We start from the raw sequence: 144179 nt of genomic DNA, 5'->3' as shown, positions 1-144179 counted from the left end.
GTTTTTCCCTGGCTAAAATCTGTTCGTGAACTCTTGGCTGCTTGGACAGATGATGCAAAGGGGCTTGTGAGTTGTGTAGAAACTAATTAGGGTTGCCAGGTTCAGGGCCTGAGACTGATCCTGTATCTTTAAGAGATGAGAAAGTCAGCCAAGTGCAGGTGTTCTTGCCACACAGTAATGGGAAAAACCAAAAGGTGGAATTCTCACTTCCCCCTGCACAACTTTTAAAGATACAAAAGACCTCTTGGAGGCTGGGCCTGGCAACCAAGAGGTCTTCTGTATCTTTAAAAGTTGTGCAGGTGGAAGGGAGGATTCCACCTTGTGGTTTTTCCCATTACAGAGTTGCAAGAACACCTGCACTTGGCTGACTTTCTCTTCTCCTAAAGATACAGGATCAGTCTCAGGTATTGAACCTGGCAACCCTATCACTCAATATATTTTTAACTTTAAAATTGCCTTTTCAGAAAACAGTGGGCAAAGAGGAAAGGCAACAGAGCAGAGAGCGGAAGAAAGTGGAGAATAAAAGATATAAGAAGCCGAAAGAGCAGAGGAAACCAGACTATGAAGAATAGAGGAAGTGGTGAGATGGACTGGGATCTACATCTTTGTTTGCACTGAGATTATCTGCATTTTTCATCCACAGATTATGGAAATGACTGGTGCCTGAAAATGTTTCTCCACTCCTAAAGTAGATGGACTGGCCTTTTGGCTATTGATAAACTGAACTGTGCCATTTAATGACCTAATGCAGTAATTATTTGTTTATAATGAATTGAGATCCTGATTTAATTGCAATCAAGCAATTAAAGGACCTCTGTACAATAACATGCTCAAATGTGTGTACAGGTGGGGACTGCAACAGAATGTTTTAGTCTAGAGTGCTCTTGTTCACGGTTCCAGATGTCATGCTACGCCTTCTTCCAGGATATTCTGTTCCATTCTCTCTCCCTCCCACCCCTGGTTTTCCATTCCTCCCTCTGTCAGTCAGTCAGCATCCCACACCCATTGAGCATACTTGGTCCTCATTGAACTGCTTTGGTGGAGGTCCTCCCCCCCAATTTTTTCTTTTATTTTGTGCTTCAGATAAAATTGGGGTACCCCGGTGATTGCAACTAGAACCTCTAAGCAGTTTAGAAAAATAGAACTTCTAAGCCAGGTGTAGGATACTTTGGCCCTCCAGATGTTGCTGAACTACAACTCCCATCAGCCCCAGCTAACATGGCTAATGGCTAAGGATGATGGGAGTTGTAGTTCAGCAACATCTGGAGGGCCAAAGATTCCCCACACCTGTTCTAAGAGGTTGACACTCTTGAGTATAGACGGTGCTATTGTGGCTGCATAAGGATCCTTACTTGGCAAATTTAGTTCTCTGTTAGTGTGTAGGATGAGAACTCATGATGACAGCAACAGTCCTCATGTAGTTACTTTTAAAGTGGTAAAACATCATCACCAAGGTAGGATTCTTAGGATTCTTTGGATAAAAGCCAATAAACTGATATAAAACTGATACAAATTTGTAGTGTAGATATGCCTGATGTTTACTGCTCTCTGAATGCAGATAGTTTTATAAATATATACTTTTTCATAATTTTCTAGACTGAATGGCAAAAAGGCAACTACAGAAACATCACTGAGCAATGCCTGGAAGTCTGCATTTGATAATAAAAAAGAAAACAACCTTCTCCACTCCTGGCTGAAGACATTAAATGTATATTTGGACTTTCTATAAACCAATTTTAATATGTGATTTGACTCATGGAGGATATGCCCTTATCACTGAATCAGAAACTGTTGCATCTTTTTCTAAACTCTTAATAAACCTTATAATACAAATCCTTTTCTTGTTGGCTTTCACAAGAAACAGAGTCCTTTTGTTAGGATATAGGTTGTTTTTCACTAATTCTAAATAATGTAGAATCTCAGCTATAGGCTGGAGGCAATCTGATTAGGGATATCTGATCAAGTGAGCTTTTTGGCTAAGCAGGAAATTCAGTAGGAAGGTTCCAGGCCCAAGCTCAGTACTCTCTTCAGTGTACTATACTGCCCTCCTATGCTTTGACAATACCTACTTCATTCTTGAACTGTGGGTTAGACCAGCCTTTCCCAACCGTTAAGTCTCCAGATGTTGTTGGACTACAACTTCCATCATCCCCAGCCAGCATGACCAATGGTCAAGAATGATGGGAACTGTAGTCCAGCAACATCTGGGACCCAAAGGCTGGGTTAGACCACACCTGGTGGGGGGCATGAAAAGTTCAAGGAGAAGAGAGGATCTTGCAGCTTTCAGAGCCAAAGATGCTTTCCTGTCAGACATAGAAGGTTAGGGTTAGGGTGGAAACTGGAGTACCACCGATCTAATGTCCTATAATGGGGAGGGGGAGCTTTGAAAAAGAGAGAGGGGGGAGTGAGTGGCAGGAAGGAATAAAAGGGGTGCCTCTACTTTGCCTCTGGCCTTCCCATCATGCCATCCATGCATGGAGGTTTGTATCCAACAAAGTTCTATTCATGGTAAGTCATGTCCATTAGCTTCAATGAATCTACTCTGAATAGAACTTAGTTGGATACAACCCTGAATATGGATGTCTGAGATGGGGAAGGCCTTTGCACATAGACCTCTGTTTAATGTTCAGTGGGATCCTGATCATGCCTACACACATAGGATTTCCCTTCTCAGACACACACACTTTCAGAGATTGAGAGAACTGGGCCTGTTTACCCTTGAGAAAAGAAGACTAAGTGGAGATTTGATAATACTCTTCAAGTACTTGAAAAGTTGACACAAAGATGAGGGCCAGGATCTCTTCTCGATCATCCCAGAGTATCCCAACACAGGAGGCATTCAAGAGGCAGCTGGATAGCCACCTATAGGGTATGTTTTAAGTTGGACTGCTGCACTGAGTAGGGGGTTGGATGCGATGGCATTATTAGGCCCCTTCCAACTCTACTATTCTATGATTCTATTTCAGGAGGCCACGGCTGGGAGGCCGTGCAGACTAGGGGGCAAGATCAGCTGCACAGTCCCACTGCTGTTTTGATTATGAGAACCCCTTCCATGTGACTAACATGTGAAAGGGGTTTAAGACAGAAGACCAAGTGCATGTGGGGAGAAGAAGAGAGAGTCAGTTAAGAAGTCCTGCCTGGGGACATAACATAGTGGATCCAGATAGACAGCCTGACCAAATAAAGCAATCGGAGGGAGACCAGATCCACCCACCTGAGCCAGGCATGCAGCCATGGAAAAGAATGACGGGAGATCCAGCTGTGGGGCCTCTTGCATAGACATAGGAACTCATGCCCTGTCTTGGCATTTTAAAAAAGTAGATGGGGGGCATCACAATAGGTAGGGGATGATCCCCCTGTAACTCAAGCACTGATGTGTAATGGATACATGCAATGGGACAAAGAAAGGAAAAGGAAAACAGAAAAAGGGAGGAAAGGAAGTGGAGGGCGGGGACCAGGAATATGTATTGACTCTGGAATAGGCTGAGAGTGGTTTTATTAGTTTGTTTGGTTGTGTTAAGTTTTAAGTATCTTCAAGTGTCTCCAGAGGTGAATTCTCACGGAAGTGTATCTTCATAAGTTTAACAATAACAAATTTTATTGGCTTTGACTGATGGTATCTTAATTTTTACTGCTTTGTGTATGTGTGTGTGCGTTAAGGATGGGTCTCTGTTTCTAATTTTTCCAATCTTAAATTCAGTTATCCACATTTTGGCATATCACTAGAAGCTAGGAACTGAGGTTATCATACTTTGGACACATCATGAAGACATGAGTCACTAGAAAAGACAATAATGCTGGGAAAAACAGAAGGGAGTAGAAAAAGAGGAAGGCCAAACAAGAGATGGATTGATTCCATAAAGGAAGCCACAGACCTGAACTTACAAGATCTGAACAGGGTGGTTCATGACAGATGCTCTTGGAGGTTGCTGATTCATAGGGTCACCATAAGTCATAATCGACTTGAAGGCACATGACTACTACTACATTTTGGCAACAGTTTGCTATTTTTATTTTGAAAAAATCCTCATGGAAATTCTTCAGCATTTTATTGTGAATTTCTCCTATTAAATTCATTTTTGTATGTGATTTTGATTAATATAGACACTTTTTACAAACAATTTCTCAAGATAAAGCATTTTTATCTCATTTTCACTAATACTGTATATTCACTTTTATTGCACACTTTCCCCTAACATAATACATTTTTGTAAACACTGGCTGGCTGGGCAACTGTATTGTAAAATTCGAATAAGTGAGAATTTTGAAGGATGGCTGTTTCAGTTCTCATATCGTTTTGGAAAATGTGAATTTGATAAATTCTGCTTTTAATGTAAACTGAATCAAATTTCTCCCTCAACCTTATTATTTCTTCTATTTCAATTTATTTATCATTAGTAAGAGAACAAGTCAAACCTGCAACAAAATGTTGCAGTGTGGAGTGCTCTCTGTTCAGGATACTAGCTGTTCTGTTCTGCCACACACACACACACAGAGGATTCAGGAGCCTCAACTTACGAACTAATTCCTTACTGCTCACTCTTCTCAGGAATTTGTTTTATTCAAGCTAATGCAAACTGGACTTCATCTGATAATATTTTATTACCTTCATATTTTTCAATTCATGCTTGTTAACAAAGCCAAGGAAGAGTGATGCAACACAAGCTTTTATTGTTTCAATCTGCTGCTGTTCCTATTTCTTGAATTTTAGATCCTGTTTTTTATTTGACTCTGACAGAAGGGAAATATAGGATTCGAAAACGTTTCATAGTATTGTTTTTATTTGTTTTTTCATTGTTTTTTATTTTTAGTTTTTTATTAGATTTTAAATATTTTATGAACAAAAAGAAAAGAGACAAAATACAGTTTGCAATAAACAATTGGTAAATGTACCTATGTGTATAGAGGGAAGAAGGATTCAATTATCAGCCCATACTTGTCCAGTGTCCATTGTTTATGCAAATAAGTCTGTATGGGGGGGTGTTCATAAATCTGAGAATTCCCCATCCTTTTTCAACATATGGAAGGTCACTTTCTTCTAGGTATCTAGTTGGATCATGTCTTTCATCCATTGTTTGATCAGGGGAGAAGATCTTTCCTTCCAATATTAAAGTGTTAAGCATTTTGCCATCGTATGTGCCCACACAGCCAATCACATTGCCCTTGGGTCTGATTCCAAAGGGTTGGTACATAAGTCAACCATGTGTTGATATCTTTAAAACTCAAGGATGGGTCTAAAGCCATATTTTATGAGGCTGGATACCTCTAACCAAAGCATCACAACTTTTGGACAGGAGCACATCATGTGATGCAATGTTGCCTGGGGGGCACCACAGTGGCAACATTTATCTGTGTTTGACATGCTGTGCCAGAAGAATTCCACAGAGTGAGTTAATGTGAACAAACTCTTCGATTTCATTGACTATTTGTATTTTAATTGCCTCATCTGTTAGAAGAAAGATTTCATGTCCAGACATGTTTAGGTACTACAAGGCCAGCATCATTTGTATTGGTCAGTGCATGTTCATGGTCAGATATATGTCTGGGGAGATAATCTTACACTCTGCCATTGCTGGTACTAATGTAATGGGCAGTAGGAAATAACTGAAGGCAAGCTAGAGATGATGTGAGAAATCGAGGCTTAGTATTTGTTTGTTTGTTTATTGTTACATTTATATGCTACTTTATTTCCAAGGAGCTCAAGGTGACATTCAAACACAATACCTCTCCCAGTATCGCTTCTCAAGTCAGCGATGCAGGGCTTTGTTAATTAGCAAAATGAAGAGGGTGGTGGAGAAACTCACATAAATGCCTCATCACAGATCTCCTTTATCACATTGCATACTCAGGTGAGAAAAGGATGTTTCCTTCAACAGCATCCATATATTTCCTAGACCAGCCTTTTTCATAGATGCCCGATACATTCTCTAACCTTTGATTCAAGTTCAATTGGGACTATGTTTTTTCAGCCCGTGAATCCCATTCCAACTCAGTGGTAGAGCACATGGTTTGGATGCAGAAGGCTCCAGGTTCAATTCCTGGTATTTCCAACCTGTAGGATTAGGTTGCAGGCAATGTGACAGACCTCTGCCAAAAATTCGGAAGTGCCACTGATTGCCAGGAGGCGAGACTAGATGAACAAATGGTATAAGAGAACTTCCTGTTGTTCTACCAATTATTAACTAGTTGGAACAGCCTGAGAAAGAGCGAAAATAACAATGTATTGGGGTGTGTCAGTATTTGGACTATATATGTTGGCAAGCACTGAACCTTCTATTTAGAGTTCCACCATAAGAACTCTACTATCTGGGTCATTCCAGCCCTTCCAGGTGACCCCTGAAATGTCATATATTTCAGTCCAACACCCTCACTACAAATAAAGGCTTCTTTTGCACCCACCCACCCACCCATACACACACACACTCGCTCATCTAGCATATCTATGTAGGTTTAACAACTTCATTCCAAAAAGTATTTGGGAAACAAGGCACTTGAAGTTTTTCGAGAGAGGGCTTTTTCTGTAGCAGCCCCCACGATTTGGAACTCCCTCCCAATGGATCTTCGACATGCCCCTTCCCTAGATATATTTTGCCGGGGCCCGAAAACTTGGCTTTTCCATCAGGCCTTTATGACCTTGAGACTTCCAAGGTGAACTAGTTCTAGAACTGTAATATGAACAATCTACTAAATACTGTAATTTTTGCATTGTACTGTACTGGCTATATTGTTTATTGTATTTTATCATGTTTTATTGTACGCCGCCTAGAGTGGCCACTGGCTAGATAGGCGGCCTATAAATTAAAGTTTATTATTATTATTATTAAGAACCTATGAAAAAGCCATAAACTTTACACTTATGTTCCAATGCTATAAGAATGTTAGGTCAGGCCATGCAAACTCTGCTAGGGAGCAGAACCCTGTACTGTTGTCAGTAATGCCAAAATCTTGAGTGTGGTACCATTGTCTCCATGTGTCCTTTACATGATATGTCTTCAGATGGCATTGAGGATGATTTTGTTGCAGAACGGGAGTTTTGAGGAAATTCACTCTTCTTGCTGTGTCTTTTGGGCAAATTTAAGAGGTGTATTTGAATTGGGCCAGGGACAAGGGGGGACCTCTCTAGTATGCATCCTTTGCCCATTGCATCTGAAAGTCTGAAATTTCTCATTCTAAAAAACAAGATTGCATTCTTTAAATTAAAACTCTCACATTACAATTTTTCCCCCAGCTGGGCTATTTTGGATGGCTTTTTTTTAATCCTCTCTGTCTCTTTGTGTGTGTATGTGTGTGTTTATATCAGAATTTTGTTGTGTTTTATATTTGATTTTATTGTTGCTAGCTGTCCTGAGTGATGTGTGGAATATAAACAAATGACAGAGCAATCCTAACTTCCAGATACGCTGGAGGAGGTTAGGATTGCATGGAGGTGCTTCTCTGCCAGTACAGACCTCTGCTGGTGGGGCAGGTATCTCTACCTGCTATGCTCCATGGACTGATCTCACCTGCCAGCTATCTTCCTGCTGGTGGAGCTGGCATTAGACCATACATGGGGCATTCTAGGGACAATTGAAACCACTAAGGAGATTTTGGGTGGCGGAAGAATGCAGGAGGGAACTGCTGGCCAGCACAAGTCAGCAGATTTTGGAAATGGTGGTAGAGCTTCCTCCCTTCAAACATGTCAGCCCCACTTAGGACTGCACTCTTAATTAATAAATAAAATGCCACATTCTCCCCCCCCCAAAAAAAATCAGTACTCCAGATAGAACAGTCAATCCCCACACCCAACTACCTGGCTCTATATTATGATGCTTATCAGTTAAAATTAATTCTTCAGTGGGTTTCATTAGAAGGGAAGGCTAGTTGAGAAAACTGGAGCAATCTTAAATCAAGGGAAACAGGAAGAAGACCTGGGATGCAATCCAAACCCCATAGCTGGTAGTGGTGGAATCTGATGGAACGGTGTAGCCACCTGCCGCATCCACAGCCCCTGTCACTTGTGCCTGCCAGAGCAGAAAGTGTGGAGAGGAAAAAATTCCTCTTTGCTATGCCAACTCCCAGGCTGCGCAGCAAAGAGGCCAGGATTGGACCTGTTGCCATTATGCGATGACAGCAGGACTGCTTCAAGATCCCACAGATCTTGTATCAGCCCTCCCCATTCCCCCCAACACACCATTTCAGAGCCTCATGCAGGGTTCTTCCAATGGGGATGCTGTTGGCAGGGATATTGCCTGGGGTACCTTCTGTCCACCATTTGGGCAAGCACTACTGAGGTGCTCCTCAATAGTGGAACCAGGCAAAGCTGGGCAGAGGGATACCTCCACCTCATCGAAAAAGGCTGGTCTAGGAAATATATGGATGCCCGATACAACCTCCTCCAGCATAGTGGATTGAGACTTTGGATTGTTCTGGTATTCTTGTGAGTGGATGGTAAAATCCATTTAACCAGATGCTGTCTATTTGAGGTGTGGGATGTTGCATTAATGGGGGGAAATGGAAGTTTTATCAAGCTCAGAGAAGACAGAGTAAACACTGATTCTTTCCATACAAAGTAGCATGACTCTATAAGGAATAATACAAAGTATGAAGAAGAAAAAAGTAAATGTCTGTATCTGCATATTAAACTAATTGATGGCTTGCCTGTCTTGCAAGCTATGAGAGCCTTCCCCTTCCTTACTTCATCCTCCCTCTCTATCTTCCAACAGATCTCTTAACTAGTAAGTGAGGCACAATAACCTTCATGGAAACAGACATGATTCATAATTCTGGCACCAGATTCACACACAACTTTACCAGTTAGTTTTAACTATTTCCGCCAACATTCCGTGCCTCCTTTACAATGTTTGTTGGGCTCAGATTCTCGTTAAAGCATCATCAGCCTTTCATAGAACTGGGCTGTCTTCCTCATTCTCTTTCTCTTTCCAAGCAAGTCCCTAAAGCCAATCAAACATGACCAGATGAAAGGATAATAGTTGATTCAGTCTCTCATACTTCCACAAATAGTTCAAAATTGAATAAAAGGAGATTGAAGACTATAATTTAAGTTTTACAGAATAACAATGGAAAAGATCTAGTTCAGTTTACATGGATTTTTTTGTGAATGTGCATGCCCTACAAGTGGATAACCTTTAATTCCTATTCATTTGTTTGAAAGCTTTCTAACCCATTCTCATCACAACATGATAGCAGAGAGATGTACAATAACATGAATAAAAATTGAAAAATACAACAATAAAATCAGAGCAATAGAAAAAGAATGGGAGACAGTCAGACCCAGGCTAGATAATCAAACACCTGCAAAGGCTTACTGGGGAAAAGAAAGGTTTTCAACTGGTGCCAAATACTCAACAGAGTTAGCACTAGTTTCACATCAAGGCAGGGGAGGGCATTTCACATTTGGGGAGCATCATAGAATAAACCTTGTCTGTATTTACCAGAATTTTGACTTTTTTTAAATTGCTTAATAACAGATTATAGAATTCTCTCCCAAATATCAGCTATTTCAACATATTTTAGGGTCCTTCCTCCTGCCTTGTTGTTCTTACAATTAGGGAGGGAGAGACCTGTCAATTTCAGTTCTCACAGTTTCTCATTTTTCCAGTCTTCAATTCAGTTCTCCTCATTTCTGCATCAATTTGCATTTTTTAAAAAATCCTCATGACAATTGGCCAGCATTTTAGTGTGAATTTCAATAAATACATTTGTATAAGCAGTTTTGACTAAGGTACACATTTTTGTAAGCAATTTCCCCTAAAATAACACATTTTTGTATGCTATTTTCACTAATATATTCATTTATGCACATTTCTCCCAGTATATGCATTTTTCTAAACATTGGTTGGTTGGAGAACTGCATCACAAAATACACAGGAGGGCAAATTTTGAAGGATGGCTGTGTTTTGGTTCTGGTATTGTTTTGGAAGGTGTGAATTGAATTGAATTTCTCCCCCATCTCTACTTATAACCGAACTCAGAGGCCTTAAATAAGCTAGTAGGCAACATGCCCATATAAATACACAAAGGTTCCTCTTCTAAAATAAAAGGTATTGTTTAAGGCTGTGCTTCCATGAATGCTAAGAAAGATGGGGTGGGGAAAATATCATTAGCATTTATTACCCGCCCTTCACCCAAATAAATAAGGAAGGTAAGACATAGAAGAGATCAAGAAAGGGATGACATATAGATACTAATGGGCAAATGAAGGGGAGGGTTCACAAAAGAGACGGAAGTGTTTGGTCACCTTTTAAGGCTCTCCATTGGATATAAAGAGGCAAAGCAGAACTGGGTAACATCACAGCAGAGTCTTGATAATTCCCTCAAAAGCCCAGTTGTAAGGAGACTACGATCTGGACACCATGAGGCTGTACTTCCTGGCTGCTGTTTTCTTCTTCTGTTTCCTGGCCCTGGAGAAGTCTGGAGCAGTTCCATTAAATGTGGAGGTTAGGCTGAAGGGTGACTTTAGATGGGAACCTAGTGAAATATTGTCATAGGTTACTCATAGATTTTTAACTAGTTCAAAAGAGGAAATTAGAGCGGCTGAAATGTATACTGGCATAGTTTGGCTATGCTTCCCTCAGGAGATTTGTGTTATGAGAACACAGTTTATAATTTCTGAAGGAATCTCTCATGTTTTGCTTTGAATTTCTCTCTGAAAGTGAGTGTGAGCCAACAATCACTTTGATTTTCTTAATTTCATCTAGGATGAACAAAAACATCCAGGAAAAGGGATATGATTTTCTGCAAAAAAAAATTAATGGGTATCATTTATAAGTGTGTATGCCTATATATGCACTAACTGCTCTTTGTTTCAATGTTTCCAGTCTGACAGTGCACAAAGATTCTGATATTTTGTTTATTATTTTTACTGTAGTGTCTAGAACACTTTTCATGGCTTAGCACTTGCTTTGACCTGGTACAATGTAACGTGACATACTAGTTGATTCCTTCCTGATAACAAGGATCAATTGACACCTTCCTTGTCCTGCATTAAATGTGCTCTGGTCACAGTGGATGCAAGGTCACAGAAATAAATATACGTTCTTCCAGGTGGAAAACCAAATAAAGAGCTGAAGTTTCAGCTATTATCCCACTTTCAGGGACCTCCTATAAGGGAGATTACAGGGCCCTATTGTTGCTTGCCAAATGCCCCTCTATATTATAGTAAGATTTGTCAGAAAGGGAAAGTACTATATTTCTAAAAACTTAAAAATTTGTAACCTTCAGCTTTACAAGGGAAAGTTTGATCACTGTGTTGATGTGGACCTTTTAGGAGAACCAGTAGTCATGAATACCTTTAAAAAATTCTCCCTGATAGTTATGTTCCATCATCTATGGACTGGATGCAAAATCATGCTAGATGATGATGACTGGAATCCATTAAAAGATACCTTCAAAGAGATCATAGCAACTGGGGTGAAGTTGAACAGAACTGAACACATGCACATATATCTACAGGACACCTGAATGTTCTTCTTCAGACACAGTTTGTACAGCATTACATCATCTGTTTACCCAGGCATTTGATAGTTGAAGGGGACTGTGCCTGGCCACCTAAAAATCACTGATGAAATAATGTTTATAACTGTGTTTTAGAATATTTTTAGTTGTAACTGTGTTTTGGAATATTTTTAAGCTGTTTTTAGTATGCTTTTATTTTTCTTGTTAAATTGTTTTGCTTACGTTTGCCGCCCTAGGCTCCTTCAGGAGAAAGGTCGGGTTAGAAATTAAATAATAAATAAATAAATAAATAAATTTGTGATAGATTTGTTCAACGCCAGCCAGTTGGGAACTTGGAATGAATGTGGGTCTTTTGCCAAGGGCATGTTATTACTGTCTGATGCAATATGAGTAGTGGCCCCCTGGCGGCACAGATCAATCCAGGTGTGTCATGGTTTTAAGCAGATACAATAACCTGTTCCTCTCTTCTTCCAAACACACCTTGGTGTGGAGGCTGAAGTGGTAAGTTTCTGTGGGTTTCTCCATTTCCAGGTATTTCACACTATCATCTATCAGGAATGAAGTAAACTTTCTTAGCAAAATTCCAAAATCAACAGCCTGGCTATCTTTGGAATTCTTCTCCATTTGATTTCACAGCAATATCTCTAATACAATGGAGGAGAAAAAGAAAACACTTGTTTGGGGCTGCATCTAGAATAGCAGAGCTTCAAGGTTATGAAAAATGGCTCAGACTTTGACAAATTCTTAAATAATAGCCTGAGCAGATAGTTTCCTTCTGTAGCTCTCTGTTTTCTTTTTGAAATAGACAACTTCAGAAATTGTTTCCTCTATAGGGAAGTGGACAAGAAGGTGTCAATGAAGATGAAGAATATATCGTAAGTGTGATCTAAAGATTATATTTTCCCTGAAGTCCAGTGTGGGTCTTCTCTTGATTTTGGCTGTGTACAGACTAATCCGCTTGTGGCGGATAAATGTAGTTTTTCTCAAGAAACGCTTTTCAGGGGCAAAAAATGTGCATTAGATCTAGACTGTGTGTAGACTTCATAAAAAATAACAGGTTCTCAGTCGCCATTGATTTTTGAATAAAATGCCATCTGTACACAGCCGTTGTGAGGATTATCAGCAATAAGAAAGGAGGGGGGTTGTCTTGAATTCCAGTGACCACAGCAAATCTCTGCTTTCTGCTGCTAAAGAGAGGGAATAGTCATCATATTCTTTCCCAAAAAAGAGGCATTTAGTCCCATTGTCTGTACAACACTATTTTATATGTTTTGACAATCATTTTCCCATTCTGTACCTTTATATTCTCCAGTCTTTTAGAAGATAGTTATGCCAAAGAAAGCTTTCCCATGACTCTCTCTATCTGTCTGTCTGTCTATATTAAGACATTTCTAACCATGTCTGCTCAGAAGTAAGTGATATTGAATTCAGTGTGGCTTGCTCCCCTGTAAGTAGGGTTAAGATTGCAGCACAAGTATGGATCCAACCCACTGTATCTTTGCAACTACACGCTGATGAAAGAATATGGTCTATGGATACAACCCATCAAATAGAACAACTTTCTCATGCCCTCTTATTACACATGTGAAATGAGCTGGAATATGGAGTGTGTGGAGAAAGCATAATTTTCCCCATGTAATTAAAGGGGATTCTGGCTAATCATGATTTATATGCCTATCAACTATTTAGATTAATGATCTTAGAACCTGTTTTGTTGGCTTTGCCTAGGATACCGTTCCAGAGGATCATAGCGACTGGGATGAAGCTGAATATATGTATAGGGCAGAACACTTGAGAGCTCTTCAGACATAATTCTTACAGCAGCAACTTTCCAATGATTAACTTGTAATGAGAGTCAACTAAGTCCTTTATATAGTGCATATTACTGCTGTATGAAAGCACATGCCTCCTTCTGGCAGTGCATATGAACCTAGCTGTATCACAGTACAGATACTGCCACTGCCTTAATTGTGGATACCAAAGAGGTATATCTGTGGGGTCCACTTAATTTTAGATATTGATTCTACATACTAGTCTAACAGTATGGGAGTAGTCATAAGCCTGCTTCATGCATTATCTGCATAAAGAAGACTCTACACAAATAAGGAAAAATGGGGCTGTACCATAGGTCCTGCCCACAAAGTTGCATGCCTTTCCACTTCCCTTTTCGTAAAGGCTGTAGCTCAGTGGTGTTGTGCATGCTTTGCATACTTCAATGTGATTTTTCTCTGATGGAAAAGAAAGAGGATAGCCAGTATCACAGATGGAATAATATATGAGACATTCCAATATGCAAATTATTCTTCATTTTTAAAAAAGTCACCTTTGTAAAAAGAAATATTAACCTCTGCCTCTCTCCATCCAGGAAAGTGTGGGTCTGATCCTTGATCCTGTAATTATCCAAGGGTGTCTCTTGCTTTCTATAATTTAGTCTAACCGTTGTCTTCCTGAATAGAAGTAATCTTTCTTAACACACGATTAGAATATGGGAATTTCTTAAAAAGTTAAATGCCAAAACACAGCATGCCCAATAACCCTGGCATTCTCCACTTTGAGATTTTGATGTGATCTTAACCCTAGTCAGGCATTTGGTCCTTCACATGATGTTAACCATGTGAAGGAGGAAGCAGGCACAAGGATGCTCACCCCACCCCCTCCATCATGCTGCCGCTTGTCCTTCATGAGTTGGAGAGCAACCATCTGCACCAGGAAACTTTCTGTACTTGCGTAGGCTCCTGGTGTGTTTTAGAACACTGATGTTCCAGAGTTCTAAAATGTGCTGGGAACTGACACAAGTGAACATGCTATCTGCTACAATTCATGGGGGATGACCGGGAATGCTACAAACGGGGCAAGGTGTGACGCCCTTCCCTGGCTCTCCCTGTCAGGTTCCTACCTGCTCGTGGTTACTGCCTGTCTCTAGGCACCACCAGGGACTCCACCAGTCCGGACTGTCCTTTCTTATGGTTTCTCTCCCCGCTCTAGCACAGATCTCAACAGATCCCCCTGCTAGGCAGCACCACCAGTCACGTCCTATAACCAGTAGTCCCAGAGACTCTGCCTGAGTCTCTCTATCTGGTTACCTCTGTGACTGAGTGCTAAAGCTGTCCCAATCCCTTTGATTTACTCAGACTGCTTGTGGTGTTATTCTCTTCACCGCTGCCACCATTTGTTACAGTTTCCCTTCAGCCTTGGTCATTACCTTACCCTCCCTTCTGGTCTGTGAAACCCCAGCCAAGGATCAGGCCTTTGGTAAACCAAATTAAGTATTTATTAAAGATAACAAAGCTAATAAGATTAACAAGATTTCTTCTTAAGGCACATAAGCATATGGTTTTACTCAATACTAATCCGAACTCCACCCCCCTCCTTCTCCACTCTCTCCTGGCAAACAACTCTCTCAAACCCCACCAAGCAACCCACTCTTTCTCTTCTCCCCCCAGATTCCACTCTCACTCTTCCTTTTATACGTTCAGCCATTTTAAACACCCAGCCAATCATCTAGCATTCTACTGCCCATTCACTCCCCCTCCTCTTTCACTCCACTTACCATGTATCTTCTAAACAACCAACACTTACCGTATATACATTAATATAGGAACATCACACAAGGCGAGAATGCTTTTCCTACTTGTGTGAAAGAACAAATGCTTGAATAGGTCTATTCTTATACTCATGGAGGAGATTTAAAAAAACCCTACTATGTTTGTTTTTGCTATATTTACAATGCAATCCTAAGGCTGGAGGACAGGGTGTGAAGGCGGATAGATAGCCATATAAAGCCCTGCCAGGCTTTCACTGGCTTGAGGTTGGAGAAGCACTCTTGCATCTTCTGAGCCTTTAATGGAAACAGTGGAAAATTCACAAGGGAGATTTAAACCAGCTCTTCAGACTGAGACCAGTTGTCTGGTTTGGGTGAGTGTTAGGTGACTGGAATGGCTTTGGATCCAAGCAATCTTCTGATCCTCTCCTGACATGCTTCTTTTTGACCCTACTTACAGTATCTGTCCCTGCTGTCAGAGGTTTCCTTGGTGGCAGAGAGGGGGGATCCTGGTTCACATTTCTTTCTTCACTGACAGATGTCTGTCTCTGACATTGGAGAGGGAGATCCAATATATCTTATGGCCCCTGGGATCCCAGTAGTCATATGATTGTACCCTTAAGTTGGGGAAGTTTCAAGATGTAAGGAAATGAGTTTGACATCAGGAAGCTGAATAGGAATAAGTTAGACAGCTTCCTGTGCATTTGCCACCCTGGGCTCCTACTGGAAGGAAGCATGGGATATAAATTTAATAAATAAATAAATAAAAAAAATAAAACGTATTTGGTCTGCTTATGCTGCTCTGTTCCTCTTAGAAGTAACCCACTTTTCCTCCCCTATACAGAATAGTTTCATAGAAGATATTTTGATGATTTTATGTGTAAATATAATATTTTCCCCAGTCAGTTCTCACATTTTTTTTTTTAAGATTTATATACCACCCTTCATCACAAGTGATCTCAGGGAGGATCACATTCAAATAAAACAATATAAAAAAATCAGTGGGTTGGATCCATTTGTATTGCTCGGCTGACAGTAAGCTTTCTGTCAGCAGAACAGGAAGGGAAGCGATTTTCTCCCCCCCCTTCTCCCCTAAATAATCTGTTTTGGAGGTTCCTTCAACCCTCCAGAAAGTAGTCATTTGTTCTAGAAGGTTGAAAAAAGGAAAAGTCTCAGAAATTTTCTCAGAAAAAAATATCTGCTGAGCAATTTCAGCTCTGCTCTCTTATGTCAGCTGTGGAAAGCACTACATTAATTTCTGACTCTGTTCTTCCAGAAAACTGTTTCTGAAGGGATTGTAAAGGTAAGTGACTGTGAGCTTCTTTTGGGGTGTTTCCAGATTGGTGGTCCTAGTGTTACCCAGTCATTGCTCTTGCAATTGACTTTTCACGCTTCAGGGACTGTTTTGTATGAGAAATTCTCACTGAAATGCTGGAAAATATTCATGAGGATTTTAAAAAAATTGCAAACTGCTGCAGAAGTGTGGAGAACTGAATTTAAGACTGGAACAATGAGAAACTAGGAGAACTAAAATGGGCAGATCCTTCCATCTCTAACCAGACATTCCAGTTTGGAAGTCTCTATTATTATTCTTTTGAAATTTAGGTCAGGTATAGCATTTGATATAATAACTTCTGTCTTTTTAGATCCAGAAAATATTGGCTGTGATAAATGAAAAGGTAAGTGCCTGTAGGTTTTTCTTACTCTCCTATTTTTAATCTTCTATCATAAGAAATATTTCTTAATAAATGATCAGATCATAAGGTTATTAAATGCGTACTCCTGATATCCCTGGCATTCTTCTCTTTTAGGTTTTGATGTAATTTCCTTGTACATGTTATATGTATACTCTGCCCTTTCATAAAGGCAGCTCACATCAAAATCACACTATAACTGAAACCATTTAAAATATCAAATACAACATAAAACACTAAAGACAATAGGAAAAAATGCCAACAGCAGCAGAATAAAGCCAATACAATCAGCCAGCCATCTACAAATGAAAGCTTTCTTTTCCAGTTTACCAACTTCCAGAAGGCTGTTAAAGAGGGGGCAAGACAAGCTTGCTCCAGAGCTTAAGTATAACCACAGAAAAGGCCTTGGATCCAGGTAATTGGGGTAATTTCAGGGGATGTTGAGAAGACAGGAGGGTTTCTGAAGATGATCACAATTGGCGAATAGGTTTGTACAAGAGAAAGCAGTCCCTCAGATCTCTTGGTCCTAAGCCTTTTTGGGGCTTTAAAGGCCATCACCAGTGTGTTGAATTGTGCCCAGCAAGAAATCAGATGTCAGTGCAGCTGTTTCAATAAGGGAGTCATGCAATAGTGGTATGTATAGTAAGGTGGACCTGCCCTCCTGAATCAAGGCTATGTCCAGAAGAACCGCCAAACTTCACACATGTTTTCAGGGTGTTTGCATCAGTTGAATGAGCAAGCAACAACAATGATGTTTGACTGGATCTACATTGGGGAAGCTTCAAGTTTTAAGAAAATGGCTCACATTAAAAAGTTAGATTTTTTAAACCCAAATAAATACTTTCTGAAGAAACTGTGCCTTTGACCATCTTCTGATCCTCTCCTGACGTGCTTCTTTTTGGCCCTACTTACAGTATCTGTCCCTGCTGTCAGAGGTTTCCTTGGTGGCAGAGAGGGGGGATCCTGGTTCACATTTCTTTCTTCACTGACAGATGTCTGTCTCTGACATTGGAGAGGGAGATCCAATATATCTTATGGCCCCTGGGATCCCAGTAGTCATATGATTGTACCCTTAAGTTGGGGAAGTTTCAAGATGTAAGGAAATGAGTTTGACATCAGGAAGCTGAATAGGAATAAGTTAGACAGCTTCCTGTGCATTTGCCACCCTGGGCTCCTACTGGAAGGAAGCATGGGATATAAACTTAATAAATAAATAATAAAAAAAATTAAAATGTATTTGGTCTGCTTATGCTGCTCTGTTCCTCTAAGAAGTAACCCACTTTTTCTCCCCTACTTAAATAATGTTAAAAACAGAAAGAAACATTGAAAATGTTAAAGAAACATTGAAAATGTTAAAAAACCAAAACAGTGATAAAATATGTCAACTGGAAAGACCAGAAAAGTAGCATGTGTTTTTAAATCTTAATACAACCCTAATCTGTGGATGAGCAGCCTAAAAGAGTGAAGTGTGAGCATGATCCTGAATGCGAAAAGAAATGCAAAAGGAAGTTATATTGGCATGCAATAGACTGCTGCAAAATGTCATAAATATAGACCATTCTTTTTTGCTAATCGTTCTTCAGCTGCTGCTGTTCCTACCATTGTTGTAAGTTGCTTGGAGACCTTTGTGTAACAAGTGACTAATAATAATAATAATAATAATAATACCACCATCATTGGGGCAGAGAAAGCTATTTTGGGATCAAGAGAAGGGTGATACTTCTCCAACAAAGCAGAGAATGCATGATTGAAAAATGAGGACAATTCCCTTCCCTTCCACAAGAATTGGAATCACAGCAACAGAAGGAAGATAAACCAAAATAACTGACCAGCAGTGCTATACAAAATACGCAATCAATGAAAAGGGAGTCAGTTATCATCAAGGCACAAGGCTTAGTGTGAGGTTTTTAAAAATAAATAAATCCCAGTATTGAAATTAGGTAAGGCTGCTAAGAATGGGGGATGTGTGCATGTAGCTCGTAAAGACAGTTTGTAACCTGTGTTCAGTGTAACGTGTGAACAAGCCTTCTGACAGGAATATAGAGCAGGTATAGAGAACTGGATCTGGCTGGGAGGCTGTATGCAGATCTAGCCTACAATTCATGGGCCACTTTTGACAGGTGGGCATAGTTTCCCTAGAAATTATGCACTTGGTGTGGTGTCCTATGAGACATCAAGGTGAGTTTTGATCTTTGGGGAAGATGCAGGGTTTAAGATAATTCAGAGGCTGAATTTATGAAGTTGGATAAGAGCAAGATAATCTGGCCAGTTTACCAAAAAATTATGCATCTGGTCTGTTGTCTCTTGCTGCTCTCAGGTCACATCCATACCTTAAATTTAAAGCACATGTAAAGTACATGGAATTCTGGGAACCATAGTTTACCCCTCACAGAGCTACAATTCCCAGCACCCTGGACAAGCTATAGTTCCCCAGATTTTTTTGGGGGGGGGAATCTTTGTGCTTTAAATGTATAGTGTGGATGTGACCTCCGTTTATTTTTTTTTAAATGATCTTTATTGAGAAAACAGAAAATTACAAAGGGAAAATAAGAAAAATGTAAGGGTACATCATATTCATCTTATTTCTGTAAAAGTAAAAATTAACTTTAAAAAATCAATACATAAATGTATGAACATATTTACATATGTTAAATGAAACAGAGCAGAGAAAATAATTTGTAAGGCTACTTATTCTCCTGCTACATTTGGTTCCAAAACATAATAAAATTGCCCAGTTTTCTATATATTTGTTTAATTGTCCGTTTGCTCTCTTAGGCAGTGTGTTACTTTTATCAAATTGATGGTATCCTACGTTCTATTAAATCAGTCAAGAACTGATGTTGGTTTCGGCTGCTTCCAGTGTTTTGCAGTTTCAGTTTTTGCTGTTGTTAATGATTAATGATCCATTTTCTGCTGTAAATCCATTATTCAACTTTTAATAAACGTTTTCTTAACTTTTTTTGTTTCTGTTTATAAGCCTCAAAACAGCTTCCCAGATTAAGAAGTATTGGAATAGTTGTGGTTGATAATTTAACCTATTTGCAATTTCATGGATCTTGCACTATGTCCAAATTTGAAAAATGCCAATCGACTTAAATTACCAAGCATATCTTGCATATGAGATATAAATTCATTATAGAATGAAGATGTAAATGGTGGCAACCCTGGTGAAAGTTTGTTTTTGTGTTTATACCAAATAGATAGTGTTGTATAAATTGATGGAATTTTCTTTATCTTTTCAGACTAATTTTGTTCTTGGTACCATAGCATTTCTTTCATATCTCTTAATTTTGACAAACTTTCAAACTCTACACTAAGATCTTGACTCATCCATTCTTTAATCATGGCCAATTTTACTGCATGGTAATAATCCATTATGTTAGGTAATCCTATCGCTCCTTGTTCAATTGGTTTGTACAGCACGTCAGCTGCTATATTTGTGTGTGTGGGGGTTATTCGACACAAAATCCCGTATGATTTTACTCCATAGTTTTAAAATATTTATTGGGACTTATAATGGTATACAGCAGTTTTGGTAATATATTAATCTTTGTAACTGCTGTTTGTTCCATCCATGAATGTGGCAATTGAGATCAAGATCTTATTTCAGTCTCAATTTCTTGAAGAATGCTGTCAAAATTAATTTTAACCAGTTGTGGTAAGTCTTGTGTGATCTTGATTCCTAGATATTTAACTGGCTTAAGTAGCCATGGTATATCCATCTGTGAAACTGCATCTCCTTTCTTCTGTTCATCTAAATCAATTCCTATCCATTCAGATTTATTTGTTTTGATCTTATAGCCTGACATTTGCCCATATTACCTTAATATCATTTTTAGGTTCTTGCAAGATGTTTAGAGATTTGTTAGTCTTATACTATGTCATCTAGAGCATGATTTTCACTTGGTTTAGTTCATATTTGATTCCTGGGTTTTCTCTGATGGAGATAGCTAATGGTTCTATAGTAAGACCGAATAATAGTGGGAACAGTAGGCAATGATGCCTCATTCTCTGTTGTAGTTTAAATTGATTTGAAAGTTCACTATTAATTGATACTTGTGCTATAGGGTTATTTATTTATTTATTACATTTATACCCCGCCTTTCTTTTCATCATAGAAACCCAAGGCAGCTTACATATGGTTCCCAGGCAGTCTCCCATCCAGACACTACCAGACCTGACCCTGCTTAGCTTCAGTAGGGTGCTGGCCTCATGGGCCTTCAGACCATAGTATGGGATCAAGTTGATCGTATACTAGTTTAATCCAATTCTTAAAATTAGGTTCTGCATTATTTATGACTTCAAATAGATAAGGCCATTCAACCCTACCAAAACCTTTCTCAGTTTATTTTTGAAATGGAGAAATTCAGAAATAACACCTATTTTTGTTCCACAGAAACATGATGAAGACACAGGTCATAACAGAGATGATAATGATGTTGACAAAGACAATGATAACAACAACAATGCAGATGATTCGGATGAACATGATGACACAGATGATGGCAATCACAACAGTGACGATGACCATGATGATGGCAATGACAGCAACGATGATTCAGAAGAAGATGCAAATGATGTCTATGATAAAGAGAAAGGTGAGGACAATGAGGCTAGTTTCAGTCTTTAGAAAGAAAATGTTTTACAGATTATCATTATGAAATTTCTTAAGATCCTAGGCCGCCTCCCAAGAAATTGTGAACTTCCTTGCTATCTTGTGCTACTCTCAATTTCCCTTTGAAAAGGAGAAAGTTAGACACAACTCTGTGTGAGAGAGGTGGAGATGGCATCCACCATTCTCTGTGGTGCTTTTCTGGCACCTTAACTGGGTATAAACAAGGTTGGACTAGAAGAGGAACACCATGGTGGTGGCATGTCAGAGGACATGCTCATGCACTGGGGCTGCATTACAGGCGGTCAGTGAGATGAGCAACACAGAATGGCTCGGAATCCTACAGAACACTGAACAACTCTGAGTGTAGCAAGAACAGGTGGGTGGGAGAGGCATGTATGACAGAAGGAGATAAACAGCTTTAAGTTAACAATAGTCTTCTGAGGCAAAAAGGGCACTGAGATATAGAATTAATGGGGCATATAGGGAAGGCACATAAGTTCTGGATAAAAATCCCCAGTGGCAAGCCAGGGTTTAAGGAAAAGGGTGCTGGAAGAGGATAATAAAAGAATCTGAGAGACCCTGTGATGAGAAGGGTCCCTAGTTCCTTGGGACCCACCAAAGAATGTTCCGGGGCTCTGAGGGCTCTTCTGACACCCCACTTTTTTCCTCTACAGGAAAGTGAAAAGGAATATTTGGGTTTATTTTTCTATCTTGCTTCATTGTATGCTTCATTTCCCTTCTTGTAGTTGAGGTTAAAGGTGTGTTGCTATGGGGAAAAGACTCTGCGTTTAAGGCAGGAATGACAATAACATGTCTCTTTTTCCATTGTAAATATATATTAGAAAAATACATCTTTTTGTTTTACTTTTTAGAGTTTGGGAGTCAGAACTAGAATTGGTAATACAATTAACTTAGTACTTTCCATCATTGCCAGGTGAACTAAAGGTGAATTAAATTCATTTTGGGGTAGAACTTCAAGTTCATCATCACATTTTTTTCCTCTCCCCTCCCAGATCCCTAGTAGGAAGCTTGGACTCTTCCCTTTCATTTTTTTTTAATTAGACCTTGATAAAGAAAGATAGAAATCAAAACGTGGAGGTAACATTCTAAGGGCTGTTAGGCAGATGAGGAGGTGCTGCTGTTGCTAAGGATGCTTAGTCGCTTAATCACTCTTGCAAACAGTCAGAAGGAAGGAACGAGTGCATTTCCTGTATCTTCCATGCTGAAGAGATTCACTCTCTTCCAACAGGAGCAGCTTGTAGCAAAAAGTACAGGAACAAAGTAAATGAGGTGTTTTGCCTTTAACTGTTGTTTAACAAATTAAACAGGATAAACCTTTGCTAATATGAAGATACAATTATGGGGAAAGCTTCACCTGTTGACATCTTATTACATGTATACCTCTGATTTACTTCTGGACCTTATACTTCAGCACAGCAGCTTGTAATATTCTGAATGCTCTTTGCTTTATAAAAGGACGCATGTGAACTGGAACTAGTTCTTTTTGTGGTCAGGATGAACTAGAACTAGTTCCTTACTAACTTTCCAAGCACTGAGAAGGACACTAACAGGGCATGAAGGCAGCAACTCTCTCCTTTTGTGTGACACCCTGTAAGCTGAGATTGAAACTGCTGAAACAATGCATAGTGGTGTTGCACACCATAAGGACAGAAGAGTTCTGCTGAATCAAACCAAAGGCTCATCTAATCCAGCATCCTGTTCTCACAGTGGCTAACCAGATACTTATAAGAAGCCCACAAGCAGGACATCAGTGCAAGAGCAGCTTCTACACTGTTGTTCAGAAGCATACTGCCTCCAATACAGCCGTCATGACCTGCTTTGGGACTTGCTTTATAGAGCTGTCTCTGTGTGCTTGCATTTTGAGATATGATGCATCCACACCAAACTATAATTCCTAAAATTCATTGTAGGAAGCAATGACACACAAATAGAAAATGGATATAAGTTTGTAGAGTTTGTATGCTTTATGAATATAGATCATGTGATAGATAATGCCTATCTTCTGATCATTTCTAGGCGGAAATTCAGCAGGGAGATACTGGCAGAATCATCCTGGGAAACTTGGATTTATATAATTTATATTCTCCACTCTTGGCTCAATAAATTAAATGTATCTTTGGGCTGCTCTGTGAATGGATTCTGCTATGTGATGTAGCACAGAAGGAATATCCTGATATCACTGAATCAAAAACTGTTGCGATACCCCTCCTAATTCTAAATAAATCTGAATAAAACAAAAATGTTTTGTGTTTTTACTGGATATGGGATATTATACCTCATTATAAATAATATGGAACTCCAGTTATATTTGCAGGAGGCAGATTGACTGGGAAAATATTTGAGCTACCCACTGAGCTTCTTGATTAAGCGGAAGTTTCAGGGACCTGACAGCGGCAAGGCTGCCCCCCTTGCCAGTGAATGCACAGGGTTCTTATCAAAGAGGGGGCACATTCCTATGGTCCATTGCCAGTTATGCTGCCTGATAGCTGTTTCTCCTCTATCCTCCGCCGGCACTGGATGACTGCTGTTGATAACCTGTGAGCTTAGGTGAACTAACGTTCGACATACAAAGACTCTATGTAGATACGGAGGAAGGGAGAAAGCAAGAACCCTCGACTCTGTGCATTCACTGGCCAGGGAGCCGGCCTTGCCAGTATCAGACCAAACACATACTTCATTCAGTGTACTGCTCTTCCCTCCTATGCTAAGTAAAACATACTTCATTGTAAGGCAGAAGCTGTCAAACTCAGAAGCGGGCTCCGCTGGGGCAGTGGGAACACTTCTAAAGATGGCACAAAGTTTTAAGATTTCTGCAGCAGAGACACTTCCTTCCAGCAGCCAAAGCCACCAACCTGCTACACTAAGCTTCTGTCCTCAGCAGCTCCACTCCCCTCCTTTTGTTCTAGATATCCTGCTGTCGTTCTCTTCTTATGCCAGAGTTAGATGGCTGGTCCAGCCCCCAGATCCTTCATTATGCACCCAGCAACAGGCTGAATGTTCCTACACCTCCCTTCAGTGTCTCCTTCTGCCTGAAGCTAGGGTGTACGTTCCCTGAAGTCCAACCTGGAGTCTGTCCAGATCTGCTCCAAACTAGTTTTGACTGTTGCAACGAAACTTGCACCATAAAAGACCATATATAAAAAATAAAAATAAATAGAAACAGAGCTCATAAAAGAACATACATAAAACCAAAAATACAGAACCTGTAAAAGAACATACATACATAAACACAGATATATAGGTTCCATAAAAGAGCATACATAAAAATAGAAATATAGAACCCATAAAACAGCATACCCCAAACCAGAAATATAGATCCCATAGAATAACACACAGAAATATACAAATACAGTGCCCAGGGATCACATGATGTCATAGAATCATTAGAGTTGGAAGGGGCTTATAAGGCCATCAGGTCCAATGCAGGAATCCAAATTAAAGCATTCCCGACAGATGGCTGTCCAGCTGCCTCTTGAAGGCCTCCAGTGTTGGAGAGCCCACCACCTCCCTAGGTAATTTGTTCCATTGTTGTACCACTCTAACAGTTAGGATGTTTTTCCTGATGTTCAGTTGAAATCTGGCTTCCTGTAATTTGAGCCCATTATTCCGTGTCCCGCATTCTGGGACGATCAAGAAATCCTGGCACTTCTCTGTGGCAACCTTTCAAGTACTCGAAGAGTGCTATCATATCTCTCCTCAGTCTTCTCTTCTCAAGACTAACAATGGCCAGTTCTTGCAGTCTCTCCTCATAGGGCTTTGTTTCCAGTCCCCTGATCATCCTTGTTGCCCTCCTCTGAACCCGTTACAGTTTGTCTGCATCCTTCTTAAAGTGTGGTGTCCAGAATTGGATGCAGTACTCAAGATGAGGCCTAACCAGTGCCGAATAGAAGGGAACCAATACTTCACGCAATTTGGAAACTATAATTCTGATAATGCAGCCTAAAATAACATTTTCCTTTTTTGCAGCCACATCACACTGTTGGCTCATATTCATCTTGTGATCAACAACAATCCCAAGATCCTTCTTGCATGTAGTATTGCTGAGCCAGTGCCTAGATCCATTCTGCTTTCCTCTATGTAACAGGCCACTGGAGGTTGGTCCATTTGGGTAAATGGGATACTGCCCCACCAACCTCAGTCTGCTCAGCCTCCAATCTCAGCTCCCACTTGCCTTCTTCTTTACAAGCATTCCAGAGGATGGAACTGGCTGTCAGCTTCCTCTTCCAGGGGGACCCTCCAGACTGGCATTTTATTGTGGATGTATTCTGCAACATGTTCTTAACACAATAACAATGAATCAGTGTTGAGTTCAGTATTCAGCTTCAGTAGGGAAGGGTACAGCTCAGTGGTAGCGCATCTGCTTTGCATGTAGACAATCCCAGGTTTAATCCCTGGCATCGCCAGGTAGAGACTCTTATCTGAAAACCTAGAGAGCAGCTGCCAGTCAGTGTATACAATATGGAGCTAGATGTGTCAATGGCCTGACTCAGTATAAGGCAGCTTCCTATGTTCCTAATGATTTCAGCCATGTGACTGGTCAAGCCAAGGATCCATCTAGTCTTGCAACCTGCTTCCAGCACTGGCCGGGCAGATGCTGCCAGGCAGTGAACCAGCAGAGCATGTAGCTTTGCCTTTTGTTTGTCGCCCCTCCCCCACTGCCACACCCAGCATTGGTGTTTGAAGTTATTGAAACAGTGTGCAGTATGGAAAGGTACCCCACACGTCCACTTGCTATGTTGAGCTGTCTGTGTTTGCGTTTCAAGTAGTGATGCATCCACACTGCACTTATGATTCTCATAGCCACAGCACTTAAATTAGTATAAAAACTTTATGTCAGCCTTTCCCAGCTGTTGGGTCCCCAGATGTTGTTGGACTACAACTCTCATCAGCTCCAGGCAGCATGGCCAGTGGTCAGGAATGATGGTAATCTGCGGACCCAAGGGTTGGGAAATGCCGCCCTATGTGTTTGTTGTGTAGACATGATGGTCTATTTATTTGCCTCCAGATCATTTGGTAGCTGTACCACTGAGCTATGGTTGTTCCTTTTGCTCATCTCTACGCTGAAATTTAGCAATGCTGCAAAATCACCATTGAGCAATACTTGAACTGGATCATCAGGTTTGGGGATGGACACGTTATCTTCACTACTGGCTGAAGAAATCAAAAGCATATTTGTATTTTTCTGTTAATAGATTTCATTATGCAAATACCTCATAGGCAGCCCCTCATAACTGAATCAAGAACTATTACAGGTTTTTCAAACTTTGAAATAAATCTGATAGCACAAATCCTTTCCTGTATTTTGTATGAATTAAAACCTTTTTTTTTTGTTTCTGCAGGACATAGGATGTTTCTCCTTTTTCTAAATAACAGAATTCCAGCTATATGCTGGAGACAATCTGATTTTTCAGCTTGAGGGCCATATGCCCTTCTTGGGGCCACATACCAGTAGTGGGCAAGGCCAGAGGCAAAAGCATGTGGCACAACAAATGTGAATGTTACCTTTTTAGGGTAGGCTAGTTTCCACTTTCTCTCTCTCTCTCCTCTGTATCTAGGCAAGGAAGAAGCATTATCAGAGTTCAAGGGCACATTAGAAGGGCATGGCCTGGAGAGAGTCCTGAAGGCCAGACAGAGAAGTGTGGAGGACTGCATTTCTTCATCCTTGGATTAAGGTTCTTCATCCTTGGATTAAGGATATTTTGGGCAATCATTCCTGTTTTGGGGACTGGGAGTTAGTGATTTAACCAGTTCCAGCCAATCAACTCTGTGCATAGCCAGCTTTTGCTGCAACCATTCCAAACCTTTTTCCTGAGTCAGACTGGTGAGAAAAAATCCAGTAACGGGTTAAAACACTAAACAGTGTCCAAGGACGAAGGCTCCAGCTGGCATGGAACTGTACAGCTATATATCCTTGAAGCAAAACTGTTTGAGTGTGGGGGTGCTAGTATGCTTGGAGAGCTAGAGAAGAATTTGTGTCTGTTTAAAATCCTGTCAAGTAAAGACTCTTAAACTTAAACCTATCTGTGTGGCTATCTTTCTACTGGGCTGGCAACGGGCTGGTACCTTGGCACACCTAGGATACATGCTATTAATACACCGCTGCAACATAATTCGGGGGGGGGAGATGAGCAAAGTAAAGCATACTCTATATTTAGATCATTCACCCTTGGTTTCTGTTGCGGGTAGATGGAGCTTTTATGCCCCCTAGTGGTCACCAGTTGCTAAGAAACGCTGTGCAAGCATTTGTCACTTACCATTCTGAATGGGAGTAGAGATCACCCACTTTCCTGCAATAATCAGTGTAACCTTAAATATTGTCAAATACCTTCAATCCAAAACTTGGCTATCAAAAAGTTTCAGTTTACAAAAAGTTGAAAATGCTCTCTCCCACCAAGGAAACTAAAAAAGCCCTCTACATCTCTAGGCTGAACTTGAACAGTTTGCCTACAGATAAACCAGCAGATAAGTAGGACACATGCTAGATCAACCATTACCATTACAGGAATTTGCTAGGACCAATATATGGAAATTGATTTTGAGTGTTTACAATGAAGCAAGTGAAAACAGTGAAACAGCTCTCTTCTTGCATTTATTGTAGAAAGTATGGGAAATGGTACAATAAAAAGCAAACAGAAGTTAATTGAGTAGCAGTTTAAGAGTAAATTACTTAGCCGCATATTTTTTTCTCCCAGATTGTATAATACATTTTTTGGGGGGGAAAGGCTAAGTCTCTTAACTGGTTTAAATAAACTTTAGAATGGCAGAGAACAAAGCAGTCAGGACCGCTCCAGAGTTAAATATGACTTTGAAATGGAACACCAAATACATAATCCATGACTTGGCCTAATACAAAAATACTGTGCTCAAAAACTATATATATATTTGTTCAAATGTTTCAGAAAGGCAGAAGATTATCAACACACCAAGTGGCAAGTGGCAATGTGTTAAGAAGTTCTATAGAATTAAACGATAAAAGTAAAATATTTCAAACTATGTACAATGTATTCACTACCGGACACATTTAGTACATGCCTGTGTCCTGTGTATCTACAGAGAAGTCAAATTCTAACTTCAGTTACACCTTAGCAATCCCACTGGAATAAAAAGGGCTGACTGACTATATCAAAAAGTTGGCTGAATTTTACTGCAGTCAAGGATTGGTCTAGAGTTTGCAACTGGGATTGTAATGCCTTACCTACAAAGAGAAGATGTAACAAACTGTACAACAACAAACAAAAGAGTTAATTGTATTCAGTTTGTTGAAGCTTCCTATTTAACTGAATTGCTTACTAAAAGAACTTTTCTACACATCGTGCTCATAGGAGTCATCTGAAATAGACCCCCTTTTAAGGAAAGCAAGTTTTTACATCAACTTCCCGTTGACAAAATTCTGCATTACACAGTTCACATTTTGTCAAGTATCAAAATACTAATTCTGATGGTATCTCTCAGTGTTACAAGCCTCAATAGCTCTAACTTAAAGCATATACCCTGGAAACGGCAGCAAAATCATGACTCTTATTTTTATGGCATTTTCTACACAAGCATGGCCATCATTAGACCACTGCAAGATCAAATGGTGGCTTGCATGGAGGCATCGTTGGATGAATCTGTCAAGTTCACTTTCTCTCAGTTTCTCATTTTTTCCAATCTTAAATTCAGCTCATCTGTCTTTTGTAGCATTTATACACATTTCTCCTAATATACAAATTTTGCACATAATTTTACCTGACATATTGCAAGCAATTTTCTAAAATATAAAATGCAGCTTGGTAGATTATTCTCATGCAAATATCTGCTTTTTTGAGCACAGCTTTCCATAAAATACACTTTTTTTTGTATGTAGCTTTTGCTTGCAGAGGTACATCACAAAATTCAGAGAAGTTTAAATGTAATAGGACAGCTAAATTTGCTTAGATTGTTGGTTTCGGATGTACAAATTAGGTGCATTCACATCAAAATTCTTATTTGCAAGTGTAAAGACAAACACCACAGAATTTTGGTTTTTAAATCACTCCAGCTTTTTGAATGAAGGCAATTCACACATTCAGCTGCGACTTATCAAGTGTTGTCAACTCCTGAGAAATCAAGTGGTTTGTATGCATGGGGACTATGCACTGTAGTATGGTGGGTTTCCCTTGAAAGCCCATCATTTTGAGGGCACTACTCTTTTGGAAGTTAATACCCACAATCAAATTGTTGCCTTCACACTGAAGCTCTAGTGTCTCTTTAAAACCTGCCTTAACCTTTGGTAGGGTCTTTGGTATCATCCACATTTATTGCTTATTTCAGTGTAAGATGCACTCTTGCTGCACATCTAAACCCCATAAATCCACATGTACAATCAGTGTCCCCTGATCTGTCCTCACAGTCAACAGAAACTAATAGGACAAGTACAAAATTTGCCTTAATTCAAAGGTACTTTAAAAAGTAAACTTTCCCCTATTTATGAACATAACACATTTTCAAATGTGTGATTCCTGCTTTCTTTGCAAGTCATGTCAAAGAGAGGCCTGCAATAAACAGTTCTGCAGCATTCTATACTTTTGAGCTAACATCTAATTAGATTACTTTAGTTTCTCTTCACAGGTTGTAGAACTGGCATCCTGGGGGTAAAATTCTCCCTAAATCATTGACACAACCTGAATTAGATTTAAGATCCATAAAATTGGACTTCTAAGTGTTCAAAAACTCCATTCTGCATGATCTGTGGCTACATATAAAATGTCTTCCATAACTCTAATGAACACTTACAAACTAACTTAATTGGAATTTGTTACCCTACAAAGCTTTTACAATGCTGTTGAACATAGAACCAGGTAACTCAAAGCATAATTAAAGAGATCTTGCCACTCTTCAGAACAATACAGTATTTAAACAGCAATGTGGTACCCAATCCATATTGATAGTCATGAGAATAAAAACCATGTTTATATTAATATTGTGGGAATGTGTCCATGAACAGCTGTTGTAGATATGAAAACTATCCACTATGTTACTTTTACCCACCCTATGACTACATGAACAAAGTGTTAAAATGTGTTGAGGCCCACCCACTAAGAATCCAATCCCATACAGTTTCCTGGGAGTAAGTCCTATTGAACTCAATGAGGTTTACTTCTGAGAACACATGTATAGGATTGCATTGTAAATGAATTTCACATGTTCTAGTATATGGAATTCCTTGAGCTAGTCACTTTTAGAGCAAAAGAGAGATCCATCTCAGAGGACTGCACATTCCAGAGTAGTTAAACTGGACTATAAAAGCATGCCCTCACCCTTCCAAACTCCCATGGCAACTGAGGTATCAGGCAGTATCAAAATGCTCCACTCTGGAGAAGCGTACATTGCCATTCAGCTGTCATCCCTCCACACTGATTTGCCAGCAGCATGGGGGTAACCTGCTTAGCTTCAGAGTGCTTCAGGGCACGGAGACTGATGAGATTATATTGATTTATCATCAGCAGTACACAGGCAGTTACTAAAAAATCGATTGTGTGGTTTCTTATTATTCTTTTTATTGGGGGGGCAGGTGGCTGCATGGAAAATACAGGGAATGTAATTGTTCAGGGGTTACAGAGACAAAGCAGGATGGAGCTTTTTGCTGGACTAACTTTAAAATGTTGCATCCAATAACTCCTGCAACACTCTCATTGACCTTAATTTGCAGAAAGGCATGCCTTGACCACCAACCCTTAAATCAACATTTTGTTGTTCTTTCATTGCACATGGCTACACATAGTCAAGCTGGAATAATTAACTCTAGCCTGCAAGTGAATTCAGATTCAAAGCCTCACCAGTAACAAATCTATTGTTTGTCTAGACACCCATGGTCATCTAGCCTACTAAAGCTATGTTTTTTTCTGTATGTGTGACATGATCGTCAGTTGAATTCAGGTTAGCTACTAACAGTCCATTCATATGGAAATCATATATATTGATGAATGTGCTGGCATAATTGTGATATTGGTGGGCCCACTGTGGTGATATTTTGATTGCGCAGTTGTGCTCTTATCACTTTTGGTTTACACATCAAACCACTGCTGTAGGAGACATCCACACCCATACATACATACATTTTACACAATACCACACAAAGTTTTTTTAGTCAGCTTACTGACACACATGATGATACATTCATTGGTAAGATCTCTACCATATTGGTTGCATCTGTGATGTCCTTCTCCAGAGCTGCAAAGCATATTATGCTTGGCTTTAGTGATCTAGAGCTAACAACAGTGCAGATGCTTTGGAACAGTGTACATCGATTGCATGTCCTGCACTTGAAGTGCACTGGCAAAGCAGGTTGAACTCCAGGATGATGTGTGGAGGATCTAGTCTTGGGGACAGCAGGTTGAATGCAGACATCAGTTCCTTAAATTCACAAGCTACAGTATATATAGTGGTCAAAATATTTCAAATTACTGATCCTCTGGGGATAATGGCACAAATGTTGAACAAGTGATGTTGAGTCTGCCTTGTTGATACTTCAGATCCTAAGATTTCTGCCTTAAATGGCAATTGTTTGGTGGAATATTTGAATCTGCTTTACAGATAATCCAAATGTACAGAAATCGCACATGATACAGTCCTTTCTGGAGTATGCTAGAATGAATATTTGAATGCAGTCCCATGTTAGTGTTGGTCAGTGAAGCATGCTGTGAGACTCACAGACAGGGTTTTTAGCAGAGAGAGTGAAACCTGAAGCAGAAGGGTTAAGCTGGAAGAACAGAGCGCCAGTTTGCCAAGGTCAGCAGCTGGCTGGGAAGCCTGATAAGGTGGGATGCTTGGAAAAACTCAGTGTGGGGGGAAAATCGTCTGTGAAGAGAACTGTGTCTAATGTCTTTGCCTAGTAAAGACTCTTACAAGAAACTTGCCTGGCCTGGCTTATTCCTGTTCTATGCGACTCTTGGATTCCATCCTTGTATGATCTATACACGCACACGCCAACAGGGGTTATGGGCCCAGCTTATCATACAAGGTAGCGGGTTCGAGAGCGTTGACGTGATGTTGTTGCAGAGAGAAACAAAGTGCAAGAAAGAGGCAAGTAAGAGTGGACAACATGGCTGTAAACCTGTCATCCGGGATGCCGAAGGAGAGACTGAATGCAGTAAACTACTCCAGCTGGAAATGGAGAATGAGAGCAGTTCTGATTAAAGAAGATTTGAATGATGTCGTAGAAAACCCCCCTCCGGCAGCTCCTTCAGCAGCGTGGTTGAAGAAAGACGAGAAAGCGAAGGCTTTTATTACTCTGGGGCTGTCTGATTCTCAACTGTTGCTGGTGAGTAATGAGCCGACAGCTAATCAGATGTGGGAGAAGCTAAGAGCCGCTCATGTGCAGCAAACTGCAGGGAGCAGGCTGTGTTTAGCACGGAAACTTTATCATATGCGTTTTACAGATGAAGTGACTATGACAGAGCATCTGGCTGAATTTCGTAGATTAAATGCTGAGCTGCAAGATAGAGGAGTGCATCATAGTGACATTCAGATGGTCTATATACTGTTATCTTCATTTGATCAAAAATGGGATGTCCTGGTCTCTAGTCTGGAAACTTTACCAGACGGCAACCTGAATTTGGACTTTGTAGAACAGAAACTTCAACAAGAGTGGAATAGAAGACAAGAGAATAAGAAAACAGAGTTAAAAGAGACTGTGGCTGAACAACAACAACAAAATCAAAGAAACAGGCAAGAGAATAAAATATGTTACTTTTGTGGGTCCCGTGGACATATACAGAGACATTGTTTAAAGAAGAGAAATAACAGGGACTTTGGAAGTCAGAGAACAAGCGTGAACTTTGTTACTAAGGAGGACAATAAACTCATTAACTCTAAGTGGCTCCTTGACAGCGGAGCGTCTAATTGCCTAATCACAGACTCTAGTTTATTTTACACTTCAAAGCCGGCGCAGGAGAAGCTTTATCTGGCTGACGGATCGACTCAGGACGCGATTGCAAAAGGCACGCTCAGGTTGGGTAATTTGGGAACTATATTAACAGATGTGTTATTGGTTTCTGGTTTAAAATATAACATTCTATCAGTGAGAAAATTGGCTCAAATAGGTTGTAAAATTACATTTGAAGGGGATAGATGTTTTGTGAGAAAGGATGGTGAAATATGCATGCAAGGGAAATTACAGAACCAAATGTTTATGGTTGAGTGCACTCTTGATAAACCCATGTGTGCCTGGATAGGAGTTAATAAAAATAAACATGATAATTGTTTACATGAATGGCACAGAAAATTAGCACACGCACATTTCGAAAAGGTAAAAAACACCCCAAAGCATAGTCAAGATTTGAAATTAACACATTGTGAGCATGTGGATGAGTGTGAGGTATGCTATAAAACAAAAATGACTGTGACTCCGGTAAATAAGAGCTGTGAAAGCACAACCACTGAACCCTATCAGCTCATACATGTGGATTTGGCTGGACCTTTCCAGTGCTCAAAAGGTGGAGCAAGGTTTTATTTAGTGATTGTGGATGATTTCTCCAGATTTACACATGTGTTCTTATTGAAAAAGAAAAGTGAAGCAGAAGAGAAATTAAAGGCATTTATACAGAGGACAGAGACACAATATGGGGTTGTTATCAAGAATATCAAATCAGATCAAGGTGGGGAATTTACCAGTAATTCATTTAAAACATATTTGGAAAAGAAGGGAATAATACAGAGTCTCACTGCTCCCTTCAGCCCATCCTCCAACGGAACTGCAGAGAGGAGGAACCGGTCATTGCAGGATTCAATGAGAGCCATGCTAGCAGATGCAAATATGAATAACACTTATTGGGGTGAATGTATTCTGTACACTGTTTATATTCAGAACCGTCTTATGCACAGAACAATAGGCATGTCTCCCTATGAGAAGTTGACTGGAAGAAAGCCCAGGGTGAAACACATAGAGCGTTTTGGGGCAAAATGCTGGGTACATGTTGCAAAACAGAAAAGGCATGGTAAATTAGGCTCAAGAGCTCAGGCAGGACGCGTTTTGGGATTTCAGAATTCATACTATAGAGTTTGGTTGCCTGAGAAACAACAATTAGTGTTAAGCAGAAGCATAAAGGTGATAGATAAACCTTGGAGAGACAGTCAAACAGTTATCCTAGATAGTGCAAGCAAGCAGGAAGCAGCAGATGTTCCTTTTGGGCAGCAAATTCCATTAAAAACTGCATTGACTGATCTAATACACGGTGGCAAACGTACTGTAAAAAGGCTGAGAAGTGAAGACATGGCAATGCAAGATACAGAAGTGCCAAGTACAAGTACAAGTGCAGGAACAGGTGCAGGTCCAAGTAAAATTGAGAGTGAGGAAGAAATGGAAATAGATAATGTTAGGAGATCAGAAAGAAAAACGAAAGGTCAACCACCTCAGAGATTCACATTTAATGTTACACAACAGAATAATGAGACAGATGAATATCCAGTAGAATGGGAAAAAGAAGGACCAATAGACAAAGAAACAATGGATCTCATGTGGAAGTTTTGTGTTGAGGAATGAAATATAAATGTGTTATCAAATAAAAGTGAACAAAAATAACTCTGTGAAACCTGTGTGAATAAAGAAATAAAGAAACAAGAACTGAACTGAAAATGTAAATAGAAACTGTAAGGAAACAAACTGATATGTATTGTAATGAAAAGGTAATGTTGTAGAAATGTAATAATTGTAACATGAAGTTTTGTAATCTGTGAGTCTCAGGTGGGGGCTGTTGGTCAGTGAAGCATGCTGTGAGACTCACAGACAGGGTTTTTAGCAGAGAGAGTGAAACCTGAAGCAGAAGGGTTAAGCTGTAAGAACAGAGCGCCAGTTTGCCAAGGTCAGCAGCTGGCTGGGAAGCCTGATAAGGTGGGATGCTTGGAAAAACTCAGTGTGGGGGGAAAATCGTCTGTGAAGAGAACTGTGTCTAATGTCTTTGCCTAGTAAAGACTCTTACAAGAAACTTGCCTGGCCTGGCTTATTCCTGTTCTATGCGACTCTTGGATTCCATCCTTGTATGATCTATACACGCACACGCCAACAGTTAGGGCACAATCCAACTCACCTTTCCGTAAGGAAAGTAAGGAAAGGGAGTTGGATGCTCCCATCTGTGCCAGCCTCTGCCAGCAGCAGCCCTCCACTATGGTGGAGATGTGGCTCCACCAGGAGCCTGCTGGCACTGCTGGGGCTCAAGTGAGGATGGCCAGCCCAGCAGATGGAAGACCAGCAGAAGATCCAATAATGGGGCGTTCCAGAGGCGTGGTGGGAGTGGAGCTGCAGGGGGGGACTTATGTGAGATCCTTCTCATGTTCAGAACCCTCCTCCAGGTCCCAATCCACCTTGAAACACCGCTGGCCAAAAAGAAATCCCATTCAGGCCTACAGGGAGGCCTGTTTGCTGGAGCTGGTGCTTCCTGGCTGGCTTGTGCGCACATCTCCTGATGGAGCCCACATTCATTTGAGCCAGAGGCTCCGGAGCAGAAGGATCCAGCAGAGCTTTCTGTTGGCTCCTTCTCCTCTGTCGCCTCCCCTGCTGGCTTTCTGGCAGTTGGATTGCTCTGTAAAATGCATAGCAACCTGCACATGGGAAAGCTAGCATGTCAAGGAGAAAGTTTTTGGCCTGCTCTCTCTCCTAAAATGGCAGCTGTCTACACACATGAATATATATATAATATATTCCATGGTGAAGGATTGGACCAAGTGATTTTTCTGAACAATTAGAGTGGCCTGTCCTTGGATATGGAAAAGTTAAGGAAGTTGGCCAGATAATACTTTTATTGAACAAATGTTTGATCTTTGGTATGTGTACATTACTGTACCTGTGTGAGCGTATACATGTGCTCCATGTCCAACTACCATGAATACCACATTACTAAAGAACAACTCCCAGATTATAAAAATAGAAGTGGCAATAATCTAATGACAGGGAAGCATGTTTCCATTGTCAAACTTCTTGACCTCTTTCGACAGCCCCAATGGTGAGGTCTGATAGTCCCTTTAACTTTCATGGGACAGATGGAAGTGGTTTTAGAGCTGCATTTTCAGACTGCAGTCAAATATTACACAGGTTAGTTATTCCATAATGGAGGCAAAACCAGCTCCTAAGCATTTAGGATGTTTGAGGATGTTCCTCTGGATCCTTTGGCAGGAAGCTTTGCTTGCAGAACGATAGTAGCAGCCCCCTCCGCAAAATGAAACTTTTTAGATACTGAGCAAAAATCAATGCAAAATATTGGATAGATGTGCTCATCGCTGCTGCTGGTTTGTCCTAAGAACTATTACACATGGGAAAATCATCTTTATAAACATCTGGCTACAGCCAAAGTTGAATCTGCAAAGAAATGGTTCCAGTCAAAATCTTGTTTTTGACATGCTAACGTTATTGGTTGCAGGCAGTGAGATGGTATTTCAAGATATGTTTTGTCTGTGTCTTTTCTAGAACTAATATTCTTTGACTTATTTAAGGTTATCTTTGTAAATCATAATTCCTTGAAGTGTTCTCAGCTGTTTCCATTTGTGCTTTCCGCTTTAAGACGCTGTGGTTATGCTTGTTCCAAGTCAAGTGGTCTTACGGAAAACCAGAAAGTATTATTCTTTCCAACATTCACTCATAAAAACTCTTTGCAATCATGAGCAGTTGTTTTTAAGTAGTCTTGGCTATTTCTTAGCTCTGATCTCTTTAATTCGATTTAGTTTACAATATCCAGAACAATTCTCATGTTCTGTAGCAAGCCTGGTTTTCTTCACTCACATCACTACCAACCTCACATGCTTCTCCATTCCAGTATTTCATTCGGCAGGATGACATTGAAACTTGTCTGCTAAGGGTTGATTCCATCTCATTAAAAGTGCCCCCAATAATTGCGCAGTCTTTCTTCCCTCTGTTTCCATTCCACATTGCTCTCAACTTTGAGATTTTCTTCTTCAGTCACCTGCATTTGAGCTACAATGCTTTAAGATGTTCTAAGAATCTCTGGGAAGTTCCATCTATAGATCTTCCCCAGAGACCCTAGACTGCAGAGTAAGTAACAGCTCAAGTTCATTTAGATGAAGCACTCTCATAACAGGAAAAGGCACAGATGCAATATATTCTCTCAAGATACTGTGTTTCAGCCATCTGGGGTGCAATATGGTTTTCCCTGAAAACACTGGCTTCCTTTGGAATAAGCGATATTGGATTCAGCGGCTCCTGTGGTGACCGGTGACCAGAAAGTTCCTCCATGTTTTTCAGGCTTCCATGGGCAACCTACACTGTCATTATTTACACTTATGAAAACAGACAACATAAAGAATGAAAAAGGTGCTAAATATGGTAATCTTCTAAAGTACTGGCCATTGACTGAAACGCAAAAACTATGTACAACTCAGAACCAACAGACTCCCAAAGCAATCCTAGAAACTCTCCTCTTCTGTGTCATCCTATAAAGTTGAGCAGGAAAAAACTAGACCTGCTAACTGCAGATCTGTTCTCCCTCATATAAATGAAATATTGGAAATATACAACTATGATACATCATACACAAAAAACGTTCATGTTACACTTCTGAATGCGGTGCAAAAATATATATCTTTGTTCTTTAAAATACAGCAGTGGCAAATTATACACCTATTTCGTACAGTGTCTAGCAAAACATTAAGTATCTCCAAATTACTATATATAAATATCTTCTTTGTAAACCAGCACTTCCTAATGAAGTGCTTTCTCAGTTCCGCTTGGGCTGATTGCTTTCCCCATTGATCAGGTTATTTTCTTGCTGTTCGGCTAAAGCTTGCCATTTCTGCCTGTTCTTTCTGCAGCCCTCCAGCAAAGGATAGCAGGCTTCGGACACATGCATCAGTGCCTGCAGATGGAAAAGCACATCAGACCAATCAAAAACCAAGAAATGGGATGGGGGGCTTCTCTTCTTTAGGGTTTAGCAGTTGCAAGGAATGTATTAGGAACTGAAGGCCTGGTGATACTAAGAAAACATCCAGAAAGCAGATTCCCACTATGCTCACAACTGGTAATGGACCTGGGGGGAAAAACATATTTTCTCCAACCCTCCACAAGGCTGCCCCATGCTGTTTGCAGGAAGTCTCACTGATCCCATGGCCTGCATTGGTGCCACATCATTCCAACAGTTGTGTGGAATGGGAGGAGCGAGGATAGGCCTTCTTATGTATATTAGAAGTTCTGGAACAGCTTGCCTGAGGCTGAAATGGCTGAAATGGAATAGGCTTGTAAACAGGCACTTGCTAGTCATCTGTGATAAGTAAAAATTGCTTCCAGATAACTAGGCAAGGAACACTTCACAAAAAATGTATATTAAAAATTGAATCTTTCTTTTGGGCAGCTGCTGTCCTTCAAAAGTATATGTAAGCAATTGGGAAGCCAAGATATCTTTAAAGATTTTTTTTTAAAAAAAACCAAGGCTTGTTCATATTACCTAAGAAACATAAATGGTTTCATGAAAACCTGCACTTTGCTGAATAGACCAGCATCAATTCTAATGTTGCTATCAGGGGAAAATAATGAGTGTTTGTCAATATTTTTACCTGCTTCAAATTATCCTGCATGCTGTGATATTTTGGGGGGCAGTCATTCATTTCCTTTGGATGATAGCGTGTTGGAGAATTAGTGTAACATTTGCTGTATTTACTACTGTAGAAGTAGAGTGTAGTTGGAGGAAAAGACACCCTTGCAAGGAAGAGCCTTGATGGGTAAGATCAAATGCCGATCTAGTCCACAATTCTGTTTCCCAAAGTGCTCCGTGAGAAACGTATGGGAACGCCACAAACAAGACCTAAATGCAATGGCTTGTGATCCCCAGCAATTGATATTCACATAAGAACAGCTCTGCTGGATCAGGGCAATGGCCCATCTAGTCCAGCATCCTGTTCTCACAGTGGCCAACCAGATACCTATGGAAAAGGTATACAGCCTCTCCCTCAAATCCAACTTGGTAACACACAAGCTGCATCTGAATTTCAGCTCTCTTGTGCACTGCTTCTGTCTTCCAAAACAGCCAATGGCTGATCTGTCTTTCTCTCTCTCTCTAACTCACACATACCTTATATCTGGGTTAAGCACTTATCTCAGACCTCACCCCTACACATGAACTTCACCTTACAAGGACATATCCATAGAAATAAAAGCAGAATTGGGAACCTGTGCTCCAGATATTGTTGGAGTCCAGTTCCCATCAGCCCCAGACCGTATGGCCAATGATCAGGGATGATGACAGTTGATGTCCAACAACGTCTGGATGGCCACAGGTCCTCCATTCCCTAATTGAAGGGACATTAGGCTTCCAGTTAAAGAAACACAGAGTTGTTTTGTCAAATTCCCATCCACTTTAGGCAAAACCATAGTGATAGACCCATTAGCAGTGATTTGTGAACACACAAGAGATCTTTATTATTTTATTCTGTGAGGATCCCCAAACCACTTGCTCTGCAGTCTTTTCTTTGTAACTGATGGCATATTACAAAGAATTCCCATTGAAAGATTTGCATTTTGATCACAAAATGCAGGTAGTTCTGTTTCTCCTATTTATATTGTACTGATTTTCAACAGAAAGTGTTTTTGAATTCAGCATTTATAAATGATGCAGAAGCAAACTCTCTCTCATTCTTACAGGCCACTTCATAAATGGTACCTCATAGAGCTGTAAGCAGATGGCATCAATGAATCCAACTTGCATGCTGGGGATTTTGTTTTTCTTCTCTCGGTTCATTAAATCCTAAAAATTACACAAATTCACTTTGAAGCAAGACTAGTTACACATTTTCCAAAATGTGGCTCAATTCAGCAACATTTAGCATTTTGTACACCACATAGATATATGATTATCCAATATAAAAATTGAACAGATAAATAAACATACATCCCAGTGCATGCTCATATATCATCAGTATATTAACAATGCTTAGTCAGTGTGGCCTAGATGAGGTAGGCCTGGGTTCAAATCCCAGCTAAGTCAAAGTATCACAAGGTAGCTAAGGGCAAATCACTTTCTCTAAGCGTTAATTCTTCTTACATACAACCCCCCTGTTACAACAGCTCCACTGGCTGCCAATTTGTTTCCGGTCACAATTCAAAGTGCTGGTTTTGACCTACAAAGCCCTATACGGCTCAGGTCCAGGTTATTTGACAGATCGTATCTCCCTACATGAATCGGTCTGGGATTTGAGATCTTCAGGTGAGGCCCTTCTTGTGCTCCCCACACCTTCGCAAGTACATATGACGTGGACATGAGATAGGGCCTTTTTGGTGGCCACCCCTAGGTTGTGGAACTCCCTTCCGACTGAGGTGTGATTAGCTCCCTCCTTGCCGTCCTTCCGGCGACAAGTAAAGACTGTTTTATTTCAACTGGCATTTGGGATAGAGAATGACCAGGATTAAGTGTCATAGGATTGGTGACTATATTATATGATTTTATTACTTTAAATTGTCCGCTGTTTTTAACGTATGTTTTATGGTTTTAATTTTTCTCATAGTTTAATTCTTTTTTAATTGTATACTTCTGTATGTTTTAATGGTGTTGTTTTTAGTTGTAAACCACTCTGAGTCCCATTGGAAAAAGGGCGGGGTAGAAATGATGTTTATTATTATTTATTATTATTACTGTAAAATGGGAATTTCAGTTATCTACCACATATGATTGCTGTGAGGATACAACTATTCATTTCAGGGCAGCAAACAACAAGCAATAAAACACAAAGAACATCTTTAAAAACACCTTTAACAAAATCTTCAAAACATCTTTAAAAACAATTCCAATACAGATACAGACTGGGATAATAAACCCATTGAAAGTAATGAACCTAAGTTAGTCATGTTGATTAACTTTGGTGGATCTACTCTGAGTAAGACTAGCACTGCAAACCAACCAATGGTTGTTCTACTTACTGTTGGTTCTATGTTGAGTTCTTTTCTCTCCTTATCTCCTTGGTCAAAGAATTCCGCAGCTACAAGTTCAGCTATCTGTGTGTTTAAAAAAGAGAAGTTCTCAGCCCCTTTGCTAGTTTGTTAAATAATATTTTATAATACTATATAATACTAATATAAAACATAACATATAAATAGATATAATAAATGGGCAATTATTATATCAAAAATGGCCAGAAAATATGACATTAACAGTGCTCAGGAATCTAAAATAAATTTACATCAACAGAAGTTCTAGCAACATTTTACACAATAACTAAGGGCACAATCCAAATCCTCATCCCTTGCTGGTGAGACTTTGCAGCCACAGTGGAAGAGGAAGAGAAGATGATTTGGGCCTGATCCCTGCACCAGCACCACACTGGCACAGTGATCGGTCCAGATGCTGTTGCATGCTGGCAGCGACACTGGCTCAAGATCTAGCTCCTCTTCTGCTGGCCCCCACCAGCAGGGATACTGCCAGAGGTCCTCCTGCCCATCTGTTCTGCAGGCATGGAGGGGAGCCTGGTTTGGACTGCTCTTCCTCTCAAATTGAAATTAATACACTGTTTAGAACATTTTGCCTAACATTCTCATATGTTTATGTAGATTTCAATATCTAACAAAAGGATATTAGTTTTCAAAGGATTCTTCCTCTGTTTTTTTAACTCACCCATAACCTTTTGCAATGTTAGTTTGTATATTATTATCTCTTTGCCAGATTTTCTGTAGTGACTCTTCTTCAGATGGAAGGTGCTGTTTCTTCCAATAACTGACAATCAATATTTGTGCAACAATATGCTGTCAATGCTTGTATAGTTCTTTCTTGGTATAACATGTTTCATCTAGTACTTTATTAGTTTTGAAAAAAGATCTGATATAAAACAGTTGTCCAGAGCTTGTCATTGATGAGTCTGTCTAAGGATCTCCGAACTGATTCTGCTCATTAAGAGCTGATGGTCTCCCTGAGATAACTGAAAAGCTACATCATCCAGGCAAGAGGGAAGTCAATACTCGATTTACCCACTTGAGGACCTGGCTCAGAAAAACTTTCCTTCCAGCACTATAGCCATCCTTTCTAATAGTGCTTGGGTTATCTATGATCAGGACAGAATCCCAAGATAACAAACCAAATTGCTTTGACATAATGAAGTCAATTTGTGTTCCTGTTCATGGTTGACAATAGCCTTCCCCAACCTGGTGCCCTCCAGGTGCTTTGGACTACAAGTCAGCCAGTGCTGTTCCAAAGCATAACTCTGTAAGCTGCCAACAAATATCTCCTACAAATGTTCCAAGGTATCTGGTTGTTTTAGAATCTGAAAGAATATGGCTCTTTCAGCAATGTACAAAAGGCAATGGGTACTAACGGGAGGCAGTTTGGAGGGAACAAGATGCTCAGGGAAACTGTCGGCTACCTTTTTGTAGGTTTTCATGAAGCTGGTCAAGCCTTTGGCAGACACTTACCCGTTGCTGAACAGGCCACGGCTTTGTTATTGCTGACAAATCACATACAGTCATCAGCATTGCCCTGAAGAAACCATAAAGCCAAGATTTTATGTGTGATAAACAGCATTCCATCTTGGCAGCAAAATAAAAATGGGCATGGTACCCAAAATCAGGTAAGTTAAACCCCAAACAAATCCAACTAACTTAAAAATGGCAAAGGAGTTATAACATTAATTGTTGCAAGTCTTTACAATTAATTAGTAACAAATAGGACTTGGATTTTCTTTTTAAAAAAGCAGTTAAGAAGTGCTCCTGTTTGGTGTTCTAGCCAGCCTTTCCTGCCTTTTTCAGATACCCCAGTCCATTTCCCCTCCCTCACAACAAGTACTTAGCATTCTGTGGCCACCAAGCATGCTCAATCCTCACTGGGCTGTTCTGGTTGGGGAAGGGGTTATCCCTTTAGTTTTTTCCCTGTAAATATTTTTCTGCTTCTGCAAACTTGGGGTTACCCTAAGCATGCTGATACATCACTCTCGTTTTGGATATGCAGCTATCATCACTGAATACCTCAGGTCGCTATGAGTATTTATGATTGTATGCTGTCATTTTTGCTTCCCTTTCTGATTAGGATTGCCAGAACAAAAGCCAGTCTTTTTTGATGACTTTATTAATAAAATGGGATGCTCCAGTCACTTTTCAGTACAAAAATTACTGCCAGTGCTAATCATGACGGGCTGTTTTAAACTGCTGTCTCATTAAGAATGAGTTTCAATGTTTTGAAACTACATCTATGCAATTCATACCACCTCTGCACGCAACATGGCCATAAATGATGTCTCTGTCCTTCCGTTAACCTGAGCGTTAACGGACAGTGAAGCAAGTTGAAAAGTTTGAAGAATTCATGGCATGCTGATGAGGTTTGCTGAGCAAGATGCAAAGCCATCATATTAATTAGGCCAGCACCAGTTGAAGGGCCTAGGACCACATCTGATCTCATGCAGAAGGTCATATGAGTTGTCCCCTCCTTTTACATGCGATGCCATCAAAGCAGGATTGCATGACACTGGTGATGCCTCCATTATTTGTTGCTTTAGCACTAACTCTCTGCATGCAGAGCAATTATAACTTTAGCCTAACCTTTCTTATGCAGAATAAATAATCTTCCTCAAACATAGGAGTGATGACTTTAACAGTTCAGTGCTTCAGGACAATGAATCTACTCCAAAGGAACAATGTGGTATGCTGTTCCAGCCTTCTATGGCCTGTTTGGAAATAGCAGGAAGGCTTACATAACCATTAGAAGACTGTTCTTCACCAACATTCATCAGGCAAGTTCTTTTCTACAGCCCAACCCAAGCACTCAATTAAACCAAAGTCCTGTGACTGCTTGTCTAGGCTAACTACAAATTAAAATTGAACTGTAAAGAAGCCAGATATTTGTATGTAGAAAGTCGGCCTTTTTTTACTTACAGAAATAACTCCTTTTGATAAGGATCTTCCAGGTTAAACTGTTTCTTTCTCAGAAGGTCAAAAAACTCCCCTCTTCTCCTTTAAACACAAGAATATAATATTTATATTTATAAAGGGCTTCAAAAGATAGTTACTGTACACTTTCATATTTAAAAGGATAATCAGAGAGAGAGAGGGAGAGAGAGAGAGAGAGAGGGAGAGGTTCCAAAGGTGGACTGTGACCCTTCTAAGAACAGCTGTTTGTAATACTGTAGGTGCAACTTACTTAATGTACAGTGCAAGATCCGTGGCAAGAATAGCTTCCTTGATCATTTTCACAGTAGCCTTGTATTCTTCAATGGAAAGGCCACTAAGAATCTGGTTCCCCTTCACACACAAAAAGAAACAACAGCAATGCTTGTAATTACACATAGAACATTTCACTAATTCATCAGTCTCTTGTTAAATTGGACACAGTGCCAGATTTTCTTGCCAGCTAGTGTGTGGGAAAGCACCCCGCCCGGGTTTTAATTAATGAATTACTTTTCTAACATCCATACCCCACCTTTCTTCCATCATGGAACCAAGTGGCATATATGTGGTTCCTTGGCGGCCTCCCATCTAGGCAACTGACTAGCCCCAGACCTGCTTAGCTTCAGCAAGCTTCAGTGTAGGGACAAACCCTGCCCTGGGAAACTGACATGGAAGAAAATCCCTAAATATAAGCAACCCATTAGACCCTAAGAAGGAAACATGGTTACTTCATTTAGTGTCTTCATGGAAAAATGTGCTTTTTTTTTGCTTTGAAAAATGGCTTCTAATCTTTATAAGAAAGCACACACATCTGCACCTATAGTGACAAGAAGAACAGGCAGTCTAATTCCTTGGCAGTCTGCAGAGGATTGCTAGATGCCAGTTGACATTCAGAGGTCTATTTGTGCTACTGAATCTCAACACTCAATATCTGTATTTTACGGCAACATCTTATAGCTGTGAGGGAGAGAAAATCTATGATTTTGCTGACCTGAGCAGATTTGTGCTTGGTGCTGGCCCTCTGCATCATGCCCACCAAACTGTCATGCTGTTGTAACATTGTTGGCACTTTGCTGCAGAAGTATAACTTTGTAACTCACGGTACTGCGAAACCACAAGAACTTTTGCTCCCGATCATATCCACTTTATGGTTCAATTCTGTACAACTCCGTTCCGGCTGAGATCAGACACCCCTTCACTACTGAACTCCTCGTGCTTGGTGAAGACCTTTTTACTTCAGCAGGCATTTTAAATAAGTTTTCTGATTTTATTATCAATTTTAACTGATTTTATCTTTATTATATCTTTCCTGACCCGAGTGTACACCACTTAGAGACTACAGGTATTAAGCACTATATAAATTATTAAAATAAATAAATAAATTGCAATGCAGACCATAGAATGAGGCATTGGGCTATGTTTTTTGTTTTAGATTTAATGAGAATACACCCAGCAAAATATACACAAAATTGCAGAAAGAACAGGACCCGTATCACAAGTTGCAAAGATGTTTACTTATTTGTCTGAATAATGCACAGGCTCAGTTCTAATTTAAAGAGGCATTTGGTTTTGCACTACTTTTTGAAGACCATCAGAGGAAGTCATACCCAATGGGCATTCATTATCTTTTGGAATTATTCTGTGCACCTTCCAACAGGATTTGATACTATAATACTAATAGTACTGCGGGCTCCACTGAAAGGTTAACTAGAGGCCTTATTAAGGATAAAGAACCCTATTTCTCTGGGGCCAAGGCAGTAGGGACTGAAACTGATGTAAGCAAAGACATTGGCATCAAGTTTATCAGGTAGCATTCAGAAAAGCTTGGTAGCTCTTAAAACAGCTGCATTTGCCTTCTTGTCCCAAAAAGGACTTAAAAAACACTTAAGAATGCACAATGTTGGGAATCCATCCAAAACTAAAAATAAAAGTGAATCAGGCAAGGTTTCCCTCCAGTGAACACATGACAAAGTCATTTACCGGGGTGTTCAGGATCATCAGGCACTGATCAAAATGGTGATGTTCCATGATCGAATGGCAATACAGCTGAGCAAGGGGGTGTTCACTTCTGAAAAGTGAGGAGAGAACACATCATATGTAAGGATGAAAGTTCTTTCAGTTTCTCATTTTTCTAATCTTAAATTCAATTCACAATTCTGCAGCAATTCGCAATTTAAACAAAAAAATCCTTGTGAAAATTATTCAGTACTTTAGAGCAAATTTCCCCTAATAAACAAACCTTTGTATGCAGTTTTAACTCATGTACGTATTTTTGCAAGCAATTTCTCCTCATACAATGTATTTGTGTAATTTTCAGTAATATATACATTTTGGTCCCAGGCTATGGTCTGAAGACACATGAGGCCAGCATCCTGCTGAAGCGTAGGGTCAGGTCTGGTCAGTGCCTGGATAGGAGACCGCCTGGGAACCATATGTAAGACGCCTTGGGTTTCAATCATGAAAAGAAAGGTGGGGTATAAATATAATAATAAATAAATAAATAAATAATTTTATACACTTTTTCCTCTAATATATGCATTTTTGTAAACGGTTGCAAAGCCCCCTTTCTAGGAACAGTGGCAGAATTGTTCACACTACATTTGCATAGACAACATACTAGATAGCCAATTTATACTGTAGAATTCATTGCCGCAAAATGTGGTGGTAGTGGCCACTGACTGTTGTTGTATAAAATATTCAGACAACCCACAGAGGACAGATCTACCAATGGTGGATTAGCCATGATATCTAAAAAAAGAACTTCCATATTCAGATGCTGTTCACCCGATGCTGGGGCCAACACATGGCTATCTCCATCATGATCTTCTTTTGAGCTTCTTAGGGGCACCTCTCTAATCAAAATGCAGCAACTTCTGTCAGTGTAGCTAAATTCTGTGCTGCAGCGTATAAAATCTGCCAAGAATTGTTTTTAACCATCCTACAATCCTCCCTTTTGGAGTTTACGATAAGAACATAATTTCTCTAATATTTCTGTGCTAATACCTTTATCTTATTTTATTCTATCTCATGTTATCTTACTCTAAGTTTACTTTATTTTATTGTACATATTGGATAACATGCTCTATGCTGTTTTTGAATGCTTTCTATGCGGTCATTGACCGTAAATAAGAAAGATTGGTGGGACACCTGGCTGACTCCTGTTATTAACAGAGTGCTTGAATAGATCGACTTTTGATCTGATGCAGTAAACACAATTCTTATCTTTTCATGCTTCCTATATATACTTTCTGAGGGACGGGGTTAGAGAAAGCTTTGTTGTTCTGATCCAGCAGGGGCTCCAAGAGGCAAAAGGGGGGGGGAGGCAGTTTTCATTGATTCTCCCTTCCCACTAGCTGTATGCAGGCATTCAAGCTTAGAAATAGCTACCTTAGAATCTCCCTTCAGACCTTTCCTTCCCTGTAGGAAGGCCTGACGTGAAATTGGCATGCACAGAGGCATGGGGGGGGGGCTGCATTTGTGCCTCGCTCCCATTCCTGTTTCTAACTCACAAATATTCAAGAGAACATCTGCATAGGGCTTCTGAAGCCCTTAAAAATCTGCTCCAGAGGGTCAGCAGGAACAGTGCACTGGGAGCTATAAGGTGCAGGGGCCATTGGCAAAAATAATCTTCCCCCTCTTCTGTTGCCACAAGCCTCCACTGGATCAGATAGATCTTGAAAATCAAGTCCACCTCATGTAGCTTTTGTTCAACATTTTAACAGCTTTCTGATTAAAAACAAAACAACTTGCTCCCAAGAAAACAATCTCGAGCTAAGTTTTTCAAGTCTCCCTGCTCCCACAACACACAAAGAACATTGATCCTTATTTTAATCTATTTTTCCCTAGCCTGAGGGATTAAAAAACAGTCCCCAGAACCATTTTTAGTCTGAAAAGAAAATGTTATAAACACGGAATACTCTCTGTTTTGTGGTGAGCGTGAATGTTGGGCTTTACTGTCAGCGACATTTTCCCAGGATGTTTTTGGAAGGGCAATGATGCATCTCCAGATGTCCCCCCCCCCAGGAAATACTTTGTTCTTAAACAAATAAAATAAAAAATAGCCAACTGGTTTCAGCCATTGCAAATCTGCAGGTTGCTGGATAGCTGTGAAAGAAGAGTAGGGACGGGAAGAAGGGAACAGAGTGAAGAGCTGAACTTTGTTGACATTCTATGAATTATCTTGAATGGAAATATCATTCCTCCCTACCACCATACAATCTCTTTTTACCAGAAGTTCCAAATGCAACTCATATACTTAAACAAGGGGCAAACCACTGTGATGCCCTGCAGATGCTTGTTCAACTACAACTTCCATCAGGCTTCCAACCAGGCCTAGTTCAGTTACATAAATAGTTACATAAGTTCTGTAACTTATGCTAAATAGTAGACAGCAAGGTGAATAACATGGTAGAAACTGAAGTGTAGTGGAATGGTAACAGCACTACTTCTGAAGAATATTGCTGCCATCTTACACCCCTACTAGGTGCTGATAATCAGCAGGGGTCTGGGTTGTATTTTTTTTCCTGAAGGAATCCTGTTGGGTCACTAATCTAGCATTCCTGACAAATACCTACTCAGCTGTTCCTTGAAACCTTTAAAGAGAAGGTTCCACAAACCTGTGACCCTCCAGATGTTGCTGAATGACAGCTCCCAATGTTCAAGACTGTTGGCTATGCTGGTTGGGATTTGGAGTCCAACAGTATTTGGAAGGCACCACTTTGGCTACCCTGATATAATGGATCTTGAAGGATGTCAGTAGGTATTCAATCTGTACACCATCACCTACTCTGGTCAATGGAGGGAAGTGTAAGGTAAAGCTTTTAAAGCAAAGGGCACCAGTGATACTTCCTGGCCCCTCTAAAGGATGTTCCAAGCTTGCTCACTGGCTGAAACTAGGACATTCTGCTCTGGCTGTTCCTTGCTGGCTACAGTTCCCATCACCTTGTTCCTCCTTTGCCTTGCCACACCTCACTATGTCCTAAGCTCAACAGGAGGTGTGTTTGACCCACACATAATCTGAGCTGTAAAGCAGAAACATCTTTGAGCAGTCATTCTATCAGGCTATAGAAGAAGGAGAGACGGGGCGGCAAGGCCTCTCCATCAGCTCTACTCAAAAGACTAGCAACTTCTGTTCCTGTTTTCCTTGTTCTTTTCATTCCAGCTGGGAGGTCTCTGGAACGAAGAACTAGTGTCCAAGTTTTTCCCCCACCTCTCGCCTTTCCTTTTGTGTCATGTCTTTAAGATATGGAACAAGCAGGAACTGTGTTGTCACTGATATTTGTAAGCTGTTCTGGGAGACATTTTTGGCTAAAGAATGGAATAAAAATACTTCAAATAAATAAATAACCCTCCAAAACCAATCTGCTCCCTTTTAAGTCCCTCTTTACTCACCTCTGTATGTAAGAATTGTTCACACCTCTGTGGTCCAGGTCATGGCTCAATGCTGCGATCAGCAAAGAAAGTACCTCAATGTCCGTAAGCTTGTTCTGAATGCAACATGATATGCAGAAAAATATATTATAGGTTCACTAAATATCTAGATTTGTCTATCTGTATATCTATATCTCTTCAGCTATATATTTTGCTTTCCCCCACCTCATGGAGGATCTCCAACAAACAGCCAAAATTAAAATAACAATAATCATTAAAAAAATAAAATACAAGTATACATCATTTTCTTTACAAAAGAATGTAAGAAGAGTCCTGATGGATCAGACCAAAGACTCATCTAGCCCAGCATCCTAATTGTCACAATGACCAGCCAGATGCTATGGGAAGCCTACAAGCAGGACATAAATATGGACAGTTTGAATGCATATATGGCTCAAGGGTTGACATGCTCATTTAGATAGAAAGGAACTGGCATTACAATGATTTTATTGTTTCATTTTATGTATGGCTTGTTTTTAATATATACTACTTAGAAATATAAATGATTAAGTGGTATATAAGTATATTAAATTTAAAAAGTATGGTTGTTAGTAAAAATAATATGCTACAGCCTGAACTGTGAATTATGCCACAGAACTGTAGATTCTAGTAGAGAGTCTGGATTGATACTGTAGCTAGAAAAGCTATCAGAATACAATGTTGTGTCTTATAAAGTGTTGCATCAGGATTTTCTTTTCTTATTGGTAACCAGTCCAACAAGATGTAGAGGGTTGTATTTGACTAAGTCATACTCAAAGTAGATCTGTTGAAATCAATGGGCTTACAATAGTCATGTCCATTTGCTTCAACGGGTCTACCGCTCAGGACCAGGTTACTTGAGAGACCACCTTATTCCTTATATACCCAGCAGGTCACTGTGGTCTGCAGGACAGCATCTCCTAAAGGTTCCAAATAGATCAGAAGCCTGCTCTGCAGTAACTCAGAGCGGGGCTTTCAATGTGGCTGCCCCTGTTCTGGGGAACAGCATTTCTGTTGAGATACAACAGACCTCCACTATCTGCACTTTCCGGAAACAACTGAAGACATTTTTGTTCTGACAAGCTTTCCCAGCTAGATGAATACATCCCTGTAATGGATATCTCCCCTTATTGTTCTTCAGTTCATTTTCTGTTATTTTCTGTGCTGTTTCTAGCTGTTTTTTAAAAGCCATTTCATTATATTGAGACATATATGTGGGAGGCAATTAATAAATATTAACAAAATAATACTTTGAGTATGACTTAGTTGGCTAAAAGACCACAGAACATAAACAACAAAGCCTAGCTTATTTCAAACACAGGGAAGCCTGTTCATCTTTTTACTTTCTGATTCTCTGCTAGGGCTACGACTCACATTCAAAAAAAACCTTCCAGAAATAAGAGTTAAAAACATGCAGGAAGCCTCTGAAAAGGACTTCAGAGCTTGGCGGATAGAGAGTGTTGGCTTTGCTTTTTGTCCTTCTGCACTCTACCTCTTCCATAGGCCTCTGATGTCCTGTAGGGCTGAGCTGAATGTTCCAGACATAGAACACTTGCCAATGACTTGCTTGCTTAATCGCTAGCTGTGCAGACCGCCATATGTCTATTGGATCCTCTCAAAGCTGTTAGAAATAAGGCAATTGACAGAAGAGCAGCCAATTCAAACTAGTTTGCCCATAGGCAGTAGCACCTCCACATGATTCAGCCTGCAGGGCTTGACTGTGTTTGTTCATAGAATTACATCAAGGACATAGCTTATGAACTGGTGTATTCCTGGCTACAGCAACAACTCTCCAGACAATTATTGCTTCAAGGCATCATATTTACAGATATCACTGGATCCAGGGTTACTGTAAGTGGCATACTGTTTTTTTCATGAGATTGCATTCTCTGGGATATGGCACATGGAGAGATATTTGAATTTTGTGAACTAGCCCTTAATAAGACTTCAGTGTGGTGTGTGCCAGTATCTGGTTTAATAAAAATAAACCTTAATACCAATAAGCAAATCCCAGCATACCTGAATTTTTCCTGACTTCAAAGCAGCAAACATGCATTGGGCTGTGTTAAAAGCATGCCTCCAATTGTGATAGGCAACATTTTTCCTATAATTTTTCCTCACACTTAAAATCCATCTGCAAAGGACCTTTACCAAAAGAAATGATAATCGTTCAGTTAAATATACAAAATCCTATACTGTTTTCACCGACACAAGCACAAAATTTCATTTATCAGCACTCCAGCTCATTTCCCATCTGGCTTCCTTACAGGCTTTATACAACTGAATTGGAAACAGACATATTTTAACTCAAATATATCAATATTAAGAGAAGAAAAAAAGGTTATACCATTTTTAGGAACACATTTTTTCGTTTGAACTCTGACATGCTGTTTAAAGGGAGTTCCTTTTTAAATAGCCTTTGTTATCCAAAGGTGAAAACAGTGATGACGGCAGGCAAGATTGGGCTGACTATGTGGTGAGTGCATAATTCCTTACATGACTCTAATTACCATGAGGGACATTCTTAAGCAGCACTTGTGTAGCAAGTAGCAACCTGTTTTTAACCCTTATGGAAGAGGTTTTACATGACTGGAAACTTGAAGATTAATAATGGAGACTCTTGTACTGCATCCTGCATTGAGTCTATCCAGACACAACATTTGGTTACTTCTATTTTGAAATTTGTTTTAAACATTTTATTGCTTTTAGATGTTTTTAACAATTTTTAAATGTTGTAAATACATTTTTATTTTTAATTGTATTTATAATCACAGATGTGTTTGCTGCCTTGGGCTCCTTTGCAAGGAGATATTAATTAATTAATTAAATAAATATGCACCTTGCTGAAGAATGAATAGATTTAAAAGTCCTAGAGTTTTAGAACAGGTTTTGAAACCATGTTTCACAAACACAGCTTGTGCTGCTCAGTCTCCATATTTATCTGGGTAATCTTTTGAAAGGTAACATATTTTGCCTTTTTTCACTGTGACATCACCCATCAACAGAAAGGAATCTGCAGCACACATGGAGGAGAAGCTGTAAACACCTCTAGTGAACTGAATATGTAAGTAAGAGAAAATATTGCTACTCAGCAGATGTCTCCAAGTGTGGGGGCGTTTTATTATTGAGAAGATCAATCTACTAAAAATTGGACTAATGTTGCCTTGATGATGGATGCTTTAAAACTTATTATTCAATTTATACCCAACCTTGTGTGTGTGTGTATGTTTGTATGTGCGTATTTCATTGAGGAATACATAAATGGTCATGCCCCATATACCACAAGATTCTCACCTCGTGTTTCATTTGGAAATTTTGCACAAGGTTAAGATCAGTGAACATCCGAATTGTGCACAGGGAGGTTTCCATATCTGACAGCTCAAAGTCACTGAAGTAAAAGTCGGTGAGCTTGAGGGAATGTGCAGATGGTACAACAGCAGCCTTGTACAAAACACAAAAAGAGAACAGTAAAGTAACATGGAATGAAAACATCTCATTTCAACACACACACACAAATAAGGCACATGATCAGGTTGTTATTCTCCAAATGTTATATAATAAGAGCTATTGTCTACTGCACAAGGTGATGAAGACATCTCCAAATATTAATATGAGCAAAATTGACTTTTTCACCATAATCCAATAACCAGTACTTGCATTTTGTACAATAAGCCAGCACAATCTAGTAAGAGAGAAGCAACATGCTCAGGAGGAAAGAACATGGTATGCATTTAAAAGATCCCAGGTTCCCCCTATCTTCTCTAATTAAAGCAGGGGTGAGAAATCTGTGGCATTCCAGATGCTGTTGGACTGTAACTCCCATCAGCCTTAGCCAGGATGGCCAATGGTCAGGAATGATGGAAGATGGAGTCCAACAACATCTGGAGGGTTACAAGTTCCCCATTCCTGAGTTAATGGGTCTTGCTGCAAGGCTGGGAATGATCTCCAACTAACACATTAGCAAGCCCCCTGCCTGTCAGAACAGGCAATGCTGGGGTATATATAAACTAGTGGTTTAAAATCATGTATGGCTTACTACATATGTGATTAATACTGTATGTATATTGATTGGTTTATTTTAAAAATTATTTTAAAAATAAACCAATCTCTCCCTCCTTGCCTCACTCTTTTGAGCTTTCTTTCATATCATACTGTGACTAACCTTTGAGTTCTACAAAAATGCTTTATGGTTTTAAAGCACAATCACCAGCCTTCTGCTATAGAAAATAATCGAGAGAGTCCTGGGGGAACCTGTCTGTTGTGTGGACCATTATACAGTATGTGTGTTTCGCAGAGATCATATGCAATGGGCCTTCATATGTACTGCATTTTCAAGCCTGCCAGGTATGTCCTGGAGCAAGGGTGGTACTACAGGGCTATACATTAAGACAGACATTACTGCAGGTGCTTTGTTTACCACCTTCCTAGTTAGACTTCAACACACCTCCCCTGCCATGACTAGCCTTAGTGAACACCATGAGCAGGAAGCCTTTAGTCTTCCAAGATCCACTTTGGTTTTTTACTACCACCCTGAGGTCCTCCAGTTGGATACAGGTGCAAAACAATGGTTATGGGATGGGAAACATACTCTGAGAATTAAGGAACAGGGTGCCTATGAACATCTTTTCAGCTGAGAAATTGGTTTTGAGATGAACACTGAGCTCACACAAAATCCACTCCTTGTCTCCACCCAAACAGTCTTCATTTTAGTAGCATAATGTAGATGTGGTGTGTGGGAGGAGCCTTTCTGTCGTTGCTGAACAACTGGGAATCAGAATCCTTGTTGAAGAGGAACAATTAGGATTGGTAGCAAGCGAGGTGAACATTTTAATGTCCTTTATAGCTCCTTAATGTTTATGTATTTATATATAAATAGTCATAATTTGTATAGACTTCTGGGCTGAAAATGGGTGGAGCAGAGTAACTTTTACTGCAGCACAGTTTGATCCTAGTACAGCAAAATATGAAGTTTCTTCATTCAGGGCAACACTCAACACATGTATAATTCTAACTGTATGCTTAAAATGCAGGAAAGTATATATTTGAGAAGTGGACACATGATCCTGTTTATATGCACAGAAATCCTGGTAAAAAAAGCAAATACACTGCTGTTCTTTTTATAAACTGGATGACTAATGTTTGTTACTAAATTTGAACTTAAACTGTACACCTGAAACACGCTAGTTGAAAATCGACGGTCTGAGTCAAAGTTCTGATGTGCTTAAAAGGTAAATATTTGTTACCAAATATAACTAAGTGCTAGCATAGGAAAAAAACTGGTGCTAGAATTCCTTGTTTTCAGTCAAGTAAGTGAATTTTGTGATCTTGATAGCTACGTGACTCCCAAACATCTCGCCCATCCATCAGTGGGTTGAAACAGTAGGTGCTTTTGTCAAAATGTTGTAAACATGAATACAGTTTGGTTTGGGAACATAAAATTTAGACTGTCAAAAAACCAAATCTGGTTAAAGTTCCATGTGTGAAATCTTGCATTACTAATGGTTAGAAGAATTTTTTTTTTCAAATAAAGACAGGACGAAGTTTGATTCTTATCTTAAACTTACGGGGGGGGGATCCTGTAAACAGTAACTGCCAAAGAAAACAGCCATTCACAAGAAGTTAATTTAGGCATGCCAACTGTATGTTGTCTTTCTTCCAAACAAGGGGCACACATTCAAAGCAGGGACTCTTCTGGAATGCCTATAAGCAAAATCACCTTGAGCAGCTTCCTGCCTTGATTCTGCTTAATTCTCCCAAACCCACCACCAGCTACACAGTCCACCTTCCATGGCATAATATTCCCTCTCAGTATCAAGCAACAAGTAACAAAGAATCTTAAATAGACCCAATACATGTGCCCACACTGAGTGGAGTGGGCCACATACATTTCCCCCCCTTTTTGCTTGACACTGAGTGGTGCGCCAAGTGGTAGTAGCAAGCAAAGGAACTGCCTGTTTAATACCTCCCTAAAGTAGCACTGTGCTGGAGAGGGCATGGCAAGATAAACCTGATGCCTTCTATATGGTATGACATAAATTCATTGACTACTTCAGAAGACAATTTTATGAAGAGACCATCTATACAAGCTTGGCAGATTAGACAACAAAAATGAACAAGAAATCAACAGAATGTAGGTTTTTCTATAGATTTATTTTTATTTTCAGTCTAATACTATCCCTCATAGTTTTTATGAGTTGTTATTTTTACTATGTTCTCTCGTCTAAAAGTGACGTGCACACCAAAAGTTTGGTAGTTGTTTACTTTTGTTAAGGTTATATGTTTACCTGTTTCTTATTATTCATCCACAATGATGTTCTGATTGTTAGGTAAAGCCATTATTCTTAATGAACGGATGATAATAATTGTAAAATAATAAAAATTGTTTACAAAAAAAGGGCAGCCCTCTTACTGCAACGATGCCAACAGGCCTATGCAGCTGTTTAAAGCTTTTGATTAGCCGGCCATTTTAATAATTATATTGTTAGGGTGCTATGTTTTTATTATATACATATATAGCTGTACACCAAGCTGATATTTTTGACATGGTAATAAATACATACTTTTATAAACAAACAAACACACAAGCAACATGGTGCTGCTCTCTGTGCCACAGTCAGACCCAGTGTCATCATCTGCCGTGGTGGGACTAAAAACACAACTTATAATAGCCTTGCAACATCGCCACCATATTAAACCTGTTGTGTAATTTAGCCTTCCCTCCGGTATGACATGTATTGATACTGTGATTCTAATCACACTTTTGTTCCATTGCAATCGAGGATACTGGAAGCTATGCTTTGGATCCAAACCATGGTGTTGCTGAATCCAAAGTACTGTAAGCACAAAGGAAAACAGCCACCAGTACTCTTCTCCAAACACTTAAAATAAGTGAAACACAGTGTTATAATCAGCACGTTCTACAGCAATTCTCAAGGTAGCACAAGCACAAATCTTTGCATTCCGCGTCACTTTTCTCAGTCTAGTGAGAAGTGCAAGGCAGCCCATGAGCGGAAGACTCCTTCTGTGAATGAAAAGACACCTCTGGATTCACCCCAACTTTGCTTTCTTGAAAGGGAATGTAAAAGCAACTTGTGAACAACCTCCTCCCTGTAGCGGTTTTTGTGGTGGCGCAGAAAAGCCCTTCTGACACCAGACTTGCTGCAGCTTACGAGGACAGGACTGAGGTAGGGTGTTGCTGAGGTCAGGGCTGCCATCCTGCCCTGTCCAGATAAGCTGCAACGATGGCAGTGTAAGGAAAGCTGCTCCCTGTCTCTGCCCCACCACATGGACTCCTACTGCCTCCGCCTCTCCATGTTGCCATTTTGCTGCAGATTCACAATCCTGTAATTTAAGGCTATGAAATGGCTCAATGATTAGAAACCCTGGCTTCAAAGACCTATTTTTGGTAAATAAGGTATGTGCACAAGAGGCTAAGGTGATGTTTCTCTTACAAGGATCACAAATAGATAGCATCCATGCTGTGTCAATGTGTGTGGAACCTAAGATATTAAAAAAAAAAAAAACCAAACACGGCAATTTCTACACCAAAAATGCCCATTAAAACAGTAAAGCTGTTTTAATGATTGTACACAAACTGAAGACATCAGGTTATGTAACTTTTTTTTTAAACAGCCGCCTCTCTCCCACATGCAGTTGCTATGAAGTGACAAATGTAGAGTTTGAGTCCAAATCAACATCAAAGTAATATAATTACTTCTTATGGAATTTGAAGCAAATCCTTTGCCCAGCCAAGGGCTCCATTGCAAACAAAGTAGCAGAATGGGAAATAAACATGTTTCTGGCGCCTGCTATTGATTTAGAGTGGAAATATCACATTTCACCTACAAAAGTGAACAACATTTTGATAGACCAGCAATAGGAAATTCAAAGTATTCTGATAGGAAACTCAAAAGGTACTAATATTTTATACTTCATGAAAATTCTTGTTCAATGTTTTTTAAGTCCAGTTTTTAACCCCTAAACTGGTGTTGATATGAGGGGGAGCATGGCCTTAGCAGCAGTCTTGCTATGTTTGAGGCTCAGACACATAGGGTGAGGGGAAAAATCAATTCAGTTCACAATTAAAGGCAAACCTACCTAATTTGCACTTTCCAAAACAGTATGAGAACCGAAACACAACCATCCTTCACAAATCTGAAATTCTCCAAATTTCACAATGCAGTTCTCCAGCCAAGTAACGCGAAAAAAAGAGCATAGATGGGGGTAAAAATATGCATAAAAATGTATACATGAGTGAAAATAGCTTACAAAAAGGCATTATATTAGGGGAAATTGCTTTGCCAACATGTGTACATTAGGCAAAACTGCATACAAAAATGTGTATATATTAAGAGAAATCCACACTGAAATGCTCATGAATTTTCATGAGGCCTTTTTTAAAATAAAGAAATAAATTACAAACTGATGTGGAAATGTGGAGAACTGAATATGGAAAAATGAGAAACCAAGAAAACCTGAAATAGACAGATTTGCCCATCCCTAGAAGAGCACAGCTATCCCGTATGAGGCAAAAGGGAAGGGAAGATGAGCTGCGTTTTGCCAGGTCCCAAGCAGAACTGGAACTCAGTCCCAGTTTTCCCTTCTGCCCTCTTCCCATCACTGCAGGATGACTGGGCACAGAGCTGTGATCCTGCTGAGTTGGATCATATATGCGAGATGGAGATATTCACATAAAGCTAGACTTGCTTTCTGCCTTCAAAGAGAGACCAGTGAAGCCAGGAAACTTACAAATAAACCAACAGCAACTATTTTACAAAGGCTATGCTTTTATAGGTGATCTGCATCTCTTGTGCTCCAGGTCAAGAAGGCACAAAATGACACATTTTGTCTTTATGCCCCCTGAACCTAATAGCCCGCATAATGAAGAATTCCACAGTAACACCAAACTTTATTACTCACGGAACATCATAACATAGAAGAAAAAAATGACATTACCGCTGTTGCCTGAAGTTCCCTTGTTTCTTCTTCAGCAGCTGAAGCATGATAAGAAAGGACCTATAGAAAAGGTAATAAAGTGCATATAAAAATGTATGTATGCATACATACATTAATAAAAAGCAAGTTGGAATCTATACTCATAAGATTCTCAAAGCACTCTTTCCATTGGCATCCAGAAAGTTCTGTTAGATCTCCCAGCAATAGTTAAACCAGCAATGTTAAAGCACTTTATATCATGATGATTCAGCAGGAAGCCAAAGTAATAGGCTACTGTGAAGGCAGTCCTGAGGGCCATTCTGGGCACTGCATTGCTGTAGTGGATTATTGTAGTGCAGATGTTGGCTGGATCCCTGTAAACCAGTGGTTGCCAACCTTTTTGGACCAGAGAACACATTTCAAATTTTAAGAATGTGCTGGGGGCACCAGTTACAAAATGGCTGCCATAAGGGCCTGGCACAACATGGGTGGTGTGGCATAGCACAAAATTAGAACCTAGTCATTTTATTTATTTATTTATTACATTTATATACCGCCCCATAGCCGAAGCTCTCTGGGCAGTTTACAGCAATTAAAAACAATAAAAACAAATATACAAATTTTAAAACACAAAAAACAATTTAAAAACACAACTTAATTTTTTTAGAAAAAACAATTCCCATAATTGTATTTTCATACTAGAAAAGGGCTGACCTGTTTTTTTGTTGTTGTTGAATTTTCTGCCTGCCATGCAGCTGTTAAAGGTGCAATAAAGTGGTTTACCCCCTGCGCTAACCTTAAACCAAAGCCTAGGCTGCCATCATGTACCCACATGGCTGGAAGTAAGCCACAGGAAACACAAGTGATTTACTTCTGAGTAGACATGTACACCATTGTACTGTACAGTGATTTCTTATGAGTCCCTGGTCTTTAGCTCCTGAACAGCAGGAGACATGCATAAGCCTCTTTGCAAAGTTTTCACATTTGCGTTTGGGGGGAAGGGGATTCTTTATCATTCACCCAGAATTACTGTGTAGTAGAATTTGAAGAAAATAATTTCTAGGCACTGTGTGATCTCAGGCACACCCAGCACAGGAAAGATGCAGCCTGGTAACTAGGGGAAAAAAGAGATTCCAAGGACAAGGAAAAAAGACATAAGCAGGAAAAGTGCACTAAAAGGAAAGGCAAAACAGCAGCTCTTTAGGTCCCCAGGGTTTCCTATTGCCTGGCGTCCAAACAATGCACCTGTCAATCACAGCTCTGACTTCATTCATTGGTTAATAACAATGACAGGCAGGAGCAGCCAGGCTGGTATATTTCACATAAATTGCTGAGAGGGGTACCTGGATATGTTGCTCCATAACATTCTTTCCAGGAGGGCTACAGACTTACTTGTTTTTTTAAATGAAAGCTCAGATTCTGTGCTACCTGTGGGGGGCACCACTGAAGGCCTTTGCAGGCACTATGGCACCTGCAGGTGACAGGTTGGTGACACCTTCTATAAACCATAATATGCAATCTGAGAACCAGCTTTGGGAATGCACAGTCCTTCCACTCCCCAGCACAAATTCTCCCTCCCTTCCATTGTTTATCTCATCTACAGTTTAGCATTACATCTGTGCCAATACTAACTAGGTTCTTTTTAAACAGGATGTGAAATCAGGTTAGAGTAGGTTGGAACATAAAATTCTTAACATTTAAGGCCAGTTCAGGTGCAACACACAAATCATGATTAAGGCCAACAACAGAATTACAATTCATGCCCATTCTTGAGGACAGCTCTCATTTCACAAATCATGTAAAAAGACAGCATTACATCTCCCTGTGCTGGACCTTAGTTAGATAATGAAACATCTATGCCACTGCTTTGGATGCTCCATTATTACCAGGAATTTGGAGATGTGATTGTTGTATATTCAGTCTCCACTAATAGCATTACAGAATCACAGTATCGTAGGGTTGGAAGGGGCCTATAAGGCCATCGAGTCCAACCCTCTGCTCAATGCAGAAATCCAACCTAAAGCATAAACGACAGGTGGCTGTCCAGCTGCCTCTTGAATGCTCCACTGTTGGAGAGCTCACAGCAATAATGCAGCAACCAAATGAGTCCTAAACTGCTAACGCAAAAACAACCATACTCTCTACATTTCTGGGCAGAGCTATCCCACCTTGTGAACAGGAGCAGCAGGAGCAAATGAATGGTACAGCCACTGTGGTATTCTACTGGTTACACTGGCCGGGGTGGGAGGTATGCGTGGAGGGTGGATTTCCTTCCGTTTTGCTACGCCACCTCCAGACTGCCGCAGCAGAAAGATCTGAACTGGGACTCTTCCCCAGCAACAGTCTGGCTTAGGATCCAGTGGATCCATTGCCAGCGCATACTGGCTACTGCCCAAGTAATTGCCCAAATGTCTGTGCTTCTGGCAGAAGTAGTGGGGGCTTCCATGGTGGCAGAGTCCCCCTGCCAGTAGATTTGAGCAGAGTACACCTTTGCCCAACCCAAAGTCCTCCAGGGGTACAGATTGAGACATTAGGATTGCTCCCTGAGTCACTTTACTGTGGACAGCTTTTCTGTTTGGTTTCTTGGCACAGTGGTACAGGATGGAGCCTCGTATGAGCAGTTTACCTGTCCTGCCCAGCATGGAGTTCTCCTGAGGGCAGCGGGGCTGGAACCCCCCCCCCGCATCATTGCCTTAAATGAGCAAAGAACTCTTTTTCTTTTATGAAGGGGGAAAAAAAGATTGGAAAAGCTTCCCTGCCCCTGTATGAAAGACAAATAGCTTACAACATGGCTATAATTATAAACTCGACAAGGTTGTCATAATAAATCCGCCTTTTTTTCCAGGGGTTTGTAACACAGGCATAAAAGAAATTCTGTTTTGGGAAAATCTTGGCAGAAGTTTTGTCAGCCTAGGAGAAAATATTTTTCATTTAATGAACAAATTTAAAGTTATTATTCAGGGGTGTGAGCAAAGCAGAGAAGAACCTTAGTGTTTGGTTTGAACTCATATTTAACTCACATGCAATTAGAATTATAGCCTCAGTCTATATAGCACTTTGAGGATTTTTTTCACTCTCTTAAAAGGTTATCATACCTGAGTTGGTAATGTGGAATGCACATAGCTGCGTAAACTGATTTTTACAAAACACTTTAATAATGAGAGGACTGCTACACATTAATGCACGCAGCACACCTAAACACAGATTTCCATGAGTGCTTTCCCTTCAGAAACAAACTAATGGCAGAATCTGCATTTTAGAAATATTGCTGACACTCTGTTTACTCTGTGGATGCAAGCGGATCCAAAGTCTACAACATCTGACTTCCTAGGTTACTTTGGAGGAAGATAACTGTAAACCTGGATCTCCTGCTGGACTCTCCTTTCACACCACAGTCATCAAAACTAACAGTATCCAATTCAAAGACTAGGACTAGATGGTGTTGATTCCTTGATATGGTTTGATGAAGTCAGAGGAAGCCTACAGTAATCTTGCTGCTGCCCCAGCTATTGATTTATCTGAAGGACTGAGCCAAAACCATCACAGAAAACCTCAGACAAGCAGAAGTGGATGTCCCAGTGCCCAGAACCATGTCCTTTTTCTATGCAATAGGATAAACCACCTACATCAGTTGCTCTTGCCAACATGCTTAGGCTGCATTTGTGTCCACTGCTAAATCCCAGGAGAGCAGTTAATATGCAATAACCCTCCATGTGGAAATGCAGACTCAAGGAATAAATAAAAAGGAGAGAGACCCTGAGCGGAGCACTGAGCCAAGTTTGACTTGCCTTAAATCCAGCAAGGGAGTTCGCGTAAAGAAGCAGCTGTGAGTTATATAAAGGCTGCCTTCATTTAGCCTCACCTCTAATGTCACCATCTGCTTTGCCATGGCTCTTTCCACAGCTTCATACATCTGTGTATTCTGGATACCCAAGCCGCAGAAGATGACAAAAGCTTCCAGAAACTGTTCATCATTTCTGTTGAAAGCCTTTATTTGGCCTGAATTTTCTTCCATCTTATTTGCAAGTTGACAGATTCCTGGATCATTAACAGAATAAAATGATAGCTCACCTTTTTGCACTTAAAAATGAACCATACATACATTTATAGAAAGGAAAAGGAACACACTTTCTTTCTTTATAGAATCATAGGATCAGAGGGGGTCAATCTAAACTTTCTACTCCAATGTATCAAATATGGAAAGTATGGCTGCATTCATATCATCAAAGGCCATGTGCAAGCTCCATGCATACACACACAAGTTCCAAGCTCCTGCTTCTCTTCTCCTTTCACATGAATGGGGAAACAAATGAGGAAGTCATGGTTAACCACAGCCTTCCATTACATGTAAACTGGGAACTATGGCTTCTAAACATGCCAGTATTCGGAAGCCAACCTTAAAATAGTTTAAAGTTGGCTTCCAAATCCCAGCTTATTTGGAAGCCATTAATCAAAGTTCCCAACTTGCATGGAAAGAGACACTATGGTTAACTGTGATCTCCTAGTGGGTTTCCCTGTTCACAAGAAGGGAGGAGTTAAGCAGCACAAAAGGACTGCATGTGGGTGCATGAAACTCAAGAATATCCTTGTTTTACTAAGCCACATTTGATCATGTGAACCGGGCCTGTGTGTTCTACCATTCAGCCACAGCTCTTTTTAGATTCTGAAGTCATGCTGGGTTCCACTGATGGTGTGTGTACATATATGTATAATGCCATGCATTCTTTTATAAGTTTGAAGAAAAAATGGATAGGAACATGGGAAGCTGCCTTGATGGAAATTACCATGGATGCATCTAGCTCAGCACTGTCTATACTGACTGGCAGTGATTCTGCAGGGTTGCAGCCAGGAATCTCTCCTAGCTCCACATGGAGATGCAAGGAATTGAACCTGGGGCCTTCTACAATGCAAGGCCCTTCCCCTTACATTGAGAAAATTCAGAGAAAGGGGAGGGCAGGTGGTGGTGGTGCTGCTAGAAATTTGGTAGGCTACTGGCCTCCCCCAGGCACCTGGTTGGCCACTGTGAGAACAGGATGCTGGACTAGATGGGCCACTGGCCTGATCCAGCAGGCTCTTCTTATGTTCTTATGTTCTTACTTGGAGAAGTGTGGCAGAGTCAACATGGCCCACAAAGGGCTGAAGGAATGGCTTCTGGTCTCATGAGGAACTGACACTGATTTTTTTTTTTTAAAGCTAGTTCTTTCCCCTCTCTGGAACTACACATATCCTTTTGTGTTTTTCCAAAGTCTCCATCTCAATTTTCCTCTTAACTTCTATTATTAATAGTCCTTGAGTTTGATGTAATCCCTAAAGACAACTTGTCCTTTACAAACTAATTAGATTTTTGTAAGCATGCCAAAAGAACTGTAATGAATGTCAGGTTAATGGCACATAGAACTTGTACTTCCTTACTAGAAAAAGGGCCAGATTGTTTATGTTTTAGACTAACTACACAGAAAATATCACTAGCCCATGGGTCCTCAGACCATGTGCTGCATCTAGGTCGGTTTCCAGCTACCATTTCTTCCTAATGGTCCAGGTGTAACTCCTTTCCCCAAAGAGGAGCCTAGCTAGCAGTCCTAGAAGAAGAGAACCTGTGCTAAGTACTGATGCATGAACATGTAGATTGGGGTGAGGGACCTCAAGATGTTGTTGGACTCCAACTGCCCACAGCCAATATGGCCAATGGTCAGGGATGATGGGAGCTGTTGTCCAGCAACTTCTGGATGGCCACAGGTGTCCATCTCTGCTGTAGATTCACCCTCACCAAGAATTCATCCATTCAAACAGCTAAAATCAGGTGCTCATGCAATGAGCTATCACAAGTTACTGATTACTTCCTAATTTAACTCCTCACTTCCTTTCCTGAAGTGTTAACAGGCAAGTGTGATTCTAACTGCCCAGATTATCAGCGATAACCACAAAAGCCATAGGGCAATATCCAACAAAGTAGTTGCATTGACACCCCTTTCACCTTCCCCAAATTTGCTCTGTAGGATTGAGGAACATTTCAGAACAGTTTTAGGGGGAGAGCACTCGGAGAGGGAGAGGACGTTAGGGTGGTTAGAGTGTTGGATTGGGCTTGGGAGACCAGGGTACAAATCTCCACTTAGCCATGAAACTTACTATGTGATCTTGGGCCAGTCCCTCCTCTTAGACTAACCTACCTCACAGGGTTGTTGTGAGGATTAAATGAAGAGGGGGAGAACCATGTACACCTCCTTGAGCTCCTTGGAAAAAAGGTGGGATATAAATACAATAAACAAGATCCATTGCAAAGCCACATATCCTTGCACTAGCAGAACTACTTTGTTGGATGCTGCCCATACTTTTGAGTGGTCCAGAACAGCAACACTAAAGGAACGTTGGAGATGGTTTAAAGATTGAGAGGTGCACAAAAATAGCAGGCTAAAACATCTCTGGATAAACACAGAATCTTTTGTACATGTACAGAATCTTTTGTTTCTCACACATCTTATGAGGGAACAGGAAAGTCGTATTTTACTTAGCAGTGTGGATAGACTAGTAGGAAAAAAAGAAGAAATGGTTTCTCTTGGTGAAACTGAGCTAGAGGTTGTACCAAAGCTCAGAAAGTGCAGGGTTAGTTATTACCATGGTGAAGCAGTTAATTCTAAAGTTTCCATGGAAATACAATGAGTTTCACATATGCAACATGATTGTGACACCCAACGTTCTTTTCAACACAATTGTGTGTCCTTTGGGATAACTTTGTAGCTGCATAAGCACTCCGCATGGACATTTCATTTCCCCCCCTCTGCTTGCAATACAGGAACATTCTACGGCAACATTTCCCTGAGGATTATGACTTTAGCTATTGAAACAGCCACAAAGCAAGATGTTTAACGCAGGCTGGATTGGATAACATTGGACTGGATCTGAAGAACCACGAGTGAAAGGGAAACAGATGCTAGTGCTCTTCGGAAAAACTTGCACAAGAACCTGACCTTGTGCAAGAATTCCTGCAGTGCACAGTGCACTTTTGGATGGAGTTGTGTTTGCCCTAAAGGGGCTTTCCTGGATCCAGCTCTGTCACTTAAGGGCCAAGGGGATTTAGCGGCAAGGAGTGCCTATCGCCAGCTTTGGCTGGTTTGCCCACTATGGCTATTTCTGGACCACAATAACCTTGCCACAGTATTCCATGCTCTGGTATCCTTCCCATTAGATTTCTATAACACACTCCATGTGGAGCTACCCTGCAAGGTATCCCAGAAGATGAAGCTCATGCAGAATTTATTTACTAATTTATCACTTTTCTTCTTAAAAATGAACCCAAAGAGACATACAATAAAAATATTAAAACCTGATAAAACTAACACAAATAAAAAGTTAAAATAATGGATTTTGTTAGGACCCTGAGTGCTCATATAAGGTAAGCACATAAAATACCAATTCTAAAGAGTTTGCACTGGCTACTTTATGCTACTGAGCCCAATTTAAGGTGTTACTGTTGATCTAAAAAGCCCTAAACCAGGGGCAGCCAACATGGTGCCCTCCAGATATTTTGGACTACAATGCCCATCATCCCAGACCAGTAGGTATGTTGTTTGATGGGCGTTGTAGTCCAAACACCAGGAAGGCACCACATTGGTTACCCTAGCCCTAAATGACTTAGGTCTCAGATACGTGATGGAGCGCCTTTTCATACATTTATTTATTTATTTATTTCATTCCATTTCTATACCGCCCTTAGCCAATGGCTCTCTGGGCGGTTCACAGCAAGGAATAAAATACAATACAATAAAATAGACATCAGATAAAATCCCTAAAAAAAACAGCTTAAGCATTTAACAACTTGATATAAAATTAACTAAACATTAAACAATTAAAATTAAAATTAAAATGCCTGGGAGAATAAAAAGGTTTTCACCTGGCGCCAAAAAGATAGAAGAGTAGGCGCCAGGCGCACCTCATCGGGGAGACTGTTCCATAATTCGGGGGCCACTACTGAAAAGGCCCTGGATCTAGTAGCAGCCTGTCCATACACTGACATCTGTAGGAGAGGCCCTTCTTGATTGATGTGAGAGGTCATTAGGCAATGACTTGAGATAGGGCCTTTTACATGGTGGCACCCTCGCTGTGGAATTTTGTCCCTCTTGAGGTTCAGCTATCACCATTATTGTCTATCTTTTGTCCCTAGTTAAAATGAACACCACTTTACCAAGGCTTTTGCAAGGAGCTGATTTTGGTATATCAGTTTTAAAGGGATTTTTTGCTGCTGTATTTTAATAATAGGTGCCTGATCATTTTAATTAAGCTGTCTGTGTTGGCTGCAATTTTATTGGCTATTTTATGAGAATCTTATCTGCCCTGGGATCATGAACTTGATGAAGGGTGAGATATAAATTTAATAACATAAATAAAAGGTAGGATTATATAGTAGTAGTTCTACTTGTGCTAATGTAATGCAAACTGTTGTGCAAGTAGAAGAATACCTTTGGATTTGTTTCATTTTTCTCACGCAACACTGTAGCATGTGCATAAAACAGCACTTCCTTAAACACAAGATCCCTTCCACATATGGAAGGACACCTTTTGGCTCTAGCCATTGACTTTTAAAATTTCTAGGAGCAACAGAGTGTGAGAATTATAGTAGGAATGCTTCGCTATATATTTCCAACAATCTCTAAATAGAATGTTTTCCAAAAGTTTTCCATGATGCAGTGGTAGGTCCATCCAAATATACTAGAGGGCAAATCCCTTTTAGGAAATACTTATGCAGTTTGAAAAAAGGAAGTAGCTTGCAAACAAGGTCAGAACAGTTCTCAGTTGGCCTGTCAACAAATACCCATGTTAATCAAATTATGGCATTAACAACATCCTAAAATAACTGGGTGTTTTTCTTCTAATTTACAAAACATTATCTGCTCATCTATCTGGAAGAAAATCTGACTTGCTACAGGCAAGTGGCTATTTACAACCCTGGAAGAGGATGTGGAATGTTTCCATCACATTTTGAAAGAAGGGCTAGGGAGGAAGAACTGGGTACTTCCTTTCAGGTAGACCAAGTGTGGGGAACCTGTGGTCCTCCCAATGTTGCTGAGCTACAACTTCCATCAGCCCCAGCAAGCATAGCTAATGCCACGGATGATGGGAGTTGAAGTTCAGCAACGTCTGGAGGGCCAAATGTTCCCCACCCCTGAGGCAGACAGTCATTTTCTTGTCACTCTGTCTCAAAAAAAGATATCTTAAGAGCTAGAGAAGGTACAGAAAAAGGCTGATAAAGCCATCAGGAGGATGAAGCATCTTCCATATGAACATGGGCTTAAGATGTTAACTAACAGGGCATATGCTGGACAGAATTACTAGAGAGCAAGTATATGATGTACTTGTTAATTTATGTACTTATGAACTTGCTGTTTTATGTTGTTTTTAATATCTTACTGTAACCCCACCCTGATAATTTCATTAAGGGCAGGATCTAAATCTTAATCATAATAAATAACAAAAAGGTAGTAAAAGTAGTAAATAAAGTCATATATAAACGATTATGTCTCACAGGATAATTCAGTGAAACTGGCTGATATTGCATTCAGGACAACCAAAGGCGAGAACTTCTTTCATACATTTCCTGATTCGTTTAAATATAATAATATAATTAATTATTACAAGATATGGTGATGGCTGCTAATTAAAGATCAAAAAAATTAATGGGTCTTTTTGGTATCAGGTGAAGACTTTTTAATTCAGTGAAGTTTTTTAAAAACTTTTTAATCAAAGCTGCTAATTGGCTTTATTTTTCTGTTGCTAAAAAGAAAAACTTGCCGCCCTGGGCTCCTACTGGGAAAAAGGGCGGGATATAAATCTAACAAATAACAACAACAACAACAACTTTTTGGGCTGTGTTTTACTGTTTTTATTGCTGTATTTTAATTGTATTGTCTTTTAATATTGTATTTTATTCTTTTTTCTTAAATCAGCCAAACAGCACATGTTGATGCATAGCCAGACAAATATGGAATGAATGAATGAAAGGGAATAGATCTAGATAGCTAAAGATGGAACCCCCTTGGTCCAAGGTATCATGCCTTCAATTCCTAGATGCTTAGATGCCATGAGACAAACAATAAAGGATGGCCGTCAACATCTTGCATGCCTTGTGAGTTTCCTAGGAACATCTGGACAGAACATGCCGCTGAAAGATTCTGAACATTTCTTGGAGTGAGCAAGCGGGTGAAGGAAAAACATGAAAATGATTTTTTTTAAAGAAATTGCTTCTGACACACTCCAACAAAACTAGTAAAGGATAGTAGGCAATGTACTAGAGAAAAGAAAAGAAATTTCTTGGTTGGTTCCAAAGCTGCCCTTCCCATCATTGAAGAAGTCGTACTTTCAGAGGAGGACTGTTTTACATCTCACACTAGAGTATGGTATGGAACAAGTGAAATTAAATCCAAAGATGTTGTTTTCTTGTACAAGCAAAAAGCATGAGAACTGCAACTGAACCTCATAACAGTCTATGAACTCTTCATGATTTGCACAACAGCACAAGTAACAATTTGCCTTCCAATGATGACTCTGTGGATCCAACCATGTAGTTTGGAGCCAAAGTGATGGGTTGTATCCAGTGATGGCTTTTCATTAGTGGAAAGTGTTTCCATGCACTCAAGGTGAAACACCCAGTTTCCACCAACCCCTCTACCTGCTGCAGTCCTTCTATGCCGCATCCCATACTATTCCAAAAACATACCTCAACCCACAGGAACAGGGGTCATAGGGCTACAGTGGGTAGAGGGAAGCAGCAAAAAATGGGTGCCCTGCCTTGTGCAGACACAAGTGCTTTCTGCTAGTGCAAAAATCACCATTGGATGCAACCCTATGTTTGTTTTGCTACATTATGCAAATTGTGGAAATTCATATGTTGAACAAACACTCTCATTCAAAGCATCTTATGTGGATGTAATGTGAATTTAAATTAATACAAATTATTTCCAAGAACATGTATTTCATAACAGGGTGCAAATATTCTACCATGACATGCGTTCATTAGATTTTATGAAGCATGTCTGAGTTCAGAGACAATTTAGGGGTAAAGAAGAATTTAATATCAGTCTTAGAAAATTAACTCATTACCAATGTACTGTATTATGAGTATATTTTATCTCCTGCTGAACTATTAGTCACAAAAAATCATACACGGTAGATGAACTGAAACATAATAAAAACATCAAAATATTGTACCTATCACTTTATTCTTCTTTCCGTTTTTAATTGGTGTGCACAGCAAACTTTCTATATTCTGGTTTTTACTATCTGCATTTTCATTCTGTTAAGAAAAGAAACAAACCTTACTAACTTTATTTGTCTAAACAAATACTGTAGATTAATAATGCAAGATATAAAACTGTACAAGCATTATAATTTATGAACATATACTGGATCTTAGTTTCCTCTTAATTTTAGGCAGCATATCATCATCATCATCAATAACAACAAGTGAAATTTTCATAAATATTTTCCCCACAGTCCAGTGCTCAACTGACAGCTGTAAGTAAGTAAGTAAGTAAGTAAAATTTAATTTTTGTGTCGCCTATCTGGCCGAAGCCACTCTAGGCGACGTACATCTTGAAATTCGATAAAATACAATATAATAAGCTGTCAGGCTTCCTCTAAAGTAATATACTGCAATTATATAGTTAGACTGCTTTTACACATGGGGCTGATTGTATTAGTTTAAGGGATTAAAATAGTGGCGCTTCTGTCCCAATTTCTAAAATTCCTTTCTTTCTGCAGTACCTGTTATGTTATGTTAAGGAACAGTAGCTTTTACAGCCAATATATCGGCATTTTGCGCAACTGTGTTTCACACTGCTGGAACAAACAACACCTTGTTTTCATCTGCCATCCGTTATACACATGCACACTGTAGTTCCCCACTATGTGGGAGGTCTAAGATCTCAAACCATCGCCATGCAACCCTCCTCCCTTTAGCATCTGACTTTTTTTGAGTTGTATAGACACAGGAGTGGGGGGGGGAAACGCTGCTGCTACCCACACCTAAGCCAGAATACCAGTACAATTTGCGTCAGGCAAAAAGAAAAACTGCATGCCTAAAGGACAGGAGCACATTGCATGCTGGGAGGTCTGTCATGTGAGTGGCTGCACCTAGCAAAAAACTCCTGTGATTTTCCAGGTTCCCAGCCTTGCAAACGGATTATTTCTGGAATCATTTATCAAGAAAATTAGTCCTAAACTTGCATTATATTGCACTAGAATTCCAGAACTATAATCCACAAATTATCAGTCAGTATAACAGAACAAAGTGCAGTGTGAAAGCAGTCTAGGTATCTTCACGCCCAAATAGTCACATTACAATTATCAGAACAACAACATGGGAAATACTTCCCAATTTTGTACCTAACTTACACGAACACACACATCCTGTAACAGCCTTCTCCAACATGGTGCCCTTCAGATGTTTTGGACTACAACTCCCATCAGGCCCAGCCAGCATGGTAAATGGTCAGGGATAAAGGTAGTCATAGACCAAAACATCTGGAAGGCACCAGGTTGGGGAAATATGACCTATAATTATTCTCGTCACAAGATCCCTATTGGTTTTCAAACAATGTAATCCACACCAATTGATTCTAAGCAGAAGACATTGAATTGCTAATGTATGATGTTTTAAAAAATATTATCAGAGAACACAGCCCTGGCTATTCAAATAGCTAACTGGCATGGGTAACGTTTCTCTCGGTATTAGGAGACCAGCAGTAGTAAAGGGAAAGGGAGAAGGAGAGCAACCAGAGCTAGTCAGCAGTTGTTAATGTCAACTTTATTGATATATTTACTACATTTATATACCAACTTTCTTTCAAGATGCTCATGATGATTGATGCATGTGGTTCTTTTTCTCACCACTATTTTACCCTCACAAAAACCCTTTGAGCTGCATTAAGGCCACCTAGTGAGATTTGAACCTGGCTCTCCAACACCCTAACTAATACACCACCCTGGCTCTCTCATATACTGACTTTCCATATAAAATATGTGAGGCAGTTTACATCAAAACTGTCTACATATTATTATCATCATCATCATCATTATTTAAATTTATATCCCGCCCTTCCTCCCAGAAGGAGCCCAGGGTGGCAAACAAAAACACTAAAAGCACTTTAAAAATCTTAAAAACAAAACAGTTTAAAACAAAACATCTTTTAAAACATATTAAAACAAAACATCTTAAAAACACCTTTAAAAAACACCTTTTGTTTAACAACTTTAAAAACATATTAAAAATGAATTCCAGCACAGCCATAGACTGGAATAGGGTCTCTATTTAAAAGGCTTGTTGAAAGAGGAAGGTCTTCAATAGGCACCGAACAGATAACAGAGATTCTAAATGGTAGGTGCCACTACACTAAAGGTCCACTTCCTATTGTGCAGAACAGATCTCCAGATAAGATGGTATCTGCAGGAGGCCCTCACCTGCAGATTGCAGTAATCGACTGGGTATATAAGGGTTATATAATATAGTAATACACAGAACAATGCAATGAACTATTAACCCTAAGGCAACAGCACATAACATCAAAATACTGAACAACAATCCATTAAAGTGTAACTATCAAACATGAATAGTCAGTCACATAAGAAATCAGTGTGTAACTGGTCTGTTTTGAGCTCATTAGTTAGCAGCAGCATTTGTAGCTAGAGTTAAATCAGGGCCCTGACCTCCTGGGCCAGGCAGAAATGGTCCTGACAGAGAGCAGCTACCACCTGTGCTGATATCAGGGAGAGAGGTGATAGGGAAGGCGCAGCGAGAGGAACTCCATTAAGTTCTCCACTGATGAACCAGCTGATGGAAAAGATGGCATCTAATCAACACAGGCCAAGCTAGGCAGGTAGAGCCCCGTGAAAGAGGTGGACAACTATGGAGTGGGGACTGAAGTAGATGTTAAGCGCTGGTGTGAGTATGCCTCTTGCAAATATTCAAGGCCTCTGAATGGCAAGAGTAGCACTGGAAGGGCATCACACAAGATCTTCCATAAACTGAACTGTTTACACAACAAGCCTGAATTTTCCATTGGCAATTTCAAAATTTAGGTTTACATTTACTTACTGTCCAAGGAAATCTTTTGTCTTGGCGAATATCTGGAATGTTAAGAGGCTCCATGGTATTCTTCACGTATTGAGCATACATATAATTAATTTGGTTTGTATCATAGTCTCTGCTGGAGTAAGAAGAAACAGACAAAATTTTCTACATCTTAATGCTCAGCGAAGCGAATGTAATGCATGCCTACTTACAACAGGGGAGAATAGGGTCATCAATGGCCGATCCTCCAAGTATGCATCAGATAAACTCATGCAGTTATCATGCTTGAAGTCTGTGATTTTTGGTAGGCGTAACACTTGCTCCACACTGAAAGTTCCTTTCCCCAGTAATTTGTTTAAGCAATATGCTTAAAGCAAGACTGATTGCCAACAAAATGCACCTAACTAAAGTTGGATCTGGTTTTATTTAACTTTCAGTCCATCTCTTAATCCATCTCTGAACATGGTTCTTCAAATAAATCTCCCTACCGAAGGATGCAAGGGTTACCTTCCCACCAACACTAAAGATTGTAAGTCTTGGGCATTAGTTCAAGAAAAGCCTTTGGTTACCATAAACGGAATTATCTTAGTAAAGTACGTAGCAGCAGAGTAAGTGACACCAGCTGTTTTCAGATGCAGTGCTTAAACTTCTGCTGCTGCATTTTTCATATTTACAACTAAATGATGAGCCAATACTGGCTAGAATGAGCATTTGATTTTAAAATAGCTTATTTGTATTGTATTTAATTTATTAATTTATTAAATACATAGTGGAAATTCATAGTGGAATTGCATCTCCACAAAAAAGCTCAGACGGAACATACAATAAAGGGTATTAGTAAAACAGTTCATACATGCCTTAGCTAGAGTTAAACTTTCTTTTTTTCAGAGCAGAATTTTTTGTTGTTGTACCTGGGAATGACATGTCCAGGTAATATTAAAAGGAGGTCTCCCTACATACGTTTCTCCAAACTATCCAGGGGCTATCATTACTTCCATTTACCTTTCAGTTTTTAAGTACTTGTCTAGCATTCCCCAAGCTGGTACTCTCAGACGTTGCTGGACTACAATTTCCATCATCTGTGACCATGGGCCGTGCTGGCTGCGGCTGATGGGAGTTGCCCAAAACATAGGAAGTCAGATCACTGGCCCATCTAGCTCAGTATTGCCCATACTGACTGGCAGCAGCTTTTCAGGATTTCAGGTAGGAGTTTCATCCAGGAATTGGTGACACCAGGAATTGAACTTGGGACCTTCTGCATGCAAAGCAGATGCTCTACAACTGAGCTATATGGGGGATCAGTTTGGGGGGAGGCTGCTATTAGCAATTTCAAAAACAGGTTACTAATGCAGCCTATATTTCAAAAGAAAAAGAACTATCGTATGGACAGTGGATGAGAGGTCATGAGCAATCAAGAAAGGATGTTCAAAGGAACACAAAGGAAGCCGTAAGATAATGAGTAGTGAGGTGCTGAAGTTTTAAAACACCAAACACAAAATAAAATCAAACATGATGTGTATCAAAGACGAAAAAGGGAGATGTAACTAATGCTGAAGAACGAAAAGCCCACAAAATGAGAGACAGTAAGATAGGTGTTTCTAAAAGCAGAATCCATCATTTTCTCTTGGAATTTTGGCATGTTTGTAAATCAATAGTAGATATGCTTCACAAATAACACAGAGCAGATGGAACCCTTATGAATGTTCTCAACACTTACTAAAGTTCATGTGAAAAAGATGCTTTTCAGAACTGAATGCACACATGTTGTATTGGAATGGCTGTACTGTGATATAACATTTGCTTCTTCTAATGAGGATCTAAAACAAATCTTCCCCAAGTAATAATTATGATATATTATGTTTAATTTGAACACATGGATACCAATGTTCCTTCCCTTCCACTGACTTGTTGCCACTCATTTTGTTTAAGAGTCCATCTTTGCCTGGGCATGCCCAGAAGAATTTTGCACTGGCCCGATCATCTTGCATTTTCAATTCATGCACTCCAGAAAGCAGTGCATAATTCTGTACAATGGGTGATCAGGAGACAGCCCCCATTCTTCTAGGAATGAAACTTCAAAGGCTCTTTTTGTGGTTAGGGAGATATATTTGAAAATGTGTTAACAATTCCAAAACATCTCTGAACAAATTGCCAGATATTATACCTTATTCTTCATAAGCCTGGCATTAGGGTCTGTTTCCTGTTTAGACCACCTTGTTTTGAACAGCATTTGCAAAGGTGCTGTGCCAAGCTTCCTAGTTAAGAGCTCTCTCTCTCTATTTTTTTATGCAGAAACGATGACTTGGAGATTGTACTCTTATAGAAAGCTGTAATCTGTAAGCCTCTCTACAATAAAAATTCTCAGGTTATTAAGGTTGCAAGGCAGAAACTACTCCATCCAGCTGCCATGCAGTTCTAATCTATGTAACTCAATGATAGACCCATTGATGTTGATGGAACTTACCAAGGAAACTTGCTTGAAATAACAGCCTGAGTCCCATTAACATCAGTAGAATGAACCCCATTTCCATAATGAAAATATATTGGGATGATGGTTTTGCAGAGCTTAACTAGTAAAAAGGTTGAGATTTGCACCACATGGGTGGTATATAAAGTCTTTTACAAAGGCTGAGTAATAGCAGTGACCACAGTGCTATTAAATTAAACATACATGTAACTGGCCAATTGCCAAGAAAATCCAACACGGTCACATTTGACTTCAAAAGAGGAAACTTCACAAAAATGAGGGGATTGGTAAAAAGAAAGGTGAAAAACAAAGTCCAGAGGGTCACATCACTCGAAAATGCTTGGAAGTTGTTTAAAAACACTATATTAGAAGCTCAACTGGAGTGCATACCGCAGATCAGAAAAGGTACCGCCAGGGCCAAGAAGATGCCAGCATGGTTAACGAGCAAAGTCAAGGAAGCTCTTAGAGGCAAAAAGTCTTCCTTCAGAAAATGGAAGTCTTGTCCGAATGAAGAAAATAAAAAAGAACACAAACTCTGGCAAAAGAAATGCAAGAAGACAATAAGGGATGCTAAAAAAGAATTTGAGGAGCACATTGCTAAGAACATAAAAACCAACAACAAAAAATTCTATAAATACATTCAAAGCAGGAGACCATCTAGGGAGGCGATTGGACCCTTGGATGATAAGGGAGTCAAAGGTGTACTAAAGAACGATAAGGAGATTGCAGAGAAGCTAAATGAATTCTTTGCATCTGTCTTCACAGTGGAAGATATAGGGCAGATCCCTGAACCTGAACTAACATTTGCAGGAAGGGATTCTGAGGAACTGAGACAAATAGTGGTAACGAGACAGGAAGTTCTAAGCTTAATGGACAATATAAAAACTGACAAATCACCGGGCCCGGATGGCATCCACCCGAGAGTTCTCAAAGAACTCAAAGGTGAAATTGCTGATCTGCTAACTAAAATATGTAACTTGTCCCTTGGGTCCTCCTCCGTGCCTGAGGACTGGAAAGTGGCAAATGTAACACCAATCTTCAAAAAGGGATCCAGAGGGGATCCCGGAAATTACAGGCCAGTTAGCTTAACTTCTGTCCCTGGAAAACTGGTAGAAAGTATTATTAAAGCTAGATTAACTAAGCACATAGAAGAACAAGCCTTGCTGAAGCAAAGCCAGCATGGCTTCTGCAAGGGAAAGTCCTGTCTCAGTAACCTATTAGAATTCTTTGAGAGTGTGAACAAGCATATAGATAGAGGTGATCCAGTGGACATAGTGTACTTAGACTTTCAAAAAGCGTTTGACAAGGTACCTCACCAAAGGCTTCTGAGGAAGCTTAGCAGTCATGGAATAAGAGGAGAGGTCCTCTTGTGGATAAGGAATTGGTTAAGAAGCAGAAAGCAGAGAGTAGGAATAAACGGACAGTTCTCCCAATGGAGGGCTGTAGAAAGTGGAGTCCCTCAAGGATCGGTATTGGGACTTGTACTTTTCAACTTGTTCATTAATGACCTAGAATTAGGAGTGAGCAGTGAAGTGGCCAAGTTTGCTGATGACACTAAATTGTTCAGGGTTGTTAAAACAAAAAGGGATTGCGAAGAGCTCCAAAAAGACCTCTCCAAACTGAGTGAATGGGCAGAAAAATGGCAAATGCAATTCGATATAAACAAGTGTAAAATTATGCATATTGGAGCAAAAAATCTTAATTTCACATATACGCTCATGGGGTCTGAACTGGCGGTGACCGACCAGGAGAGAGACCTCAGGGTTGTAGTGGACAGCACGATGAAAATGTCGACCCAGTGTGCGGCAGCTGTGAAAAAGGCAAATTCCATGCTAGCGATAATTAGGAAAGGTATTGAAAATAAAACAGCCGATATCATAATGCCGTTGTATCAATCTATGGTGCGGCCGCATTTGGAATACTGTGTACAGTTCTGGTCGCCTCATCTCAAAAAGGATATTATAGAGTTGGAAAAGGTTCAGAAGAGGGCAACCAGAATGATCAAGGGGATGGAGCGACTCCCTTACGAGGAAAGGTTGCAGCATTTGGGGCTTTTTAGTTTAGAGAAAAGGCGGGTCAGAGGAGACATGATAGAAGTGTATAAAATTATGCATGGCATTGAGAAAGTGGATAGAGAAAAGTTCTTCTCCCTCTCGCATAATACTAGAACTCGTGGACATTCAAAGAAGCTGAATGTTGGAAGATTCAGGACAGACAAAAGGAAGTACTTCTTTACTCAGCGCATAGTTAAACTATGGAATTTGCTCCCACAAGATGCAGTAATGGCCACCAGCTTGGACAGCTTTAAAAGAAGATTAGACAAATTCATGGAGGACAGGGCTATCAATGGCTACTAGCCATGATGGCTGTGCTCTGCCACCCTAGTCAGAGGCAGCATGCTTCTGAAAACCAGTTGCCGGAAGCCTCAGGAGGGGAGAGTGTTCTTGCACTCGGGTCCTGCTTGCGGGCTTCCCCCAGGCACCTGGTTGGCCACTGTGAGAACAGGATGCTGGACTAGATGGGCCACTGGCCTGATCCAGCAGGCTCTTCTTATGTTCTTAATTAAAGTTTCAAAATGTTCCTTGTGTCTTTCCATATTTTTTTCCCTGTGTTAAGCTGCTTCCAGGCAGAGATGATTGGGTATTAAACGTGCAGATTTGACATGCCTGGCCCTCAGAAGTGACACATAGATCATCCCCATTACTCTGAACAGCAGACCAGACACCAGCTGGGTCAGCATGAGCTTAAATCAGGGGTGGCCAAGCTGTGGCCCTCCAGATGTTGTTGGACCCCAACTCTCAACTGTCCCAGCCAGCATGACAAGTGATTAGGGATGACATGGTCTAAATAATTTATTTTGGAGGGACTGTTGCAAAAGAACCCATATGCTTGTTTGCAGTTCACCATCTCTGCATCCAGTTAAGCACTATATCATGCAACCAGTGTTGAAGAAGTTGCCTTCTATGCTCAACCTAGTAAATACACTCAAATGCCAATGAGAGAAGATACACCAGCAAAATTATGGACCATCTTCACCCTGACAGCCTCTCTCCTCTTCTTGCTAACAAAGAAGGCAAGTATACTCTTTTTTATCTCCTCTGTCCCCATTCCACTCTTCTTATTTTTGGCTTTGCCACTGAACCCCCAAGAAGCAGCTTGGAGCCACGAGTTGCCAACCCCTTTTGTAAAACAATGAATGAATCTGAAAAAAAGAAAAGCATACTGAACATGTACAACTATTCCATCCGGTAGTGCTGAATTTCAATCCCCAATCTTGACAAGTCCCTTTGAAATTAGTGTAATGCACAAGAGGTGTACTGTTATGCATCATTTTAATAGGCCTTGTGCAGATAATGTTCCTTATGTGTCATGCCCTGACCCTTAAAATGAAAGAAGAAACCACTGCATTTTCCATATTGTCTAAGGCACTGGTAATCTCAGATCCAGTTCTTTTACCTTTTGTGGGTCTCACTCGAATTTTCTAATTCCTCAGATTCCATGTGAAAGACACTGGAAAATGAATCCTAAAAATGAAAACAGTTTCTGCTTAGTTAATATGTCTAAATGGAATTATCTGTATTTCATAGAATCATAGAATAGTAGGATTAGAAGAGGCCTAGAAGGCCTTTGTGATGTTCCTGTATTAATGTAAATATGGTAAGTGCTGTTTATATAGAATACATATGGTAAGTGGAGAGAAAGAGGAGGGGGGGGTACATGAGCAGTAGAATGCTGGATGATTGGCTGAGAGTTTGAATGGCTGGGAGTATAAATGGAAGAATGACAGTTGAATCTGGGTGGATGTTAGTAGGTGGATGTTAGTAGGGGGTGTTAGTTGGTGGATGTGAGAGGAAGAAGGTGTTTGGTGGTGGATGTCAGGAGAGTGTGGAGAAAGAGGGAGTGAGAGTTTGGATTAATAATAAGTCAAGTACCACAGGAATAGATGAAACCATACGCTTATGTAACATTATAAAAGTAATCTTGTTATTTCTGATATTTAATAAATACTATTTTGGTTTACTGAAGGCCTGATCCTTGGCTGGGGAATATACAGACCAGAAGGGAGGGCAAGGTAATTACCAAGGCTGAAGGGAAACAGTAACGAATGGTGGCAGCGGCGAAGGGAGGAATAATAACATTTCAAGTATCCAGAGCAACCCAGAGTTATATGTGTAATCTATATAGATACAAAAGGGGTTGGGGACAGCATACGCACGCAGTCACAAAAGTAACCAGATAGAGAGAGACTCAGGCAAAGTCTCTGGGAATATTGGTTACAGGATGTGACTGGTGGTGCTGCCTAGCAGGGGGATCTAGTAAGATCTGTGCTAGAGCGGAGAGAGAAACCATATAAAGGACAGTCCGGACTGGTGGAGTCCCTGGTGGTGCCTAGTGAAAGGCAGTAGCCATGAGCAGGTAGGAACCTGACAGGGAGAGCCAGGGAAGGACGTCACAGCCTTCACATCCAACCCCCTGCTCAATGCAGGAATCCAACTTAAAGCAAACCCGACAGGTGGCTTTCCAGCTACCTCTTGAATGCCTCCAGTGTTGGAAGCTGAGCACCTCCCTAGGTAATTGGTTCCATTGTCATACTGCTCTAACAGCTATGAAGTTTTTCCTGATGTTCAGCCAAAATCTGGCTTCCTGCAACTTGAGCCCATTATTCAGCATCCTGCACTCTGGAATGATCAAGAAGAGATCCTGGCCCTCCTCTATGTGACAACCTTACATGTACTTGAAGAGTGCTATCATATCTCCCCCTGTCTTCTCTTCTCAAGGCTAAACATGCCCAGTTCTTCCAGTCTCTTCTCATTGGGCTTTGTTTCCAGTCACCCGATTATCCTTATCACCCTCTGAACCTGTTCCAATTTGTCTGCACCCTTCTTAAAGTGTGGTATAAGGCCCTCCTCATGTGCCCATCTTTGATGCCACTTCAGCATAGTTTTTTATGTTCCCAGACCTTTTAATCTGTTTTCCTCTTTAAATTTGTTGTGCTGCTTTTATATGTTTTATTACTGTATGTATATGTAAAATGTTGTTTTTATTTTTATTCTAGGCCACCATAAGAACATGGTTATAGGGTGACATAGCTATTCTTTTAAAAATAAAATAAAATGCAAGGCATGACATCAACACAGGGTGCACAATGACTTTCGGTGGTTACAGTCCAGGGCTCTAGTCCTCTGCCGTTCCTTGTATGCATACAGTCATTGGATGCAATTGCAAAAGGTGGGCTTTCAGTGGTGATGATGGACTCTAAAGTGTCTAAGGGAGGAATAAGAATCTTATTTCCTTGAAAATTGTCAAGTTCTGTACTTACAGAACAGTCTTCATCCACTATGAAAATGGTGCACTTTTGCACCTGCATGAAGGAGATTATTGTGGCAGCTATTTTCTTCAGAATTACTTCCAAAGACTGCTGCTCTTCAAATATTAAACTGGCAAGATCAAGGAGAACCTATAGGAAAAAAGAAGAGAAAAATATTAATGTTGGCAAATTTTTGATGGGAAGCAAGGCACACTGCAGATTTAATAATTATGCAGTAAGATTTTTTTTTAAAAAAAATGAGATTAATGTGTCAAACAACACACAATGTTCATCACATAGCTCCGCCCTTAGGTGCAAGGGTTTTTTTTAGACAAGCAGCCAGCGGGTAGAGGGAATCTGATCTTAACCACTACTCCAGCGTAGGGGATGGGGGAGTTAGGGAGGATTTAATATAAATCAGCAAGTGCTCTAACTGTGACCATTGACCCTTCCCTACAGCCATTTCTTAGGTTCAAATCAAGATGTGTGTGTCTCCTTGAAAAGTATGCAGGTATGAAATCTTAACAAAGCTGGAGGCAGGGAATCCTTAAATATCAGATAGGCACCATCTGTTATCTTTTCAGCATCTGCTGAAGCCCTTCATCTTTCAACAAGCTTTTTAAATAGAGACCTTATCCCAGTCTGCGTCTGTGCTAGAACTGCTTTTTAAGATGTTTTTAAAGTTGTTTTGTAAAGATGTTTTTAAGATGCTTTGTTTTAATATGTTTTAAAGCCTTTTATTTTTAAGATGTTTTAACACGCTTTTAGTATTTTTGTTTGCCACCCTGACTTCCTTCTAGGAGGAAGGGCAGGATATAAATTAAATAAATAAATAAATAAATGCTGGCACTGGATTGAGGGTATATTCCCATGTTTTTCATTAAGGGTTTCTGTTTTACAGTACAATCCTAGCCATGTCTTCTCAGAAGTAATTCCTGCTGAATTCAATGGGGCTTACTCCCAGGTAAATAGTGTAAGAACTGCAGCTTCAGTTATTTATTGCCATTATATTGCATGGCTGGACCACTGGTTCACTTCTGTGGAAAGGAAGTAATTTTTAATTTTTTTTAGAAACCATATATATATATCAGAGGCACTACCTTGCTGGAAGACAACCAGAGTGGAACCTGAGGCATAACAGAACTGCAGAATAATAATTAATGGAGCCAAACTGAGGAAATACAGTAACTCATCCCAACCTTTTTTTAACCGGCTTATTTTACTGTTCCCCCTCTCTTGGTGACATCCTTTGGCTAAACTAATAAATATTTAACACTAACAGTTCCTAAATTAGCTGCTTGGCTACCAATCCTTTCTACTTCCTGTCTACTCATGACAGAGACACTATTCATCTATCTTCTGCAATAGAAATTTTGCCATTTGGGGCCAAATACACTCGCAACCCAATGGGGCCTCATGCCTTTGGATGTTTGGCCTCACCAGGTTAACATAACCTGGATTTCTCGCAGTGCCCCACTGTGACTTTTGCTGCAAGATGGGAGGATGGGGGTGGAATGGAGTCGAATTCTCAATCTGGCAAGCTAGGACTCTGGAAAAACAACCACGCAGTGCCATATTATGGAACTGGGTTGAGATGGCATTCACAGCCCTCTCCCATCCCTCTGGGAAGCTTTGGAGCACTGACTGCCCATTTTATTCATATTGATTTTTTTTCACACTGGCGGAGGTGGGCCTAGATACTTCCCTCTGTAAACAGTGGTGGCATATAAATAACCCTTCAACAAAGCACATGGCTAGATGACACACCCTTAGAAGCATACTGAGAGAGACCAACTCTGATTCACCAGGTATAGTAAACACCCTGTTAATACATGTGGAAGAGCCTCAAATTCTGAGTGACTTTACAGAAGAGTCAGAGTCAGGACATGTTCAGACTCACCCCAATATCAGGAAAATGGGGGAGGTATGCTCTCAATTTACCTTCCCTTCCTTTCTACCTTCCTAGGCATTTGAAATCACTCTAATCTTTATTTCTTTTGGTTCTCACCAAAAATGTTTCACCATTGCCTATCAAAGTATGCATAGCTGTATTACAAGGTACATGTTCAAAGCGCATGAAGAAGGTCTGTGGCTCAGTAAGTATTGTTGGAATATGTGGTTCAACTCCAACTTGTGGTTGAGGCTGCATGGGGTTAAAAAGGGTAGCTAGAGAGGAGACCTCCTGATTGCTAGGCTAATACCTATTCTTTGATCTCCTGCTGACTCTCCCTTCCTGCTAGACTGATATGCATAGGGTGTTGACCACATCTCCTTACCTCTTCTTCTTTCTCTTGAGAGGGAGAGCAGACATATTCTCTTTGTCTCTCCCTCTTCACCAAGCATGAGGGCAAACACTAGGCTTAGTGTTTGCATCTCCAACTTAGCTAGTTAGCTAGATGTAGAACTCTTTCCTATCAAGTATATACTTCCAGAATACAGTAGTTATTTCTTATTTTAAAGCTTAAAGTCTCTGTCTGACTAATTTGCAGGGAAGGTGTAATCTTTAGCAAAGATTCAAACACATAAAGGCTCACTCAGTCTCTCCATTCCCAATTTCGCCACTCTGCAACAAGTATAGCACAGGCTCAGTCCCCGACATCTCCAGTGCACTGTTTTGAAGAAGCAGGCCTGAGAAAGACCTATACCTGAGACACTCTGCTCAAATTCTTGTAAGCCGACTCAAGCTGGCCACAGCCCACTTTTGGCAGGCTGCCACCTTGATTCTGCTCACACCCCCAAGTTGTCCACCATCTGCAACCTCTTCCCATAGGAAAAAAATAATATGGGGACGGGGAACAGGGGTCAGACAACACAGCATATTTTGCCGCCAGGGTGCATGGAGCTAAATTATAAACTCCACAATCCCCATTGGGGAAAATACAAATCCCATCATACCCAGCAGGGCACTGTCACAATCATTTTTTATTTTATTTTATTTTGCTGGGGATTATGTTTTTTTAAGTTCAAACCCATGATCCTCTGTGTCAAACAATGTTGCCCATTTGTGTTGCCATTAGGAGTCTCCCATCTTCTTCAGAGTCCTCCGACACCTGCTACCCTCTTCCCCTTTCTGACAGCAAGGGAGAAGAGGGTGGTGAAGTAGGATGAGGAGAGTTGATGATGTCATATCCTTCTAACATTCTTTTCAAACAGTTGAAAACCCAAAGGGGTTTTGATCATTTGAGAGGAGCATGCAAAGAGCCAAACTGATTTCTAGGGCAAACTAAAGTGGTCGTATGTCCTACTTTACAGAGCATAGCCCTGTGTTTTGAAGGGCTGCCAAGAACAATCCTTTGTTTGAAGGTTTCCTCTATTTGATAGGCTGTTCCAAACAGAACCATAAGATGGGAGAGCAGGGGCTCTGACCTTGTTCACAGTCTTCACCACTAGGGTGAGATGTACTGTTTTTCTGTTTAAACCAAGCATGGTGAACCTACACCCTTCCAGATGTTGCTTGACTACAACTCCCATTAGCACCAGCCAGCATGACCAAACATCAGGGATGATGGGAGCTGGAGGGCCACAGGTTCCCCATCTCTGGTTTGACTTGGACTGGACTGCCTTCAAGTCAATCCTGACTTATGGTGACCCTATGAATAGGGTTTTCATAGTAACTATGCCACCCTGGCTCACCTCTGGTTTAAATGATGGTAATTATTTCTGAACTAGCATCTATACATATAAATTACCATTTGCAGTTTTTGGGAATATCAATGTCCTCTTTTTTGATGACACATTTCCTCTTTTTTGGGCAATGCAAGCACTAGACTACCTGACCATCTCTAGATGCTTTGTAGTTTATGCCACCTCCTTCCTTTCCATCATTGACTTCTTCCACAGCCCCAGAACTTCTTCTAGAGCTAGAACCAAGTTCAGGAGCTGGCACTACCCAATGCCAATGCATCTCTGCCCCTTTCAGCCTAGTTGCCACATCCAGTACTGAGCTCCCCCTCTCTGATTGCTGCAGCACATCTTAGATGTAGAAAAAGGTTCAAGAAAAGTCAGAAAGAAGCTTTTACTATGCTTCTGATGACTTGTTGGGCTCACCTGGTTGCGTCTGTTTTCCAGCAGGGATGTCTCATACAGCTGAGCATTGTGAAGAACAATTCCACAAAATGCCAGGTAAGCAGCAAAATCCTAAAAACCAGATACTAAGAGTTAACTGAATTGGCAGGTTGAGTTATGAGATCACTGGGAGTTAGCTCATTGCAGTTAAAAAATGCAATACAAATAAGAGCCAGAAAATATTGGGCTAAATTCTACTAAGGCAGAAGCTTTGGAATTACACAGAAAATTATCTTGCTTACTCTAGGTCCTTTCCGCTCTAGATTGACTAAGATGTCAGTGGCAGTTTACATTTAAACATTTCCATAAAATATTCTGTCAATCCTAATTGGTGTGTGATTACTTCTGTGCTGCTTCACCAAATGTCTTCAGTATCTGCCAACAGCCCCATGAAAGGGGACAATGTGTACAGGCCTTGATATCAGCTTCTACGAACAGTTATTTACACTTTGAAATGTTGTTTCTAACAGCACTCCATTTATTTAGTTACGCTTGAAGAGTTGTTATTTTCTGTTCCCAGGCACCCTGCTTTCGCAGCAATGAGTGTTGTTTATATACTGTCTTAAAATACCCAATTCTACCTGGGACCAGATCCCTAGTGGTGAAGATTTGTGGTCAGTTCTTACAAACATAAACTCAGAGTTAGACAATATCCTGTCTTATTTGCAATATTAAGTGTATAATGTCTTCCAGAGATCCTTGTCCACTTGGTCCAAAGCAAATAAAACAAAAAATCTTTCCCTGAGTAATAATAAAAACAATCTACAGATACTATCAAAGAGTGTCTGAGATTATTTTTGACAATCATACATAAAATTGTTCTACTGGTCAGCAGTTGCCAGGATTCTTGCATGTGTTTTGGAAACATGGGCCCCACTTCTAACCACAGCTTACTTAAGAAGAAGTATCACTCACATCAAGGTATTTATTTGATGAATAAGTGCATTCTTGAGCACTGCCCATGTAATATTCATCTCTATTCTGTCATGATAAAAGTATTCTCTAATAAGTAGTTCTAGGGAACCACACACAAACATTTATGTTTGTCTTAAATACTGAACACATGATATAGACAGCTATTATACAAGAAATTATGTGTTTTAAAAGTAGGAGCCTAATTTTGCTTAGGAAGCAAAGTTGTGAGCCATTTTTGTTCAGGAAATGTATTAGTTCTGATATCCTGCAGATGTTCATTGCACATTCCATTTAGACAGGATGAATGAATTCTGATTTTGTTATTGCCAAAAGTTTGTCAGCTAGCAGCACAGAGCAGCCTTTCCTAAGCTGGTCCCTTCTATAATTTGGACTACAACTTCCATCAGCCCCAGGTAGCATGGCAAATGGTTAGGGATAATGGGAGCTGTATTCCAGCTACATCTGAGGTGACCAGGCTAGAGAAAGTTGGGGATGTACTGAAAGATGCATGGTTGTAACGATAGTCCCAAGGTAGTTGCCATAAAAAGCTCATAAAAGTTTGTGACTGCTTCCTGTTAAGAACATATTATGCCAAGCATCTTGTTTTTCTCACACTGGCTAACCAACCAGATACTTCTGGGAAGCCCACAAGCAGCACATAAGAGCAACAGCATTCTCCAACCAACTGGTATTCAGAGACATGCTGCCTCCCATCCTGGAGGTATCATAAAGCCACTCTTGTCTTACCACCTTTAAAGCTATCTAAGCTGATGGCCGTCACCACATCTTGGGGAAGTGAATTCCAGAGTTTAACTATGTGCTATGTGAAGAAATGCTTTCTTTTGTCTTCACTAGATGATTGACTCCTGGGTTCTAGTACTTTGAGGCTCTAATATTACACTATGTTCAAGCACTCAACAATCAAGGATAAAACCATGTAAACTGAGACGAAACTAAATTATCTCCTTATACTAACAGCCTCTTTGTTACTATATTCAAATGAATTGTTGAATTGCTGTGTAAGATCTTGACCCCGTCATTGCTATATAGCTATAGCTATATGTAATACATTTATTTTGTTTTAGGATATATATAGACCACTCACATTGTAATATATAAGAGCGGTGTACTTCTCTAGAACATAATTTTCAAATGATGTTTCCAAACTACATTAATTTACATTCAAATTGTTGTTGGTAGTGACGTACTTTTCACAGTCACTTGAAGATAGATTAACTCCTGTTCCTCTGTTTGTTTATTGTTTAACTAAGTGATGCCCCATTTTCCAACAAATGGTTTACAAAATGTTAAAGTTACAATAAAACAAGTTTAAAGAAAAAATTTATTTGCTACCATTCATCATTAATAACCAAGAGGTGTACATAAGCAAAAATACAATAAAATTACAACATTCAGAATAAATCAGCAGCCACTTAGGGCAATGGCACGTAGTTAAAAGAATCTAGCCGGTTTCCAAGGTTTCCAAGAATAAATGTGCTTTCAGCTACTGTCAATTAAAAAAAAAGTTTTAAAAGGTACATTAAAACACCACAATAAAAAGATGGGCTATAGCTCAGTGGTAGAGCATCTGCCTTGCATGCAGAATGTCCCAGGTTCAGTCTCTGGCATCTCCCAGTAGGGCTGGGAGAGACTCCTGTCTGAAATCCTGGAGAGCTGCTGCCAGTCAGTGTAGACAATACTGAGCTAGATGGACCAATGGTCTGACCAAGTATAAGGCAGTTTCCTATGTTCCTAGAGCAGCATAAAAGCAATCCATAGAATTAAAAACAATCAGAAAGCAGCATAAAAGCAATGTATAGTGAGGGCTGGAGGAGACCTGGCCTCACAGTAACCTCAGGAGTCCTAAAACAAAACACAAAATTCTTTTTCGGGTGTGACTTGAGCCGCATCCACAGAGGAAGACCATTTGTAGTGCTGGCTTCAATTCAAGTCGGCAATGTAAAAGGATATTGAACTTGCAGTGGGACTTGTTTTAAGTGCAGATCCCAGCGGGCTTCCTGCTGGACAGACATTAGTTGCACTACAGGCTTCCCTATCAGGAAGGACTAAGAACAGAGTGTTAACAATACAATCCTCCCACATGCAAAGTTGAGGCCTAGGGGTGGGGTTTAGGTAGCATATAGTTGCCTCGCTGCCAGCCACTGCCAGGGTAGAGAAACACCATGGGAGTCTGCACTGTGACAGAGGCCTCATCAACACTCTGTTGGGTAGAAAGCCCCCATCAGTGGTTGTCCCACCAGCAGTAGCAGGCAGAAAGACCAGAAATGGGATATATGGGGGTGGGCACCATCCAAAGACCTACCATGCCCCTGAGTGGACAGCTTGGAGCTAGTGCAGCAAAATATTATGAAGAAACAACTTCACTACCACCACCTTCTGCCCTGGCAGGTGTGAGCCAGCAGGGCTTCAGATGCAGTGAGAAGTCTGCAGCTCCTTCCAAGCCCTAAGTTCAGTGCCCAGGAAGAAAGGATGGAAAAATTAAAAGGTCCTTTGCATGATGCTAAAATGGCATCAAAGGAGACACCAGGTGAGGTTCCCTGGGGAGAACGTTCCACAGTCAGGGTGCCACCACCTAGTAGGCCCTTTTCCCTGTAGCCATCTGCCACACCTTAGATAGTGGGGGCACCTGAATAGCTTTGCTTGTACCTTCTCATCTTGCTCAGTGAATGTTCCTCCACCACCAGACTTCTTATTGATTGCTTGTGCCACACCAACCACCTGATTAAAAAAAAACACAGAAATATTGGTTAATTCTATTGTTTCAACTGCAAGCCATGTGGATATGAATATCAGATGTCAACAGCTGATCATAAAAAGTTTAACAGAGCTTTTGAGTGGATGTATTAAAGGCAATGCAAAAGCTAGGCCATTAATTCCAAAGCTTAGGTACAATCTTATTCACCTTTACTTAACAGTAAAGCCCCACCGAGGCTTGTGTTGCAAATCTATAGGCCTATCCAGACTTACCTGGCAGTAGTGACGGGTAATGGGAGGTATGGCGTTGTGAGGAGGACATGCCAGTTTAGGGGAACTCGGCCCAGACAACTGGTGGCTGTGCCGTGTTCCGGTCCTCCCCACACCCACAGGATTGCTGGTAGTTCTATCAGCCAACTCTCGGATCTCCAGTTGATGCTTCTTAATGCCAGATCAGTAAATAATAAAACCTCCCTCATCCATGATTTAATTGTGGATGAGGCGGCCGATCTGGTGTTTATTACCGAGACCTGGGTGAGCGATCTGGGAGGCATTAATCTCTCCCAGCTGTGCCCACCTGGGTACTCGGTTCAGCATCTGGGTAGATCCGAGGGTCGGGGAGGGGGAATCGCTGTGGTCTATAGAGGTTCGATCCCTCTTGTTAGGCACCCTATCCAGGTGACTAATGGTCTGGAGTGTCTTCATATTGCGTTGGGTCAGCGAGACAGACTGGGAATACTGTTGGTGTACCGTCCTCCCTGCTGCCCAACAGCTTCCCTAACTGAGCTGACGGAGGTGGTCCCGGGTTTGGTGTTGCGATCCCCCAAATTTTTGCTATTGGGGGATCTCAACATTCATGCCGAGACCGCTTTGTCTGGGGCGGCTCAGGACTTCATGGCCTCCATGACAGCCATGGGGCTGTCTCAATTTGCTACTGGCCCTACGCACATTTTGGGGCACACTCTAGACTTGATTTTTGCCACTGGATTGGGGGATGGTGATCTGGGAATGAGGGATTTTACATCTATTCCTTTGTCATGGACAGATCACCGCCTCTTGAGGTTTAGACTCACAATGTTTTCTTCCCTCTGCAAGGGGGGAGGACCAATTAAGATGGTCCGCCCCCAGAGACTAATGAATCCTGAGGGTTTTCAGAAGGCTCTGGGGAGTTTTCCGGCTGATAAAACTGACGCTCCTGTCAAAACCCTGGTCAATCTGTGGAATACAGAAATGACCTGGGCAGCTGACACGATCGCCCCAGTGCGCCCTCTCCTTTGCAGAGCTCAAGTGGCTCCGTGGTTTACCCCGGAGCTAAGAGTGATGAAGCAAGAAAGGAGACGGCTTGAGTGCAAATGGAGACGAACTCCCGACGGATGTAATCTTGCACTTGTGAGGGCCTCTACCAAGCTCTATGTGAAAGCGGTGAGGGCAGCGAAGAAGCAGTACTTTGCTGCCTCCATTCAGTCATCTTCTAACCACCCAGCGGAACTTTATAAAGTTGTTCGGGGACTTTTACACTCTGGTCCTCAGAACGCAATAATACCATCAATAGCCCGCTGTAATGAGTTTGCGAGACACTTCCAAGACAAGATCATGAACATCCGCCGGGACCTTGACTCCAATATTGTAACAGTTGAACCTAATGAGGTGTCCAGAGCACAGTCTTGTCCTGTTTTATTGGATGAATTTCAGTTGGTACAGCTCAAGGATGTGGACAAGGTGCTTGGACAGGTGTGGGCGACCACTTCTGCTCTGGACCCTTGCCCCTCGTGGCTAATAAAAGCTAGCAGGAATGGAACAGCCGGATGGGCCAAGGAGGTGATCAATGCCTCTTTACGAGAGGGAGTGGTACCACCCTGCCTGAAACAGGCGGTGGTGAGACCGCTCCTAAAAAAATCCTCCTTGGACCCTGAAAACCTTGACAACTATAGACCGGTAGCAAATGTTCCATTCCTGGGCAAGGTTTTAGAGCGTGTGGTCGCTCGCCAGCTCCAGGCTCTCTTGGATGAAACTGATTATCTAGATCCATTTCAATCGGGCTTTCGGCCGGGGTTTGGTACAGAAACAGCCTTGGTCGCCCTGTATGATGACCTGTGCCGGGAGAAAGACAGAGGGAGTGTAACTCTGTTGATTCTCCTGGATCTCTCAGCGGCTTTTGATACCATCAACCATGGTATCCTTCTGGGGCGTCTTGCGGATTTGGGAGTTGGAGGCACTCCTTGACAGTGGCTGCACTCCTATCTCGAGAATCGTCTCCAGAAGTTGGTGCTTGGGGAGCATTACTCGAATTCCTGGGTACTCCAATATGGGGTCCCGCAGGGTTCAGTTCTGTCCCCCATGCTCTTTAATATCTATATGAAGCCGCTGGGTGAGGTCATAAGGAGATTTGGAGTGCGTTTCCAGCAATATGCTGATGATACGCAACTCTACTTCTCCTTTTCATCTTCTTCAGGTGAGGCTGTTGATGTACTAAACCGCTGCCTGGCCGCGATAATGGACTGGATGAGAGCTAACAAACTGAGACTCAATCCTGACAAGACTGAGATGCTGTTGGTGGAGGGGCTCTCTGCCCAGATGGTTGACGTCCGACCTGCCCTAGACGGGGTTACACTCCCCCTAAAGGAGCAGGTCCGTAGTTTTGGGGGTCTTATTAGATCCGCTCCTGTCACTGGAGGCTCAGGTAGCCTCGGTGGCACGGAATGCGTTCTACCAGCTTCGGCTGGTGGCCCAACTACGACCCTACCTGGACAGGGAGAACCTCGCCACAGTTATCCATGCTCTGGTAACCTCTAGATTGGATTACTGTAATGCACTCTACGTAGGGCTACCTTTGAAGACGGTTCAGAAACTTCAGCTGGTGCAGAATGCTGCGGCCAGAGTTCTTACTGGGACAAAGAAATTTGACCATATAACACCTATTCTGGCCCAACTGCACTGGCTACCAATATGTTTCTGGGCCAGATTCAAAGTGTTGGTTCTTACCTATAAAGCCCTTAACGGCATCGGACCGCAATACCTGGCGGAACCCCTCTCCCGCTATGTATCTACCCGCTCGCTGCGCTTGATGTCGAAGGCCCTTCTCCGGGTTCCAACGCATAGCGAGGCCCGGAGAGCAATAACTAGAACTAGGGCCTTCTCAGTAGTGGCTCCCGAATTATGGAATGACCTCCCTGACGAGATACGCCTGGCGCCTTCTTTGTTATCTTTTCGGCGCCAGGTAAAGACCTACCTCTTTGCCCAGGCTTTTTAAATTTAAATTTTAAATTTCAAATGTTAATTTTAATTTTTTTTGTTGCAATCTTGTTTTCACATATGTTTTATAGTGCATTTTATTTATACTCACTTGTATTTTAACCTGTTTTTATTGTTGTACACCGCCCTGAGAGCTTATTGCTAAAGGGCGGTATAAAAGCACAATAAATAAATAAATAAATAAATAAATAAATAAATCCCACTGACACAGTTGGATTTGCTTCCAGAGTAACAAGCAAAGACTGCAGCTGCTACTTTGCTTTGTGTGGATTGGAGCCAAAGGAATCCATTAAAATTAAACAAGTACATTATCTCCCTACTGCACCAGGTGTTTTGTGAGGCACTACAGAAATACATACTATACAAGGGTATGGACCTATAGAGCATCTATAAAAATCTTCTTTGGCTTCTGAGTACATATAGTTCACTGGTTTGCAAGATATCAGACAAAGAACGCCCCACTCCATTCTAAGCCTGTTTTCTCTTCTCTTAAACTCCATCAGAGGGATGTGTTCATGACAGCTGAACAAGAAATCTACTGGATTTAAATTTGCTAGATCTGGAACTGAACAAACCCTTGCTCATACATAATTTATTATGTGGCCTTATACTTATAGTTGCTATATCCCAAATTCAGTGTTTCCATCCATAAAAGTATGTGTGGGTATATGTGCTAACCTTGAATAGGTTATTATTTGCAAATTATGTTCAGGTCAGCTTCAAACAACACAATCTGCACTGGGGGTAGCCAATGTGATGCCCTCCAGATATTTTGGACTACAATTCCCATGAGCCCAGCCAGTTTGGCCAATAGTCAGGGATGATAGGAATTGTAGTCCATAACATCTGGAGGGCACCATGTTGGCTACCCCTGATCAATACACTCTCCCTACACCAGCTGTGCCACATTCTAAAAGTGCCACATTCTAAAAGTGCCTCTTAGCTTGTGTTTAGGCATGAGTCAAGAATACATGAGACAACATGGGCTGTGGTGAGGAAATATCAGATCTGTTTTACAATAGATTGTGTTGACAAATATGGGCAGGAACTAGATGTTACAGAAGAAGAATGTCTATCACCAGAAACAGCAGCCTCCTCCTTCATGCTCCCCCACGATGTCTAGTAATTCAAAATGTGTGGTGTTGTATTATTGTCCTCCAGTTTTCCCCACCCGTTTCACTTCTGTGGCTGCTGCTTTCAGGAGAATGGAAACTCTGAGGACACTGATGTTACATCATATAATATGTACTACCAGAGGAGATTCCAGGGCTACAGTTTTCAGCAACAGTCACCACCACATCTTCTGTCACATCTATTTCTAGCCTGAGGGCCAAACTGAAATGCATTTATGCAGTAAATATGCACGTTTTAAAAAATGCACAGAAGGCAGGGAAAGGAAGTTAAATCCTCTCCTCCCCTGCTGCAGACCTGGCTTAAAAAATCACTTCTCCAGAGCTTTCCTCCCAATGCAGATAGCAGCTTGGAGGACGGGTTTTCATCAGGACCACTGCAAAGGAAGAATGAGTTAAATTCCCTGTCCACTGCACACCTGGTAATTATCACCCTTGCTGAAGTAGCTGTCGTTTGCATTTTTTTTAAAAATGTACATGTTAAATGAAAAAACATATATAACATCTCAACTAGTCTGGACCTATGATTGCTCCATGTCAGAGATTTTGACAAAATGGACTGGCAGACCCCAAAATGTCATTTTGTTCTCCTAATCCAATGCTCAATCCATTGGTCAATTCTTCCTGTTAGGACAAAATGTGGCTTTTGATGTTACAGCAGCCACCAGTTCAAGTGAGAAGAGATTTCTAAATGTTTTCAGTGTGCTACAAAGCATCAGTGCTCAAAGTAATATTGTTAATATTATCATGCAGAAAAGAAGAAAACTCAATGGAGTACTGCAGATATGAAGGAAGCAGCAATATACCACACACACACCTTTTAGACACATTCCTGCTTACTTTCAGCAGGAAGCTCTACGCACATTGTGGCTGGTGGTAGCAGCTTTATCCACCAGGAACTACACAGATGCAGTGGCGGCTGATGGCTCCCATGTCCGTGCGGCAGTAGAATCCGCTCCAGGCTTTAATCCAAACTTTCCAGGAGCTCCTGCCCCACTGACATGGCAGCCGCCACCTGCCACTGCATTAGGGTTGCCAGGTTCATGGCCTGAGACTGATCCTGTATCTTTAGGAGAAGAGAAAGTCAGCCAAGTGCAGGTGTTCTTGCAACACTGTAATGGGAAAAACCACAAGGTGGAATTCTCCTTTCCCACTGCACAACTTTTAAAGATACAGAAGACCTCTCAGAGGCTGGGCCTGGCAACTTTTAACTCTGGGGTTAGGGAACATTTTCAGCTTGAGGGCCACATTCCCTTGTAGGCAACTTTCCATGGTGGGGGCCAGGCATGGACAGGGTTAGAGGCAAAAGTGGGTTAAACAATGGATGCGAGTCTTACCTTTGTACAGTTGGCTACATTCCACACACACAAAAGTCAGAGGTTTCTGCAAAAGCAGCTCTCTGGGTGGGGCGGAGCCGCTGCGCTGTTTTCATAGCAGGTGGATCACTATTGCTTACTGAGCGGGGGAGGATGAGGCAGTGGGGAGGCTGGTGCAGTGTGAACGCACTGGTAGGAGCACCAGATTGGCTCCGGTGCGGTGCAAATGCACCGGCGACCAACCCACTGCCTCCCCATTCCTCTTCTCTTTCTCAGTAAGCAACGATGACCCCCCCCCCGCTGAGAAGCTAGCATAGAAACTCTGCCACACTTGGCAAGCTGCTTCTGCGTTTCTGCACATGCGCACCTCTCTCCATCCAGGCAAGCAAGAGACAATATCCCAGTTCAAGTACACATTCCAGCCCAACCAACCACTCAAGGAGAGTGTGGAGCAGGGCACAGTGAAGCGAGTGCCCTGAGGGCCAGTCAGAGAGGCCCATGCGTGGCCCACAGGCCTCAGCTTCCCCTCCCCTGTTCTAAATGCTGTCATTATCTATCGATAAAAGCACACAAGGTGGCTTACATAAAATCAAGTTGATAGGGAGCAAGACAAAAACAAGCAGATTATATAATAAAAACAATTCTCTTCTGTTTGCATGTGGTGTCAGCACAAGGAAAGGCTTTCCTATGGCTGCCAATAGTCTAAGTCACATCATCTCCTTGAGTTTATGCTGAAAACTCCTGAAGTTCATTTAACTCAGATGGGGAAAGCAAGCTCTCTCTCTCTCTCTCTCTCTCTTGTTTCTAAGCAACTGTTTAACTTCAAGTGACTTGAAATGCCTGGCTGATTTTTGTGTACATATAATAGCTCTGCTGGATTTCAAGTTTCCTGACATAGCAGTCACTGTTCTGTGAGCATTAATGGAAAGTCTCAAAGGGAGTACTCCTTTAATACATCCGTATCTGATATTCTTGGGACCTCCTGCAGAGAGGTAATTGAGTCAGATGAGCAACGTTTGATGTACCCCTTGCAGTTTGGAGGAAATGAAAATAGCAAGATGGCTTGTTCTAAGGGCTTACCTTCACATAGAATCTGAAGTGCTTTCTACTTGCCTTTTTCAAAGTGAAATAGCAGTGTAACCATTAGCCCAATCTCACCCCACTTATTCTTAGCACTAAGGGCTTGAGCTGCCTCACTGCCTCTCTACCTTCTTTCAAAGTTATGTGCAGAAGAAAGCAATTTCTGAAGAGAAGTGTAGGATGGGGGCATCTCTTGGTTAGTTATAAAGCCACCAGAAAGCAGCATCTGCTGCAGGATAGTCCAGCCCCTCTCCCCCTGCATTTCTCACCGAACTCTATCTGAAGGAGCGCCTCCAACATCATCAGGGATGCCGCTCAACAAGATCAGCCTCAAAAGGCCTTCTCTCCATCCCACCAGTTAAAACAGCTAGACTGGTGAGAACTAGGGAGAGGGCTTTTTCAATTGTGGCCCCCACTTTGTGGAATTCCCTCCCACATGATCTCCGCCATGCCCCCTCTATGATGAGCTTCTGCTGGGCCTTGAAGACCTGGCTCTTCAGCCAGGCTTTTGGGGTGGGTTAGGTTTTATTATTATTATTGAGATTTTTAAGGTTTTAATGTATTTGTATGTTTTTATTTTGTATGTCACCCAGAGTGGCTGGACAGCCAGCCAGATGGGTGACTAATAAATTTAATAAATAAATAAATAAATAAATAAACTCTCGCCACCCTTAAAAACTACAGTTCCCAGGATGCTTTGGAGAGGAGCCATGCCTGTTAAAGTGGTATAAGTGCTTTAAATGTATGGTGTGGATATTACCAAAGTCTGGATCCAATCCCATCTCTATTGTCTTATTGGTGCCTGCTCAAGACTTTCCTCTTTCAACACAAGTTTTAAGTAAAGACCTTATCCCAGTCCATATGCCACTGAACTCTTAGCATCCTTAACAAACTACAGTTCCCAGGAATCTTTGGGGTCAGCCATGGCTATTAAAGTGGTCTAATACTGCTTTAAATGTAAGGTGAAGATGTGGCCCCAAAGAGGTGCCCATGGGACCGCAACCTCACTCTCTTCCCTTGCGATTCCCAGCAACTGGCATTCAGAGGCATCCTGCCTCCAGTAGTGGCCTGCGAGGCAGCATGGCTTCCCTGTCTTCCCAACAGGGAGGTCAATGCCAGTAACCGGGAGGGAGCAAGGTGGCAGGGAGGTCAGGGTCAGGGCGGGGGAAGCCAGGTAAGTTCCACCAGCTGCTACTGAGAACATAGCCGCTGTGGGTAGTACAAGACTGATAAACTGCATGAAGGTCTTAAAAGAGGTAAATTTCATTACCAATTACAGATAGTTATCTGTCTCTCTATATATAGCATCTAGGCTCTCATCCTGGAGACATTTATTCTTAAGCTGTGAAAAACTTCGGTATAGTGTGAAAACATTATCATTTGAACATGCATAATTCAGGCTCATGTGACATCATCAGGCAGAAGTGAGATAAAAAAAAATCTCTTCTAAAATTGACCAAAGGGTACCATGGTTAGTAAGAATGTGACCAGATTGTAGGAAATGGACACAGCAGCAATACATACTTCAATTATACAGATGGCTTGAACTGACATTTAAGCCTAACCAAAATCCTGCAGCAAAAATGTCCATGCCTCCCTCAAGAGGCCACAGCAAACTGGCACCCAGTTAAACTCGTCATTCCAAACACTAATGGACAACTAATATCCATTTACTTTTCAATTTATCTTTTCCATTCATATTAAATGTAGAAGCTACAGAAGCACTCATTGGCCATTTTATCGTTGAATCCCAGAACCAGTTGAACAAAAAATAAATAAGCCAGGACTGCAGATTGTTGCTCCAGATGGTTAGTGGGATCTCTACAGATGAAAGCCTGCAGTTCCACATGCAGACTGGAGATTTGCCCCGTCCCTCAAAAGTTGCATACTGGGTGGAACTTAGTCACTTTCAGTCCACTTCCAGCCATTCATACAAGGCTATGATGGTAGAATCTGTATATTGGGAGGGAACACTGCTCAGCACTGGGAGCTGGGGTTTTTTTAATCACAGAAGCAGTGGTGCAGCTAGGGAATTTTAGACCCTGGACTTACACCCACATAGATGGTTGTGTGTATTCCTTCCATTGCAAAGTGCCAAATTAACACTTTTCTTTTCCCTTCCCCCTGACTATTCCATGCATCTGATTTCCTAGTATGTTAGAATATACAAAAAAAATGTAAACTTGATTTTTTATACATAAAAAAATACTGTGAGCATATGCAGAACATATAAATATGTTTTAATATGCTTTTAGAAGTACTGCATTTTAAAATCTGTTTTTATGATGTTTTAGTGTTTTTAGAGCTTTTGTTTGCCACCCTGGGCTCCTACTGGGAGGAAGGGCAGGATATAAATAAAATAAAATAAATAATAAAATGCTGGTATGCAAGATGCTGGTGGACTGTGAAATGGAGGGGATGCACATTGACTGTCAGGCCAGGCAGTGTTCAAAACAGCCCAAGGACAGCTATGGATGTGAAGGGCTGATGCCTGGGTGATGGCTGACTTTGGGCAGATGCCGAGGGGGAAGAACACTGCTTTGGAGTGGTCTTTGGGGGGAAATCTCGGTTGGAGACCTGGAGAGATTGCTTTGCTGGGGACAGTAAGGGGAACAGCAGCTGGAACATATTATTGTTCTTGATATCACTATAGTGAATATGTAATTTAGTATTTTTTATTGTATTTTTTGCTGTTTTATATCGTAAGCTGCTTTTGAGTATTCTTTTGACAGGAAAACGGGGTATAAATATTAAATTTAATCAAATCTTTAAATACAGCAAGAAAGAATAATATGGCGATCACCACCAGCCCTGCTGCTCAAGCTGATGCCAGCCCAGATGCTGATGCCAGGCTTATTTGCCACAGCTCACATCATCTAACACACTATGGGAGGTCATTTGGAAGCCTCCTGGGCTTTGGGGTCCTGGAGTTTGGCCCTAAAGCCCAGTCCAGATACACCCCTGCACAGAAGGGAAGGACGTGGGGGGCGGGGCTGAGGATGCAATTCCATACACAGTTACCTGGAAGTAAGTCCCATTGAACCCAATGGACATGTATTGGATTGCAGTATTCATGTTAAAAGTTTTTTAAAAAAATCATACAGTGGCTCAGAAGCTCAAGTGTGTTTCCATCTCCCCTTGCAAGATGGCTGGAAGCTCTCCATATCTGGAACTCCCAATCACAGGTCCTCAGATATTCTAAACACAACCTGGTAGGTGTAGGGTTGCCAGGCCTGGCCTCCAAGAGGTCTTCAGTATCTTTAAAAGTTGTGCAGGGGGAAGGGAGAATTCCACCTTGTGGTTTTTCCCATTACAGTGTTGCAAGAACACCTATACTTGGCTGACTTTCTCTTCTCCTAAAGATACAGGATCAGTCTCAGGCCCTGAACCTGGCAACCCTAGGTAGGAGCGAAGAAAGTTTTATTTGTTGTTTCTCATGAGCTTTGCACCACCAGGAAACCAAGATGATATATACAATACAGAAGGCTGTAATTCAGTTTAGCGGCTTTAGCACGTTAACAGCAAGGGGTTGTTGCCTAGAATCCACCAGAAACAGATTTGTGATCACTGCAGTTTGGAAGGGTTACAAAAAAGGAAGCAATGCCTTTAGCTATTAATGTGGACCTCAATAGAAGATATTTTGCAAGGCATACATACGGAAAAGTGTGCTCACACATTAAACACAAATGTTCTAATAGCTGAGTTGTAAAACTGGGTGGAAAAACACTTTCTGTATCTCAGTGGGTTAGATGATGATTTATAGGCTTCTTTACTCACTCTCACACCAGCCTCTCCAAGCTGCCGACAACACAAATAAGGTCATTGTTCTGTGAAGTTAGTCAGTAGCAAGCATGGTCTCAAAAATTTTTTAAATACAGGTTTTATTGTCAGCCCCACAGCACAAAAACCAACTTTGCTCTTTTTAAGTTAATGGTAAACTACTCCAGGCTTCACACAAGCAACACAATTTAAAGAAGGTTTTGAAAACAACAACGACAACCCATCTTGGCAAGACACTGAAAAAACAAAAACAAATACAGAGACAAAATTGATATGCAATCCCATCATTTCAGACATCTTATACATCATGCAGCTGCTCTCAAATTTCCAAGACAGGACTATTGAGCATCTTTTAATTTAAGGGAAGTTTCCTTATTTTTGATCATACCTCAAAGAACACTCAGTCCAGATTGCCATACGTCAAGTTCCTTTTATCTCTATACAACAGCCACCACACAGAACAGATAACATGGCAGTTTCACAGAAGAAAACACCCCACAGCCACCCACAAAACTCCTGTTATAAATTTCTAGCTAAATGCCTCACAGCTCCCCATGCATTTGCACAGTTTCATCCATTTTCTCCAGATCATTCTCCAGGCCAGCAAATCTCCAGCTCTCACCAACATCTACTGCACCCACAGCTTTAATAAATAGGTGTGCTTTTAGACATCTCAGCAATTCCCAGAATAATGAAGTTGCATTCTGAATTTTCTTTCACCGTGAGATGACTCTTAGTGGAGATCTGCACAGGAATGGAACCAATTCTGCTCAACAAGTTCAACATGTAAGTGGGTGCCTCAATAACTCCACCAAGGATAAGTCTGCCTTCTTTTTCCTGGTAGAGATTCTATGGCTCTAAACAGATTCAAGAGAGGCAGAAAGCAACCAATGGTTGCACCTGTTAATTTTCTGCCTTTCTTGTACAGTAGTTGTTAAAGGCACAAAAGTTTGATCAGAAAAAATGGAACAATCCTAGTCATGGTCCTGTTTTCTCCTCTCCTACCCTTATCTACACCAGCTCAGAGCAGTGTTTTACGGTGCAATTGTATACCATTTTCTGAAGAATCAGATCCCCACTGAACCTAATGAGAAGGCAAGTATAGGACTACAAGTATAGGCCTGGCCTCCAAGGTGTCTTCTATATCTTTAAAACTTGTGCAGGGGGGGGAGGGAGAATTCCACCTTGTGGTTTTTCCCATTACGGGTTGCAAGAACACCTGCACTTGGCTGACTTGCTCTTCTCCTAAAGATACAGGATCAGTCTCAGGGACTGAACCTGGCAACCCTAGCTAGTACTGTGAACGCTACAGTACGCTTTTGTAGGATTTTTACTGTATCCTTCACTACTTTCTATTCTGTCTATTATTATTGAGTCACTGGCTCTCATTTTAGAATTCCAAAGCTAAGTTGTAGACCCATTGAAATTAATGAACCTAAGTTAGTCATGTCTATTAACTTCAGAGGGTCTGCTCTGAATAGAACCAGCACTGAATACTATCCCCAGTATTAAGCACTGTAGCTTGCTTGGGAGTGTAAGTAAACTTCCCGATGTGCTCTGACACCAGTCCACAGGTGCACACACAACACTAGCCTTTTTATTTTTATTAACCTTGACCCACAGAAAGCTGAATCCATTTCAATGGTATCGCAGGCACTGAAGAATCCAAAAGGAGAACACTTTCACCCTATGTAAACATGTTTCCTGCCATGAAAGGGAAGCTTGTGGTTCTTAAAGTGCTATGAGGAAACAGTAAAAAAGGCTATGTTAATATAGCCTAAAAAGACAATTCAGTTGCTCCTTATTAGCCCTGCAGGTTTCTCTTTGACAATGGAAAGCATGTAAACTATATGCAGGCTCCTTTATTCTTTAGATCTAACTGCAGGTCCCTGGACTTGTTATATGTGGGACTGTGAAAAATGGGAAGAAACAGACCCATGCTGAGGACTCTCTTGGGCAATAAGTCTCAACATTTTTAGTTTAAAGGAATGTTAACATCCTTGACTGGATGAACAATGAAAAGAAATTATTTTCTATAACCAGCTAATCCAGATTCAGAACTCATTTGAACTGGTGCAACTCCAAGCAAACTGAAAGTATTTGCTTTGTAGTAATAAGCCTGGCCCATGCTAGCAGAAAGTCTCTTAAAGCCAGGCAATTAAGAAATGACACACACAACTCTAGAGGATTTCTTCAAGCCTTCAGGAGACAGTTTACCCATTTAACACAAACATAGTTTGGATGATACCATGCATGCCAGCAAGGTCTTGGGCTCTGTATGTTAGAATAGGAGTTCAATTAGTAATAGTTTAGATATATATATAAAACTTTAAAACTTGTAAATAAATTTAAGCTCAAAATGTGCAAGGCTCTTTGCACATGGAATAGATGATATGAGGTCCACAGACAAGATCCAGACCTTGAAGTCTTCTACATCTCTCTAAGCACAGCCTGGAACTATCACCATGTAGTGATTCTCTGGCAGGCCAGTAGTTCTGGGAAAAATGTGGGGATAGGGGAGCCTATTTGTGGAAATTCAGATCAAGCTATGCAATGACTAACTAATATATAGGAGGGATGTTTGGTGCCAATCCCTTTGTTCTAGAAATCCGTTTCAACAATCCATTTCAAATGTTGGGCAAGTGATATAGTCTGCACCATCTATAAACGTGGGGATGGAGTCATTTGTATGAAAGGTTCCATGCATGCCAGTTCTTCAGAAAAGTGGATCCCAATGCTCATGGTATCCTGATCATTTTTTTTTAATTGGCTCAGTCTATACTTTTTGGAGGGGAAAGGGAAGTGGCAGAAGCATTTTACTGCATCACACTATCGTCTTTGGGAAGCTTCTGATGTCACAGTTTGTGTTCGGTTCCTAAGAATTTACCTTGTTTTGTAAGTTTAAAACACATCAGTGAACCTTTGGGGGGGGGTTCTTCAAGAAGCAGAGCACAAAGACAGAGCCCACACTGCATTACAGGCCTGGTTCACATGCCTTGCTAAGCCAGGTGATGGCTTAGCACAAATGCACAGGTGCCAGGAGGAGATCATGGCCACTCCTTCTTCCTTGATTGTTTTATTTATTTATTTATTTTATTTTATTTAATATATATACCGCCCTAAGCCAAAAAGGCTCTCTGGGCCGTGTACATAAAAGATAAAACAAGCAAGATATATAAATACAGTAAATATAACAGAATCAAAAATCAAAACAACAAGCAACAAAAACCAAGCAACATCAAAATATCACAATAATAAGATACTGTTTAAAATACACTATAAAAACAATTATTAAAATACATTTTAAAATGCCTGGGAGAATAAAAAGGTTTTCACCTGGCGCCGAAAAGATAGCAGCGTCGGCGCCAGGCATACCTCATCGGGGAGACTATTCCACAATTCGGGGGCCACCACCGAGAAGGCCCTGGTTCTGGTCACTACCCTCCGAGCTTCTCGATGGGATGGGACTCGGAGGAGGGCCTTAGATGTCGAGCGCAGTGTACGGGTAGGTTCGTATTGGGAGAGGCGTTCCACCAGGTATTGCGGTCCCATGCCGTGTAGGGCTTTATAGTCAAAACCAGCACTTTGAATTTAGCCCGGAAACAAATAGGAAGCCAGTGCAGACGGGCCAGAACAGGTGTTATATGAGCGGACCTTCTGGTCCGCGTCAGTAGTCTGGCTGCTGCATTCTGGACTAGCTGTAGTTTCCGAACTATCTTCAAGGGCAGCCCAACGTAGAGCGCATTGCAGTAGTCCAACCTAGAAGTTACCAGAGCGTGAAGAACTGAGGCGAGGTCATCACTGTCCAGATAGGGACGTAGCTGGGCTACCAGTCGAAGATGGTAAAAAGCGTTCCGTGCCACCGAGGCCACCTGGGCCTCGAGAGACAAGGAAGGATCGAAAAGAACTCCCAAGCTACGAACCTGTTCCTTCAAGGGGAGTGTAACCCCATCAAGAACAGGATGAACATCCTCCATCTGGGCAGTAAAGGCACTCACCAACAGCGTCTCGGTCTTGTCTGGATTGAGCTTCAGTTTGTTAGCCCCCATCCAGTCCATTATCGCGGTCAGGCAATGGTTTAGCACGTTAACAGCCTCACCTGAAGAGGATGAAAAGGAGAAATAGAGTTGCGTGTCATCAGCATACTGATGACAACGCACCCCAAAACTCCTGATGACCGCACCCAGCGGCTGCATGTAGATGTTGAAAAGCATGGGGGACAGTACCGATCCCTGCGGGACTCCACAATGGAGAGTCCAGGGTGTCGAGCAGTGTTCCCCAAGCACTACCTTCTGGTGACGACCCACCAAGTAGGAGCGGAGCCACTGCCAAGCAGTACCCCCGACTGCCAACTCCGTGAGTCTCCCCAGAAGGATACCATGGTCGATGGTATCAAAAGCAGCTGAGAGATCAAGGAGAATCAACAAAGTCACACTCCCCCTGTCCCTCTCCCGACAAAGGTCATCGTACAGGGCGACCAAGGCTGTTTCGGTGCCAAAACCGGGCCTAAAACCGGATTGAAATGGATCAAGAATCAGTGTCATCCAAGAGCCCCTGGAGCTGGCCGGCAACCACCCGTTCCAGAACCTTTGCTGCTGTGCTGGTATGTAAAGGCTAAGTGTGTCATGTGAACCCATGCTCATGATTTAGCTTTCTCCAGACTGACCATGAGCTGTGTAACCAAGGTTGGTCTTATTGTTTATGGCTGGTGGTTTGTCCTGGAGAGTTAAACCACACTCCTGGGTTCAGATGACAGACTGAAAGAAACTACAGCACAGCTCAGTGTGCTGCTGCAGCACAATGACCAGGGAGGAGCAAAGCAAGCACAACCTCCTCTCCCAGAGCTTACAAGCTCGTGCTAAGTCATGGTTTCACTTGGTGTGACATGCAACCAGGCCATAATACACAACTGTAGTTTTGCATTCACTATATTCATGGGAAAATGATCCCAAGTAATAGCTGTAAGGCCACAACTTGGATATCCAAATGAGCTGATGCCTTTCAGCATTTCTAATGTCACTCTTAAGTTATAAAAAAGGAAAAAGAGGCCTATGGAAAGTGCTGCAGATGAGGATAGGAAGATTTGTCCATTTTGGCTCTCTGTTTCTCATTTTTCCAATCTTAAATTCAGTTTTCCACCTTTCTGCAGAAATTTGTGGATATTTTTTTTTAATCCTCATGGAAATTCTTCAGTGTTTAGTGCAAACTTCTCCTAATAAATACATTTTTGTATGCAATTTTGACACAACTTCTCTTGACATGCATTTTTGTATGTTATTTTCACTGATATATCTAGTTTCATGCACATTTCCCACTAATATATGCATTTTTGTAAACATTGGTCAGAGAATTGCATCACAAAATTCAGATAAGTGCGAATTTTGAAGGTTGGCTGTGTGTTGGATTTCATATTGTTTCAGAAAGTGCAAATTTTATAGATTAGTCATGAAATGCAAACTGAATTGAACTTCTTCCCCATCCCTAGCTATAGGAGGGGTGGGTGGTCCAGTAGCTGCAGCAGTCAAATTGCTTTCATTCTGCACATGTACATGTGAGCATGCACACATACAATGTTCAAGTTGTGTTCTCATGTCATGCTGACATGGCTGGAATTGTCAGGTTCTGTCTCCTTTTAGTGACAAAACCTCACTCCTGCTCATGTGATGCAACTGCATGGAATACAAGCAGTCTGTATGTCAAGAACTGTAGGTCACCCCCTTTTAGTCTTCAGAGTGGGTCTCGCCCTGGAGATTAACTGCACGGGCACACTGCAGATAGTTTGGTTTATTTGAATAAAGTTGTTGAATTTTATTTAAGTTATTAAGTTTAATAAATTTAATAAATGTGGCCCAAGTTTTCCTCCAGCTTCACCTGTGTCACACCTCTTTATTTCAAGGTTATGGTTGCAAAGAGTTACAGCTGAAGCTGGGCCGTCTGTGATTTTACAGCCTTTTCACCCCATTCTCTCTCTAAGTCTGTCTCCTTGTAGTCAAACAACTGTTGCTACGTTCAGCTACCTCTTTGCTACTGCAGTGCTGCTGTTGCATGGGCAGTGCCATTACACAGTTTAGTCACTAGGTTCCACTGGACTTTGGTGTATCTGGGGGAGTCCAGAGTGTCCTGTTTTGTTTTTGTTGGAAAGAGGCAATAAACGTCTTGTATAGCTTGCTGACTGATGTGTCCTCTAACCCAGTGTGGATTCCAGATGTTGTTGGACTACAACTCCAGTCAGCCCCCGACAGCATGTCCAATGGTCCGGTATGATAGGAGTTGTAGTCCAGCAGCATATGGAGGATACTACATTGGGTATCCCTGCTATAAATCTTCTGTGACAGCTGTTTCTGCTTTTACTGAGCATAATGTCCATCACTGTTTGATTCTGAAGATTTCATCTGCGTGAAAAAGAAAGGCTTATATTGTCATATCAGTTGCCACGGAATTGAATGCTCACTAATTATTCCCCCCCCTAAAATAGACTCACTGACTTTTAGCCTTAAAAACGACATTGCCCTTCCTGGTTCCCTGTAGGCTTTTCTCCATAGGCCACAGACATTTTTTTTAGCATTGCTAGCTGCTTTCAAAGTTTTATTTTATCTGGATGCTTCTTGCTGCATTCTTGTACATTCAGATCTCAGATTTAATTCTGTGAAAGCTACTTCAACCCCCAAAGGGAGCATGAGCCCCTTTTTTCATTGTTATTTCTGAGCTAAACACTTAAAAAAAAAAAAAAAGCTTCCTGAGACAATTTTACAGTAAAGAAAACACTAAAGAAAAATGATCCTCTAAATCAAGGAATGCTCAAAGGGGCCGGGAATATATCTTTGGCTACATTCACACTGTACATTTATTCCATTATTTCACTTTAAACAAGTCATGGCTTTTCCCAAAGAATCCTGGGAAGTGTAGTTTGTGAAGAGTACTGAGAGGTGTTAGGAGACCTCAATTCTTCTTGCAGACCTGCAGTTCCCAGAGTTCCCTGGGAAGAGGGATTGATCGTTAAACCACTCAAGGAATTGTAGCTTTCTGAAGGGAATAGAGGCCTCCTAACAACTCTCAGCAACCTTCACAAACTATACTTCCCAGGATTCTTTGGGGGAAGCATGACTGTTTAAAGTGGAATAGTGGACTTTGTCTCTTTTAGAGCAAAGGGGCCCTGTTCACATTCACTAGTGGAATGCATGATTATTATTATTTTAGATGTACTCTGCTATTTCACCCCTGTGGAAATTAAACCTTTTTCATAACCAGAAAACTAATCAATCCACACCAGTTAGCTGTTAATGTTGACCTTTAAAATTTGTTGTTCCCTTTATCATCAAGCCACCCTAGCAAACTATAACATTTTAAAGCAGATGATGGGGCTCTTTTCCTTTTTTTGTCCTACATAATGTTGAAAAAACTTGAAGATATCTCTTATTCAATCAACTGCATCTGCCCTTTGACCACATCAAGGATACTCAATGTAACCTATCTTTTCTCATGTTTCTTTCCCCCTTCCCACTGAATTCCCACTAATCACCCATGAATGATCCGATTCCACTGATGTATCCCTTGTCCTGCTCCTCCCTTCCACCTATGTATTTGCTCATATCTTGGGTCACATCCACACCATACATTTAAAGCACTCATACCACTAATAAGAGTCATGGCTTCTCCCAAAGAATACTGGAAACTGTAGTTTGTTAAGGGTGCTGAGAGTTCTTAGGAGATCCTTCACACAACTACAATTCCCAGCACTCAGCAAACTACAGTTCCCAGGATTCTTTTGGAGAAGCCATGACTGTTAAAGTGTTATAAGGGTGCTTTAAATGTATGGAATGGATATGACCTCACAGTCTCAGCCTGGACTCTTCTCTAATGTTCTTGTCCTCTGTATCTTCTGTCTGACACCATCTGGCTGAACTTCCATAGACTCTATGTCTCCCTATCTAAATGTTTCCACATTCTTGGCCTCTTACTTCAGGAATAGGGAGCCTGTCACACTCCACATGTTCTGGTGCTCCCAGTCCCATATTTCCTGATAAGTGTGAAGGCTGGCTAAGGCTGATGGGAGTTGAAGGCCAACAACATATGGAAGCCACAGGTTCCCCATATCCCTACTTGATACAATATATTTAGGGGTGGGCCTGGTTGCTACATCTACTCAACAGAAGCACCTCTTGTTTCTTCTTGCCTGCTGCAAACATCTTACGAATCTTGGAAACAGGCTGGCATTATGTTCGTCAGGAAGCTTTCTGGATAATTTAAGAATCCTTCCCAATGCAATTGGTTCAGAAGACACTCACAAATTCAAGAGGGGTCACAATATTCTTGCTCAACCCCCACCCACCCACCCATTCCTCCAAATCTTTTTCCTTTAACAAAAACATTTCATCCATGGATATGAACTTGTTCAATCTGAAGTGCTCCCTGAGCAGCTTTTTCTTTTGTGCTTTAAAGTTGATTCAGCAGATGTTCTTTCCACTCATGGTTATTCAATACCATACATTTAAAGTACTCTTATTCCACTTTAGGAGTCATAGATTTCCCCAAAGAATCCTGGGAACTGTAGTTTGTCAAGGGTCCTAAAGGTTGTTAGGAGACCCCCTAACAAACTACAATTCCCAGGATTCTTTTGGGGAAGCCATGTCTCCTAAAGTGGTATGAGTGTGCTTTAAATGTATGGTGTGGAAATGACTGATACACTTCCCAGAAATTTGTTTAGGATAGATGTGTAAGTTTCCTTTCTTAATTTACAGGCCTCAACATCAAATGGGCATCTCTGAGGTTTCTACAGCTTCTCCTCTTGACTTTCCTGCTCCAAGAACAGATATATTAGTGTGTTGTTTTTTAAAAACCACAAAAGGATATCACATTACATGCCTTCCCGTTTTGTGGCAGAAAGGATGTGTTTCTGTTTCTAAGTATTTAGTTGTGGGTGATTCTCAAACTAAAATAAATAAATAGATGTACTGACATCACACTGACAGCCTTTCCACAGGCTCTGTTTCTTACATTATAAATGCGCATTACTTTTCTATTTGTTCTGTACAGACTACTAATGCAACCCTCAAGACAATGCTTTTATTATGGGGACTATTATATATTTTTATCATCCAAAGAACAATATTAGATTACTGCAATGCACTCTACATGGGGCTGCCTTTGAAGGCAGTCTGGAAGTTCTAATTAGGTCAGAACAGGGGTCCTCTTCGGCTCCCTGTTTGCTTTCGGGCTCAGTTCAAAGTTCTTGAGCTTACCTTTAAAGCCTTAGGACTCAAGTATCTCTTAGACCATCTTCTCCCATATCAGTCCTCCCCTGTGCTGAGATCTGTATCTGAGATTCTTCTCTGGGCGCCCCACCATCAGAAGTAGGGTGAGTGGCAAACCAGGAGAGCCTTTTTGGTGGTGGTGCCCAAAATATCTAATGCCCTCCCCAGGGAGGTTTGCCAGGAGCCTACTTTACTAGCATTTCAATGCCAAAGACATTCTTATTTTTTCAGATTTTTAAAGCTTTTAATTCCCTGAAGTGGGTGTAAGTCTTTATTGACTGCAGTATTTATCCTGGGATGTGTTTTGTAATATTTGTATTTTCTAAAATCCTTTTGTAAGCTGCTGTAGCAATACTGTTTTGCCACTGAAGCAGAGGATATAAATGTTAGAAATAATAACAATAACTAGCAAACCTGTATGTTAATAACTAGCAAAATTAAATACTTTCACTGGTGCATTCATTGCTACTGTGACTGCTGCATGAAATGTATTTCTAGGACTGTCACAAGAATTCTTGTGATCTAATAAGTGAGGAGTAGCAAAACAACTCCCCCATCATTACCACTGTGCCATTTAGTGAATATCAGGGACATGTTCTACTCCATGCACTGTTCATTGCAATGTATGTGCATAGCTCTCTGCACATCAAAAGGAACTGACAGGGGAGGAGGTTGCTGGTAGAAAGGTCCTGCCTGTGGACCAGCATGTATGGAGCAAGAAGAGAAGGATGCAGCATGAGACAAAGTCCTGTCTTTGCTTTCAGTTTGGTTTCAAAAACTATGAGCTGTTCCTGCCATTCTGTCCCGACATACCGTCTTTCCAAATGTTCACAGACATCTACACACAGGACATGGGGTGGATCCTGCCCAGAATGCTCATAGGCGGCTAAGCCAATAAGTATAACTTGCGAGAGTAACGTGCAGTGGCTGAAATGTGCCTGCGGCATGGTTTCAATAACTCTGAAGAAAGGCCTTAAATCTCTGGGTTGTTATTGGTGACATCCAGAACTGAAGCAGCTTCAATTATCTGTTAGAATGATCTTCATGATAATGGTTATGTCTGTTTTCTGGACTTTTGGAACGAGGAGTCAGAGTGTTTTTATGTTGTTAATGGCTTTCAAAAAAAATAGGAAAAACAGCTAAAAGCAGATGGTAATTTAGGGGCTGATTCAGTGGATCAAGCTTCATTCCAGAAATGTGTCAGTAAGGCATTATGGCGAGAGTGATGAAAACCTTCTGGTAAGAGAGTTTAAAAGGGAAAGGGGGGGGGACAGTTTTCCGTAAGAAACATTCCAAAACTTGCTCCCTCCAATTTAAAATGCTTAGAAGTGAGTGTAGCACATCCCTCCCTTCCCCCTTTTCAACCTTTGCCACTTTGTTCATCTATCAGTTTGTTTTACATTTTCGAACAAAGGGCCTGCTTTGCATCAGCAGGGACTGTGTTTTTGTTTCTGAGGGTAAATCTATCCAAACTCATCATATATTGTTTCAGGTTTTATATGTATAAATACACACACACACATACACACACACACACACACACACACAAAAGCTAAATAATTATTCACAGAGGTCTGTTTGCTCCAGAATCTCTTGATCTGAGAATATGGTGTTTAATTTCATTTTTGATCCAAGATGACTGACTAGATGGTAGCTGTGCACCAAGGTCCCTTGGAGTTTATGATAAATGGAGGCTTGCAAGCCAAGGGCTTGACACATTCTTGTTTTGTTTCGGCCTGCTTGTCTAAAGAAAGCATGTCATGAGCAAACCATGGGCTTCATGCACCAGACTTCCGACGCCAGACATCACCACATGCAGTGGTCTTCTCAGTTGTTAGTTGACCCAAGGCCAGCTTTAGCGTCTGCCAAGCAGAAAAGAAGGTGGGAGGAGGGCACTTGTGATGGCAGTGAAAAAATATAGATGCTAAGAGCAAGATCAGCAAGCAATGATAGCTTACACACTGCAGAAAACGGTGTGACAGACAGACAGGAAACAGGAAATGTTCTGTATTTACTGATAGGCTTATACGTTTCAAGTAAACCTACTTCAGTCCTGAACATCTGCCCCAGTGTACATCCCTGCAATGTTGGAGAAGCATCCCTGCAATGCTAGTGTAACACAAGGGTACTGCAACCTTGTTTGGTTTAAGTTGCAGTCCTAAACACAGTAAATCCCATTAGACGCAGTAAGAGTTAAGCTCTATTTGTGCCTCCACAAATAGCAAAGGCTCCCTGCTTCAGACCTTTGCCCTCAAACATGTGAAGGGCTCTAAACAGACATGCCTGAGGAGCAGGGCTTGGCTGTATGCCCCAGCTTCTCTTTGCATGCCTGCTTGCACATGAGGAGACCAAATGCCTGAAAAGGGCTTTACTTCCACGTAAACATGGATTGTATTGTTGGCAACAGGTAGCACTTCTCTTCATCGCTTTCTAGTGGTGTAGGTAGTAAGTCTTTAGATGCATAATACTCACTATAAAGGAACTGAAGGGATGGAGGAGAAATTCAATTTTATTTGCATTTTAATGACCTTATTCACATTTCTCAAACCAGTATACAAATCAAAACACAGCTATCCTTCAAAATGTGCACTCATCCAAATTTTGTGATGCCGTTCTCCAACCAATGTATACAAAAATGCATATATTAGGGGGAAGTATGCATAAAAATACATATATTGGTGAAAATAAATGCATTATTTTGGGGGAAATTGCTTGCAAAAATGTGTACATTAGTCAAAACTGCATACAAAATTCACACAAAATGCTGGTGAATTTTCAGGATTTTTTTTTAAAAAACAAACAAACTGCAAATTGCTGCTGAAATGTGGATAACTGGATTTAACATTGGGAAAATGAGAAGCTGAGAGTAACCAAAGTTGACAGATTTGTTCATCCATAAACTGAAATCAGGATTAGACCATGAGGCAGCCAAGTTTGCAGATGGTACTAAGTTACTCAGGATGATGAAATCCCAAGCAGATTCTGAAGAGTTCTGAAAAGATTTCCACACACTGGGTCAATGGGCAACAAAATGGCAAATGAAATTCAGCCTAAGAGTAAAGATATGTACATGGGGCAACCCCCCCCAACTCTAATCCTAGAAAATGGCACCTGAAATCATAAGAAAGTGATAACTTATTCTGTTGGTTGTTCAACTTATTTATATACAGTGTATACAGTATATTAAACATATATAGAGAATAAATACATAGGCAGGCAAACAGGTGTCCAGCACTGGGGATCAGACTCAAAGTGTAGGTCAAAAAGAAAAAAAATCCTGCATGGCAACAGCTAATCTAAATCAGTTTTTAGAAAATGGGCAGAAACATTTGTGGAATTAGGAAACTGGCAAATCCTTCCAACCAGCTGGAGCTGACAATGGAATTGCTAGCTAACTGTTAAAGTGATGACTCTGCCCTCCTCCAACCTGCTTGAACATGTTCTGGTAGGCTGGAAATCAGCATGGGCTTAGTATTTCTCTGAGGGGGGAAGGCAACAATGATACTCTTTGGGTTTAGACTGGACAAAAAATGTTTTGCCAAAGAAATGGACACCACCATCCTGGCAAGCCATAGATGGCAGGGACTCTAACTGCCTTGTATGGGAAGGAAAGGTTCCTTAAAGCCTATTCCTTAAACTCATATGTTGTACTTTGTTTATAAGATTCCCCCCCTTTCAATAAACATTATCCATGTGGTACATAGAATGAAAATAATAATAAATAGGAGGTTCTTAATATAAAAGTCTTGCTGGGTAAACACTGAAAACAAAGATACTAACAGAAATCTTTTTTTTATTATTCCATGGCTTCCCTGTTTTATTATTTTTTTCCATTTCTTTTTTTTTAATTGTCCCATTCCGTTCTTGTCTTCTTTATTTTCCATGATTCAAATTCTATGCCTGATTTATATGGTAGGCTTATTGTATTGTATATGTTTTAGTAACATATTTTCTACATACATAAAACTTTATTGTAATACAAATTCAGTTGAACTAAAAGGAAAAATAATTATTTTTTAAAAAAAGAGTTTTATATTTGCAAAAAGAAATTGCAAACTCACTGACATTGTCAAAAATGGCTAATGCTGTTTCGAAAATGACAACACTGGGGGACATGGGCGAGCTGGGGAAGAAACTGGCTAAACACCAATTCTGCATAGTTGACAGAGCAGGTCAAAATTGTACTCTGCACAATCATGTGCAGACAGACTTTTATTTTTCAAAGCGAGAGAAAGAATAATGTTATGCTTTGGGACAGAGCCTGAAACCTGAAAACAGTTTAAAGAATTAGTGGAGCTGGAAATGCTGCAACCAAGGAAGAGCCAGATGCATGACCTTACCTCTTCTCTATGGTTCTTTATTGGCATACAAAGGATGCTCTGTGTCTTATAGCCTGTGATTTGGTCAACTTCTGCATTAAATCGGGGATCCTGTCAAAAGAACAAAATATATATCTGTATACACACTTACTCAAAAAGCATGCATATTTCTTAAGCTTATGCAACTATAGGACATTCTGTTTCACTGTTCCTCTTGGTATCAGTGTTTCCATTATGAGAAAAATGGAAAAGAGAATTTATTTATTTTTAAGGGATTTCTCACTTGCCTTCCAGGGCAAAGCCAAACCATGGCTAAATGTGAATGCACTAGTGTGCATGTACTCACAGGAAAAACCTCAGCCATCTCACTTCTCCCTGGTCCTGCTGCTGCCATGCTACTTGGAGCTAAGCCATTGTTTGGCTTGGTGTTGCCTCTGAACCTGGGCTCAGAGCTTGTTTTGATCCAGAAAAACAATGAACTGTAGTCATGGTTTGCTCTTGGCTCCCTGCTCAAAATAATAGAATATAAAAACAATTCTCAACTTAAAAGGAAAACAAATAAGATAGTATACAAAAACTTTAATGGAATAAACCCTTTTTTAAAAAAAATAGAGAAGGCCTGATTAAATGAAAAGGTCTTCAGGTATCATTTAAAAACAGTTCAGTAAGGAGTTTGACAAATATCTCGGGGGGCGGGATTCCACAAGTCTGGGGTCATCACCAAAAAGGCCCTGTCCCTGCAACCTCCATGTTTTTTCCCTGGCTTTTACGTTCTATGAAATAATGATTGAAACTCTATGTGGATCATCCATATTTTCAGATAAAGAACCCCAAATGTCACAAAGAGATTAGGTAGCCTACAAAAATGTGTAGTTCTTCCTCCCCTCTTATTCCCAGATTGAATACATACCATAATATGCTACTTACCCAGAGCAAAAGCATTTTTAGAACATTTTTTCTTCTTGGAGAAAATGAGTAAAGTAAACTGAGTGAAGTGTAATCGTGGCTAAATAAGCCATACTGATTAAACAAGTTCTTCCATTTCAGGAAAGAATTTTAAAAGTTCAGTTCTAGCATTCTTACTCAGACTAGGCTCAGCTCTGTACATATTTCAGAGCAGAGACTCATGTGCAAAACTGATGCTACCATACCAGATGTTAACAGAACTATTCAAATTTAATGCCGCAAATAATTGTATAGCATAGAACTATATTTATATTTCTAGGCCACCCCACCTTAAATGTTTAAGGCAGATATCAGTGTTAAAAATATATCCAGAATCCAAAATGTAATGCCTGGAACTCCACCTGTCATCTGTACCAGGGGAATGATCCACAGGTCCTCAGATTCCCTGCCTACAGTAAAGAAGTCCAAATGCAAACCAGATTTTACTAATCATGATTAAAATTATATGAATATAGATAAAACATATAAAGAAACTAGCACATGTGCCATGACTGACTTAATTCCTCCTGCTAGTTGCCTGTCCATTCTGGCAAGTTGCCAACTCCACAATTGTGGGGACAGTCACTAAGAACCCCTGATCTTTGGTCTTGATACATGGAGAGCAAATGGAAGATGATGTTCTAAACTGATCTTAGAGATCACAACAAGGGAAGGCTACCTCTTCAGCATGTTGAACCCAATCCACCTAGCATCATAAACTGTGCTATAGCAAGTATCATCAGTGTACAAGTTCAGGAACACACTGGTGTTATGTGCTTTCAGTGACCTTTTGTAACCAGAAGGCTGACTGCCATGCTCTGCACCATGTACTTTTTCACAGGGTTCTTCTAAACCCAAAATGAATCCTCAGAAATGTCAAATGCCCAAAATCTGCCTTTTCATAAATTTATGAAAGTATGTTTCTACAGTTTGTATAGCAGTAGTAGGATTTACGTCCCAACTTTTTCCCAAGGACCTCAAGGTGCTGTACATGGTGCTCCCCTCCTCATTTAACTCCCACAACAACCCTGTGAGGTAGGTTAGGCTGAGAGACAGTGACTCACCCAGTGAGCTTCATGGCTGAGTGGGGATTTGAACCCTGGTCTCCCAGATCCTGACCACTACACCACAATGGCTCCTACCCTTCTGCGATCTAGGCACCACACAGGGTGGCTAACAACAATTAAAACCACCCACACAATACACTACAATTCCAAAAAATGCAATATAATAAAAACAAGAGACAGCGCAGATTAAAACAAAAACATCAGATAAAAGCATGTCTGTCATTTCTGTGTAGCAGGGGTAATGTATGATGTCCATCAGGATGCTCTCTTTCCTTGTCTACACCTTCTAGGGCAAATTGTCTTGAATGGGCATTTTGGTATACCCATTCCGTTGGCATGCCTTAACCACTTTGCAATACAAAATAGTGTGATGTGATGTCAGTGCCTCACAGAGAGCAGGTGAAATTACCAAATGAAATTATTTAGAGCTCCATGAAGGCAAAACTGCTCAACAGGTTGCACTCAATGGCCACTTTGTGCAGGGTTCACAAGCGAGGCCACAAAACTGTTGCTCAGCAAGAGGCATATTATAAGGAGCAGGTCCGTAGTTTGGGGGTCTTATTAGATCCGCTCCTGTCACTGGAGGCTCAGGTAGCCTCGGTGGCACGGAATGCGTTCTACCAGCTTCGGCTGGTGGCCCAACCATGACCCTATCTGGACAGGGAGAACCTCGCCACAGTTATCCATGCTCTGGTAACCTCTAGATTGGACTACTGTAATGCACTCTACATAGGGTTACCTTTGAAGACGGTTCGGAAACTTCAGCTGGTGCAGAATGCTGCGGCCAGAGTTCTTACTGGGGCTAAAAAATATGATCATATAACTCCTGTCCTGGCCCAGCTGCACTGGCTACCAATATGTTTCCGGGCCAGATTCAAAGTGTTGGTTCTTACCTATAAAGCCCTTAACGGCATTGGACCGCAATACCTGGCGGAACGCCTCTTCCGCTATGTACCTACCCGTTCACTGCGCTTGACGTCGAAGGCCCTTCTCCGGGTTCCAACGCATAGGGAGGCCCGGAGAGTAATAACTAGAGCTAGGGCCTTCTCAGTGGCGGCCCCCGAGTTATGGAACGCCCTCCCTGACGAGATATGCCTGGCACCTTCTTTGTTATCTTTTCGGCGCCAGGTAAAGACCTACCTCTTTGCCCAGGCATTTTAAAATTTAAAATTTAAATTTTAATCTATTTTTGTTTTAATCTTGTTTTATATATCTTTTATAGTCTATTGTACCCACGCCCATTTGTATGTTAACTTGTTTTTATACTGTTGTACACCGCCCTGAGAGCTTGTTGCTATAGGGCGGTTTAAAAATGTAATAAAATAAATAAATAAATAAATAATAAATAAATAAATATGACACACGGACTATGTGTTGCCCATCTCTGCCAGACAGTGTCATCCAGTACTTTCTCTAGGGGAACATTATATGCTTAAGAACGTTTCTAGGGAAATGGCTCAATGGCAGAGGGGTCATGTGTTGCATTGAAGTCCCAAGTTCAAACCCCATCCTTTCTAATTAAAAGAATTTAGTTAGTAGAAATGGGGAATGCCCCTGCTTGACACCCTGGAGATCACCAATGGCCAGCAGCATAGACCAAGAAGTGGAAACTTGTGGTCCTACAGATGTTAACAACTCCAACTCCACCAGCCCCAGCCAGCATGACCAGTGGTTGGGCATGATGGGAGCTGGAGTCCAACAACATCTGGAGGCCCACCAGTTCCTCATATTTGGTGTAGAAAACATTCAGCTAGATGAGTCATGGTTGAGATTTGGTGGTCTGCCATACTCAGTCTCTCTGGATAAAATACACACATCACACAAGCCTTCTTTGTTTACCTCATAGGCATTCTTGATATTCAAAGGCTGGCCCAAAGCTGCCACATGGCCCACTATCCCTTTGTTCCATTCCAGACGGATGCAGTTGTTTGAAGCTTCTTCTAAGGTGGAACCTTCGGCAACATCAAAGAGCCTGCTTATGAGAAACTTCTCGTTGGAACTGTCTTCGCATACCAAAAAGAGGGAATAGCGATCGGCAGCAATGAGTTCATGGATGTGCAAGAAAATTTTGTGGCAAAGGGCTGTGACGTCCAAGTGACTGGAAATGTCTTTCACCAATTCTAAGAGCCTTGAGCACTGATCCCCTGCATCATTCCCAAGTGTCTGGGATTGGAGAGGCATCTGCTCCTTCTTTTCAGAGTCCAACAAGAAACTCACTGTTCCAACAGAATCCTTGACAACAATGGGCCTAAGGGGTCTGTCAAATTCAGAAGCAGATATCTTCCTGGTTGGTGGCGTGGAATTAGTGCTCTCTGCCCGTGTAGTCTGGTGACTGGTACAAGAACAAGCTTCACTGTGCTGTCTGGTCCCCTCTTTGCACACTGGTATGGTATGAACTCTCTCAGAAAACCATGCATTGACCATCTCTCTGCAAAAGAAGAGAAATGCAATAAATAATGGTCCCCATTTATTTTTAAAAAGGAATAAATATTTAAGGAGGGTCAATCCCAGAATAATCGTCTATTATCCATGGCTGCGAGACATGGCAAGTTTTTTTTTATAAAAAGCACACTTTGTACAGCCACATGCTTGTCCTCAGCATGATGTTCTTCATTCCAAGTCAACACAGAGGCTCATTTGAACACGCAACATCTTGCATCTCATAAAAAGGTTGTTCTCTCTCATCAAAAGCTAATCTCAGATGTACCGGCATACTTACCCTTCTTATTCCTAATGGTTCAGGATTCAGAAGGATGACTGATTTAGAAAGAATATAATAACCAACATGTAAGGCAAGCCAATGTACATCTGCACTTTAAAAAAAATACAAAAAAAACTAAAATGTTGATACACCACCAGTTCTATGTCACTTCTCCTGTCTATGCAAATTATTCAAATTAAGAAAGTTTGCATATATTGATTTATTTTGTATACATTTGCTTTGCTTCTACTAGTTGTGGGGAAACCTTCTCTTTTGACCACTGTAAATTCTGTTCAGTACTTTCCCACACACACTCAGCTTCAACGTAGATCAGCAGGCTATGCTATGCCCATACAATGATGTTGCTTTCAGTTTTAATTTTGAAACATTTATTTTATTTCCTCTTTTTAAATTTATCTATGTATATATGTTTTGATTGTATAAGCTATATGTCAGTACATTGTAACAGGCATGTAAATTGCAACGAAGATTTTGATTTGTACACTTAAGAAGTTGATTTAAGAAAAAAGAAAAAAGAATTCAAGAAATGCACTAGACAAATTTTGAGCACCTTGGTGAAGTTTTATTGCATATGGGGTTGTGTGTGTGTGTGTGTGTGTGTGAATGGTAGAAAAAATCAAAGTGGAAAAGAGAACAATTACTAAAATTGACTTCTTTATATGCAACAATATGATTAATGCTCCTTTTTTCTTTCTTTTGTTTTGTGTGTTATATATTGTTTTATACTGTTCCGATATTTGTACGGTAAAGAAGAAATAATTTATTTATTTTTTAAAAGAGAGAGACGATGCTGTAGATATAAAACTGTCTTTCTGCTGGGCTATGTATACCAGGTATACTGTTATTCAAGCTAATTCTTTCATTTGCCATAATCTTTAGAACAAAGTACAACTAACTGTTGTATTATTCAATTCCTCTGCTTCTGAAAGATTGCTCTTGTTAATTCAGTAACACTACAAGGCCCAGATTTCTACAAAACTTTTGTCCTTTTACAGATGGTGGAGCAATAACTGCCAACTTTCCAGATTATAGTTAGACATAAGCTTCCATGCAAACTAAAATACTTGAGGGGGGAAAACAGTGCTAAATGATGCTCAGGCTTTCAGGGGCTGAGCACCTGTTCACTGGTGCCACCTTTTGCTGGTAAATGGGGGGGGGAAGGGATGATGTTCACCAGAGCAGCTTTATTCCCTTGCCCGCTGAACAATAGTTGCACATCCACTGCTTTCACCTCAAGAAAATGCTGCCCTGGGCTCCTACTGGGAGAAAGGGTGGGATATAAATAAATAAATAAATAAGTTAGCACTGGCTAGGATTTCTACCTCACATCATTCAAATCCTCTGGCGTGCTCACCTGCTGTAACATCAGAACTGGCTGCCCAGAAGAGAAAGCTGTAAGGAAGTTCAATATACTTTGAAACAGCTAGATATTCAGGCTACCAGAAACGCTAGCTGAATGTTACAGAAAAGAGGATTGTTATAGAAAAGAGGAAAATGATTACAAGGTATTGTTGACATCAGCTTTCCCCCAACACTGGAAGAACAAAACCTAACAACAAACAGACCCATGTATTTGCTGGCTACTCAAAATTAATCTGGTTTTAAAATTCAACCAGTTATGAGTCTCTAGGCCCCACTGAGTTCCCAATTATGGCATCAGGATTGTGACAGGATAAAATCCTCTCCATTCCTTGAGGAAGCCTTTCCCAAGCCTACAAAAAATGAAAGAGGGGGTAGAGGGGTTCACAACAAACAAAAGACCTCAGGCTCCAAGCCTTGGATACTGCCCTGAGAACACACACAGCATCATTCATGAGCACAACAAACCATGGAAAATGAGAATCTGTGTATCTTGTGGCTCCCAGCACACTAAGACCTGGCAATATTAAAGAACTGAAGCACCATTCACCTGCATCGGGAACCACGGGAAATGAGAAACTGTACCACCTATGGTTCCCAGCACACCTAGACCTAGCAATGTCTACTAAAGTGCATAGCCCACACAGTAATGATGAGCCTCCCCATCACCCCCTTGTCTTGGTAAGTTTGGGAAAGGGGGACATAAGGAAGGTTTGGGGGGGTGCATATGAGCCCAAACATCAATTAAAGATAAACCTAGATTCGGGGGGAGGATCCAAAATGGATCTTGGGGTACCCTCCCAATTTTAGACTCTCTTCCTTGATTAGTAACATTCCACTCTGATTTTGTGTCCTTTTTGATAAAGCACTGTAATGTGCTTTATGTGAGGCTGCTGGTGGGAGACTGGAAGTTTCAACTAGCACAGAACTTATCTGGTCATTTGCTGACAGGAAGCAGTCATTGGAAGCCACAGGTTGGTTCAATACTTACTTGTCCTATCTTTTTCTGGGTTCAGTTCAAGGTGCTAGTTACTTATCTTTGAAACTCTGAAGTTCTCATCATTTTAACAATGTGTCCATGTGTGAGCCAAAGTATATTCACTTTGGTTAACTACTCTGTCAACTATTGTCTCTCTAGCTTCTCAGAACTGCTTTGTCTCCTACCTTCACACCCTTTTCTTCTCTGCCCTATCTCATGCACCTGCACACCTCTTCCTTCATGTGCCTGTTTCTCTGTGCATTGCTGCTGTGCTCGCTTCTACATTCCTGCCTCTGAGCTTCAGGGCTTCCTAATCCTCATTCTACCTACTTCATCCACGCAGCTCCTGCAATTAGGTTAGTCGATTAGGTTGGCTCAGAAATGTGCTTAACCTCAAACTTATTGCAATGCAAGTTTCACTTTGGATTGGTCGAGAAGCTGCAACTGGTGCAGAATCCTGCAGTAAGGGTGTTGTGCATACCTTACACCTGTGCTGAGGGAATAGCACTGGCTGCCAGGTGACGTTGAAGGTTTCGTTGTCAGCATATAAAGCTCTGAGCAAACTTGGGACCTGATAATCTCAAAGACTGCCTGTCCCTATATAGCCCTAGTAGATCAGTGATCATCTAGGGAGCTTCTGTTAGTGGCATTACACACACATTACAGACCACTGTATGGGGGTGACTCCTAAAAGGGCATTTTTCTGTTGCCCTTGCTCTTTGGATGCTCTTCCACCCACCATGCAGGAGATCACATCTTCTGAAGACGTACCTCTTATTTTACTTTATTTTATTATTTGAGTATATATAAATAATAGGCTTTCCCTGGCTGCTAAAGCTGGACTGTACCTTTTTGTATTTTATGATGATGTATTCTGTTTTTGTATTCTTTGATTCTGTTTTTAGTGGCTTACACTGATGGTGCTATTGTCCATTTTGAGTTTTGAATGTACATTGCTCAGATATTTTTAATGTTGTGGCTTAGAAATGGTCTTAAATAAACAGAAAATAATATAATTCACCAATATAATATAATAATATAATTCACCAAAATGCTCAGAAGTGCTCTATCGCATACAAAAAATCTCCCAGAATTGTCCCCCCCCCATAATTCCCCATGCTGTCTTTTATTGTGTTTTTCATAGTTGGTTGATTTTTAACTCTCTTCTGTGTGCACTATATATCTTGAAATAACAAAGACAGAAGGATGGATGCAGATGTTGCCTAGTATTGGAACCTCAGATGCTCACCTGCTGGGAGTTTTGACCTTTACATTAGCGCCATTTGCTAGCTCTGCCTTTTAAATTAGCAAATGTTAAGAAGCAAAGAGAATGCTTTTACCTCAGTGTGCTTTTCCTCTCTTTTGGCAGTGCAGTCTGGCTTTCTAGCAGCAATGTTTGCAGCTGTTCCATGCATTTTAAGAATTAGGAATATGGCATCTTGACCAACCAGAATGCAGGAATAAATTTGAACTTCTTGTGCCTAGTCCATGGCAATAACCACATTCACAACAACACTTCTAAACCATAGTTTAACGCTATTTGCACAAACAGGATGGAATCTCTGGCTGGAAGGTGGACCTTGGAAGAGTTTCACTTCAAAACCTGGCTTGTTGTTATGCACATATGAGTGCTCAAACAAACTCTGGTTAGTTTAACAAGTCAGCTTTGTAGGTCATGGTTTGGCGTTGGCTTGCCGTGAAACTTACCAGAGTCTGCAAGTTTGCAAACTGAAATGAAACTTTGCTGAAATGTGGGAAGTTGTTAGGGAGTGGCCTAGCCCAGAGTGGCCCAAGTCCCAGATTTCCTGATCCTTTTTCTTCCTTTCTAAATTATCATCATCATCATCATCATTGCTTATAGCAGGGGTGGGAAACTCAGGCCCAGGGACCAAATGTGAATCTCTATCAATTTTCAATCTGGCCTCTCTTACAAGCCCTGTTCCATACTCTCCTCTAGTGCTGTTACCTACCTGGAGTGCATTCTTGAATGGTGATAATGCCTCTTGCTTGACTGAGGATGGAGAGATGTGTCCATGTCTGTGTGTGGAAACCTGTGACTTCTGCATTGCTGGAATGTAACCACCTAATGCTCCACCCACTTTGGCCTCTGGTCCTGCCCACTCTTTGTCTCTCAACCTGCTTACCACTGGCAGGTGCCACAAGACCTTTATGTACCTAGCAATACTCCTTACCCCGCACTACTGAAGTCCTCTTCCCAGTCATGTGGAATTAGGAGGGGGGAGTGTGTGAGCCCAAGGCTCACATCATCCAAAACCGGGGCTTAGCATTGCATGAGAACATGGCCAACGTGTTCGGCTTTGTTTTGAATCCTAAAACAAGTTGTACTAGAGGGTTAAAGGATTAGGAAGGAGTGTATTAATCACTATACAGCAGAATACAACACAGCATTGGGCCAGGCACGTTTTAGGGACACTATATTAATCTTACAATCAGATATGCTGATCCTGAACATTTGCACCACTGTATGACATATTTTGGTCACAATCTAGGGAGCTATGTGGATAACAGCAGCTAGGGATGGAGAGGAATTCAATTCAGTTTGCAGTTAAAGCCAAATCTATCAAATTTGCACTTTCCAAAACAATATGAGAACCGAAACGCAGTCATCCTTCAAAATGTGCACTTATCCAAAGTGTGTGATGCAGTTCTCCAGCCAACCAATGTTTACGAAAATGCATATATTAGGGGGAATTTGCATACACACCTGTGTTTGTTAGGAAAATTCACATTAAAAAACTGAAGAATATTCATTAGGATTTTTTTAAAAATAGCAAACTACTGCAGGAATATGGAGAACTGAATTTTAGATTGAAAAAATTAGAAACTGAGAGAACCAAAACAGAGATATTTGTCCACCCCTAAACTCCAGTTATCTGGAGGGCTTCTATTCTTCTTTGCCTTCTTCCAGAGAGCTCTAGCCAAAGAGATAAGACTATATCAAAAGCTTGACCTGGTGCATGGCACTAGCTGTATTATACAGTAGATTGGGTCTGATAATGCCTACAAATGCTCTCCCACAAGGAAGCAAATAAAACTTGTTTAATTTAAAACAATATTAAGTACAAGGCTATAAGCAAGCAGATTGATTTAATCAGATCCAAGTTAGAGACACTTTCAGCACTAAAATGCCTCCTTCTACAGGATGGTCGAACAATGCAATTCTCATCTCTTGCTGACATTATTTTTAAATAAGGCAAACAGTGTGATCTACTTGTTAGAGTGAGAATACCAAAAAAGTACCCTCATGCTAGATTGTTATTCTTGGAGACCTCACAAGTTAACTTGTACAGCTTAACTTCCAACTATCTAGAATACAGGAATAGTAGTTTAGCCCTATAAGGGATTTCTCATTGTTAATACAGAGAGGAGCACAGTAAAACCACAGGGATATGAAGGTCAAGGCTGCAAAGAAAATATACTGATTTATTTACCCGGCTATTTTTGTTGCTTTCTGATCCCATGCTCAAAATATCGAAAAAGCAAAACAAGACCTATGAGTCTTCTTACTAGAAGGCAACTGGAATTTTTCAGAAAAAGCCTCTCTATTGGCCCTGCTGAAATACCAGCTTGATCAGACTCCTCCCTCCCAAAGAGGTAGCCATCTGGGGGCATCACATCAACAGTCCTGCGGAGGGGGAGATGGCACTGCATGGCTTTTCCAATGGCTCAGCTTTTGGCTCCTTCTCTCCTTGACATCTTTCCATTCTAGATCAAGTGTGTTCAGAGTAGTATGGCCGTAGCCCCACTATATAGTGATGTAAAAATCCTTTAAATAAATAAAATTAAAGAAAGGGAATGATGGGCCGTGAGGTTGGGAAAAAGGAGTTATTTCCTCATTTCTACATGCTAGTCTGTTTCAACACTGATCATCTAGGTCAGTCGTTCCCAAACTTTTTTCCCCATGAACCTTTTGAAAATTGCTGAGGTCTTGGTAGACCACTTAATTATTTTTATGCCTGTTGTAGCGACTAATGCACAGTGCTAGATGCTGTATGATTCTGAATTGCATTTGTATTGCTTCTTTTGTTTCTTATCTATTGCATTTTATTGTATAGCCATAGAATTCAAATTGTAATACAATACGTAAGAAGTAAAAGAAGCAATAAAAATATAATTACATATTTATTTATTATTTGATTTATATCCCACCCTCCCTCCCAGCAGGAGCCCAGGGCAGCAAACAAAAGCACTAAAAACACTTTACATACTATTAAAGATCACTATGAATAGTTAATGCAATGGATGTGCCATCTCCCATCTTCAGCCACAAATCTACAGACATGCCACAGACCACCTGAAGCAAGCACTAGTGATCCATGGGCCACAGTTTGGGAACCCCTGATGCAGGTCTATTAACACACTGCATTTGGAATGAACATGTTGAAGGGGCCCCAGATGGCCAGACCTTCATGCAAGGCAAATATACAAATGGAATCTACATTCATACTAGCTGTTTACTGGTTCAGGTGAATGCACAGCTGTCAGGGGGCCACTGGGTGCAATCCTGCTCCCCCTGTAACATGTGTTCCTTCTACATGGATTAGCACATGAAAAAGTCTTAATTTTTTCACTGGGAAAATGACTTTCGATTAGAAAACCAATGTTAAAAATGTGATTGGCTCCACTGGACCTGCAAGCCAGTAACCCACATGTGGAAATGGTTCAAATTCCCTCCTATTCGGAGGGACATAGATTCATGACCGTATAGGGACCCTCCCATTTCTATAGCTGGCAACAGAAAAGCCCCACTGGATACATGGACCATCTCTATGGGATTGCACCTGTAAGGATTGAAGCTGATATGCATCAATTTGCCACCAGTTAATAGATGTCATTTTTAATCAGATACTTACATAGTATCTGAGTAACAGATAAAACATACCAAAAGCCTGCTCACATGGGGTAATTAACTCTTGTGGCAGAATCTTTCATGAATCATAATCCCCCTCCCCTTGTCTTTCCTTTACAAGTGTAACTGTAATTCTATCCAAACTGTACCATTTGATCATCTATCAACCTTCCCCAACTTGGTGCCCTCCAGAGTTAATCTCAAATGACACACTCATACAAGCACAATAACAGCAGTGCGTGGTTTGCATGTTCAGCCCTAGGCCCTTATTTTGCAGAGAGGACACCGCTGATTATGACTTATCATAAATCACAGAACAATTTGGCAACACTCAAAGCAAGAGCAGGAACTCGCTTTGAAACCTATCAACAAGATCACATACGTTTCTGTTGCAAAATCATTGGTCTTACATAGCAAAAGGAAGAAAGTGCTTATGGGCTAGCACTGGATTCCCCTTTTTACCTCGTCCAGTGATTTTAAAAAAATGCACACCATTCATCATGTGCATTTATTTCAGATTCAGGAAGAGGCATGTTATTATATTACAGAGCAACTCTGCTGTAATTATGGGTCATTGCCTGCTAGAGAATTTTGTAGAGAGACTGATTAGAGCTCTGGAGATGGGAGAAGGCAGAATGGAGCCAAAACCCAAAATGTTATTTCAGAGACTGAAAGAAAATGATCCCTTCTATGACATGAGATTTAGTCTCTTCCTTGGTTTATAAACTGACACACGTGCTTAGATATAAGATGTAAAGTACAGAGTAACTGGTCCTGTACATTGTAAAACCACTCAGCTGTGTCTCATCTTGGGCAAGTCACTGTCTCTTGGTCCAACCTACCTCAAAAGGTTGTGACCTCTCAGCTCCTTGGTGGAGAGGAAGAATACAAATGTAGCTGTGTCTCATCTTGAGAAAGTCACTATCTCTCTAACTAACCTACTTCAGAGGGTTGTTGTGACTACTTACCTCCTTAATAGAGGGGAAGAATACAAATGCATCTATCTACCAATCTGTCTATCTATATTTTCAAACCACTCTTAAGGAATCTTAGGGCTACTTGACACAAAATTAAATTTCCCAGAAGTAATTCTGTTTGGGAAATTTCATGATTTTCCAGTCTGTTTGCCACATGTGACAAAAGTCTATGAACACACAAAAGGAAGCCACTGCCAATTACAGCTTTCTGTTGGGCATGCAACACTGATGCAGATGTTTGTCATCTGAGGTGAACACACATGGGGTTCATGCAGTTTCTAAAAGACACTTCTGGATAGGGTTTTTTCCCCCTTGGTTCATGAAACTGCTCGTACTGACATCTTAGCAAAAAGTGGCAAAACAGGACCTCCCTAGAAGCAACATCTTAGAGAATCATACTGTGCTCCTCAATTTTTGTAACTTGGTAGTCCTCACTGTTACTGAGAACTTGAAAGCATTCCAGCAGCATGACAAAAGGCTCAAGCCTAAAAATCTATTTTAAAAGCCGTCAATCCATGGGTCTCTTGCTCACACCATTGTTCTGTGTGGCAAATCAGAACACTCCCAGAACATTGGATTGCACAGTATATGTATACTGTAATTTCAAGTCTCATTTTTAAAATGCTAATATGTTTTGGAAAAGCTAGACTTGTGCTTCTGTGTAGCTGCATCTATTAATAACAGGACTATTATAATATAAGCCAGCTGAAATCTTCAGTAATGAAGAGAAGGAATATCTCACTTTCCGACATAAAAAAAATTGAAATCTAATGGAGACACAACTTTGTGGCAGTAGGAGAGTGGAGGGGGAATGGGTGTGTGTGTGTGCGTGTGTCAACATAGAAATTTTATGCATCAACAAAGCTGTCTGCGTTTTGGGGCTCATCTTAGGGGGAACTCATAATAAGCTCTTGCACTGCAGAATTTATCACTATACCATTGCTTCTTGGCAAGATATATATTTCTTAATCTTAATTTAAAATTTGATCATGAGGGACAAAAGCAATAATTCATTAACATGTTTATTCTTTTTCTCCCTTCTAATAAACTTTTTCCATTAATGGAAAAATTCACATTAATGTTACATGATTAATTTTCATGGAATGTAAACTGAGCTTTCAGGTAACTGATGATCAACAGCCAAACACCTCAAGAGAGTGCAGCTTTACCATAAACTGAACCAATTTCATGTTTGAATAAGTGTGATAGGCCAAAATATATAGTGTTGATTCTATTCATGCATATTTTATGCTAATTATCTAACTATAAAATGTAATTTTCAGTCTTACTGTCTCTGGCGTATATTCAGTTTGGACCCTGAATGATTTGCCCTCGTAGAATGTGCAAAATTACATCCCTATTTCTGCAGATATTTTCTCTTTTCTGCAGGGACAGGCAGAAGTATCCACATATATCCGAGCAAATGTTCAAATAGCTCTACAGATCCAAATTATTGTTTGCTGTCCAAGTGAATGGAGCGCACTCACTAATACTGAGATGAAAGATGAAAACTGGGGGGAAACTGATGGCGCGGGAGACCAGCCCTCTGTTGCAGACCCCGAGACCAGAAGGTGTGCAGCAGAGGGAACCTCAAATTAAGGGTTTTCCAAACTGCACTCCCTTCTCAGTTCCAATACAGGTTAAGGCAGATCCTAGAGGAAAACAGCAAAATATTCTCAGGCCCAACAGCATATTAGGGACACTTATCTACTGAAAGTGATAGTCTGTTTTCACTGCGGAAATGGCCATCCATGGATATTTGTGGCCTCCCTACAGTTCCACACAGTGCTCAGCATCTATTTTAGGAGTTAAGATGAGGAGTACTGCATGACTGGCAAAACTCTTATTAAAGACAGATGGTTTTCATTCATCACTGATTGGAAAATCTTTGAGGGCTGTCTTGCATCAACCACACAAGAAAGATCCTAGCATTCCTCTTATTTGATAAATTTATATCCCATCCTTTCTTTACAGGTATGAATGTACGCCAAGAAATCTATTGGCCTTTTAGCTCTAGCTGCAAAGGCTAACACCCAGATCCAGTCCATACTGCTAGATCAGCCTTTACCAACCTGGTGCCCTCCAGATGCTTTAAACTATAACTTCCAACAGCTCCATCCAGCATAGCCATGGTAGCTGGGCTGGTGATGAGAATTGTAGTTCAAAACATCTGGAAGGCCCCAGGTTGACAAAGGCTGTACTGGAACATAATTGCTGGCATGGTCACAAATCTCTAAGAAGTTCTCCTGAGCAAGTTCTATCCACTTGATTGGGAGTACAGGGTTGCACTATTGTGCACCCCACACATTTCTGTAGGCTTTGCGTAAACAAACAAGCAAACACTCTACCCAGTTATTGTGCCGACGAACAGTCCCCATCTTACAACTTGTACTGAAGAATGCTAAACATTCAAGAGAAGCAATCCAGTTTCCAAAGCAAGCTCTATTTCTGGTGTAATCCAATTGATTCTTATGAAGTTCCATTAATTCAGATATGTTATAGGGGATATGTTTTTTAAGGGGAGGAAGAGATGGGACTCAAAGATAATTGCTTTAAAATTTTCATTATACAAAGGAAATCTTCTAAAAGCTCACTGAATATATTTTTTTAAATATTGGCTATGATCCTTCCCACGTTCTCTGTGTCTAGAATTGCTTATGTATTGAGCACTTTAAGCCCAAGTCCAAACAGTTCACTAGGGAAGGAGGGCTTCATCCCAAACCCCTGCTGACCACAGCCAGTCAGGCTTTTTAAGAACACAGTGAACACACAGCCACTTCTGCCCACGGAGAGCCTGGGAAGGATCACACCCAAATTGTTTATATAGGCTGAACTTCAGTGCGACTCCGATATAAATACAATGCTGGAGCTCTCTCTTAGGGAGAAATAAGGGAAATGTATTACAAGATAAACATAAACTGTAAATGACAACCAAGAGCAAATACACAGACAGCTGAAACAAAGTGTGCAGCGTCCCTCCAATGCTCAAGACATCGTTTGAAGATCACACTGTGCAAATCTTGATTTTAAGCTGCACTTCTATTGACTTACTTGGAAAAAAGCCCCGATGAATATAAATCAAACCTACCTATGAATAATATGCATGGGATCAGACAATAATCCCTCAAGAAAATTGTTTCAAGCCAGATTGATGGTACTAACTTTTCTAAAGAAATGAGACTGACCCATTCCAAGTACTCAAGGACCCTTAGGCTGCACACATTATTTAGATGGAAGCCCACCAAACACAGGTGGAACTTACTTTTGAGTAAACCTGAACTGGATAGGGCTTCACATGTTTTTATTTACCCATAAACACATCACTTTTTCTATGTAATTAGCCTGGAGCAACTACCAGCCTGACTCTTTTCATTCATGTAACTAAGTAAGCCGCCTTGAGGGCCTGTGGCCAAAAGGCCTGGTATAAATTTATAATAATGATAATGTAAGTCCAAATATGTGTCACTGAAATAAAGACATATTTCTTCCCCTCTTTACCTCTGCCTCCCTTTCTTTCCTCTGGTGTCTTCCCTATAGTTAATTTTAGATTGGAAGCTCCTTGGGGCAAGGACCTGTTCTCTTGTACTTTATAAAGTGCCGTGGACAGGGACTGAATTATATAATTACAAATAAAAAATGGTTGCCTCCATTTTTAACATGGAGTCTCCGAGTAGCTGAAGGACTGTCAGATGGAAGATGGAGCAGGCTTGTCCTAGGGGGCAGGACTAGAATCAATGGGTGAAAATGGCAGGGAAGCAGATTTTGGGTAAACATGGGGATAAACTTCCGTAAGAGCTATTTGACAATGGCACAGACTACTTCGAGAGGCAGTGGACTCTCCTTCACTGGAGCTATTGGAGAATAGCTCCAGTGAAGAGAATTCCATCAGAAATGAAAAAAGGATTTTTTAAAATGTTCTTTTGTGTCATGTTCTAGATAAACCTAAATGAAAATATTTACAAAAAAGAAAGAGAAAAGAAATGAAAATAGGAGTGGAAATTCCTACAATCTGTATGTTCATCAGAGGTCAGAAATGGAAATAATGCAAGTGAACACGAGTAATATTTGCTATTGATGGTTTTTTGGTCTGCAAACATTACACAAAAAATTACATTATTTATTGCATTGTTTTTGCCATCAGTTTTGGCCATAGCAGATAGCAACACAAATAACATTGATTTTAGAGGATGCTGAACTGTAGTGGAACAGAAACAGCTGTGACTGCAACAAACACAGGAGAGGACAGAAAGTGAAAATGTGCCCCAACAACATAAAAGAGCCCTGCGGAATCAGAACAGTGGCCCATCTAGTCCAGCATTCTGTTCCCACAGTGGCCAATCACATGCCTATGAGAAGCCCCAAAACAGGCCCTGCATACTCTCAGCACTCTCCCCACCTCCAGTTCCCAGCAACAGATATTCAGAGGCCTCCGACAGTGGAGAATGTACAAAGCCAATATGGCTGGTAGCTACTGAAAGTCTTATCCTCCATGAGTTTGTCTAACCTCGTTTAAAGGCATCCAAGTTGATAGCCATCCATAGTTTTAACTATGTGCTATGCGAAGAAGTACTTTATTTTGTCTGTCCTGAATCTCCCAACATTCAGCTTCACTGGATGGTCCCGAGTTCTAGTATTATATATATATATGAGAGAGAGAGAGAGAGAGAGAGAGAGAGAGAGAGAGAGAGTCTCCCTATCCACTTTCTCCATACCATGCATAATATTATGCATCTCTGCCATGTCCCCCCTTCTCTTTACTTGCCTTTATTTTCTAAACTAAAAGGCCTCAAATGCTGTAACCTTTCTTCACAGGGGAGTCACTCCAACATGCCATATCAGTGCCCTGTATGTCCAACGCAAAGCTTGGAAAAGTTACTTTTTTAAACTACAACTCCCATCCGCCCCAGCCAGCATGACCACTGGATTGGGCTGATGGGAGTTGTAGTTCAAAAAAGTAACTTTTCCAAGCTCTGGAAAACCGTGGAAACCATCCCTTTGAATGTTCCATTCCCCTATGCTATCTACCTATTTGACTACCCCTATCTGCAAATCCATATTGGCATAAGCAATGTGAAGAATGGTTTTTGTAAGTAGACAAATTGACAAAATGAAGCCCTTAAAGTGAAATGGCTCGATCAGTTCTCTGAAGGTGAGTCCTCACACAGACAAAAAAACACAAAACCAAGAGGGAGGTATATGCATGCTCAGGAGAGCCCCAAATTTTGTAGAAGTACACACATCTGGGGGGGGTGACAAAGGCAGTGGAGCCCCCTAAAACAGCCCAATGAAGACAGAGCATGCTCAGTGGCCACAGAATGCTGACAGTTGGGGTAAAAAACAGACAAACTAGAAACCTGGGAGGGAGGGGGAATGAAACAGAGAATCCTAAACAGGAGCATTGCAAGCTGCAACATTTTTTTAATTAATAATTTTATTAACATTTTGTTTTACAGAAAAAGAAAGATCTACATCGAGTACAGAAAAATATACAGCAGACACAACAAAAATTCCACAGGATATTCCGCTTACAGGTAATGGTTTATATTAAGTCCTGTCACAATGATTGCTGTCAATATTAGGAGTCCCTCTCAATTTCTCCAATAGATTAAACTAGAAAAAAACCAACAAAATTATTTAACTAACTAAACCCTGCAAAGGAAGCCATACAGGTAAGTATTTAAAGAAATCAAAGCTATTGAATGCTATGTAACCAGTGATTTGCTATATGCTGGAGGCTAGACCATCTTACGGCTGAAGCTGTTGGGTGGGATATAACATATTACATTTACTTTTCCGACATCTCCTAAGACCATTAACCAAGCTGTTGTCATTTATAAGCGAGCATGTTGCTATCAGAACAAAAAAGCAAACTCTGCCTTATATAAGCCATTAGTCCAGCTAATCAAGATAAAATTCGGTACTGCTATACAAATCTAGCATGATTGTGCAAGCTGGTGTGCACCCACAGGACATACCGGAATACCTTGTCAGGAGGCTTTGACCCTGGGCTAGATCAGATGCATTGATCTGATCTTCAAACCACTTACCCCATGGTATTGTCATAACTTCACCATGAAAAACTATAAAGCTCACTGGTAGTTATACTTTTAGAAGATTATTTAAAATGGAAACACACCTTTTCACTTTAAAGTATATAAAAGTGAACCACCTTCCACATTTCACAGGTATAAGTTTATAAAACAAGTTTTGAAGACTCAGCCCTGCCTAATTTAACGTACTCAATTTTTGTTAACAATGCTGTATAGCTTTACAGTATAGCATTACAGGCTGTTTTCAAACAAACCCTAAAGTAAAAAACTGGAGACCTTGGTTAAGTCAGGAATATGGTATTGCATTTTATCTAACCTTCACCACATCTTAGATATTTACGTACAACATAAAACAATCCTAGCATTAAACATGGCCATTCATCCATCTGCATGAGGTTTTTTTTTTAAAAAAAAGCCCACGCAATTATAGCATGATTGCGGTTTTATATTAGTTTGGAACTACTTTCAGCTTCTAAGGCTGCAATCCTAAACATACATACTAATGGGTAAGCCCTACTGAAGACAGCAGGGCTTGCTTTCGGGTACATATGCATTAGATTGCACACTTACTTAAGAGTAAGCCCCAATGAAGTCTAAAGGACTTGATCCAAGGAAATATTGATATGATCAGCATATAAAGTGTCTTTGCCTGAGAAACTGCTATTTCTCAAGGCTAGTTCAAACAGTGCCTCCATGTTTGACATTTAAATATAAAAAAGATTCCACAAACCAGCACAATGTACACCCTTGTGTTATGCATCAGAAGTATTATGTACAAGTAATACATTCACAATTGGTATTACATATACACATGCATAAGATATGTGTACTCCTATTAGTACATAATACTGTACTATAATGAATATATTAGTTACAGTGTGCAGTATACAAAATACACCAAAAGATTATCATTACAGCTGTCAACAAAGTAAAGAATGTTTTAGCTAATTAATTGTCTGCCTTTCTAACTAACTAACTAACTAACTTAATTTAGATACATTAGCAAATTGCTGAAACCCCAAATATGTGTCGTTTTGTGATATTGGAGGAACTATGAGACAATTTAAAATTTAACCATTTTGTTCCACATTGTTAAGAAGGAAAAGCCATCCAATATTCTATTTTCCATTCCCTATTACAGGAACACACCGTGACTGAAACAGCCTAAATATGTGTTTGCGTGTGTGCACCTTTGCCTATGACCAAAACTGGCTCCCAATGATTAATCAACTAAACTTTAACAGATTAATATGTCAGTCAGAGCTTGCTGCTCCAGTGGTTATGCATTCAAGAATAATCATACTTACTCATACATAAACAGCAGAATTTCTGAAAAACCATATTTGGTGCACACCACATCATAGGCATTCAAAATATATCTGGGTGTATTTTACATTTAAATGAAAGCAAAAAAGATACTCAATTACTTTAAGGACTGTGAATTGCAAACATTATTATTAATATGATGTAGTAAAGTGCATGCAACAGAGAAGGGTATTGCAGACCCCATAACTTAGAATACATTGGCCACATTATGCATATGTCTACATAAAATGTACACAGATATTTTGAAAGCCAATGTCAAATATTACAGGGCTGCTTTGCGGCCTTGCTTTTGGGTTCTTTGGAGGGGGCGGTGATTGGAATCTTTTAAAAAAGTTTACTTGCAATTTTACGAGTATATATATTGGAAAAGCCCCAAAGCGTCAGCATTTTTCAAAATAGGTTCACACACACCCCATTTCCACACCTCCCCTTTGCAGGGGGTGAATCCCAATCCCAAGCACATTGCATGAAATTAAGTTCTGCTGAAGTGCCAGTGGCTTGGGGGAATGAAAGGCTGCCTCTTAACAGTGCTAGGGCCTTCAGTGGACTTCAAGAATCCCAAACGGGGCGCGGGACCAGCGCAGGAGGTGCCACTTACTTTCAAGCAAGTAAAAGGGGGGAAGATCAGGTGCGATGCCACTTCTGCTAGCATGCCACCTTTCCTCTTTAAAATCCTAGTCTGCTTGATTTATGTCGATTCGAAATCCCTGTCGGGGGCAAAGAGAGCTCTGCCTGCGTGCCCAGAGATACTTTTTCTAAACAGCAGGAAGAGGCGGGAAAGGAGCGTTGCCTGCCACAGATGGACTCCGGGAAGGCAGTGACCCGTGCCACCTGCGAGTCAATCATTAACGGGCACCTCTCGTCTTACCGCACCATCCCCTGCGGAGAGCCACCGCCGCGGCAAACTCATTCAAAACCCATCCATCCCCGTCGAAGTGATCTGGGAAGGAGGAGCAGCCGATGGCGAGAGCAGCAGTAGCGGCAGACAGCGAGAGATGCGGGGAGCGAGCAAGCCAAGAGCCGATCCCGGAGGCGACCAACAGGACGGCTCGGGGAGGCCGGGAGACTTTTTTTCAGCTGCTAACCTCTCCCCCAAGCCCCACCGGGAGCTCCGGAGACCTTTCTCTCTCTGCATCGTCCCGTCCCCTTCTTTTGTTTATAAGGAAACTATGCAAAATGGAAAACAGACTCCATGTCAAAAAATAGTTGCAAACCCGCGGGCTGAGGAGTGGCTCCTCAGGGCGAAAGAAGCAAGAGAATACCTCGTTTTGTCTCCAAAAGGCAGCATGTCAAACAAGAGAGGAGGAAATCCAGGCGAGCTTCTTTGATCTCCACAGTAAATCTTTGCAGAGCAACATCTCGCCCGTCCTGCCCCCCCTCCACGCGCGCACACCAAAAAGCAAAAAAAAAAAAAAACAACCGAACAAATGAACGAAACCACCCTCGGATAATAAATTCCCAGGGAAAACTTCTTGCCCTGGCGGGGCTGTCACTAACAACGTGTAGCGCATCGCTGCCCCCTGGCGGGGAACGGCGGTCCTTTGTAACTCGCAGCATCAGAGGTTTGCCTTGAGAACCTCTCGCCAATGGCTGGATCGCGTTGGTCGCCCGCAAGGCGGGGCGCCACTCCCACATCATCCCAGACAGCGCTCCGGAGCCCGACCAAGTCAGGAAGCACCATGTCCCCTGGGTCGCAAGCCTCCCCAAACATCACGGTTTGTGCCCTCAAGCAGGGCTACTCCTCGCTCCACCCCACCCCTCTCCCTCATTGATGTCAGTTTTGGCCAGGCGCATCAAGTTTGCTCCCGTAGCCAGCCATGTGCTGTTGGGAAGCCCGCAAACAAAGCATGTCCCACCCAGAGCATGGGCTAAAGGCACATGAGGCTACAACCCTGCTGAAGCTAAGCAGGTCTGGGTGTGGTCAGTGCCTGGATGGGATCCCAAGGATGTATACCTCCTTGGGATCCACATTGGAAATAAATCTAAAATGTAAGAAACAGGCCTCCCTTGTTGTTTCCGCCCTTCCAGTACCTGGTTTTCTGTGGCATACTTCTCAGCGTATCAGCCTTTGATCTGCTGCAGGGGCTCTAATTTTCCTTAGGCCAGGGCCAGGGAACTGCTGAGGACAGTAAAGGAGAGTGAGGAAAGATCACTGTGGTATGGCCAAGAAGGTTGGACCGAAGGTCTGGAACGGGGAACCTGTAGCCTTCCAGCTGTTGCTGGACTCCAATGCCCATCAGCCCCAGCCAACATGGCCAGTGGTCACACAGATGATGGGAGTTGTAATCTAGCAACATCTGGATGACCTCAGGTTCCCCATCCCAGACCTTCAGCCCAACCTCCATGGCAATACCATAGCGACAGCCTCCACTCATTCTCCGTTACTGTCCTCTGCACTCACTGAGCTGTGGAACTGGCCAGATCCCTGAAGGTCATCCATTCCATCCCCAGCCCTGAAGTGTTTTTCTGCTGGACCTAAATCCTAGACAACTTCTCACAGCAGAAGCACAATCCCTTTGTCCAACACTTTCTCTATACCCAAGGAAATTTCTCCCCATCTGTGAACTCAAGGCCACTGATGGTTTAAAATTTTCTAAGTTACTAGAGTGAGAAACTAGAAAAACTTCCCAATTGCTTTACAGTTGTCAAAATGGCAAAAAGGCAATAAAGGTTTGCAGTCCTTTGGAAACTTCTGGAGGAACCCATGTAACTGGGATATCCTAAAATAAAGGATGTCCTTTACATTATATGGGGCTGTAATAAAGGAACCCATTCAAATTACAAAACAGGGGTCACCCTTAAAATAAAACCTTGGCAACCCTCACTGGAACTGGAGACTGAGGTGCAAACATGCTGTCTTAAGTGATCTGCTGGTCATGCTGGCTGCAAAAGCAGATTTACAGACCTGTTCTCCCATGGTCATTCATTGAAAGCTGAATGGGACTTATTCATAAGAACATAAGCAAAACCTGCTGGATTAGAGGCCAGTAGCCCATCTAGTCCAGCATAATGTTCTCACAGTGGCCAACCAGATGCCCATGGGAAACCCGCAACAAGGACCTTAGTGCAAGAGCACTCTCCCCTCCGGCGGCTGCTGTCAACTGCTTTTCAGAATACTGCCTCCAACTATGGCGGCGGAGCACAACCATCATGGCTAGTAGTCACCGATAGTCTGATCCTCCATGAATTTGTCTAATCCTCTTTTGAAGCCATTCAAGTTTGCGGCCATAACTGCCTCTTGTGGGAACGAATCCCACAGTTTAACTATGCGCTGAGTGAACAAGAAGTGCTTTCTTTTGTCTGTCCCAAAACTTCCCAAGTAAGAGTGCACAGGTCTTGTTCGGCAAAGTAGGTTTACTCCGAAGCAAGTTCAATGGGACTTGCTCCGGAATAACGAGGGCAATCCTAAACGTTGCTCCTCACAAGGTCCTCTGGTTTCAACGGGCCTTGCCGCCATGTAACTGCGTTAAACTCTGCAGGCCGCTCTTATGCACTTTGACTCGGACGTCACCCCACATTCAGTCCAACGTGCAACCCTCGTGATCTGCGTGCTTGGGAGCTCAGCCTTATGGGCAGGGATCTAATCTACCGTTCATGCAGCAAACATTTCAAGGCTTCGATCGGGGGAGTTGTTCAGAAGCGCTCTCCACAAACGGATCCGTTACCCCGAGCGTGCGTGGGCATTATTTAGGTCTCCCGACGAGAGGGGATGAGCAACGGCAATTGCTGTCCCATATGCATGTAGCCCTGCTTGCTCTCTCTAACAAGGCGCTGAAGGGAAAGGTCACGGCTCCATCCCTCGCAGCCAAAGATCTGAACCGGAGTTGGGCAGAATGAAGGAAAGCGACGGCAGAACTTGCACCGCAGAGAATCCCAGGAGAAGTCTTTGCGCGGGGAGTGGTCCGGGCAGCAACACAGAGCGGCTGTTTGTGGCTCCCAGCTTCGCAGCAAAGCTTCTTCCTCCTCCCTCCACCCCCAGGAAGGAAAAGCGGGTAGGGGGGAGAGATCTCGTCCCACCCGCCCTGTGGCCGGCGCGAAGGAGTCTGCGCTGCCCCCGCGGAGTTGCTCTTACCTTGTCGCTTTCCGAACAAAGTAAGAGCGGGTGAAGTCCCAGTGATCATCCAGCCAGGCTTCCACTGCTTCCTCCTTCTGTTGCTGGGGGTGGCAGCTGCCCTCCATGGTCCGATCGTCTGCTTGCTGCTCTTAGGGACGGCGGCGGCGGCAGCAGCAATAGCACGCCTCCCAGTCTGGCCCCGGCCGCCGCCGCTCCTTATGGCTTGCTGTTGAGTTCACCTCTTGACCCGCCCACCCCCTTCACGCCCTCCCGGGTGTCTCCTCGAAGCCCAGGAAGGCGATACCCTCGATGTCCGCGCCTCGATCCCGGCGCCGGACCCGCGAGTTCGCTACCCTGCCCCACCCCCGGAAGCCCTGCCTATGTTCTGTTCTTGGAGTTCCCAGGTGCCTGCCCGCGGGAGCCGGCCAAGAGCCAGCTGCGCGCCTCCTCCTCGTCGACGGTGAGCCTAGCCTGCTGCGACCCGGCCCCCGACGTGCAATCCGGCCGGCTCCACCTCAACTCCGCGTCTGCCGCATCTCCCCCAGGGAGGGAATCCTCCTTCGCTTGCTGCTGCCCGCAAAAGTCCAACGGGGCGGGTCTCTCTCTTTCTCTCTCTCTGCCCCTTCACCTAAAGATTTTCATTTCCCCTCCTGTCTCACGTGTCACTGTGACCGCGTGTCACTCTTCGAGGGAGACAAGGAAGGAAGGTTCAGACATTTCATGCCACAGACCCTGACAGCACATGCAGACGCCCAGAGCCTCTCTCCCGTTTTATATAGGCCGCCTATATCAATTTTCACTTCTTTGCTGGGTTCATGTGTGAATGCATGGGATAGGAAACGGTTTAACCGTGGGCAAAAACCACGTGCAGAGTTGAGCTCTTATTCTTGGCCGCCAGCGCAAAGAAAGACCTAAAGTCACCATTTTCATGATCAACCCACAAAAACCATATGAACTCACCAGGGGTAATACAGTTTTTTCTGCAACTGTTGAATATTTTCCAGGGGGATCTTTACAGAGTGGCCATTGGGTTTGTGTGTAAGTCCTGAACCCAGCCGAGGCCCGTTCAAATTACAGAAGTGGAAAACTAGGGGAGGGGGAACGGAGTTTTACTGTCTGCTGTCCTGTATGAAAATGCTCCCAACACATATGGGATGCAAGTCTGGATGTTTGTAGAGAGGCGTGGATGCTGTTATCCCCCCCTCCATCAAACATACATTCTAGCTGGCCATTGTGTTATGTTTCAATTACAGACTCAGGAAATTTTAAGTCTCACCTGTAAATATATATAGCAAACTATTAGATGGGAGTACATGTTTCACATGCAGAAGGTCCCTGGTGCAATTCCCAGCATCTCTAGGAATGGCTAGGAAAGGCTCCCTGTTTGAAACCCAGAAGAGCCATTGCCAGTCAGTGCAGACCAGGGGATCCCAAACTATGGTTTGAGGACAGTCCATGAGCTTCATTCAGGTGGTTGACAGCATGTCCCTATCAAATATTCATACTTATTTTTAATTGTAACTTTATTGCTTCTTTCATTTCTTATATTGTATTTTATTGATTGCAATTTGAAGTCTGTAGAATACAAATGGTAAAATAAAATATAATAATTAAATGAATCAATAAACAGTCATATAGCATCTCCCACAGCCCATTACAATTGCTGCAACAGGCAGAAAAATCATTAAGCGGTCCACCACGACCCTCGGCAATTTTAAAGTGGTCCGGGGATGGGAAGTTTGGGAACCGCTGGTGTAGACAACATGACGGACCAAAAGTCTGGCACAGTATGACTTTCCTGTGTTGCCTCAGTTCACTAAAACTGAAGTAAACTTGGGTCAGCTTTGGAAAAGCTATTAACTATAAAGGGCGGGATCCTGGAATGTGTGACCTAGAAACAAGGAAAAGTACATCTGAACATGGGCAGAGTGCCCTCCTCAAACCAAATGAACAATCACAGCTTGTTCCCGTAGTTCAGCTTGTTCCCATAGTTCGGGTTTAAAGGATCAGAATCAGTTTAAAGGATCAGTTTAAAGTAGCAAAATTTCCAGGCAATGTTTTACCACCTTTGTTTTTAGGAATGACTTGGGGAAATTCCTTTCCCCCAAAGATACTGAAAGCAGAACTTCCTGTTTAAAGGTATGGCACCTGGTTGTATATCCACACATGCAGCACGCATCTAGATTATACAGCCACAAGAGTGGCTGTATACTACAATCAGCATGGATTTTTCACATTCCACAATGTTAAATCGAAAATATCCCCCATGCCATTCTGATGCTTTCCATAAGCTCATTTCAAAACAAAACCTTACAAAATTTACAGTCCTGAACTCAGAAATGCTTGCTTAACCCTCTAAATTTTCATGGTGATACACAAAACAGTCAGAGAGAATTGAGAGTTCAAAGTGTAAAAAGAGAGAGAGAGACAGAAACCAGACCCCTTTTGGATTTTTTTCTATCAGAGTTCTCATAATCTGTTGAAATTAATTAAAAATCAGCCATGTTCACAGAGTATCTGGAATCATATTACTGACCTTGCCCCATACTCTGATCTTCATCTTCTGTGGTTTAAAAGTTAAAAAAAATGCCTGGCATTTTGCATTGAAATTTTGCATTGAACTCAATGATAATGTTGGGCATGCTCAGTAAGAACCAACTGTCAGTGTTCTAAAAGACAGACTCACAGCTGCTTGGCTTGCCTAATCGGGGCCACACCCACACCAGACCTTTATTTCACTTTAGATAGTCATGGCTTCCCCCAAAGAATCCTGGGAAGTGTAGTTTGTGAAGGGTGCTGAGAGGAGACTCCTATTTCCTTGACAGAGCTCCAGTGGCCAGAGTGGTTTAACAGTCAGCCACTCTGATTGCAGCTCTGTGAGGGAAACAGAGCATCTCCTAGCAACTCTCTGCACCCTTCACTAGCTACACTTCCCAGGATTCTTTGGGAGAAGCCATGACTGTCTAAAGTGAAATAAAGGTCTGGTGTGGATGTGGCCAGGGACAGCTGTGGTTTAAATTTGGGTGGAAAGCTACATTTGCTTGCTGTAGAATAAAAAGTGGGGAAAGCCCTGTTCGCGGTTTTCCTTTTGGAAAGGAAAGGGGCTTCCCCTCTGCCCAGTGCCCACCCATTCAATCTCCTCCTTCTTCCCCTCCCCCTTCCTCCCCTCCCCCTCCCCTCCCTGCCCCTCCCCCAGGTCAGTTTCACCTATCCTAAGCATCATTGTACAGGAGTAAATCCCACTGAACTCAAAAAGCATGCAAATGATCAAACCTGCTCTCCCCTCCTCCTATCCCCTCCCTCTTGCTCCTTCCCTCCCCCTTCCTTCACCCTTCCCTTCCCCATCCCCTCCTTCCCGCTCCTCCTCCTCCCACTATCAATAAGCATGCAAATCATCAATCCATTCTCAGCAAACTTGTACTGGATCCCATTTCTTACCTCCCGGATTAAAAAGTAGAGAAATTCACTAATAGGCAAAAAACCTTGCAGTTTAAGAATGTACCTATAGCCAACAGATATTTCTATCAAACTTTTAAAAGCAGGCAAATTGAGCAGCTACAGTGGGGAGCAGGAGACATGACCTCCTCTCTGAGATACAAATTTGTCAAAATGCAAACACAATTTGGGTTGGTCTTTCACAGTCCAATCCACTTCCTGTGTAGCTTTGAAGAATTTGGTAACATGTGCCTCTGAGCATATAGGTACATTCTTAAGCTGCAAGGTTTTTTGTCTGTTAGTGAATAGGCATGTGTTTCTGCACAGTTGCAGAATTCAGTACAACTGAAGTAAACTAGTGTCAGCCTTATAAGGACAAAATCCCCGTTGGTCAGTGTTCTAGTCCTTGCTCAGAATATGCCACCATCTCCTGATCATCACATGATGATTCAAAAATCTTGCACTCAGGTCCTGCTTGCGGACTTTCCATGGGCATCTGGTTAGCCACTGTGAGAACAGGAAGCTGGACTAGATGGGCCACTGGCCTGATCCAGCAGGATGTCCTTATGTTCTTAAATGAATGACAGAGAAAAAGTCAGCCTGGGTTCAAATCCACGGGATTGTGTGAATTGGCACAGCTATCATACATTGGGCAAGTGCAAAAATCTAGGTGATGAAAATGCCCTGGTACCAGAGTGCTGGATTATACAGCCTGCCAGCCTTCACAGAGATTGATGAAAATGGATACATATTTTGCCAGAACTCCCATCATGTTTTGGCAGTACCCTAAGTTTAGTGATGAGTAGAAATTAAGTTTGTCAGGAATTCTGTCATGTTTTCCTGACATTTCATCCCAGCCCATTTTCTCATCTGATGCTCAGCCACTTTATATTCCTGTCTATGATGCCAGCCTTCACATGACTGTTTTGCTGCATGCTCTTGAGCCAGCCCAGATCTTGAGTACAGACGACTGCTGGCCAAATGGTGACATAGCACTGGCATGGTGAAGCCAGTCCTCTTGCTATGTGGTGAAAAAAACCCTTGGCGTATTACTTTTAATTATCCAGGCAAAAAAAGGAGTGTGGTAAGAGTCTCTTCACCACATGACAAGAGGATACAATCAGTTTTAACACATGATTACACACACACATACATGCACACATAACGTGGTGAGTTACCACTTGATAAACAGACATCTGCCTTCATTTACCTGCACTCAGCCCACATTTTGCTATATCCATTTGCGTAAATCAGCCCTTCTGTAGCACACCTCTGTTTGGAAGTATGAGACGACTCTTACCCTTTGTATAAATGTATTCTGCATAAATGTATTTCCTTTGCATTTTTTTTAAACTGAATACTTATTAAACATGAAGAATGGATGCACTTAACAGTGAATGCATGGAAAGGGAAAATGGAAGCATAGCAAGACCCACCTCTGACCTATGCAGGGTCACTCAACTTTACATGCAATTGGAGACTGAGAAAAAGTGTGCAGAGCCTATACTTTGTATAGTTTCGATTTAGGGACTAAACAGATGGTTGAGTAAATGTACGTCCCATCCCCCCTTTTGCCCTGTGGCTTTGTGTGAACAGAGCCTATGCAGTCACAATTCTGATGGTATTCTACTTATTCTTACACAATCCTTGCTTACTGAATACAGTAAAATGAGCTGTGTGAGAGAGACAGAGAGTGTGTATGTGCACTTTGTGTTTTGGGAAGGAAAGCATGATGGATAATAAGAACATATGAAGAGCCCTGCTAGATCAAATCAAAAGGTCCATCCAACATCCTGTTTCCCACAATGATCAACCAGATGCTTTTGTTCACAAGCTGGACACAAAGACTGTATTCTATCCCTGTTGTTCCGTCCACAACTGGTATTCACTGGTATACTGCCTTCCTCTGAAATGGAGGGATGCATGTCCCAGTTACTCCTCTGTGACTTGGAGAATAATGTGTTTTCCAAGGTTAAGCAGGCTAAGTTGAATTAATAGGAAATCTCTTCACATACGTATGGAAGGTTTCTGGAAATGTAATTTGGATTAACTTTGCAAACAATCGCACAAGGGCTAGATAAGCAGAAAAGTTAAGGAAGAATTTAGTGCATCGTAGGGAATGTGCAAGGAGAAGGGAAAAATAGGGTGGGATTCAACACTAGTCCTACTCAGAGTAGACCCTTTGAAGTTAATGGGCATGACTAACTTGGGTTTATTCATTTCAATGGGTTTACTATGAGTAGGACTTAGATGGATGCAACCCATAGATTTTGGCTACATAAGATCTAGACATAACGTTAGTACTGACAGCAGTGAAGGACTGGCTAACTAAGCTGTTTTGATTTCAAAGAGCCCATATTTTGAACAAATGCAGGAGGCAAGTCATTATGAATGCACTGCTGTTTCTAGTATGGAACGGTTGGTGGTTGCACAGCTGTTTAAGAAAAATGATAGGAAGAAGCAGGGCACCAGTTATCAAGGTGAGCATTTGGATTTTGTTGCAAGCATTGCTCAGTGTCAGAGTGACCTAGCAGTTTGGGGGGAATCCTTTCATATTCCCTTCAGGTATCATCACACCACATTGCTAAAGACCTGGCTTTGTTGACTTAGCCTAGGAAGTCTGAATGACTGTATTCAGCAGCCACAGAGTGATGAGTGGTTTCCTCCCCAATCCCTCTGTGTTCTCCTTCCTTCACTCCTGGCTGGGCAGAGAGAAGCTCTAGCTAGAGAGGGCAAGAATGGGAAGGGGGCACTTTTACAAAACTAAAATCAGCCCACCATATGTGTTGGAATTATGCAGCACAGTTGTTCCAAGAATAAAGGATAGGATATATATGTGAACCAGAACCTATGGATTGAATACCAAGTACTTGGGTTTCCTGCCCCAGTGGGAGGTTAGACTAGGTGGCCTTTGAGGCCCCGTACAACTCTTATGATTCTACTAAATCTGGAGGAAAATGTTCTGTTCCCAGAGAATGGTTATGGGTTTAATCACTAGGACAATGTATCTGGAGCACAGGCACAGTTATCTCACCAAGTTTCTTCCATATCAGTTTTTTAAAAGTTATTCTGTAGGAAGTTGCAATCTTGTATTTAATACAGCTTATCAGCCACAGCTGGGCGTAGAAGCTGGACTGGCTCTGGGGGAATGGTTTGGATTGTTTACAAAATTTTACATAGGGGGAGAAAGTAAGAGTTAAGGAAAGAATAAGTGCAAGGTTTAATTTGCTCTAAGGCAGAGCCCAGAGCCTGTTCTCCAAGCCAGAGCTCAGTCATGTAGATAATAGTTAAAGAAAATGCACATCTGAGCATGTGCAAAGTGCATTTCCCATACTATTTAACAACTGCTGCTTGCCCTACACCAGACTGAGCTTTTTTGCCTCTTTCATTCAGAAAGTACTAATTCAGTAATAGTAATCTACTTTTAAAAGAAAACGTATACGCCAGAAATGTAAACTAAGGACATTTCCAGGCTGTCCATGTAGGAACTAGTTCTTGTTCTGTCCCTCTCTTTATTTTAATGTAGCCAGTTTTGAAACTATAAGCAACAAATAGTTACCACACTGAATTTGGCCTTCTGTCTTCTCGGTTCCTGTCTATCTATCTATAAAGGATATTTCCTGAAAATATTTCAGTAGAATGGAGGCACAGGGCAATGAAGTAGCCCTATCAATTTTATAAAGTCCAAAAGATACAAGAAGTGGGGACCCCAACAAGCAGGCCCAGCATCATCCTGCAGCTGCCAGGACCTTCATGGGGCCCACTGCTGTCTCCCCCAGCACCCCCAGAGGTCCCAGGCAACTGGATGCCACCATTTAAATTCCCCACAATACTCTGATGCAGTGCTGCTCTGGTGGAGCCACCATTTGAATCTTCTGGCGTATTCCTGATTTCATTGTGGTGACTCCATCAGAACATTGTTGCTGCCTACTGCTGCCACCAGATAAGCTCACTAGAGGAAGGAGGGCGCTGAAGTGGAGGAACACCAGCAGCACTTTGCCAAGGGCTTCCCCAGACCTGGAACTGATCGTGAATATTAGACCACTGTAGGTCTAGAACTTGAGTCACATCAAGCTTGCATGCCACCACAGTGGTCTAGCCAAAATAAGCTAATGACATTGAAATAGGGTGCCCACTTATGCATCACCAAAAAAGAGGAAGCACACCACCAAAGAGGACACCAATTTGTATAAAATGTATATGCATATATGCAAATTTAGACACAATCACTTTTAATAGAAATACAATACATCA

General features: G+C 41.2%; 1 protein-coding gene across 4 annotated transcripts; it reads right to left on the bottom strand.

Moving 5' to 3' along the window:
- Window positions 1–27908: 27908 nt before the first annotated feature.
- On the bottom strand, window positions 27909–136829 carry PDE5A (phosphodiesterase 5A). 4 transcript variants are annotated; one of them, XM_061585227.1, is made up of 22 exons: window positions 133699–133784; window positions 133305–133603; window positions 115993–116581; window positions 112163–112252; window positions 87966–88037; window positions 84366–84455; window positions 80331–80468; window positions 78467–78534; window positions 72568–72679; window positions 69684–69768; window positions 62347–62522; window positions 58506–58565; window positions 52845–52991; window positions 51570–51695; window positions 49533–49627; window positions 46122–46209; window positions 44395–44495; window positions 44130–44207; window positions 42678–42741; window positions 41196–41270; window positions 39943–40026; window positions 27909–38145 (listed from the first exon to the last, which is right to left on the bottom strand). In XM_061585227.1, exons 2-22 carry the CDS (start codon window positions 133310–133312, stop codon window positions 38008–38010), a joined length of 2484 nt encoding a protein of 827 aa, XP_061441211.1. In that variant the 5' UTR covers window positions 133313–133603; window positions 133699–133784; the 3' UTR covers window positions 27909–38007. The 4 variants fall into 4 exon arrangements, with proteins under 4 accessions (XP_061441211.1, XP_061441209.1, XP_061441210.1 ...); XM_061585225.1 differs by lacking the exons at window positions 133305–133603; window positions 133699–133784 and adding an exon at window positions 136509–136829; XM_061585226.1 differs by lacking the exon at window positions 133305–133603 and having other exon boundaries at window positions 133699–133799.
- Between the last annotated feature and the right edge of the window lie 7350 nt (window positions 136830–144179).

The sequence above is a fragment of the Rhineura floridana genome, chromosome 9 (assembly GCF_030035675.1).
Source record: "Rhineura floridana isolate rRhiFlo1 chromosome 9, rRhiFlo1.hap2, whole genome shotgun sequence".
Taxonomy (NCBI): Eukaryota; Metazoa; Chordata; class Lepidosauria; order Squamata; family Rhineuridae; genus Rhineura; species Rhineura floridana.
Note: the sequence above shows the minus strand (reverse complement) of the source record. Positions and strands in the feature narration are given on the sequence as shown.

Bases quoted from the DNA above. Each gene is read 5' to 3' on its own strand.
- PDE5A (XM_061585225.1), bottom strand. From the start codon at position 136,615: ATGGAGGGCAGCTGCCACCCCCAGCAACAGAAGGAGGAAGCAGTGGAA. The intron at 80,469-84,365 runs GTGAGCCCAACA...TTTTTCCTATAG, and splicing joins TGGAAAACAGACGCAACCAG to GTTCTCCTTGATCTTGCCAG. The intron at 40,027-41,195 runs GTAAGTAGAACA...TGTAATTTTTAG, and splicing joins AACTCAACATAGAACCAACA to GATTTAATGAACCGAGAGAA.